The sequence below is a fragment of the Coloeus monedula genome (assembly GCF_965178545.1).
Source record: "Coloeus monedula genome assembly, chromosome: 8".
In the NCBI taxonomy this organism is placed as follows: Eukaryota; Metazoa; Chordata; class Aves; order Passeriformes; family Corvidae; genus Coloeus; species Coloeus monedula.
In genome coordinates, this window is record NC_138788.1 from 4,293,252 (window position 1) to 4,407,397 (window position 114,146).

The following is a 114,146-nucleotide window of genomic DNA, read 5'->3' on the forward strand; positions in this document are numbered from 1 at the left end:
GATGAGGAGGGCAGCCCCATAGGAAGCAACAGGGCTGTTGGTACCTGCTTGTCACAGAAGAGCAAAACAGCCAAAACAGGGAGTGAGTAGGAGCAAAGCAAAATTCAGGTCTGTGGCCCAGGTGAAAGGAAGGCAATGGGGTGCCAGAGATGAATGATCTCACCACAGCAGCAGGAACATGCACAGGAAGAGTGATTATCCCCCAGGAAGAGAGAATCATCACATCATGATCAGGGTTGGCAGAGACCTTAAATATCATCTGGTTCCACTCCCCAGCCACAGCCAGGGACACCTTCCACTAGACCAGTTCATAGCCCTGTCCAGCCTGACCTTGAACACTTCTGGGATGGGGCATTCTCGGTTTGTCTGAGCAACGTGTGCCAGCGCCTCACCACTCCCACAGGGAAGAATTTCTTCCTCATATCTAATCTAAATCTCTCCTTTCTTGGTTTAAATATGTTCCTCCTTGTTCTACCACTATTTGCTCATGCAAAAAGTCATTCTCCTTCTTTTTGTAAGCCCCCTTTAAGTACTGAAAGGCAGCACTGAACACCACTGGGGACAGGCTTGCCCATCAACCCAGGAGCCCCCGCTGTCACAACAGTCACTATTGCAGCTCCCTCTTCCTTTCACCCAGCCTGGTCTTCTCTCCCCACTATTCATTCATCCGGCCTCCCAGCTGCCTATCCTCAGAAACAGGCTGGAAATGCGGTCCCAGCTCCGAAAATCTGCTGCCATCTCCTGGAAAGAGCCTTCTTCCCTGGAGAGTGGCGACAGCGTTCTGGGACCGCCAGGACGCATGCCAGAGTCAACCTGCAGCCACCAGCACCTGCTGCTCCAGGGATGGCCTGATCCTCCCACACAATGTCACACCTCTCAGCCTGATGACCGAGCGTGATGTCAGAGAACAGGATTACAGGCTTGTACCTCAGAGAGAACAGGTGCAGTCCGTGGGGACAAGGGCTGGGGCCACCCTTGATGTCAGCACAGACTTCAGGAACACGCTCCTTCCAGTAACCTTTAACCAGCACAACCAAGACTGAAGGCACAAGGACTTCCTTCTCCCCCTCCCAAGTGCAAAATCAGAGCTTTTGAGGAAAGGAAACAGTGCAAGATGATTCCCCCCCCAACAGGAACCCCATCACTGCCAGAAGGCTGAGGGGGAAATCATTGTGCTGCCTGGGTCTTCTTTCCTCTGCAGCACCCTGTAGGCTATGCATAGCTGCCCAAAATATAACCTGCCACTTCCACAGCTCCACACAGAGATAACTGGCAGTCCCAGAAGCCTCTCTCTGGTACTGATAAGCATTTTCATAAACACATCTGGCAAACAGTGCTGGGATGGCCATTTTTTTCCCCTTAAAATAAAAAAAAGCTAAGCCTTGTCTTCCTGATGCTGCTAGACTGAGGAGTTCAAATTGCCTTTCCTGAAGAGTGGCGCCTGCCAAGGCACAGCTGATGGCCCCACAGCAGGCTGCTTGTGCCCAGGAGCCCTGAGCTGGCCCGAGTGAACGTCAGTGCCGTATTTTTATCCTTTTATTACACTTTAAACCACTGGGGAGAAACAGGTGCAGAGCTGTCTGTGAAAGAGTGGCCAGCAACTACCCCCCCCTCAAGCCTTGAGCTGTTGTATACACCAGCACAGATACACGCATGAGGGAGGGCAGAGCTGGACCTTTTAAATCCCTATTGAGTGCCAAAGTAATGGATGAAATTAGCCCAGGAGGAGGACACACACCAACTCACAGTAAAGATCTGATGGATAGATCAAACACAATTAATCTGACAAGGACACCCTGCTTCAGCCCATGCAGTGGTTCAGAGGGGTCACAGTCAGCTGGAGATACCCCCAAGTGCCTAAGGGAATCTTTTCTGGCTTCTTCAGCAAATAAATCACTGCTGCCCTTCCACTGCCACTCCAGGAGTGCAGTCTTAGGGGGACCTGCTCTCTCAAAGATGCCCAGAACAGGATGGAAAGGCCATTCATGGTGTACATAGGGCTTGGGCTGTACCTCTTACCATGTTTCTCAGCCAGCAGTCCTGTGGAGGGTTGCTGGGGTGAATATGTCATTCCTCTGCGGAGAGGTAGGGATGTCTCCTTCAGGATAAAACTCTTCTGGACACAGACCAGGCTCTGCCCATTTGAGATCCTCTGAAAGCTACCCATCTTCTACCTTAGAAGGAGGTTGGTTGGCACATTTCCTCGAGGAATCTTCAAGGAAATACCCTTTTACAAACCAGAGTGGAGCCACAGCATCCTCCAGGGAACCAGAACAGAAGCGTGGCCCAGGATGGGTAGGTTATCGCCCTCACCCCAGGCAGGATGTCACCATCTAACCTGAACTAAACCTGACCCAGACCTTCCCAAGGCAAAATTAAGGGACAACTGGAAGATACCAGTAGCTTTTTAGCCTGAAGTCAGCTGGAACAAGAGTCAAGTGCCCTCACTGAGCAAATCAGCCGTGCCACAATTTGAGTTGTATCTGGGGACACGTCCCAGCCCTTTCCAGCCAAAAGCACATTGAGAGGGAGCACCAGGTAATGTCTTCAGGTTCACAGCTGGCTGGCCAACACTCACCTTTCCTTAACACAGGTGAAGGGTGGTATTAGGATTAGCAATGTAATAGCCCAGTGCCTGGAGTCTGCCTGGCCTGGGGCAGTAGCAAGCTGGGCAGCAGAATTCAGTAGAAGCACATGGATTCAACTTGCCTGGTTTTCACCAGAACGACACAGGAAGCCTTGGACTAATTGATCGAGCATTAATACTTCACTGCCAGAAATAAAAGCTGAGTTTAGCTTTGAAACTCAGCTTTTATGGATAGAGACATTACCCAGTGCTGCACCATACTGTATTACCCCAGAGCAGGATAAATCCAGGTGCCACTGTGACAACTACTATACTGAAAATGAGCCCTTTTCCTTCCCTTTCTTCCCAAGCAGGGGAGGAGCAGGGGAGATCAATGTCAGAGTCCCCTGCAGAGCCAAGCACCTCATAAATCTCCCCTCTGGAAAGCAGGGCAGCTCCACTCTGCTCCCAGGGAAGAAAGCGGGTATTGTTCAGCCCAGGCCTAGGTGCACCACAGGGAATGTCTGTGCCGAAGCCCAAGCGTGTGTGCTGTGGGCCAGGCTGCTGCGACAGCCAGGGCTGACAAAGGACTGCAGGTTTCCTCCCCACCAGGCTCCAGAGAATTGTGCTTCCGATTCTTGCATCACACAAGAATAACGATGCACTTTGTAATGTATGAAATGGAAATACTAAGATCAAGTTCACCTCCACCATTCCCCTCCTGCACATGTGATGGGGGTATCTCTTGCTGGACAAAGCTGGGGGGTTTCATTTCCCCCAGCACCATCCCCAGCAAGACAGAGCAAAGCTTTCATAGCCCACTTACCAGCATCCTTCTCCTGGACTTCAAGGCAAAGCTCAGGGCACCTTTCCACCCCAACGGCCTGGGTTTGCAGATCTATATAACATCTGGCTCAGCAAGGGGAGACCCCAGTCCTCTGTGTCACTGCCATGGGGAAAATGCTTCCTCTCCCTCCACACACCTCCCCTGGGAAACCAAAGGTCGGGGGAGCCAGAGGGAAATTTATGGGCTTCCCCTCCTAAAAGATTTCTCCAGATGGCTCTCCAGTGGTGGATTTTTTTTCCAGGTGAAGGGAGAGAGGAGGAAGGAAGGAGAGGTGGGGAGATGGGTAAGGACAAGACCACAGGTCACACTTTTCTTCTCACAGCAAGCACATCAGGCAGAAGGACCAGTAAGCAGCCAGGCTGCTATTCCCTCTCAAGCTGTGGTGGCAGCAGATGTCAGGCTCAACAGTGTGCACAAAGCCAGCCCAGGCTCTGCCCTCTCAGCTCATACTAGACCAACAGCAGAAATCCCCATGACAGCAGCCAGCAGCTGGACTTGCCCCCTGGAAAAGCTCCTTGTGCACACAGCAATATTTTGGTGATTTGAAGCAATAGCCCACACTGGGAATAAGTGGTGTTTGAGTTGCACAGAGGCACTGCACTGTGCAACACTCTACCTCTATTTCAGCCAGACCTGCAAGCACCAGCCTCACCAAACCCCTTGGGCAGCAGGGCCAGGGGTGACATTATTTCAGTGCCCCTGCTCTTCATACCCATCACCTGCAGGCAGCCAGCACAGCAGGACTGCAAGCATCATCCAGCCTCCCTGGGTTGCCTGTCAGGAAGAGGAAATGCCAGGCATTTTCCAGCTGCTTGTACCTGTGCCAAGTCTAAGTGCCACCCCTAAAAATACCCACGGGAAGGGGAGACATGTAACCGGCCGCTCACCCACTGCAGCCACACGGGTATTTTCAAATGAGGCAGCAAGACGAGGTTAGCTGAGCGAGACCCAGCCTGGACTTTTGCTCCTCCCCACACGGGTCAGACGGTGACAGCCCAGCATTACCCGCCACAAGGCAGCAGCAGAGCCACGGTAACACATTCAAACTGGCAGGAGTCAACATCCCAGAAGCTGTTCTCGGCATCCACGGGGCACCCCAGGGACTTTGACCTGTGCTTCTAATTAAATTAAGCTCCTGAAATGCTCCTGTCTGACCAGTGGCCAGCCCTGCATTGCTTTAGCCCAAAAAATGTTGATCTCTCTGGCAAAAGACCCCAGGCACCTTGCTGGCTTCCCCAAAAACCACAGCCTCCACTCCTCAGTAGAGATGGGGCAGTGGCATCCACACAGAGCAAAGCTGCTCTGTTTGCATCAACATCCAGCCACAAAAAGCATTTCTCAGCCCCAGACAAGTGCACCCAGTAGACCACAGCCTGGCTGGAGCAGCTCTCCTGATTTTTATTTTTTTTTAACTGAATAGTGCTTTATTTCCAGTTCTGACTTATTCTAAATAGATCAAGATGAAACCATGCAACTCACTAAGAGTTACCTTCTTGTTTTCAGCTGCTTTCCTGCCCCTAACAGGAAGAGATGGTTGGGACCTTTCAGGGAGGCATTAGACACCCCACAGCCCTGGAGGGGCACATGGAAGGGCCGAGCTGTGTGTCATCTCCCTGCAGCCTGAGCCACTCCTCTGGGAGATTTGCACCTCTCAAAAACTGGCACAATCCAGGGCTATCGCATTGCTGGCACTGGGCAGGGAGAGCTCAGCAGTGCCTCTTGCCTCCCCTCCAAAACAGATCCCTGCAGCTGGAGGTACCCACATAATTCTCCCTGACATTGCTCTAAAATGAGGGGGAGCTTTGCCATTTGCTGTTGAAGCAGTGCCACCCTCTCACCCCGGCTCCTCAAAGATCACAGTGCAGTCCTTCAAGAGCACCCACACACAGCAAGATGGACGAAACACCTTGGGAGAACCCAGGGGCAAGAAAGGCAACAGCTTCAGCTCAGCAGCCTCTTTGAGGGGGTCATCTGGAAAGGCAGCAGAGCACACCTCTGCCTGCACCCAGGATATAGAATAGGCAAAACTTTCCTGCCCAATTAATATAGATAATTTAAGGGTTTTAACTTGCAGAGCTGAAATGTCAGGCTGGCTAGGCAGGACTCCGCAGTGCTTATTTAGAGCAAAATAATGTACTTTTTTCTATGCAATGCACTCCTGTCACCTCTTTGAAGCCACCTCAAGCCTTGCTTGAATGTCTGAACTCAGCAGGCCCACCTGATGCCTGTGAGCATCCCAGGACAAAAGGCTTCTGTGAGGATGAAGCGGGTGTCCAGGGGTGGGAGTGTAGAGGCTGCCAGGGGCACATGTGCAGCTGCCCAAGATCCAAAGGGATGCACCAGCACGATGGGGAAAATTGATGATGATGAGGGAAGTCCATCAGGCTGCGTGCTGGCCCCACAGATTGATGGCCTCTGCAACGAGCCACACATAATGGCCAAGTTCAGGCTGCAGTGGCCAGGAGCTGAAAGGCAATAGCCATAAATAAGCTGGGAAAAAGAGGGAAGACAGAAAGCTGGCAGGGATAAATAAATACCCATGCTGCAGCAGGGCTGGGGGTAGGCATGGGAAGAAGGGCTACAGCACCAGAATCGGATGCAGCCCACACTGGGATGGAGATGCTGCCACAGAAATGGCTGTTTTGGAGTGAGATCTCGCCATTCAATAACACTGAGTTGTTTCCTCCCCAAACCATCTTTTCACTCAAAACCACAGCCAGCTGCCAAGTGTGGGGAGGGAGGGTGTCACATGTCCTCCCCCCAAAATATAGTGCAGGGGGACAAAAGTAGCCAAAGGGGCTTGGGACAAGGGATTTTAGGGTTATAATCCCACTATTACCAAAGCTCCAACTCACTCTAAGGCTTCCAAGACCTTGGGATCTCAGTAAGTTTCTCCCTGACTGACCTGGCCAGCTGGGCTTTCCTCATCACCTTCCTCAGCCGACAGTATCAACCTCAGACTGTTTCCCCTTTCAGTTATTGCCCAACAATGAATAGGGGAGATGGGGGTAGCGGAGGGATCGGAGATGGAGTTTTCCCTCATTGTCCCCCATCTGCTTCATTCAGGACAGCTACTCTTCTCCGGCGTAAATAAGCCCTTTGCATTTTGTTGTGGTCTTTTCTCTCTTTCGCTCGTCTCCGCCGTTTTGTCAGGAAAAACCTTGCCCAAAGAGCCACTGTGATTTACTGCTGCGTTAACAAATGTCAGAGCTCAGGAGCCTTGTAGGAACCGCTCGCTGGCAGCCTGCCTGGACAAACATACTAAAAGTCAACCCTGGCGTGGATACTTGAGGAATTAGTGTCCATACAAAGATGCATTAAATACAGGGAGAAAGATGGGGGATTTTTACAACAGAGGCTTGAAAGCTTCCTCTGGGCTATTTAACATATGGTGCTTCTTCCCTGCACCTGCCCCTCACTAGAGCAGCTCCTGGATTCCAGTCCTTGTCACTGGACCCAAATGCCATTCGAGTTACCGTTCCCAGTGGGTGCTGCGGGTCTGGCAGCGGCTGAGCCACCTGCAGGGTGGGGGTTTGCACATCCATGTGTTAACAGGTAATTTTGCCCCAACTCTCTTAACCAGATGAGCTTTGCTGATAGTGGACACATCGTAGAGCCCTGCTCAGCCAGGCAAAGTTCCCCACTTGCTAACAAAAATATTCTTTTTTATAATTCAACACATAGAGAGAAAAAATTTTTTAAATCCATAAATCAAACATTTTGCTCATGAAATCCTTACATCCAGCTCAGCCATAGGGGAACACAGACCCAGGGTACAGACAGGGAGAACCATCAGGAAAACAGAGACACAGTGGCAAAAATAACAATGTTTAAAAGCTGTCAGCATTTCCTCAGTGGCTGCCAGGAGCTCCTTAGCCCTGCCTGTGTTTGGCTGGACCCTTGTTGCCTTCAGCCCAGGCCAATCATGCATCCCACACAACCCCACCACTCTGTTATTGTCATTTGCTCAAATCCCAGGTGCTGCATTAGAGAGGAATATTTTGCGTGTGCGTTGTCTGTATGTTTTAAAAGTTAATTCTTCCTCTAACACCTTCTGCTCAACAGATTTTTCCAGCATCACTGTAGAAAGCAGCCCTGTGCCAGGAGAGATACACTCAGCCTTGCAAAGCATGGCCAGGCAATGTTCCTTGGCTGATGCCAAATTTCCAAAAAACCAAAAACAGAATATAGAAAAATATCACATCCTAAAATTAAAAAATGAAGTAAAATAAATACCCCATGGGGCTCTCAATTGCACAAAACATTTTTCCCAAGCAAGTCCATTCCCATATATGCACTGTCTGGGCAGTGCATGTATGGGAATGAATTTGCTTGGGAAGCAGAGTTGGATGGGGAAGGCTCTGGAAAGGCAGTCGTAAGAACCAATGTGCTGTAAATCTCCCGCATTAAGTGGGATATCATAACCCGTGGTAATTTGGCAACTTAGGAATCATCATGTTGACCCAGCTGACGTGATGTTACCTTAGCTTACCTCTACGTTCTGCCTCCAAAGCAGAACTCTTCACCCATCAGGCAAGACCCACAGGAGCGTGCAAATAACTATCCCAGGAGTCCTGTCCCTGCTGGGGTTCATCTTTGGGGGCCTCACAGAGCTGTCTGCCCCTATGCTGTGCCCCTATCACCATGCCCTGGTTAATCCTACATCCAACCCCTCGGCACTGTTGGATCCAGTGCAGGTTAGTGCACACAAATATTCCCATCTGCAAAGCTTAGTCCAAAGCCAGCCTTGCTCTGCAGAGCATTCACTGGCTGAGCCTGCTGTGGTCTGTAGGGCAAGGACTCAGGGCAAAAAGCCTCTTTATTTGCCCTGCCAGGCCGATAAAGCTCAGCTCGGGCATGAGCCGAGCCCTGAAGCACAGGGAAAGCTCTGGCTGCACTTCCCACGGCAGGAAGCCCCGGCACCTCTGCGGGGCCATTGGCTCTTCCCCCAGCCACTGGCAACCCAGGTGCCAGCCACATCCGGCACGTCCCAGCATCACCAAAGCCACCTCTCCTGCCAGAGCGGGCTGCGGCACCTCTGACAAAGCCCAGTCTGTTCCTCGCCTTTCCACCGGTGCCGCGTATATCACCAGGCTGCCCCTCGGCTTTTCCATGGGACATGGCTCCGCGATGAATGGGTCCCTGTTCCGCCCTTACTGTGGGACAAGCGGGAAGGTTTCAGCCTCCGCAGCACTTCCTAACTCGGGATTTTATTAGCCCCTGGCCTCTCCGATTCCGAGAAGCTCTAAAAAGAGACTTTGATTTCCATGGTCTGTTTTTTCATTGGGAGTTAAAATATCTTTCATCATCACGCACAGCAGAGCAGAGTTATAGAAGAGGGGAGGGGAGGGAAATTAAAGTAATTGGGAGAAATTACTGGTATGCACAAGGCCTCTCCAGACGCATCCCTGCCACGGGAAAGGAGCTTCCATCCCATCTCACTGTGGCAGGAGGAGCTCTGACTGTCCAATAAGCATTTCTCAGCTCATTTGAAGGACACAGAGAAGCTCCTCTGAACAGACCCAAGGCAGAGGTGTGGTAGGGAGCCCTTAGCAGAGGCTTGGGGCTGCCTGCCATGGGCTGCTTGCTCCCAAAATCCAGCTTTTACAAGCCCCCAGACTCACACAGAGGAGGAGCACGGCCATTTAGTCCAGGTGAAAAAAGTTTTTCAGCTGAAAAGAAAGAAAAAGAAACTTAGGAATGCTGACTGGAGTTAATATTGTCATTAAAACCATATAAACAGTAATAAGTGTTGAGAAAGGGCTCTTTAACTTCTATTTTGATACAAATATTAAACCAAAAGTATGTTGCTGTGCCTTAGTGGTTGGAGTACACCCATCAGGTTGTTCTGACAGAGGTCATGCAGTTTGTCTCTGGAGAGATAAGCCCCATGGCCAAGGTTTTTTATTGAAATGGAATTCTTTAAAAATCTTGTAGGTATATATAAAGATATAAAAAGAACTGGGAAAACGATCTGGCTTCTAGGAATATGAAAATGCTGGGCCAGTCCATACCTGGCTGATGCCCTTCCAAGGTGTCCTACAGGGCAGAGGTGTCTTGGAGGAGCACAGGGTTCCGAGGCTGAAAGCAGGGCTTTAATCCAAAATGCCCTGTAGCAAAAATGCAGCTCCCCAGCCCCACTTCTGCCAACTCTGTTTCCATGGGTGAGATTATCCTGGGAGGGGTTACACCAACAGTAATCAAGAAGCCACAGGGTTCCCCCATCTGTGTTTTACAGGGCTGACCTTGCCAGGGTGAAAAGTACAGGGGGAGCAGTGGGAAAGGCAGCGCAGCCCCTTCCACTCCCAGCTGCTTGGATTTTTAATTCACTTTCTGCAAATCCCCACTTCTGCAGCAAAGCCAATTCATTGCTGTGGCCTTACCAGGGCCAGCACTGCAGATGTGACAGCGGGAGATGGGATGGAGAAGAGCAGAGAACAGGAGCAGTGCCAGTGGCAGAGGGGACAGACACGCTGCCTTCCCACAGGAATCCCCACGCCAAAGGCAGGCGTGGGGGAATGAGAGGTGGCAAGCATTGTCAGGGCACAAACTCAGGCCACAGAAACCAAAGCTGGCCAGCGCTATAAGAAATGCATGTTTTCCCCCCTCAGACACCTCCCCAACATTTCTCCACGCACCATTAGCAGATCTTATTTCTGCCTGGGCCAGCCTGCTTGGGAATAGTGCAAATGCAAAAATTGAGCAGTTTGATGAAATAGTAAATAACTGACAAATAAGTAGATGAAGAAATATGTGGGGAGCTGCAAACCATCTCAGCCACTCCAGCAAGAGTCTGGACAGGACAGCCATAGCCATGCCATGGCACAGACCTTCAGGACGGGAAATGGTCTAAATCAGGCTTCTTCCCTGCAGTATCCTGGGCTGCTTCCTGAGATATTGTTGTTGTTCTTCACCCTCTTGATGTATTTGGGGGCTCCCAGTGTGTGCCAAGAAGCCTCTGGCTGTGACGCATCAGCCTGTTTTAGGCAGCCAGCAGCCGCTCCTTCCTGCAGGAGCTGGGAAGCCAGGGTTCCCCAGGGTTCCCCCACCCTCTGGTCCAGGGAACCTGATGCATTCATTTTTAACACCATCGAGGGCTGTGAAAAATGGCAATTTGAGGGAACGAGGACTATGAGCAGCATCTCTGTGGCCCTGTGAATTGTCTGGAGCTATCTGAAAAGCAGGGCCCATTGCGCTGCTCCAAAATGAAAGCCATCCCCTGAGTTTTCCTGGATTTGGTCAAATAGGGAAGGAAAAAAAAATAAAAACAAGCCACACCTTTCCTCAGCGTGGTTCCCAGACAATAAATATGTCTTGGAGCAGGAGCCGTGGCTTCACAGCTTGGCCAGTGACGCAATTGTGCTGTGAGCCAAGGCAGCAGGGAGCTCACCTACATTGCTTGGCTTTGCTTTTCCATAAGGTGGATTTTGAGGATCCCAGTTCCCAGGCAGCATTGGCAGAAGTCATTTGAGTAAGGAAATTAATGGTCTTCCCTTCCTAATGCTCCCACGGACCCCTTCTCCTCCTCCCTGTCCATCACCTGCTTGGAGCACTGGTGAACCCCTGCAAAATCCCATAGCTCTCTTGGGGACCATACACCCGGGGCACATTTTTCCAAGTGTCTCTCCAAATATATATGTCAGCTGCAGAGAGGGGAGGAGAGCAAGAAAAAAAGCATTTTGTGAGTATCCGTCTGTTTGCAGATCATTAATTCTCCCTGGGGAGTCCCAGAGCTCTTTCATCTGCTTTTTGCTAAGTTTAGGTCACAGAGGTTTTTGGGTGCATGTGTGGTTCAGGGAAAGGCAAAGGCACTTTGGGCTTTAGCAGATCACTGAGGAAGAATTTGGGCAGGCAACAGGAAAGCTCTTTCCCCGGCTGGGAGGCATCCAGTCAGGACAGAAACAATCCTGGCTGCTGGAGGCGTTTACAAAAGTAAGAATAGATGTTTACTCGCAGGAAAGCGAGGAACGGAAAAAGTTATCAACACCATTGTTTGCCACAAATAATTTCACCTTCTCTAGTCATACAGTGCATTCAAAAAAAGCCCTGCTGTTTCTTATTTAACATCTCATACTGGGGGCAATTACGTAGCCCTTACGTAGCTGGGCTCACCTCGGCCAGCCCTGAGGGCTCAGCTCGAGCCCACCCCACGGCAGAGCCCGTTTCCCATCACCTCTACATTGCTTTCTTGCTCCCCAGCGCCTGGTGGCCGAGACGACCTGACCTGAGATCCGGTTTTATGACGAGCTGCCCCTCTGCGGCTGCATTTAGGGGGCTGACAGCTCTGTAATTGCCTTTTATGAAACACCCTTGCACAACCCCGAGTGCAAGGAACTTCTCAGTGCTCAGCTAAGAAACCGTCTCTAACACATGCTGGCTGCAGCATCGTTTGCCTGGAGTCCCTTCCCCAGACTGCAGTGGGTTTTGGGGGTTCATGAGCGAGCTTAGGCAATGTCAGAGCCGCAGGGGACCAAAAACCTCCCCAAAATACTGCTCTTCAGGCAGAAGTTGTGGTCTGTCCTTCTCTGAGGCCTCCCCGGCATGTTGCTCCTGGGGAAAGGTCCTTCCCGATCTGAACCACAGCTCCCTGCTTTTCCATCAGGACCTTGTGGAGGGCTCCTTCCTCTCCTGCCATGACCTCCCCCGTCCCCTCGCAGCCCGATGGCTCCCTGAAAAAGGCAGCGTGCCCAAAGCCCGTGTCCGGCCAAGGCCAAGGGCGCGGGATCCCAGCACCACCTCCTGGTAAGGCACAGCCATGCACGGCCCGCAAATCCCCCAGCAAGCCTGGGGACCACCTGGAGAGATAACCCGGAGCTGCGCAGACCCCAGTCTTCCGCGTGTCTGGCCAAGAATGGGCATCTTCCCCTTTCCCTAGGACCACGTCCGGCCCCGGGTGGCTGCGGGCGCAGGACCGCCGGTTGCATCCCCCGGTGAGCGGCAGCTGCCTGCTGTGGGGTGAATAGCGGCGCGGCTCGCCCGAGAGGGGACCGAATTTAATTTGAGATGAATGGGCACCTCCCTGCAGCCCGTGACATTTTCATTGCGGGCTAACAAGGGTTGAAAAATCCAATTAGGTGACAAAGACGGTCCCTAATCGGCCGTGCAGCCCGGCGTGGGGCAGCCAGGACAGCACAGCATCCCACAAGTGAGCAGGGACAGACCATGGGAAAACAACAAAACACTCCAAAAGATCCCTCTTGCGATAGTGCAGAGGCCATAGTGCAGGATGGCAAGTGCACTCAAAAAATGCGTTTATAGCGTTGCTATTTGCACCCCCAGGGTCCCAGCTGTAAGCCTCCCAGGTCACTGAGATAAAGTGCCCCAAAGTGAGCTCGGCAAGGCAGGGACATCTCTCAGCTAGAGATTCCAAGGGCAGGGGTAAGTAACCTGCAGCCAGAAGCACGCTGCTCCTCAAAGAAAATATTAATAAAATTTGGCAGACTCCTCCCATGGCACCCACCCGCCACCAAATGTTGAACAAAACCAAGTTCCAGGAGCAGGCAAGGACGAACCACATCTGGGTTTATTACCACAGCAGGTTTTTCAAACCACAAAAGGTTTTGGATAGCCTGGATTGCAGTTTTTCCATCAACAGGTGCCTTTTGACAGTTTGAATGCATGCAGCCAGCAGTACCATTTATCTGCAAGCTCTGGTGCCTCAAGTGGGGAGGATTGATGGTGGGACCCCCACACATGCAAAGCCCCCTCCTGCCAAAATGTGGGGGCATTGGGGCATCACGGGATGCAGCAAGGGCATAGCAGAGCACTGGGAAAGGCAAGGGGGGCACACGCATAAATAACAGCTGGGGTTTGGAGGAAGGGTGATAAATGGGAACGCCGCAATCCCTTGGGAATTATTAACGGTGGGGGAGGCTGAAACCTTGGCTTTGCCCCAGGAGTCGGGCTGTGTGGAGAAAGCCAATGGGTGGGAGTGGGCAGGGGGAACAGATGGCTGGGGGAGGCCTGGGGGTCCAGCCGGGAGCGAGGGCTCTCCACCAGCACAGTGCAAGGAGCTGTGGTGAGGTACGGGAGCTGCATCTACCCCAGGACACAGCTGGGCTGCACTGGGGGAAGGACTCCTGTGCCCTCTCCTCCCTGGAGCCCCTCAGGTGGCTCCAGCCACAGCTCCAGGTGGCTACCGCTGAGTATTGACCCAGTGCTATCTCAGCTCCCACCTTATCAGGGCAAGAGCCAGCTCTGGGCACCAGCACCTGCCCCATTAATCTTCCCCCTGTCCCGCAGGCGTGAGGTCTTGGTGCCTGAAACAACCTGCCCAGGGGGGAGCGGCCAGGCTTGGGCCCTGGTGCCCGGCACCTGGGGATGATGGATTGGTACCTGGGAGATGACAGGGAGAGAGTTTCTCTTTTCCTCTTCAGCTCATGCTATTGTGCCTGCCCTAGAGAGGGGATCACCCTTTATACCAAGGCATATTGGTGGCAACTTTTTCCAGTGAAATGTGTGTACTGAAGACTGGGGATGTGGTGCCTTGTGGAAGAGAGAAAATGAGCTCCACTTGTGAACACAGGGTGGGAAGGAGGGGAGAGATAATTCCCCTGCAGTTTCGATCTGAAATAACAAGCTGAAGCTGGGCAAGCAGCCCACATTTCACCCACAGCCTTTAGGCTTAAGGTGAAGATGTGCCAGAGCTGCACAAAGTCCAGGCAAAATCACATCTGAGGCCCCAGAAAAATGAGGTAAAGCCTCACAGCTCTGGCTGAAATGAAAACAAAAGGCAGTGATTCTTCATGGCTGCAGCTGCAGAACCACTGGCTTCAAGGGTTAAATGCACTCAGAAGTATCAGTGAGGACCATTAAGCACAAAACTTCTGTGTGTCCCTCAGGGAGAGAAGCCCCATGCTTTGACCAGGCAGAATCCCCAGCGATGATGGGGGGGCTGAGGTCTCATCCCCAGCATTCTGCTCTCGCCTGTGCCCCAGGAAACACTGCTATGGGGGTGTATGGAGCTTAGAGGAGCCAGAAATTTCCTAGTGGGAAAACTCATACTCCTGCTTGTCCCCACATGGGTTTTCTAAGGACATTCCAGGTGCAAGAATAACCAGGGAGGCAGGGTGACCCAAGGAAAGGCAACACTGAGCTTTTGCCATAAAACCCACCAAAGGATATTGTGTGTCCAGCAATGGAGAAAGATGCTGGGGGGTGTTACCACACACCTCCTCACTGCCTCCTCTGGGAAGGAAGAGCACCACTAAATGGTCTAAGCTGGGAAGGGTCCAACTAGCCAGCCAGGAACTTGGATTCACAGGCAGACAGGACCTGCTCAGAGGTTAGTTAGCACAGTCTAGCCCAGTTCAAATTACAAGTGCACATTTATCTACCCTTCTCCTGTGCACTCTGAAGCCCACAGCTCCCAAAGGGCAATGCAGAGCAGTCTTGTTAGAAAGCAATGCCATCGCATCAGCGCTGCAAAGCCTTTGAGCAGAGCAGAGGACACTGTGGCAGAGAGGCCGTGTCAGTGGCTGCTCCTCAGGGAGCTCACTGCTTGGTCAATGCTTTTGTCCTCTCTTTAAAAGCCCCTTAAACCCTCAGGCTGTGTTTCCTTTGACACAGGAAGGCCCAGCTCTTTTGGTGAGGGCACCACATGAAGGCCAGGCAAGGCTTAAGGTGGCTTAAGGGTACTGACACCCAGTACTATACCCCCTCGTGCCCTCCCTGTCTATGCCATGCAGACGAGATGGAGTTTCCCCCTTCCTTACACAAACTTGGGATCTCTTTTCAGCCATTGCTCTTTTTTTGTATTGATTTTTAAAAGGAGGCACTGCAGCTTTAAAGAGCTTCCCAGACTTGCCTTTGTGACCGGAGGAGAGGGTGGGGTGGTGGCGGAGGTGGGGACCCAGAAGAATGAAATAAAGAGAAGTACAACAAAAAGAAGTTAAAAGTGTGAGTGACAAGTTTTCGGCAACAGGCTTCAGCCCCTGTGGGGTCGTTTGGGCGAAGAATGGCTACAAATGAACAAATGAGCTGGATTTTCATGCTTGGTGGACGGTGAATGAATAAGCATCTTTTAAAACCCTATCAGGAACTCTTTGGATTGTCATTATGGCTGGGAGGAGGGAGGGAAAGGCAGACTTTTGAAGGCTGATCATGTGAAAGAATCCCAATTCTTCGCCTTTTTCTCTGCCGGCAAGCACGGCTACACCGAAACGTGAGGATAGTGCAGCCGCAGCCAAGCATCCTGCCATAGCCCAGCACAGAAGCACTTCTGGGGGACACTGGTGTGCCTCCATGCACTTTGGAAGAGGTGAGAGGGTCTGCTTTGCTTGCAGGAGCCCCCGCTGGTTCCCAGTGTCCTGGAGAGGACAGGCAGTGGTTTGCAACCTCCTCCTCCAAGAAACCTGACTGCAGTGTCAGCGGCAAACAATGTGAGAGGGCAGGAAGCAACTCACTTAAAGCCGTATTTAGAGCACAGAGTGGAGGCCTAAGGTCAAAGGAATTGCCCCGGGATTATGGGAATCACCTTCATTTTCTTGCCAGCCTTCAGACACGAGGGAGCCGACCAGGAGCAAGGAGGAGGGGGATGAGTCTGTTGCTGAGGGAAGGACCTGGGTGTTTCCCCTTCCCTGGCCCTGACAATGAGCCTGGCCTCTCTGAACCATGCAAATAATTTACAGCCTGCGTTTTCAGCTGTTTGTTATCCTCAATCCCCCATTTTAACCTTGACTAGAACAGAGCATTGATGAGACAGTTGCAGGAGGCTTCACAGCCAGAATTTGCTGAATACCTGCAAAGCCAGAGTTCAGCAGCCACAGAGGAGAGAGAAGATTCAGAGGGAGACAGGTATAAAGTCTCCTTATTTCTGTAATAAATGATAATACCGTGTATTCAAAAGCTCCTAGAATTGTAGAATTGTTAAGGTTGGAAAAGACCTTTAAAATCATCAAGTCCAACTGATATTTAGACTTTCTTGTCTAAACAAAACGGGACCTAAAACTGAATATTGAGGGCATGAAAGTATCAGGTTGTAGCAAAGCATTCTCCCCTGGCTGCAAAAATAGAAGTTGAGTTCACCTGGCAACCAAACCTGGCAGGGCCCAGGTTAAGTTGGTTTTCATCCTGTCGCCTGTAAGTATGTGAGGGCACAAGCCTGTGCCTCTGAAATGGTCGTGGTCCCAGCAGCCACCTGTTTCTCCCACATCAAAAAGTCCGGAGGCCATTACAGCAGCCATGGTTATAAAAGCCGGGCACTGGCGCTGGGACTGCCCCATCAAGAGAAATGAGACCATCATGCACTAAACATAGAGAAAAGATAAATGGAAAAGCAGTCTTTCAGTCTTCATTATCAAGTTTCCATGGGTTTGCCAAAACCATAGCAACCAGTTCAAGCAATGATTAACCTAATAATGTGGAGGCAAAGAAAAAAACCTCATTCAAGCCCCTAAAGAAGAAGTCACTAGTTCTCCAGAGGTAGTAAATTCGTCCACCACCACTCCCCCCATCCACCCCCAACCTACAGCCCCACGGCTGGAAGACCAGACACATCCTAAGTCTCCAGAAAAAAAGAATCAGCAGCGCAGTAAAACCCACTAAAGTGTCCACTCTCAGAAAATATAGCAGTATAGACATCTTTGTGAACTTTTGTAATATCTGCTCTTCACTGGAGGACTGTCGTGCTCTTCTTGCTCCTTTTCTTGCCCATGTCCACCCTGAGCTCTCTTTTGCCATTTTTTGCAAAAATTATACTTTTGCAGATAAGTGAGTGTGTTGCGATCCTCCTCAGTCCCACAGTACATGCAGATAGCAAGGACAATATGATACCTCCTGTAGGGAGATATCAGAGTGGAGCTGACCTAGCAGGGAAAAAACATTAAATGATTTTATCACCCAAATAATGACGGTGTTTCGCCTGTGGCCACACACAGAGGCCTTGGAGCACTTTGCAGACTGTTAGAGTACGAAAACAATACACAATTCAGCCAGAAAGGGGGGGAAGGGGCAGGAATACTATTAGGTCTTTCATTCTGCCTATCTGATCTACGACACAGATAGATCACGTTCGGGACTATAAGAGTACACACAGAGATAGGCACACACGGCCTTTTCCTAGTCCTCAGCCTTGCCCCGTGGCCTGTGTTTCTCCAGCAATGTGGGTATTTCTTCTCAAAGCAGTGAATAGGCAAAGGAGGGGGACTCTGCATAGATGGGCAGGTCCCAGAAGGCAGCAGAAAGTGCAGATCTCCAAAAAAGCTCAAGTAGTAAGTGAGATCTGTTCACCTTGCCTGTCAACACTAGCACAGTGGTGCCCTTGCTCCCTTCTCACGGGTGTGTGGGACACCTGCAGCTCCTCTCCGTGGGAGTTTATTGACCGAGGCTGGATCAAGTGCACAGGCAGAGGTCCCTGCTTCTCCAAAATGCACCAAGCCCCATGTGTTTTCTGATCTGCAAAATGTCTGTCTGGTTAACACCAGGGCCATGCCGGCCTTTCCCTTCACCGCAGGACTGGGTGATGTCCCCAAACAGCCCACCTGACAGCACCCCAGCAGCTCCCGGGAGAGACGCACGGGGAGCGGCTCTGTATCACCCTGTGTCGGCTCGGGAAGACCCCAAAGGCTGAGCCCCGTCGAGGGGACATCCGCGCCGTGCCCCCGGCCCGCCTTCAGCACCATGGCCAGAGCCCGCGGCGCCGGTGCGGGACGGGGCGCCGGGGCTGCTCCGCGCACCCGCCACCACCACCCAGCCCTCCCCACGCCGCTGGGTCTGCCCCACGCCAGCGTGCCCCATGGCCCTTGGGGAGCGGGAGCAGCGCGCAGGAAGGGCAAGGGGGGGAGGAAGGAGCTCCCCGCGGTTGCCCCCCCATCGGGACGGGGGGTGGCGAAGCGGCGAGACAAGACCGCCGGGATGCCGTACCCGGTCAGGTTCCACTCTCGCCTCTTTTGTTGCGGTGCGGGAGGAGGAGGTTGTTGGGAGGGGGGGGGGGAAGTGTGTTTGTGCATCTTTGTTTCCAGTAACCAAATTTCTTTTGTTCTACAAATTGCCTCAATAGCGTCTCTTTGCCGCGGGCAAACGGGCTCAGCTGAGAACAATTAGCATCACAATGGGCTTTTGGCCTCGCGGGCCGCTTTGTCTAGCGGCGGCCGCCCCGCCGGGGCAGCGCGGAGCGGGGAGGCGGCCCCGCCGTAAATCTACCAGCTACAAATTGAGTCCCGGCAGGAGAGGGCCGGGAAGGGCTTACGGAATTCATGCGGGTTCTCTTCTCACCGTGTCAGGGGAGGTAATGCCCTTCCCATCTCCTGCGCTTTTAGCTGGCCTGACTCTCCCCCGCCTCCCCGCTCCAGCCCCCGCTCACGGCTTCAGGTTCCGACTGATACTCCCGGTCCCGCGCCTGCCCCGGCTAAATTCACCCCTGGGGATGATGGGGTCGGCCTGAGGCGACGCTGCCCCGGGCATCCGCACCGCTCCAGATGCTGAAGCGCTGTGCCCCAGTGACGTCTTCAAAACAGCCCCGCAGCCGGGCACACCTCACCTGGAGACGGTGGAACGGGATCGGCCGCAGCTCTGCGGGAAAAGGCACCTGCAGAGAGAGGCCGGTTTTAAATCCGAACGTGGGCTTCGACGGGCACACGCCGGCGTGCGCACAGGCGCGGGATCCCGCTGCGCCGCTCGTCTCCCGCAAGGGAGCGACCCCGCACCGGGCACACCGCCCGGGATCCCGAGGAAGCCCCCGCGGGGCGGGCGCTGCCCTCCCCGGCATTGGTGCGCGCGATTTTGAAACTCCCGGAGAGCGCTCGTTGATAAAAACACGGCGTTGCACAGGTCTGGCCGCGACACGCTTTATTTTCCTCTTCTTCTTCAGAAAACCCAAAATATAGCTGCGGGTACAGACAGCTGGACCACCGCTGCTAAAAATACTCTTATATACAAAATACATATTTGTTACAAAATATAATCAATAAATACCGATAGCGACAAATTAATATAATTTACCGTTAACGAGTACAAAACCGTGATTTGTTTTTGTCCGCCCGCTCCCGCTGCGCTTTCCAGCCGAGCGGGACGGGACGGGGCGGGGGGGAGCGGGGCTCCCACCGCCCCCCGGGGCGCAGCGCGGGGAGTCCCCGCTCCGCCCCGCCGCCTCTTTGAAGGCCGCAAGCGGGGGGACATTGGCCGGGCGGCGGGCTCAGAGGAAGGCGGGGAAGGCGGCGGGGCCGCGGCGCAGAGCGGCGGGTGGCGTGGCCGCAGGGCAGGGCGAGTCCCAGGGCCCCGGGGAGGCGGTGGCAGGGGGTGGCGGCGGCGCGGGGGGCTCGGGCAGGTTCTGCTCGGCCAGGCGGAGGCTCTGTGTAAGCGCCCAAATGTAGTTGTGGGCGAAGCGGAGCGTCTCGATCTTGGTGAGCTTGGCGTCGTCGGGAAAGGTGGGCAGGACGCTGCGGAGCGCGTCCAGGGCGGAGTTGAGGTGATGCATGCGGTTTCTCTCCCGGTCGTTTGCCTTCATGCGTCGGCTCCTCTTCTGCTTGCTGAGCAAGCCCTCGTTGCGCGCCTTGCCGCGGCCCCGCCGCGTCTTCCCCTTCCTGCGGGCCGCCGTCTCCCGCGGGGCCAGGGCGGTGCGAGCCGGCGAAGCGCCCCGGCTGCCCGCGGAGCCCCCGCCGGCCGCCGAGGAGGGGTCCTCGGCGCCACCGAAATACGGCTGCCCTTGGTCCGGCGAGCGGTCGCTCTGCGGGGCCATCCTGAGAAGCCAAATCCGCGTTGGCCGGCCCGGGAGAGCCCTCTCCCCCGTGGCTGTGTCTGCTGAGCCCAGCCGAGGCTGCAGGGCAGAAGAGCGGCTCTGGCTGCGCGCCCCGCGCAGCTCCCCCCTCCCCGCAGTCTCTCGAGTGCGGGCAGGAGAAGTTGTGCCGCCGGCACACGACTGCCGTTAAGCCCCTATATATAGGGCCGGCAGACAATGGGGATTTCCCGGCCGGGTGGCGTGTGCGCCCCCCCGCACGCACCCACCCCTTGGCACGCTTTTATCTTATCAGCCCGACGGGAGCGTGCCGGGCCCGGCACCGCCCGCTGCCCCGGCCCCGCCACGCGAGACCCCGCTGGCTTCCACGCAGCGTCGTGCCGCGCCGGGACCCCCCGCCCCCGCCCGCCCCTCTCCCCCGGCCCGGCCCCGCCCGCCAGCCCTTCCCTGGACGGGACCCCGGGGCCGAGCCGCCGACCCCGGGCGGGGGGGCTGCACCACGGCCGGGGCGGCCGCACTTTCCGGGACTCCGTGGGGGTGCAGTGGGGGTCGGAGCGGGGTACAGAGCCCCAGCGATGACAGGAGGCTCCCCAGCACTCGGCTGCGTAGCGCAGGGAAGCGCCGGGCCCCGGAATAGCCGGGCACGCACCGCCGCACCAGGCGGTGTCTCCCCCGGTGCCAGACGTGAAGGTCCAGATGGCACCATTCCAGCTCCGTTCCCCTCGGCACAGCTACAACCACTTCCCGCTGCTCTGGCGCTGCAGGGCACTCTCGGGACATCCCCTCCGATCCCGGAGGGGAACCCCGCCGCCTCTCGTCACCCTTCTCCTCTCCCCTGAAGCGCCGGGAACATCCTCGCGCATCGACCGGCGGAGCTGTGGGCGCTGCGCTGCGGGCGGCGAGCGCCAGCACCGGAGGGGACGGGACGCCATTCTCCAGCCCTCACCCGCGTCGTGACTTTCCTCCCACAAGGGAAATAGGGGCTGGATCCCGCGGGGGAAGGGCCCTCCCAAGGCCCGAGGCCACCCCAGCCCCGTCGGCCCGGCTCTGGGCCCGGGGACAGCCGCGCTGCTGCCGGAACTCAGTGCGCAAAACGTGCCGGGGACTTTTGCGCACCGGCTTCGGCGGGCGGCGGGGAGCGGCCCGGGCCCGGGGCACCTTTCCCCGGCGGAGGACGAGGGATCGAGGGCAATGGGGCCGGGGTCCCCCTGCACGACACGACGCCCCCGGGGGTGCGGGCAGGGCCTCCGGGACGGCGCAGCCCCTGCGGGGCGGGAGTCCCCCCTCTCCTTCACCAAAGCAGCGCGGCGGATCCCGGTCCGGGATGCCTGCGCCGGGAGCAGCCGGAGCGGCCCCGTTGGGCCGCGGCGAGGCGGGGGGCAGCCCCCCCTGCCCGGCCTGGTCCCTGGCCCCGCGGGGTGGCCTTGGCCGGCGCGATGCGCGGCGGTGTGGGGCTGTGCGCTCTGCCTCTCCACGAGCGCGGTACGGCGGGCGGACAGCCCCGTGGGGAGGGCGGGGGAGGGTGCCGAGGAGGGCCGTCCACCGCGGCGGCTCGGGAGCCCCTTCTCGAGGGGCGGCTTGGAGGGCAGCGGAGGATGAATAGGAAGGGCCCGGCGGGGTTGGGGGGTTTTTTTTGTGCCTCTGCAATTGGATGACAAAAAAATCTGGCGAGCGAGTTTCCAAGCCTCAGACTGCCCACTTCAAACGTCCTTCAAACAAAAGCTGAAGAGGAAAAGAAAGCCCCACCTGGTACCGCTGTTTGCTAAAATAATAATAAATAGATTTCGTTTAATAAATAATTACAAGAGATTGTAAAGTGGAGGGCTTTGGGAAGCATTAATCATGGGGCTAGGGGCAGACATCACCTGCTGGCAAACAAGACAACTTTATTGTTAAATCACCTTCCCACTGCCACTTTCCGATAACTCTCTCCCGTCGCCACAAAGCCCGGCCGGGGATGTTTACTCATAGTTAGCATAACAAGCACCATATTACCACGAACGTGATAAAAACCTGCGGGGGCACTGCTGCGGGCTCCCGCTCACACCTGGCCGGGCCGCCCGGTGCGGAGCTGGCACCCAACGGCCCTTCCTGGAGGGGCCCTGCTGCCGTTTACATTGGCCTGGTTTATGCTGCTTTATAACAGGTTTACTGCAATCCCTATCTCCCGGCCCTATTTGTCTTATTTTATTGAAAACATATGGTAACCAGAGCGGCCCCGGCGCATCCCTCGCCTGCCAGGCGTCGGGAACGTTTGGCGAGCCGGGGCTCGGCCGCAGTCCGCCTGCCCGCCGGGGGCTGTTTGCTCGGGAGAGAGGAGGGCAGATAAGGCTGGGCCCGCTCTCCGTCCTGGGGGTGATCTCAGGGTCCGGGGCAGCCGGCCGCTCCGTGCCCTCCACCCAGCCCGGGGCCACCGGTGCGCGCTGGCGGGGCCGGTGATGAGGCGGTGGCAGCGGCGGGCGCACGGCGGAGGCACCTGCCCCGGCGGCCTCCCCGTCCTCCCCCCTCTCCCCCCGGCCGGGCTGCTCAGGAGGTACCGTGATTTGCGGTGCCATATGTCGGGCGGGTCGGCGGAGCAGCTGCTGCCCCGGCCCTACCTACCCGGCGCATAATACCTGGGAGCCGCAGCCCCGCGTCCCCCTTTGAGAGAGCAGCGCGGCGGGGCCGGGCTCGCGCCGCTGTTTTGTGACTTTATTGTGGCGTCCAACAGATGCACGCCGGCCCCTCCTGCCCCTCGCCCCGGTGCGAGAGCGCTGCTCGGGACACAAGGAGCACAGATGCCAGGCGCAAGGTGCACCAGATGCCCCCCTTTGTGAATTCAAACAATATTTCTCCCTTCCTCCCCCCCTTCCTCCTTTTCCTACAAGAGTGAGAGAAGAAGAGGCGCAAAAAGAAATATATCTATAAAAAACAAACTGGAGAGGAAAGGCGAGCCCCGGCAAGAGGCGGCCGGAGCGCGTCCCCGGAGCCGCCCGACGGAGCGCACGGGCGGACGTAGCGGCGCGGCCCCGGGGAGGGAGTCGGCCACGGGCAGGGACCAGGAATGCTCGCCGGGATGGAAGGAGCCGCCTCGGGAAGTCCTTCATTACCTGGTGAGCCCTGAGCTGGGCACAACAGAGCACGGTCTGTCCGTTTAATGGGCAGCTGAGGGGTGGAAGTTCCAGAGCGAGCCAATGTGACCAGTCCTCAGCACTTGTTACATTATCATGCATCAAAATGCCCCTTGGGGCCACGAAAATGCCCCAAGAGCTGGAGAACCTCTGCTGTGAGACAATCTGAGAGACCTGGGGGTGTTCAGCCTGGAGAAGGGAAGGCTCTACGGAGACAATATGTTAAGAGCCCATTCTAATGCCTAAAGGGGCTCCAAGAAAGCTGTAGAGGCCCAGGCACAGGTTGCCCAGAGAAGTTGTGGCTGTCCCATCCCTGCAATCATGCAGGGCCAAGTTGGACAGGGCTTGGAGCAACCTGGTCTACTGGATGGCATCCCTGCCCATGGCAGTGGGGAGTGGAACTAGATGATCTTTAATATTCCTTCCATCAAAACCATTCTATAATTCTGTGCAAGGAAAAATAAGCCCTGGGATAAGGAATGCTGTCACTACACCAGAAGAGAAGCCCTGATAGAAAGCCCAAGAGTTTTCAGTGTGCCATCCCACTCTACAATAAACCTCTCTCCATACTTACGTGCCCTTAAAACAGCCTGAAAGGAGATGCCTTCATAAGGCTGCAAGAGCAGACAGCTGTTCTGAGACATTCTAGGTCAGAATGCAACAATCTTTAGCATAGAAAAAACCTGAATTATCTCTGGATAGGAGAGAGGAAAGGAAAAGAAATACCGTGGAGAGAAAAGGCAGGGAACCAATGCCAAGTACAAAAGGGTCAGTTAGGTTCTGGTCTGTGATGCCTACAGGTGACTCCCGTGAAACCTGTTATCTTAAAATATTTACTCAACCATCCAAGCATCTACCCAGGTAGAGAAGGATGCTCCTCACTTCTCTGGGAGCCAGTCTCTGCCAGGCTTGCTCACCTCCCCATTGTGGGCAAGTGGCTCCTTGCCCAAGCCTGTCTCACCTGCCAGAAAAAAGGGTTTCTCCTCCACCCTGATGATAGCCTGAGCAGGCAGGGTGGGTTACACATCTCCCTCACTTAGGTGTTCCAAGTTCTTTAAACTTCACACCAAGTTTGTGGTGAGATCTGGCAGAATCCAACACCAGCAGCAGCAGCACTCAGACTTCACCAGCTGGCAGTGGTCCATTTACCAGCTACCAGTTGGACAACACAGGCTTGAGGCTTCAGTATATGCTTTCATCAACTCTCCTTTGGCCATCAGTGAATAATTACAGACCATGGATATGTTGAGCTCAAACTGCCACCTTCCTGACCAGCCCTTCATTCCCATAAGGATAAAAACATAACTTCTAGCATTTTGATGCATGGTGGGGTTATAAGCACAGCAGACTGGTCATATGGGCTCTCTGAAACTCCTCACTCTGCAGCTGCCCATCAAACAGACAGATGGTGCTTCCTGACCTCCAAAAATAAATAAAGATGTGCTTTCCTCTCTTGATTTAGAGGCTCCACCTGTCAGACTTTGAACATAGCAGAATGCACCAGAGCTGGCTTTAGAGAAGCAAACAAGTTGCTAAAAGCCAGGAGTTTGGAAGGAAATACTCTGTCCAATCTGGAAAAAAGGGCAGAGGTGCCCTGATGGACTCACACATCACTCACCCCTCTACAGAGCTTCATCGAAGCCCTCAACATGAGGCAGAGCAAGATGGGGGGGCTTTAACCCTTTCTTTGCCAACTGAATTTGGTGCCAGGCTGCTGCCACCAGAGAGATGTGCCCAGTGTGGTGCAGGGGTCACTGCTTAAGCCAAACCCCTGCTGCCAGGAGGGATGTGACTCAAAGTTGTGGTGTGGATATTTTTCCACTGGCCTCACGTACTTACTGGTAACCCCATCGCCATTCTCAGCTGTGCCAGCCACATCTTGTAGCCTACAGTGCTGTGATGACTGGCCCACAGGGCTGAATGTCCTTGCAGCCCCCACACCAATCCCAGCAACACCCACGCTCCCGGTGCATGACCCCATCCTCTCCCTGACCAGCCCTGTGCCAGCCTGGTCTTTTCCCATCTGCTCCCTTCTTTCAGTCTCAGGAAGCATCATCCCTTCCTCTGCTCCAGCTTTGCTCCCTTCCCCACATCTTTACTCCCCTCTTCTGGTACATCTTGCCCTGGTGTCCCTGTCAGGGAGCCATGGTGCTCCATCGCAGCTTTCCCCAGACATGCCTGCCCATCTGCACACACCCTGTGCTGGTACCCCTCTCCCAACCCTTCATCCAGCACTGGGCTGCCTCTACCAAATCCCTATCCTTTGAATTGGAGCCTTCTCATGCCCTGCGCTTCTGCAGTGCTGAGAAGACAATTTTAGATCCAGATGGGACCATTTCCTTCCCAAGTCCAGGTGTATAAATGAACCTGGGGAGCCCATAAGTAGCAGAACCCCTCCTGCTAGCTCATGCCAGGACCTCTGCAAAGGTGAGCACCCAGCCTGACTCCTGGATCTCAGTAAGAAATTATGTATTTGCAACAAAAATTAAAAAGAAAAGATCCGTGTATTTTCACACAAAACACTGCAGTTGTAAACCAGTATTTTAGCTGCAGCCCAGCTCTGCAAGACAAGTTACCACCAGCCAGTGTGTGTGATTTTGGCGAGCCACAATCTAAACTCATGCCAATAGGTTGCAGCAGGAGAAAGGCAATGATCTCAAGGCAGGTAACAGCAGGGAAACCTCGAAGCACTCGCCACCTGCGTGCGGCCAGAGCACTATCACCATCTGCCCCAGCTGCAGGGAGGGGAGCGCAGGACCAGCCCTTCCCGCGCAGCTGGGCTTGAGCACGAGCTGGGGGGGATGCTCCAGGCCTTGTCCTCAAGGGTCCCAGCAGCTTCCTGGGTTTTATCAGCAGCCTCATAATTTTCCTTCATTGTCAGGCGCCCAGCCCCAGCTACCCCCCGCAGCTCCCGGGTACCGGTGTTTCTCGGGGTCTCTGGCTCCAGCAAAGCCCCCGTGCTCAGGGACACATTATCTGACATCCCCTCATCATCTGACATCCCCTCTCTCCGGGGGCTACACCTCCCTCCCCCAGCTCTTCACCGCAATCCCCACCATTTTCCACCATCATTTAAGTTTCTGAAGTAATTTCTTTTTTCCTTTTTTGTCCTTTTTTTTTTTTTTTTTTTAAGCAAACCATCTACCATATGTTCTCCCCTGAAAGGGGCAATTGTTAACAGATCATTAAAACACCGTGGCGAGTGCTCTGAGATTCCTTCCCTCAGTCTTACGCATTATCCCGTCTCTGTCACCCTTTCAATGCGGCTTTGAGGGCTCTGCTTTTCTAACTTCCTTCTCGGGGGGGAAAAAAAAAAAGAAGAGAGAAAGAGCCACTAAAATGACCCTCTTCACAGCTCTCCTTGCTTTTCAATGTCTTTTGCGACACCCAATAATTGGGGTGGGGGGCTGGCGTGCCGCTGCTGCTGTCACCAGGCTGGGGGTGGCAGGGCCACATCCTGCCCTGTTCACAGGGTGCCAGGGTTGGGATAGCAGGATGAGGGGTAACAGGGGTTCTGCAGGTGCCCCGTGGGTGCTGACAACCTCTCCTTCCACTGCTGGGCAAGGGGACTGCTTGTCATGGGAGGCTCAAACAGCACATCCCACCCAGCCTGGTGCTGTCCCTGTGCCTGGGGTGGGGGCTGTGGAGTGACCCCGTGACACACACGTGTACTGGGCTAAGACAGGCAGTATTTCTTAGACAGCTCATTCCCTCAGGTGCATTGGATGCTTTCAGCAGCACAAATACATTTCATATGGAAATAAGCTAACAGCTGGCTGGGAACTGAGCTAAGCCCAGAGATGGAGCTGTTTGGGGGGCTTGGATATTTCACCTCCCTTTCCTGGAGAACTAACACTATTTTAGGAAACGCCAAATGATGGGAAGCTGGGGACCATCAAGAGATGGACCACTTCTGCCTCAGCTTAGTGGAGCACGGGCACAACACAGGAACCTTCCCAGGGTTGTGCCCATGCACCTCCCAGCCCCACGTGCAGGGAGAGGGACCCTGGGAGTGCTCCTTGGATGAGCCAGGAGGACTTGCAGCTTCATGGCAGCTCACCACCAAAGTGGGGCAAGGAGAAGACCCAGCAGGGGCAAAGGCACATCCCAACCGCAGCATTACACAGGCCCAATTCCAATGTGAGGGCTGCCAAACTCACCATGAGCACCAGCAGCATTTGGTTGAGGGGCACTTCCTGCAGGCTCTGTACTCTTGTGATCAGGAAGGACACGGCTTTCAGAACTCACACAGCAGTTCCTTACCTGCATTTTCTCCCCTTCTGCCATGGATTTGGCCATTCCTCCAGAGGATCATGTTCCCTGACCCATCCAGCCAAGCTCTAGGCATGGTTTGTACCTCTGCTCTGGCACAGCCACCTTTCCCAGCAACCAGCATGAGGCCCTTTGAATTTGCACTTCTCTATCCCAGCAAAGGAGTGTGCTGCATGGGACCGGAGAGAGCACAACACCCCAGCTGGCAAAGAGGGGGAGAGGCAGCTGTCCCAGTCTGCAAAATCCAGTTATGTTTGAAAAACCCAGAAACTTCAGAACCTGCACACAGACTTCTCCCAGAACCAATATTCCACAGCAGCTCAGCAACTTTGCCAGTGCCTGCATGTAGCTCCAGGGACCTCAGAGGGCTCCCTTCCTCACCTGGCAGCCTAGTCCATTTCCCCCAGCTCTTGCCATTCAGCCAGCAGGTTTTCCCCAGTACCCTCCAAACCCCTCAGGGTGTTACATTTATTTTAACCCAGGAAGATATAGCCTCAAGCTGGGGGAAATGGTGCTGCTCCTGCTTTGCTCCAGCCGAGGGTTCTGCCCTGAACAGATTCCACTGCAGAGTCCCTGAGCATCCTGGGAACACTGCAGCAAAGCGATGCTCAGCTGCTGCCAGGAGATCCTTGTGCTTGCCCAGGCAAAACCTCCCATCCCAGCACCCGCAGTGCTGACCCACAAGGAATTTCCAAGCAGGGCTGAGCACTGTGGTGGGGGTGGGATCAGTAACCAGTACCCAATGCCCGGAAGGATGAGGCAGGTTTGTCCTGGCGTGCACATCCCAAGCAGGTCGGCTCCTCTCTCCCCCTTTCCAGGATGGCAGCTTTTAGCTCTTCATCAAGGACAAAACTTTCTACAGGAAAAAAGTACCTCCTTCAAATAAGCACACTGGAAACGCAGAGGACTCCCACTTTCCTGAGGGGATTTAACAGCTACCTTTGCCGAGGGCTCTTAACACTGCTGTGGGGCAAAATGTTATCCCGTAGAGCTGCAGAGACAGACTTCAGGCCAGGAGCTGAATCCAAACCCAAGCAGTACTTTCATCCGAGTGCAAAAACAGATGGAGCTGTGTCAGTTTTAAGCAGCACGATGGACTGAATGTAATTTTGACAAAACAAACAGCAGCGTGGCTCTCCCACCACAGATGAAGACGCCGCTTTCTCGCCCCCTCTTCCCCAAAAGGCACAGACATTAAATGAGGATGTAAACCCAAACCACTCTTGTCCTTGTGGTCGAGGTGATCTCCCTGGCCCAGCACAACCCACAGGGTCCCAGCAAGTGAGAGCACCTGCCCTCTGCAGTTGAACACCCACCACATTATTTCTTACCGAAAAGCAATTCCTGAGCCCACACAGGAACCTTTGAATAATCAGCTGGTGCAGAAAAGTTGTGAACACTGGGAAGTCCTATTGAAAAAAAGAGCTTTAGGAACACAAATCCACAAAACAACTTTTAGCTAAATGGGCTTTAGATCTTAAACACTGATATTTTTACCCATTGAGGGAAATTAGCTCAACCCACCTCCGAGGCATGTTTCCCGGGTGAAGTTGTAACCAGCAGCTGTATCCCGAGTGTCCCTCTCTGCCTCACAAACAGATGATAATCACTGCAGAGGTTTGGCCCTATCGAGGGATGTCCTTGGAAGCTGTGCCTGCACAAAGGGGCTCTGGAAGCAGAGCAGGGGAAAGGGCCACTGAAGAAACCCTGGTGCCGTATGGATGTAGAGATTTAATTCCCGGCGAGCAGAGATTTAATTAGTGCCTTGCGGTATGGCATATCAACACCACCAGAGGGAGATCTACTTGGCCTGTCTCCTCCGGATCTGTGCTAGTTAAAAGTTTTTATCAAGTAGCGGCAGCAGCATATGCAGCAGACACTGCGCACGATGCTCCAGCCGGGCACGCAGCTCACCAGCGTGCATCGCCCAGGTGCTGTGCCAAGTCTGTGCCTCTGTGGCCTCTAGTTACTTGAAATAGAGAGGTAAATCTCTTTTTCTAGCTGAATGGTGATGGAAAGCAAGAACACATGGAGCATGAACCACTGGCAGCTCACAGTTGTCAGAGCGCTTTAAAATTATACTCACAGAATAATCCACAGTTCTGGGATTTTGTGGAGTCATCTCAGTCTTTTAAACAGCAGCCAAGGACCATTTTCTTAAATCAGGTTAAGGATGCATCTGTGAGGAGCAGCCCAGCTGTGGCTGCTCCTGCCAGGAGGACAGGGATTGAATTAGATCAGCATTCTTCACCCATCTGAAGTCAATTTTCTCATCAGCTCTCTGGAGAAGGCAGCTGAGCAGAGAACTGCTGCATCTCTGTCCTCCAGCCACCTCCCAAGAGGCATCATCCCTCCCTCCAGTCACCATGGGCATGTAAAGCCAAGAGTTAATTTCCTCAGATCCGAGGGAATGGGAAGGGTAAATAGTTTTTGAATCAATCCATTATTAAACAAAATCACACAGGGCTTACTTTGTGATTGTCAGGGTGACATCACTCCCACCCAAATACTGTGAATGACAGTGAGCACTGGGGATGGCTGAAAATTCAGCACAGCCCATAAATAAAGCAAGTTGCTCCCTTGTATCCCCAAATACTCTCCCCATTACATTTAAACCACCTAAAATTTAACTATGCTTCTGTCACCTCCTGCTTACCTGGATATCTCATATTTCACACCACCACCACATTTACAAGACACTATTAGGTAAAAAAATACTTTTGATATTTGTCATTCCCACCTTCCCAGCCCACTCTCCCCAACAAACCAACTTCAGCTTCAATTTTCCCACCCTTTCCCAGCAGTCAGCTCCGTCCTCCCAAGATGCTCCTCCTTTTCTCCTTCCTCTCTTTGTACACAAATCCACCCTTAAAACATATCTCGCTTCTTAACTTACTGGAACACATTATCCAAGACTGAGACCAGGAAAATTTGGGTGACAAGGACATGGAGCAATTAAGTAAGTAGTAGCCATGTGCAGGGCTCAACGCTAGAGTGTGCTGTGTAGGAAACGACCTCGCACTGCCCGTGCTAGACTGGGATCTCTCTCCCTAGGAACCACCAGGAACACCAAAGAACTGGATGAGTCCTTTTTTGGTTCCTGGAAGCCCATGAAGTTTGCTCAGAAATTCTTGGTGAAGGCAGTGAGTTAAGCAGCAAACGCTGAGTTTTGAAAAAAGAAAAAAAAAAATGTCCAGGACAAGAACATTTTTAAAAACAACAACAACAAAAAGCAGCAAGGAGAGAACAGTATCAGATATTGCCCTGTTTTTCTTAGTGGAGTGTTCAGAAAAGTAGAGATTTAGATTCAGCATATAAATCTGCTTTATTCTCATCCTGGCTTTGGTTTAATTGAAATATTATGATAATTAAGTTTTGCATTTTGCCTGCAGGCCTGGCTGGGGCTGGAGAGGCTGCAGAGAAATGCTCAGGACAAAAGAACACCAACAAAAACCCCAGAGCTCTTGGTAGACTTAGAGAAGCAAGGGAGGCACAGATGTTCAGTGACTCTCCAAAACCCCAGGCAGGCAGCACCCAGGCCAGAATCACAGCTCCTGCTATTTCTACCTTTTGATTCAGTGTTTGAGGAACAGGCTTAACTTATCGAAAAGAATAAAAAGCATTTTAAACAAAACCTATGTGCTTTTTTTTTTTTAAGAAAAACAACTCATTGTTTTTATTTTGACAGTAAATTTTAGAAACATCTGACATACAGAACTCCAAAAAAATAGAAGGTCATAAATCATCTAGTTAATTTACTAATGGGGAAAAATACAGTACATCCAAGACTCAAACATCCTGTAAGTTTATACAAAAGCCAGACAGTAATAAACTGCATTAAAAAATATATCAAGCATTACCTGACCGATTTGACATTGGCATTTGCCCCAATTTTAAAAGGCACAGAGGACTGAGCAATGAAAGCGATCAGCATCACATCCATTATTGTCAGTAAATTCATCATGATTAGCATAAAACTCCATTATTAAACACACTTAATATTCACCATGTAGATCGGTAAGAAATCTCTCTTCAAAGGAGTAAGAAAATAAAGTTGGAAAAGGACAAACACTTAAATACGACATCCCAAGATGCAAAGACACTTCCTAGAAATCGACGTTCATATCTTCCCAGAACAGATTTTCTGGCTGTGTTATCACTCAGCAATCACTCAAGAGGAGATTTAATGATCCACAGACCCACCCTCCGGCAGCGCCGCGATCCCGTCGGCAGCGCAGGGCCCTTCCGGTGTGTCCTGGGTCGCACCCACCGCCGGCTGCTGGCTGGTTCACCTCCCCACAGTCTGCAACAGGCAGCACGAACCAAAGCTGGTGGGTTTGCCTGGGTTTAGCTGCGTTTTGGGTTCCCCAAGTCACCCCGGGTAACACATGCAGCAGCCAGCTCCAGCTAACTCGGGGGCAGATCTGTGCCGCACATCTTCGAACAGGCTCTCGCTCAGCTTGTGCTCCGTAATGATGTCCTCCACCCGAGTGATGTACAGCAAGGACAGCAGCACTCCCAGGAACTGCGAAAGGAAGGGGCAGCCCCAGTCAGACATCACATACAGCTTATTCCATCAGAGCATTAGAAAGTCCCAGTTGTCACAGCTAGGGGAGGACTCAAAAAAAAACCCCAAGCAAAAGCAAATTACCTCACCAAATCCTGCAAAATATCACAGTGATGCTACTAAATTACCAGCATGCCACCTCAGCTTATCAGTTACATTAAATTCTAAAAGAAAATGACAATTACAGTCAAATGAGATTTCACATACTGTAGCAACAAATCAGATGTTCCCTCTCACAGTTAACGCAGTGGCCCTCTCTTACCTGGGGCAGCAATATGCCGAGCAGCACGCCAGCCATGATGCTGTAGTTGTCCAAAAACCAAATGAGCACAGCATTCGTGCACCCTCGGACATAGATAACATGCTGAACACTCAAGCGCTGCAAAATATCAGAGTAAGGGTTCAACAGGCAGTTCCACTGGTATGTGATACATGTGGCAACTCAAAGTTCAGGGAGGCAGATTTGCCTTCCCACCTCTAAACCCACTGAGTTTAACAAAGACCTCATCACTGATTCTTCCATCTGTTGTTAAGCTGTTCCCCACCTCAACAAATTACTCTATTTTTTTTTAAGTTATTCTACACTTGAATAAGTTATTTCATTGTCTTAAACCTGTTTGTTGCAGCTATTTTTCAACAAGAAATGTGCCCAATTCTCATTTAAGACCACTTGGAAAGCAGGAAAGTCTCTCTTTAGCTTTCATCTCTGTTTCCAAGTTGAAAGTACAGCAGAGGAAAAATATAAATTGTGGACCAAGTGCTCTGCAAAAAGACCCTAAAAAGGGCAGGAACAAGAGGATCTCGGATTCAGTCCTGCAAGCTGTGTTGCTCTGTGACCCCAACCCATAATATAGAAAGCACTTGAGGCTGCAGAGGATCCTAAGCAGATGAATGGAGTAAAGTTAAGCATATGCTTAAGTGCTCCGTGTTAGAGACCGGCTGGAGTGTTCAGATGATTAAGCCATAAATCAATGAATCTAAATGAAGATAAATTGTATTTAAAGATAACCGGTAATCCCAAAAACCAACAACCAAGGCTGGCATTGTGCTCCAAGTGCCTCAAATAAGCGGGGGGAGAGGAGCTTTTTCAGACCAGCACCCCCCACCCCCCCCACCCCCCCCCCGCCCTGCCCTGCCCCGCCCCGGCCCGCCCCGCCCCAGCACTCCAAAGCCAGGAGTGGAGAACTCAGGGCAGATCCAATTACTGATTTCCCTTCTTAATCACTCCGCAATTATTGCCTTGAGCTGGCAGTCTCTCCTCTGGAGTCACTGGGGCTATTCCCAAAAGGGAAGGCTGAAGGAGGAGGCCCCACCCCACTCCTGGAGGGAGGAGAAGGCACAACCCAACACAACCAGGGAAGTCCCACTTCTCTTCCAGGAATAACTATTATAGGCTTAAAAATAAAACACCCACTACTGGGATATAAAATACTTAAGACACAGCTAAATTTGCTTTATCAATGCCAATTTTACTGAGAAACTTTAGCTTTTAATACTAAGAGCTTTCCCCAACTCAAGTCACTGCTTAAAATTATGAAAGCAGCTTTTTGTGCATTAATTATGCAATTAACTTGGAGAAGTTGTCAACAAACAAGGAATTGTTGAAAATGCAAAAAAGGGAAGATACAAAAATCAAACAAGATTAGTTTTTTCTCATAGATAGAAATTATTCTGGGGAAAAAAAAAAAACATTTTAATTGCTGATTTAACTGCATGGCAGATTTAAGCACACAGAAGACAACTTTATAACAGACCAAAAAAAATGCAGAGAAGCAGCCCTCTCTGCCATGACGGAGTGGGCACTGGCTATGTTACCTCTTGGTCGATGGTTTTGTATCCGCACATAGTGTTGATAATGTCTGTCTGAAAAGAAAACAACAAATATTAACTGCAGCAGAAAACTAAAACCACAAAAATATTATTTTTACTCCTCTGTTCACCCAGCTCATGTAACAGCAATGGCAGGGTTATTTCCCAGTCTGATACCAGTTTATCCCAGCAGCCCCAGTGTCAGATTTAGTTAGAGCTCTACACAATTTTAGAGGAATGAGTATTGTCAGCGTGTCACAACACAAGACATTTGAACCATTTCTAGCCAACAAACCCAGGGTGGCACCAGCAACCAACACGAGCTATGACAGAGCTGTGACACAGCTGTTTCCACCGAATGAACAGCTGGATTTCATTTTAAAGCCTTAATAGCTAAATATATCTTATTACTAAAATCAGGGGTTAACACGGCCTTCATGCCAACACAATGACAAATTTAAGCTCGGAAATATCTTCAGTTTCAAATAATTTCCAATATTATGAATGCTTTTTACAAGACTAAATTCATTACAATATAATTTTATATGCCATTATATATATATGAATATAAAACTCATATATTTAAAAGAGACTGAGTGCTTGCATTCACCACATATTACTAATGCATTTTCTGTATCCATGTAATGTCTTCCATGGGTTCTACCTTGAAAGCCTGGAAAAATGAACCTGAAAATACTGTCCACTTACAAATCACCCAACATAAAACCCACCAGCATAAAACGAAGCAGTGAACAAAGCCAAAGACATGCAGGAAAATGAGAATATGTAAATGAGGAAAATAAAGCAGAACGAACCCTGCATTATTGATATACATTCCTAGAATCCTAGAATGGTTTAGGTTAGAAGGGACCTTAAAGACCATCTAGTTCCCACCCTCCTGCCATGGGCAGGGACACCTTCCAGTAGACCAGGTTGCTCCAAGCCCCGTCCAGCCTGACCTTGGACACTGCCAGGGATGGGGCAGCCACAGCTTCTCTGGACAACCAAAAACAGTCCTTCAAAATTAAAACAAAATGTAAGAATGAAGATTTCTAAATGCTGGTAGCCTCTGAGCAGTAGCCTGGGGGTCCCAGGTCACCTTCCCAAGAAGGAAGAGGAATGTTTTCCAAAGATGGAAGATAGATGGTACAAAATGGCAGAAGTATCAGTCAGGGGCAAAGTTTGAAAGACCCCGAAAAAAGCTGAGCTCTCACCTTGAACATGCAACTGTCTGACAAACAAGGTTCAGCACATTTCTAGAAGAAAAAGCTCAGACTGTTCCACGGGGGGGCTGTTGGGAAACTGTGTGGGGTACCTATCTGCCAACCACAGGTAATAAATACACTTGGAAGTCAGTATCAGTATTAGGCACCAGCATGCTGCGTTGGCTGTGAGTGATTTCATGTTCCCAAAACTGCTGAAGCCTGACTGACTGACACATGGTCACTCTGAAAATATGTGACCACAAGGAATGCAGTCCCACCATTTAATTTGAAACACAGAATTTGCTAACAGGACATTGTGGCATAAGCAACTGTATGCAGAGGAGATAAATGCATTGAGAACAGAGGATTATAGGCATTTGGGACTAACTTCTATCTGCTACACTAGTGTAAGTCTTTAATAAATAATTTGACTTAAACAGTTCCTTTAGAGTCCCCCCAGTATGAGCTGGCTCATGTTAGCAAAAGGCTTTTACAGAGGATCAGAATCCAGCCACCAACATTAGCGGGAGTTTTCCATGACTACAAAGCCAATGAGTAATCACAAACCATATCTGTAGCTTTGCAGGACAGAAACCAGCCTGTATTTGGACAGATTTGTCAAACATATAAGACTGATGCATCTTCTGGTTGTTTTTCCCCCAAGGCAGCCATGCACACAGCCCTGGTGCTGGTGTCACCGTGCTGCACTGCCCGGACTCCACATGGCACAGCAACAGCATCCCCCTGCTGCAGAGCCACTGGCCCTCACACACTGCAGCATCTGGAGGAACTACACTTCAGTTTGGAACTACACTTGCCTTTCAATTAACTTCTGTGAGCTTAACACTTCATGGGCTACAAGCAGCCTAATCCCCCCATCCCCAGCTGTCAATGAAGCATATGGAGAATATACTCCCCCTTTTTCCTTGGAGAAGTTTTTATTTCAGTGCTTTCCTTTTTCTGAAGGCAAAATCCTGAGTTGTTCTGCTCCATGCAGCTGCAGATCAGCAGGTACTACTTTCACATACACACACTTCTTCCTCTCAAACACCTAAGACTCAAAGCATAACTGTTTAGCTTTGGTTTCTGAGAATAAATCAAAGCTCATTGCAGATTTAAACAGACCCATTCTCACACGCCAAGAATGTGTAAGCATACGTAATAAACACCCTCCTATGATACACATTTCTCAGCAACACCTAGCAGGATTACTGACACAACCATCGCATTTATTTTTCCTTTTTTAAAATTAAACAGCCATGCTCAAGGCAGATGTTGAAAGGGCAGCCCAAACCAGGCAGCAGCAGTAGAGCAGAGCTCTACTCTTACACACACCCAATCTCTCTGACTCGTGTTCAGACCAAAGCCCAAAACCCAGTGAGACAGGGACTGCCCGTACTGGAGTAGTTGAGGAACAGTTGTTTATCAAATTCAGCATTATATGCACCCCTCAAATGAAGAGCAGTGAATTACAAAATTTAATTAAAACACATTTACATTAAGATCAATGCCTGCTCCTAGGTGCTGTCAGCACCAGTTAGTACCAGTTCATCACAGACTGAGAAACTGGTCCAGACTCCAGTCCTTCCAGGATTTTAGAGGCAGGTAGTTCTCAAGGATGGGTTGGGGCAGACCTGTGCCCACAAGCATGCCCTGACCCTGAGGTCAGTTGCCCACATTTTTTGATTATTCTGGAGATGACAAGGTCATTCTGTTTGGTTTTTAATTCACACAGTAGCTGGAGCACATCACTCTGACCCGCACCCACAGCAGCAATCAGGTCCCAGGCTTCCTGGCAAAGCTGGAGCAGCAAACCCTGGGGAAAACACCAGCAAAACTGAATTTTAAGCAGCTCGGGTTCAGGCAAGCCATGAGATTAGAGGAGCACCCAATATCCCTTCTGGGGCTGGGAAGTGGGTCACTAAAATGGACCACAGCCAACACATCTAATCCATTATTTTCTCCTTTGCAAGCTGTCAAGACTCACAGATCCACTAGGGGAGGGAAGGACCCATTTTCCTTCACTTCTTACCCCAGACTTCCTAAGTCAGGTACCTTCTTAAGTGAACACCAGCGATGCTGAGATGCTGGGATTTACCTTATTTCTGATGCAGCAAGTGTAGGGCACCCCACAGGCCAGTGGTCCTGGAGCTGCACAGTTGTGGTACACGTTTTGGGACCAATCTCTATAATCTTCCCCACCACAGCACTTAAACTGGATTTAAAAAAAAAAAAAAAAGATACAAAACTCAATGATCTTAAAGGTCTTCTCCAACATAAATGGTTCTATGGTTCCAAAAGGAAAAGGATAAAAACCTTTTATCTTAAACTCTTTGAATAAGTAGAAAACAAAGTAAGAATAAAACAATTTTAAAAACCCTGAGCTACCAAAAACTTCTTTTGTTTTATCAGCAATGCATGTATGAATGTATATCATAAATACAATTTAAAAGAATTAAAGATATAGGTAATATTCCTCTGTCAGTCATTGAACTATAACCCAGAGTGCCAGAGCAAAGTACTTGGTGCTAAGTTCCACCTTCCATATTTTCTGAGTTGAAAAATTATCTTTCCAGGTCTGGACATCATTAAGCAATGTTTTTACATTGACTCCATCTTGACCTGTAATCTACCTCTGCAGTTGTTTTCAGGATTATGACTACATTTCCAACTGGGCCTAAAAGACAAAAGCGTTGCTATAAGGCACAAATTAATCTCACCAAAACACTGTGGGTATAATTTAGAAGAACTGAAATCCAGCAAACAAATACTGTAAAATTACACTGACTTAATATAAATATTCTCTTTAAACGAAGGGAAAAGGAGGAATTCATTTAATCACTAACATGTACATTCGCTGTATGTATCCATAATTTTGGGCAGTGCATGGAAACTTTAAAGCGTTATGAAGTCTAATGACAAAATTTCCTCAGGATGGTCTGCTTTTGACAGACTTTCCATGCTAACTTTGTTTTTCAAAGCAGGCTGCCATCTCCATAACGATGTCCTAGAGTATATGTATCACTTCCTAAGTCAATTTTTTTTAATAATCACTACTTGGCATGGTCACAGACATCACATGGGCCCTGACATCACATTTCTGAACACGTTTTGCTTCTTCTATGGTCTCTGAACTGCATGGCAGATCTCTTTAATAACCCAATAAACATTTCAACAGACTAGCCTTATTAAAAAAAAAAAGGCTGTGAGCCAATGCCACGTGCCATTACATAATGCTCAGCTGGGCTCACCACAATTCCTGAATTTTAATTACAGGTAGATACTCTTCCACTGGTATTTCCTCCCAATAACCACCTTGTCGAAGACCTCTCTGCATGCCCTCAAGCAGCCACACAATGGCCCAGGCTGTAACAGCCTAAATGCCACCTCACCTCTCTTTATCCAATGCCTCCTGTTAACAAGAGGCTTCTCAATGTCTTGGACCAGCCAGAAATGCTTAGTGCAAGGCCGTGGGTGGACTTTAGACTGAATTTGTCTGAATCCAGCTGTGGGGCCCCTATAAACCTAGAGGTTTGTAGGATCTGACCTTGAGCATCTGAATTGCACCTGCCAAGGCAAAAGCTGCATTTTGGCCCTCTCTTTTTGCAGTGAGGTAAGAGGGTTTTTAATCCAGCTGGAATGCTGGATGAGCCCTGACCTCAGCAGCAACACCATAAGAGATGACACACGAGATCTCATCCCCCTCATCAGTAACAACTTGATTGTCACATCACTGGAAAAACTCAAAGCTGTGGCTGAGTTAGTCCAAGGAAAAAAAAAAACAGCAAACCTGCTTTTGAACAGAATCCATGATGTTCTTGAAGTCTAAATCATCATAGTAATTCTCAATTCCTCTTCTAATGTTATCGTTCAAAAATCTGATTGTCTAAAATGCAAAAGGAAAACAAGATTTATGCGTTGCACAATGGGCACATGGGCTGGAACAAAATTAGAAGAGCATGGTAAAGTCACAAGTGTAACTGATGATCACAAAAGAAAAGATGCTTTTTTGTCCTTTTTTTTAGAGGAAAAAACAAAACACTAGTTAAAAACAAACCTTAGCACAACCCTGCAGAGACCAACCATCTGTTCTCTTTTATAGAAGCAGCCTCCCTGCTGGGTTTGGGCTGGGAAGTGCCAGCAGTGCGACTCCTCTCATTGCTGAGACTCTCCAAGCATCTCCCAGAGATGGTCCCATTATCCCCAGGCATGATCCCTCCCACTGGGCACTGGGGACCCTCACCATCTTTTGGGTGACAGAGCAGTGGGTTTGGGTGCTGGATCTTGGCACTGTGGTCTGCACCATGCCCTGAGCGACAAGGCTTGACTGTGTCACCACCATGAATTTTATTTTCCATGAATTTTCCATTAATTTGATTTTCCAAAGAGTCCATAATTCCCAGATGGAGAGCTTTATTCCACATTAAGTGGAAAAAAAGGTGTATCTGTATGTTTTACAGTGGTTGTTTTGAGAAATATGGCAGTGGGGCGATGGCAGATATAAAATGGTATCTCCTCAGCATGACATATTAGAAATTAAATGAACAAAGAGTTTTTAAAGTTCAGAAGATGAGTGAAAAGAAAAAAAAGAGCATTTAGTTTTCAAGATCCAGCACAGCAAAACCAGGGACTAATCATAACCAGAATGTAACAACTTTTCTTTCAATCCAGCTGCTGAAATGGACAAAGTTAAAGCCTTACAGAAAACCTGAAATACACCCACTCATCTTCTCAGTATTACAAACTGCAACACTTACAAACTAACCAGAACAAAAAGGATTATTGCATCAGTGACAAGAAATAACACAGGACCCTCCTAACTGGTGAAGAACCTCATTTAGTCTCTACAGATTTGAAAAGGAAGTAGAGAAAGGAATGGGAAAAATGGATGAGACATGCAAAACAAATAGAACTTAAATAGAGGCTACTACCCTAGCATCCATAAATGCTTCCTTGCCCTCCCTGCACTGACCTAAACTTCTCCATTAATCTTGAAAAACAAGGAGAGAAACCTGTCCCTAAGCACAGCTGTCCAGCTATAAATCAGAGCACAGCAATCTAGTACTTGCCATATGTTTTAAAGCATTTCTAACTTAAAAAATAGTTTGCTGCTTTCTGTGCAGAAAAATCAAGGATTTAACACAGTTATAGCGTGCTTGTCAGTGATGGAGTCTCCTATATAAGTTAGTTATGTTGCTTATGGATGTGGGCAGGGAAGAGCTGTCCTTTAACTGAGGCAAAACATTTTGGCCACTAACAAACATCCATCCAAGTCCATCTGGAAACTTCCCAAATCAGCAGTCAGACCCAGACGGCAAAGCAGAAGAAAGCATTTTGTCATACACGAAGAGCTGGAAACTCATTTTGCCTGTATTACACATTTGTAGTTACCAGATTTTCTCCAAGTTCTTTAATCCAGAATTCATCTCCAGAATGGTGGCAAACCCCACCATTGCTGAACCCTGAAGACTCTGTCTGGAAAGTCTGGACCTGTCTTCAGACCTCTATCAATTAGTGCTCAGGTGACAACTTGAACAGCTGTTATTTAGCATAGCTGAATCACATCAAAACCTAAAGCAAGCAGCTCACCTGGTTCCTGAAGATCAGGGCCACCACTCCGCCTGTCAGCTCGATCAGCAAGCAGATACCAAGGATGTACATGAACTGCAGGAAAACAAGTGCAAGTGAGTCATTAGACAGAACAACTCCAATTACTCTTTCAATTAGTGCTCTTACATCAAGCATTCAATTGCCAACAGACTTGGCTTTCAGCATGGCATTTTAAAGGAAAATATAAAATTATGGGGTTGTTTTTATAAAACTGTCAGTGTCACAAGAAAGCCTTTTTTCCTCACTTAAACTGTTCTGGGCTTTGCCCAATTGGCAAGCACATTATTCTTCTGCTTTGAACAGACTCAAAACCATTAGATCTAATTACCCTGCCGAGATACTCCTTTCCACAACAGCATCCCAGAGAAACACATTGATGGACTGCTACAAACCACAACAAACTTCATGATTTTATGTCCCCTACAAAACCAGTACTTACCTGTTAGCTTCCAATTAGTGGATTAAGCAGCACCTTAGGATAATCCAAACCTACCACATTGCCAGAGCTAAATCAAAGCAAAATTCCAGGCTTTGTACCTTTTAGTGCTTCCCAAATTTATTTGCCTGTGTATATATACGTGCTCACAAATGCACTCACACACAACCATGTGTGCATCCATGAGTGCCCACCAAAGCATGTGTAAAATGTGAAAAATATTAAGAAATCCACAGCACCGTGAGAGAGCTGCAACATGCCAGTACTTTAAACGTTTTTCCAACCCTTCAGGCATAAAAGTTGGGCATTATGTGAATTCAGGTCTGCTGTGTAACAGTGAACTGCATCAGGTGTGAAGTTTTATGATCCCTCATCTGAAAATAATCCCTAATTCTCCCCTCTGAAAGCTGCTTTAACTTCCGCGTGCTCAGTGTCAGTGTCAGGAATTCACCAGACAGGTATCTTTTCTCCTGCTAAATCTGGAATCAGCCTGGGAAGCTGGCACCAGGGACTTGCTTTGTTGAATACCCAGCTGGGTTTGCTACCAGAATGGGAACAGATAATGTTCCCGGCATCTGACACACCACCACGCTCAGTGGGAAAGGAGCCTAAGGAGGGGCTCTCAGTAAAATTCCAGTATAACTTCAAAATCCATGGTTACTTCTGGCTTTGCCCTCCATAACAAACCATGTATTTAGCACTTTGTTAGACTGAACTGACATGACAAGGCCAGGCTGGGCTGTGTCTTGAGCAACCTGATCTAGTGGAAGATGTCCCTGCTCATTGCAAGGGGGTTGGACTAGGTGGCCTTTAAAAGGTCCATCCCTTCCAACCCAAACTCTCTGTGATTCTATGCAGGTGAAAACGAAGTTTGCACACTTTAATTTTAATTAGTCACACATGCAGCTTCCATCTGCAACCACAGCGTTACCCAAGAATTTCCCTGAAATTCACCTTTTCAGAGGCACTGGGGAGAAAAACCATGTCCCTTTCATTTCACCCTCAGGGCTCTTCTTGCAAAGGCCCGAGCTGCACATCTAACTTTGAACACACATTTCTCCATCTCCCCACTCATTCCACTTCCCAGGGGAGGACAGACAGACTCCAGCTACACCGGCCTGCCAGACGTCAGCCTGAGCCAGGCTTTCTCTCTTGAGCTACTTCCTCTGGGTTGAAACAAGAAGCCAGCATCAACTGGTATGTCAACAGCTGAGTTTGCACAAGATACACACCAACTGATAATTCACATTCCTGATTATTTTCCATAAAACCTTAACTACTGGGAAGCTGCTTTTCTCAGCACTGGGCTCAGACTCTGGCTGGTTCTGTTGCTGGCAAGACTGAATGTTGCTGCTCCCTGATGGAGGGACCACGGCCACTAAATTCAGATTTAATTAAAATGTTTTAAAAAGCAACTTCAGTAAAATATTTTGCAATGCAGACACAGTTGTGGATGTGAATTCAGAGGACAGTGAAAAGCAAAAGCAACAAGCCTCAGAAAGTAGGAACAAAAATCCCAACACTTACTGCTTGCAGAAGGCATAAATTGTCTCTTAGAGAAGCCAGTACACCCACAAAGGATACCAGGAACATTATAATGCCCAAAAGTATTAAAATAATTGCTGGGGCTAGAAAGGCACTTTCTAGAGTTTTGTACTTCTGTCTTTCAATTTCTGCATAAATCCCAACAGCAAGGACGAGGGCTCCGATCACCTGGAAGAGAAACAGAGGAGAGCACGGATGTTACTCTTTCTCACAGTAAACACAGAGGTGACAGGTTGTGAGTACACAGGAACCTGTCACTGCTCACTTCAGGATTCATTATAAACAATGAAACTCCCAAAGCAGAAGTTTGGATCAAAAAAATTTTAAAAACCTCAAAGACTAAAGCAGAAAAAGAGATGAGTTGGGAAAAAAATGAAACTTGCTCATTTCAAAAACATATTTCATCATGTTTTAACATTCTGGAAGTTAAACAAATCAAAATGTACATCACTGGCTGAAATGTAATTTATTGCCACCTGAGATCGCATATATTACATATATGAGCAACTGCCATGGCATTAATGACCCTCCTCTGCGTGTCTGTCTGTCTTTCTCTGTGTGTGTGTATAAACATATAGAAATATATATGTGTCTCTAAAATGACACACTTTCTAAGCTGGTCTGCAAGCAGCCTATATGTCCCTTCGTATTACCTCCTATTGTATTTAGGCTCAGTAAATACAGTCAGGTATTTCCTATACCTCCACTCCTCCTGCCATCAGGGGAAAGGCACCAGATAAAAAACTAAAAAAAAAAAACAATCCAGGTTTGAAATTATGTCACTTTCTTGAGCAACTACCAGATAAAGCTGACAAGTGAAATAGGAAGAAACATATTTCATTTAACAAGGTAAAGCTATTTCAATCAAAATAATTAATTAAGTTAAAATCATTTGGTATTAAAACTACGGTGTGCTGCAAATCACTTTGAATTATGCTGAGTTAATTAAAATAAAAAATAGCCCACAACACTTAATCACAAAAATTGCAGTGGAAAAACTTTCCTGCCGACTCCAACAGCCAGACACATCCTCAGGGAAGAGACCAGACAAAAATCAATCATTTTGGCAACCTGATAAACAACATTCCCCTTTCCTGACCTAACATTTCCACAGGAAACACGAGTCTGCTCTCTGCACACCAATGCTTCTTAATTATACTTCTTAATTTTTAATTTCACTTCTTAGTTTTGGGTATGACACACTATAACCCAGACAAAGGGCTAGAGGGACCCATAATGTGAGTTACAAGTTCATGAGCCAAACAGGTGAAATACTTTTTTAATTATGAGATATGTTAAAATAAATAACAACTTACCGGAAGTTTTTGATTTTCTATGGGAATGAAAAATAACACCAAAGGACAATATGGAGGGAATGCCACCAGCTTGTCATTTAAAGAGAGAAAATTCTCAGAAGGGTTCATCCATTAAAAGTAAATATACTGAAGCTATTTTAAAAGCAACTGAAAATTTGACCAAATTGAGAGGAACCCCAAAACCAGATTCTCCTGCAAACACTAAAGTGCCACTAACAACAGTAACTCTTGCCTGGTAGATCCCTTGCTTAAAAAGTAAAAAACCCAAACACTGGACATAAACCTCAAGTATTAAAGCTTGATAGGGATGGTCAGAATTTCAGGAGAAATTCTTGTTGTTTCAAGATGAGAACTTTTTACTGAAATGTCTTTTTCTTAACCTTAGTGTTCTCATCAAAGCACTAAATTTCAAGGGGTTTTTGACTGAAAGGTGCCTGTAAAAAAAATACAAGATACTTCCTACTTTAAGAGCTTAAGATACATAAATGCATCTTTATGTACACATATCTTCACCGCTTTTCACTTCCATTTTTGCCCCCACACCCTCCAAGATTTAGGCTTTCATTACTTTCTATTTTTTTAAGCATTTAATAAAAATCTTTTAAACCTTTAATATGGTCAAACCAGCAGCAGCAATTATTTATGGCAAGCAGATGTGCTAACCCAGCAGTCATCCCTCAAAGTCTCTTCTCCGATCTGTGCTCTCCCTTCCTGTGCCTGGAGGTGGGAACGCAACTCTTACATCGGGAACCCACTGACACACAGACTGTTTACATCCTGCATCCTTCACAACAGCTCCCAGCTTGGCAATTCCAGCTGCGTACACCGGAAACATCAACCGCCCTTGACTCACGTTAAATGAGCATCCACCAGCAAATACCAGGGGATTTCTCAGGGGCTTTTGCATGCACAGAAGCTGCTTTCCCAAGAGAAAAGAGAAGCATTTATTTATTTATAAGCAGAGGCATTAACCCTGTATTTACAGTTCTTTTTCTTAAATAAAGCTCAACAACAGCACCTTCTGTTTAAAACGCTGGATTTTGTTTCAGCTGGGCAAGTAAATTACATTACAGCCCCATTCACCAGCAAGAGTTGTCTGGAAAAGTTACAGTGACAACTAGTTTTTTAAAAAGCCCTGGGTGACAGGGGAAGACCACAAGGCCTGTAGCAAACATCCCCTCCAACACTCCCAGCAATCCTTTAATTTTCTTTCTGCTTTGGATAAGGTTGATCTTTAGTTCCTGGTGGTTTAAAGCCATCCTGGGGCCTCAAATCTGGGCATTCATCACTCATAACGTACCAGAGGCACAGCAACAGCAGGGAGGGAATTGAATGAACTCAGCATCCAGCAGGTCAAAGCCCCAAACAGCAGCAGAACATCACAAACCACCCAATATTCAAGCAAGCCAATACTCCCACAGCCAAGCTTTATTTCTATTTACACTAATCAAAGAAAAAGAAACAAAAAACAACAAACTCAGCAAGAATAACAGTGCTGAAAAGAGAACGAGGCGACTGACATTTACAGCTGATGAGATCTGCTTCGCTAAGCTGGAATAAAAGAAAATTCTGAGAGCGAAGCCCACATGCCTCACACAATCCAGCGTGTGCTCGGCCCCAGCGCCAGCAGGATGCTGCCCAGCGCCAGCCTTCCCAGGGAAATTCCCCGTCATTCCCCATCCTTCCTTCCCCCTCTCACAGCCCCCATCCTCCCCCCTCCCAGAGCAAACCATCTCCCTGGCACAGCCAACAAATGGAAGCTCTTGCTTGTAAACGAAGGCAGAGCATTGAAAATCCAGAGCAAGCAACTACAAAGAGTAAATAAAATCCTCAGGCTGCCTGAAAGAGGCTTTGTCCTCCGAGGACACTCTGAGAATGGTTTCAGAAGGGCCCTTTCTCTGCCACCAGATGAATGTTTACATCCCACCACCAAGGGCCCTTGCTGTCGGCAGAAAATGCAGAGCAGACAATGCACACAGTCCTTCAAGAAGGACATGCTGCGAAAAAGGGGTTTGAAAAATAACAAATTTGAATTTCTCTTTTCTAAAACTCACAACTGCGAAATAGCTGTGGAGGAGCACGGGGAGCGCCAGAAGCCTAAACCTAAGGGTTGGTTTGTCTGCTAAGACAGACAAAAGATAGCCAAGATCCTGAAAAGCCTGAATTACACCTGAACACTTTGCATTTCAATCTTTGTTCATAAAATCATAGGTTGAATCTGACACTCACTATCAAACTTGCAGGATCTAAGCCTCTTCTCCCACGCAGCAAAGCAAAAGCCTTATGCTCCCAGCTGGTAAATACCATGTCAGACAGAAACAGACCAGCCGAACTAGAACTTAAGCAACGTTTAAAGTGAAAACGCCAGAAAGAAAAAACCCTGCCTGAGCACCTCTGACATCAGCACCACCTGAAGCCAGCATGCTCCCAATACCCTAGAGACTGAAAAAAAGCAGCTTTTAAAATCACGGTGCTTACAGAGAGTACATGCAAAGAGCCCCAGGGGCTCCATCCAGCCCAGGGGGTGCCTGGTGTGGATTTACCACATGTCAGAAGTCGGTGGTCACAGTCTGGACCCATCATCTGGGACTTTCTGGCTTTACCAAACATCTGGATGAGGGCAGCAAGTGCCACACATCTGTAAACTCTGAAGCATGGCAGCCTCACCCTGCGAAGGCTCAGGAGAGGACATACCCAACACACCGAGGAGTGACGTTGTAGGGCAAAGGCTCTATTTTCCCACCTCCCCTGCAGGAGAGAGCTGCATTTCAATACGCACATGAATGATTTTTACCTGCCAAACTTCCAACCTCTGCAAGTCCCCATCCGCCAAAACCAGTTTATCAGTCCCTCGGGAAGGACGGGGCGCTGCACCCACAGCCACGGGTGTGACACCCGCGGCCACGGGCGTGACAGCCGCCACCTCAGCCGCGGAAACATCCATCTATTGCTACACCCCGGAGCCTTGCGCAGGCGGACCGCGCTCCCCGCGGCACCGGGGTGCGGGACTCCCCGCTCCGAGCCGCGCCCCCCGCACCCCCGGAGCGCCGCTCACCCAGAAGGTGGTGGAGTAGGTGATGAGGGTGAGCTTGAGGCAGAGGTAGGAGAGCCGCCCGCAGTACCGCGCCTGCTCGGGGTCCCCCGCCGCCATCCTCCCGCGGCACCTGCCGCTGCCGCCGCCCCTCCGGGCCCTCCGCCCCTTCCCGGCCGCCCGGGAGCGGCCGCCCCGACGGGCGGGCCCGGGGGCGCCGCCGCTTCCGGCAGCGGGGCCGGGGAGCGGCACGCACGGACAGCGCGGGGGAAACGTCGGGAGCGACTGACGAGCTCTGGCTGCGGCTTCTCCTTTCGTCTTTTTCTCCTCTTCGCTTTTTCTCTTCTTTTCAATTTCCTCGGCAACATCCCGGCCACTCGGTCGGGATTAGCCCCGCAGCTGAGGCGTCAGGAGAAATAGATCTGGCTGCTCCAACAGGAATGTCGCAGTGCTGCCAGAGCCCTGCACGCATCCCCAGACCTCTGCCATCGCCATTAAAACAGCCGGGACAAAAATACAGCCATGGGAAGCTGCTGTATGGACGCTCAGATTTTTGGTCGAGCATCCAAAACCATTGCAAAGCAGAATCCCTACACCCTACACCAGCACGAGGAGGCATTACCAGGGCATTTACCTCTCTTTATGTCACCCACGCGATTGCACATGCAAAGAGGGTCACGTCCTGCCAATAACAACAGCTACTGGGCATATTGCACCGGCCACGTTTTGTGCCTACACCGACGTTCATCCACGTCCCGCTGCTGTGACAGTGGGTCGGTGTTGGATCTGACACAGCGATCATGAACTGCAAACGCCATTCATGCCTCCGAGATGAAATAAGCCCTTTCAAGCCCGCAGTACTGCACTCCTGTCCCACAAAGGGCTATTTTCCCCCGGGGAAAAAAGTCTCATTCAAAGTGGCAGACAACTGTCACAGAGTTGGTTGTTTCATCCTGGCCCGGAGCAGAGACAGATGGCATTGAAAATCAGTGTCTGGTGTCAGAGGAGATGAAGTGGGGCAGCATTTATCCTTAAGTTACCTAGCAAACAGACTGGAAAACCTCTGAGCTGTGTATGAGAACTGTGTAAATGTTCAGTCACACATCATTTCTTTAGGTCATACAATACACCAAAACCCCGTTTATAAAGGCTAAAAACAATCCCTGGATAATTCTATTATTAAAAGTACCATTGCTATTGCATGCAGTGCTACTACATTCTGCTTCTGGAAAACAATCCAGCCCAGGACACTCCCAGCAACAGAATAGCTCTTCACCGCTAATGTCTCTGACAGTAATACAATGTACTATTGTAATATCTAAAATACTCTAAAATATCAACAACTTCCATTTTCAAAGAGATTTGCAAATATCCCTGACACTTAGCAATGGCAGGCTGGAAATCTCATCACATATAGTTGCTGGGAATTAGAGTCTGTCACATGGTCTTCATGTCTCATGGGCATCATTCATATCCAAGCATGTTCCTGTCAGGCATCTTCCTCGTTTGAGTATTTAACTAAATTCATTGTTCTGGTTTGACTTTTTTAATACCTTACCTTGTCATTTGTGCTGATTCCTGCACATGAAATTTCAGGACATGTCCTACTGGATGGGGAAGCTGAGTAAAGCTGTGCCTGTTTTCATGTTGTTTTCCCTCTGAACTGAGCCAATGTATCAAAACAGGTTCCTGTTATGAAACTGCATGAAAAAAATTGAGTAATCCCTTTCTTTTCCTGAATCCCAGACTTCGTCTACACAAACGGCAAGATTTCTGGACACAATTATAGTTTAGCAGCAAATGCTAGTTAAACTAAGATGTTATGAACTGCCTGAGGGTCCATCATGGCTGTGTTCTCTCCCCCTCAGCCCAGTGCAGCACAGGGCTGCAGTTTTCGAACCAAGAGCCTGGCAGATTGTGCATTACAGTGTCTGCTCCTGGGACCATCCAACAGCTCAACTAGCGGTGGTTTTGTTTTGTTAATATTTGTGATATTAAAGATCAGTAACCCTCACATTTCCTCACTCATCTCCAGGGGTTGTCCTAAAGACAGTCACCTAAAGCTATGGACCTCAGAGCATTTGACCCAGGGCTTTAGGGGCTCTGCAGAAAGGAAGTGAACCACAGCTAGCCGTGCACCAAACCATGTCAGAAAGACCCAAAGCCTTTCAGTGCTACCAGAGGCATTTTTGCTGCTTCCTTCCATCCCACATCTGACTGATGAAGTTGCAGGCCAGCTGCACTTTGTCCCACCCAAGGTGGATGCTCATGGTCCTCACATCCTGCTCTCAGAGCTGTTCCCTGAAAAAGGTTCTTCCTCCAAAAGCAGAGTCCAACTTGCAAAACAATTAAAGCCTCTACTGCCTACATTACCTGGTATTATGTTTCCAAAACACCCCTTAATCACCCTTCCTGACCTTGCAGACCCGCATCTTTTGTTTGCATCTCTCACCCTTTGCTCAAACCTGGGATTGGTGACTCAGCACGGTAACTTTTGGCCTTGACAATCCTGCCCGTAATAAAAGCAACAGTGAAACCAGCCAAACCCAAACCCCCTGCTCTCAGACAGTCCCTTTCTCTGGTATAACTCCAAAACCACTGGTGAGGCAGGTTTCCCCACTGTCTCAGGCAAATGCAACTTCCCTGAGGAATCTGGAGCCAGCCGGTGTCAAAAATTGCTCCAGTTTTAAAGTCAAAAGTCTGATAGCACACACTAAATCGCTGGCTGGGCTCCAGGATGATAACCTTGTCAATGCACAACCAGCAAACGAATAAAAGGTGTGGGTGTGGATACAGGAAAGCAAATCCCTCCTGACTCATATGATGAAATGTTGACCAAAGGGTGGCTGCTCTTCGATTATCACCTGAGTAACAGATCAGGGACCGGGGCAGATGGTTCAGAAGAAGGTTCCTAAGAAACCTGAGCACCTTGACCATCTTCAAAGTCAGCCGAGAAAGGCTGCAGCGTCACCAGTGAAGGGTAAATAAGTGCAGCCCTTTTTCTAAGTGATTGCTTGTGTTCTACTTTCCGTAACTGATAAAGCACTTTAGTGCACTCCCAGCTGAATGTATGGAGGTTTTGCTCCTATTCTCCTTCAAATTTGCAGAGATTTGAGAGAGAAGATAAAAAAAAAATCTGAAGAACACTATTAGCTGTTGAATTCGTATTGCAAGTCATAAAGTCACATTTGCCCTCCTGAACTGTGCGGGGAAAGTGAAAGGTCCAAAGCTGTTTAGTGAGGTGTCAGTGTAAGACTTTGAAGAAGCACCCAGAACAGTGCAATGCACATCAGAAGATAGGTACAAGTGCACCTTCTCAGTTTCTGGGTAGGGAAGTGAGAGGGATTACCTGCAGGGAAGTCTCTCATGAAGAGAAGGAGACATTACATGCAGGACTACAGGTACTAATTTCTTTAAAAACACCACTTGGGCAATATTGTATCAGAGAAAACCTGTTTGAAAGAGTTGGTTAGGTGATGGGTTAACTCAAGGCTGCCTCCAGAAATTAATGAAGCAAGGAAAGATTCCAGGCTGAGCTGGTGCAAAGGATCCTGAACTGATAAACACTGCCCTGTTACAGGACAGCCTGGCACAAGCTGCAGCTCCAGCAGCTACAGGAGCTGGAAAACTACTGCCATCCCAGCACGGCAGGCACTTCTGAATCCTGAAGGCAGGTCTTCATACCTGAAACACCTTCAGCTTCCCATAGAGCAGGCATGAGTCAGTGCCAAGTACTCTTGGAAATCTCAGCCTCAGTGTGTCCCTTATGTTTATGTCCTTAGCTTCAAAGCTGACAGCAAGCAAGAGTGCTGTGCTCTGAGCAGAGTCAGCGGTTCCTCTTTCCTACAAGAACCTGAAATTTCTGCATGTATGGGTTCCTACAGCAGACACTGGGAAAGGGGATGCAGCCATCCAAAAGGAAGGGTCTTGCTGAATTGCACTGAATATAATTTCTCTCTTGCAATGGGAGCTCACAAGAAGTCAGGCAGGGTCCTGGAAACACGAGGATTGCAGGACTGGTAAACCTGTAAAGCCCTGATAAAGCAGCATGGCCATTTCAGAGATTATTCAAAACTAACTGAGAGTGGGGATGTGGGGGGAAGCTTCATGTACCACTTTGCCACATTTCTTTTGATGTCAAATTGATTGTTTAGTTTCCCCTGCAAGAGACTCCGCCTCCTTTCAAAGTCCCCTTAAAACCTGCAGAGATTTTATCCCGGTGCAGCTCCTGCTTCGTGCTTAATAGTTACACAGGGAAAGAGCAGCAAATGTCCTTAGTCCCACTGCAGAGGATTCAGACACCTGGTGCTTTAGAAAACTGCTGCCCTGACAAAGAATTTCTACTTGCATTGAAGTGTTTTTTGGCTTCCATTTATGTTTTCTTGACTCTAAAAATAATCTAAAGGAAGGCATCGCTTGTCGCTGGCCTGGAAAACACCTTCCTTTCCCTTTTTTTTCTTCCTTTTTTAGAGGGAAAAGAAACCTGAAGAAGACAGTTGTTCTTTAGTTTCTGCTCTTCAAGTGTAGGTTAAAATGCCAGGCAAGAAGGAGGAGGCCCTTGGCATCGCTCATCTCCTCCTGGAACTGCATTGCATCACTCGGAAAACAGGACGAGAGGACATGAGACAGCTCATCCCGATGTCTTTTTAACAGCTCTTGGTTAAAGGCATGGAAATTCACACCACCAGCACCTACTGCAAGAAAATGAGCAGATGCCAGAAGATTTTCTGTTACAAGGAATGAAAAGCCATGGGTGTGTTTTCTGTTTTTAACACCAGCAACATTTCGCAGGCTGACTCCCTTGAGTACAGCGGCAACTGGACGGCAGCAACCCAGTTCACCCAGCCAGGATGGAGGATTGCTCTGTGGGCCATCACCTACTCCTTCATTGTTATCACATCCATCATTGGCAATGCCACCATCATCTGGATTATTCTGGCACACAGAAGAATGAGGACAGCTACCAATTACTTCATCGTTAACTTGGCTCTTTCAGACCTGCTGATGTCCACTTTCAACACCATCTTCAATTTTATCTATGCCAGTCACAATGTCTGGTATTTTGGTGAGGAATTCTGCAGGTTTCAGAATTGGTTCCCCATCACTGCAGTGTTTGTGAGCATTTACTCCATGACAGCCGTGGCTGCAGAGAGGTAAGAGGCGAATGAAGAAGAAAAGGTCCGAAAAGATCCCCTGCAAGTCATAAAAAAATCATTGCAATAGTTTGTGCAATTGGCCCCCACTCTGTCAGATGCCTTATCAGCAAAGTGGGAGGAGGGCCAGACTGTGGGGTTTGATGCCTATTATGGCATGATCTTCTGTTTTATCCCTGGTCTGAAATCACACCTAAATCTGTAAAGAGGGGAAGTGGCTGATATTTTGTTGTTCCCACATTATTGACCATAATTTTTTTTCCAGTCATCCTGAACACTCTTTTGTGGGTTTGTTGAGTTTTTTTAAACTGTGAGACAGATATATCCGGAAAAAGGAGAATATGCTGCAGGCTGCTGAAACTATCAGCATCCCCAATTCTGCTTTGAGTCCAGCAAACCACTAGAAATAATGGGAGTTAGTTCAGAAATGGCAGAATCTGCTCTCCTGGTTCACTAGAATGACTTATTCCAAGAGGGAGGGAAGTAATTACAGTGATCCTGTTTGACTTCTGGGGTAATTTGGTATTTTCATAAAATTCACTTCCATCTGCCAAGTCACTTTTACTTGAGCTTTCATTTCTGGAGTCTGTGTTTACAGCTCATTGTTAAATAGCATGAAGCTGTTTTGCTTTTTACTAGAAAGTGACCAAAAGTCTATGGAAATTTCCTCTCTTAAAAGCGATAGTGCGTGCAAGAAGCAGAGAAGGTTATTTCCCTTTAGGCTCTCTACTCTCCTTCCTTCCATCCCTCCATTACTTCCGCTCTCCTTGCTGCAGCCTCACGGTGAAGGACTTCCCTGGGGCAGCCTGACCCGGCACCCAGGAATACCGGCAGTCCTTTATCAAAGCCCTGCTCTTGACTTTGCAGTTTCCTTCAGGTTTCCTGTGATCCTTATCAAGCGCCCATATCCACAAGGGTCTTCCCAGCTCCCTTGGGAGGGGAGCCAGCGTCCCTCTGGAGCCATCCGAAAACTGAAAAGCATTGCTCCCTGAACCATCAGGGTCACTTCCCCAACTCCCCCCTCCAGCTCGCTGCTCAGATCACCCCGGCACACCCAGCCTCAGGAAGCAATCACGGACCGATCACACCAGATAAACAGGCTAGGAGAGGGAAAAGGGCTTTTCCGCACATGTAATGCCCGCTGACACCTGTGCAGGAGCTGGGGGCACGGCACAGTACAGGACAGCTCATGAGGACAGGGCTGAGGGACGTGTTTATCAGCCTGCAGTTGTCCAGATGAAAGCAAATCCCTATTTAGAATCAATGGCAGCTCACTTTTAGACTCAAATACTCTTTTGCTGTTCCTGGCTGTAAACCAAGGGTTGTTGATAACTGCTATTTTATACATGTTGTCTGCCAAAGAATACATTTAAAAAGCCTGTCCTCATAGCTTCCTACTCTTGTTCCTTGGGGATTTTTGGTGAAAGCACCTATATAGGCAAAATCTCTTTAGTCACATGTCACGGATCAGAAAGAAAACTTGGCACCTCACAGCAAACCATATTTAGCTATTCTTTGCTTAGCCTTAAAATAGATCCTGACAGTCTCCTGGAAACTCAACGCTTCCATTTATTGTTATGAGACCTGTGTTCATTCCAGCTTCAATGTTTAACTTTGATAAAACAACATCTTTTGAAGTGGTTTATTGTAAGGAAGGAGGCTAAAAGTGACAGCTCCAAGTGATTTTTGTCTGCCATGGAGAAGACCCTGGTGATATTGCTCACCATTGGAGTTTCCCCATTACCAAAGCAGCTGTTTCCACTGCAGCACTCAAGGCAGAAATGGAGTCTTCTCAATCAGATCAAGTTTCACATTCCAGTTAACAAAGTCCCCTATGACCTGTTTGGAAAGTGCACAGGAGTGTCCAAAATTCAGCTTGTTTCGTCTACATGGATGAGGACCAGAGAAAGCATGCTAAGATTGTGGTCCCAGCATCCTGGGATGTCACACTGAGAGAGGGCACAAGGAGCACAAGCAGCAGGGGGGCAAAGGCAGTGCTGCCACACAGCATGAGGGGCCAGGAGATCTCAGCAGGTTTGGTAAATCTCCCAACTTGCAGGAGCTTGCCTTGGGGGTGCATCCCTGGCAGAGTGGGAAAGCCTCCACGCAGCCCTGAAACACCTTTGATGTCTGCAACATGGGCTGCAGTGACAGCACAGTGGCTTGCATCATTTATTCCTGGGACTTGCCATCCATTGAGGGCCACAGATCATAGTTTCAGGCACTTCTGTGGGCAAATACTTGGGAGAATATCCACCAGTGGATTCCTCCCTGACCAGACTCGAGCACTGTGTAACACTGCCTGTGGCAAGCTAAAGAAAAGTGAGGTGACATGAAAATTTTATAGCTAAATAAGGCCCTGCTGCTGTGCAGCCCTGGACTGCTTACTGTGCTGCCTGTCCTGCAGCAGTGACTGGGCCAGAGCTCCCTACCAACAGCCTGGCCAAGAGACAGCACAGTTTGTCAGATTTTTGCTATGAAAACCAGGAGGCAATGGGCATTTTCCACTCTATTTTGCCTTTGTAACATCCATGACAAAGAATAGGGAAAGCATGACAAGAAATGCATAATTGATTATGTACTCATTACAACACTGTGCATTTCCACACAGGGAACTTAAAACCAGAAAGTGCCCTGGGCTCATGAGTAATCCAATAGTCAGATGTGCCGTGAGGGCTCGGAGCAGGTGTGGGATGGAAAGACAGCCCTTTCCTCTGCTGCAAGCACAAGTGCTCAGGCAGTCACAGACAGAGGTAGACAGCACAAGTTTTCCACAAAAATCAGCAGGGGAAAAAGTCGAGGTAAAGGATACTCGAGACCCCAGTCTGCTCTTGTGATAATATGAAGCATCAGAGATTGACATAATTAGGAGGAAAGAGCACTCTTGGGTGGGCAATTTTTGGTAAGGCACTTTAAAAAGTAATTAACAAAAAGAGCGAGAATACTTTTTACAAGGGCCTGAAGTGACAGGACAAGGCGGAATGGCTTCATGCTGATAGAATGTGGGATTAGATAGGATACTGGGAAGAAATTCTTCCCTGTGGGGGTGGGGAGGCCCTGGAACAGGATGCCCAGAAAAGCTGTGGCTGTCCCGTCCCTGGAAATGTCCAAGGCCAGGCTGGATGGGACTATGAGCAATCTGGTCTAGTGGAAGGTGTCCCTGCCCACGGCAAGGGGATTGGAACTAGGTGATCTTTAATGTCCCTTCCAATCCAAACCATTCTGGTATTCTGTGAAGAATTCCATAAAGGGAATGCTTGCAAAGACTATATGCAGAAGACGTAAACGACTGCTTCCTCCTCACACCAGAAGCATCCATCCATGTGGGTTTGATGTATCCTGCCCTAAGACTTGCTATCATTCTCTTCAGAAAGAATTTAGCTCCTTATTATTTATGGCCGGGAGCCTATCAAAATGTCTATATTGATAAAGCCCACTATGCTGTCCTGTGAGTTTTTACACGCTGCATTTGTTGTAAAGATTGCCAATTTCACTGTAAAAGCACTACGTGTTTCTTGCAGGTACATGGCCATAATTCACCCCTTCAAGCCCAGGCTCTCTGCTGGAAGCACCAGAGTCATCATTGGGATAATCTGGCTGGTGGCATTCGGGCTCGCCTTCCCGCAGTGCTTCTATGCCGAGATCATGATGGACAATGGAACCATGAAATGCATCGTGGTCTGGCCTGATGACGTTGGATCCAAGCACCAGCTGACGTAAGAGAAGTGATAAAACTCCCAATTCAGGCAAAAGTTAACCAGGAAAATAATTTCATCTCCAAACTGTTGGTTATGAGGAGTGCTGGGAGAGAGAGCAGGGGGATGTGGGGCTGGGGCAGCCCATCTAAGCTCAATTTAAGCCAGCTGTGGAAAAAGCTGCCAGGTGATCATGGGTCAGGGTAATCCTGAACCTGCCATCCTCCCCTGCTTTGAAAACTGGTTATATTATCTAGAACCCCTACATACAGGGCTCAGGGAATTGAAAAGAAACCAGGGCAAAAAGTCTCTAAACAAGCAATAAATCCTGGTTTCAGAGATTCTGGATTTTCTTCCTCCATCAAGCAGGAGGAAACTGGGTATCTTTAATGCTGAAAAGCCACATATTAGTTAAAAATTATGCTGTTCTTTGTGGGGGTAAAAGGAAAATAAAACCCGAGAGCCGCATGTTTCAAACATCCTAAGGTTTTATAGACAGATTTATCTGGGTACACATCTGCGCTCCCGAAAGCTCCTAAGCCTCACAGCGATTTCCTCCTGCTTGAAAGCAAGATTGTTCAAACAGATGAAACAAGCCATGCCCTGCATTTAGGGGATCTGCTGTGATTACTCGTTATTCAAAGCACGCGATGCACGGAGCAGTTTGACTGCTTTATCAAGCAAAATATATTTATACAAAGTAGCAATGGAAGAACTGAAGAACAGCAACAAATCGATTAACAAAGTGGAAACAATTTTTCAAAACCCGCTGTGAAGGCCTTTGCCCTGCTCCATGCACGTGGGACATTTTCCCACACTCAGTCTTCATCTCTGGCAGACAGCTGGATGCCTCCTAAACTTAGCTATTACCAAACTAACTGGTTTTCACACTAATATATGCCAGTTCCATGAGCTTTGTATAATTTTGGCCAAGCTGCAGCGTATTCAGCCAGTGGTTGTCAGTTGTTCCCAGTTGAACAAAGAGTAAAATCAGGCTCGAACCTCTCATGTTGGGTGATGCTCCTCCTGGGTGTCCTTGTTGGTACCCCTTGGCACAAGCTGGGGAACAGAGTGTGCCAGGCTCCTGTCAATTGAGGAGGAGGGAGAATAGATAAACACTAATATGTGAGTCACTGATGACTATTTCATTCAGATGAAAGGTGTGAGGTTTATTTCTCCCACATCCATGGCATGGAAAGGACTCAAATGAGTTCCCCAGCATGCTGACAAAATCCCTGTGGGCTGGAAAGGCTGGTCCTGAACATGGCAAATAGCAGGGCAGATTCTTTCTGGGATGTCCAGCTGAAGAGCAGCAGCTCCTGACCAGAATACATCACTCACTAGCTCTCTCTCTCTGAACAGCCTCAGACCCACAGGTTTTCATATCTTTCTAAGAAAGGAAGTTGGAAACATCGCTCCCCAGAAATCATACTGAGTGACAGATTTGTTGGGACAGATGCCTGCAATACAGACCATGGATAAAAATCCATGCGCAGCCATTCATATACTAGTCCAAATAACAAGGAAAAGAAGTATTAAGAAACTCAAAGAAAAACAAAAAAAAATTGAGAACTGGGTTCCTATGTTGACTGTGGGTCCTCTGAATCCTTTGCAGTCAACTAAAACCAGCTTTCAAAATTTCTAGACTTCAGAACAAAGGAAGATCTTTTTCTGCAGGAAAAATGTGTTTAATTATGACAGAAACAAGTAAAAAAAAAAAATTTAAAAACCCAAAGAATGCACTACTGACTGCCAGTGCCTGAAAAATATTTGATATAAAGGATATAGAAGTTTAACCTGAGTAAAGAACCTTAACAACACAAGATTTTTTTTTTCTGGTAACAGGTTAACTTTGCAGCAAAGTAATAAAGCTACAAGACTAAAAGTTTCTTTTTACGTGTGCTCAAGCTTAGGCTCCCATCCTCCCTTCCTCCTCCCAGGATGGGAACCCTAAAAGGGCTTTGCTGCACTCCACACACAGTATTAGACCTTCAGAAGAGGCACCACCCTGCGGACAACAAGAAAAAGTGGAAGACAGGCAGGGACAAACTCACCACATTTCACAAATACAGTATTTTTCCTTACGTAGCCACCAGTCTGGTATTTGCAGCCACCCCAAAGAGCAGATACCCCTGTGGGCCCAAACACTCATTCCAACAGTGCTCTGCAAAGCAGCTGACCCCCCTCACTAATGTCAGGAGTAACCCCAGAGCCTTGTCAGACTGAGAAAGACCACTTGCACCCACCCAGCCTTTTGGGGTCACTGCCAGCAGTGTATGCCACAGCCCTCCCGCCTAATCCTGCTTTTCACACTGTTTATGTTAATTTGACAGTTGCTGTAATGGAGTGAGCAGGTTGCTCCCTTCCCATAAATGGTGGTTGCTTAAACTAATCAGCCCCCAGCATGAGGGAACCAGCAGAAGTTTGTGGGGTGACATGGAAAACTGGAAAGGGCTGAGGTAAAATACAGCTGAAGGGGATGCCAGTGCTTTCAACTGGAGCACTAACTGCGTAGCCTGTTGGTGATACATTAACCATGTGTGCTCACACAAATAAAAACAGCCAGCTACACAAATACAGGCAACATCCCTTCCTCACTGTCTGCATCTTTGTGCACCCTGTTAGCAGCTAGATACCTTCTGCAGTCCCTGATCCAGCTTTTTTCCACTCTTGCCACTACCGCATTCATCAAGTTACTCTGTAGTTTTTGGACTATTCCTTTTCCATACCTGTGACTTAAGGGCTGGTACTTTTACAGCTGTCTCTCTCTCCCGACTGCAGTGGGATAGCAAAGCTCAGTGCAGGTGGCCATGGACTGCAACCCTCTGCTAAAAGATAGGTGATGTTACCCTGTCTTGAAAGAGCAGTGAATCCAGCCCAAGGACTCCTCATCACACCAAAAGAGAGAGATGAGCTTTTGCTGCTTACAGAAGTCTGTGTAGCAATAATTATAGGCAAAATTTCTTTGTGGTTTTGTTACTAGAAGCCAGCATATATATCCAAAAGACAATTCCTGAAAGAGCCCTCCAAGAGCCATACTGACTGTGAAAAACTGCTTGTTCTTCTCTTTCAGGTATCACATTGCCGTGATTGTCTTGATATATTTACTGCCTTTAATGGTGATGTTTGTTGCATACAGCATTATAGGAATTACTCTGTGGAGCAGCACGGCTCCAGGCAACCACCTGAACAGAGTCTGCTATGAACACCAAATTAATGCCAAAAAAAAGGTCAGAAGTGAAGCTTAAATATAATTAACCCCAGCACACCAGCCCTGCTAGTTCCAGTTCCAAAATGGAGTTTGTGTTTGATATGAAATCTTGTGGGATTGGGCATGAAAGGTTAACAAAATATTTTGGGTCCAGGGTAAAGGGCATCACCCTGCAAGTTTGAAAAAAATGGTCATTGCATGCACCAGCCAGCCTTCAAGAAGAAAGACTCACAGCAACAGGCTGGCTGCCAGCAGCCCTTAGAGAGTAAAGTCTGGTGTCCAGTGAATCCACAGGTTGCAGGATAAACCAGGATAAAACTCTGGATAGGGTGGAGCAGTCTCAGTATAACAGCTGATATCTCATTTCCCTGCACATCTCTCTGATGTAGCTACAAGCAGTTCCTCTACAAAGTCCACTCAGTGCACCAGGAAACATTTGCTTTAACCCCTCCCTATTCCCATCACCAGGGCACTCCGTCCCTGTTCCCAGTTTTCATCACCAGGGCTGGTTTCTTTGCCACAACAGTCCGGGTCTACATTCCATACACTGCATTTTGGGAGGGCAAACCAGACTCAAAGTGAAACCAGCACTTCCCATTGCCCCAGCAAGCCCAATCACCCAGAGCCCAGGAATAACCCCTTGCTTTTGTTTTCCTAGTTTGTGAAGACGATGGTGGTAGTGGTGATCATTTTTGCTGTCTGCTGGCTGCCCTATCACATATACTTCATCCTGGGGAGCTTCAAGGCAGACATCTACCAGCAGAAGTACATTCAGCAGGTGTATCTTGCAGTCTTCCTCCTTGCCATGAGCTCGACAATGTACAACCCCATCATATACTGCTGCTTGAACCAGAGGTGAGTAGTGTGCACACATATGCACAGCCTGAAAAAATGTGAATCTCTGGAGGTGAGAACAGCTGTGAATTTCAACTACAGTTCATAGGCCGAGTAGACAATATATCCTCTGCTAATAACATGAGGTGGGATACCCTCTGAGTGAGGTTTTGACTCAGCCCTTAAGATTTTCTGTCTCCAAAAAAAAGCACAGACAGTAGGCATAGGATCAGCACAGCCACATTTTCACCCATTTCCACATGCAGACCATCCTACTTGCAAGGGAGGAATCTTTAATCCCTGCAATGCACCTGCTGAGCTAATGCTGGGCTGGCTCAGCCACCTGCTCCTCCCGGGTCACCCCACCAGCACAGCCGTGAGCCCCCCATGCAGTCCTGGGCTCACCCCCATGGGAAGCAGGAGCAGCCCACGGGTGACCTATGAAGGTCCCATCGGGCCGTGTCACCATGAGGGAGCAGCTAGGGGAGCACAACCCCAGCGTGCCAAGAGATGTCCCTCTTGCTCTGCGCTGAGAGGGCTGCAGGGTGCAGAGCGCAGGGAGCTGCTCTGGCTGCCCCCCGGATCTCCGTGCCAAATCCTGCATCCATAACTCCCATCTCTCTTCAGCCTCGCTGCATGCAGTGAGCTCCAAAGGTAATAAATGCTTATCAGCACATTTCCTGCACAGTTTCACTGGGATTGCACCAGCCAAGTTTAACTCCAGAGCGGTGCTGCAAGGCTCACTCCTTTGAGTGTTTCAAACAGCATCCTTGCCTGTGAGCTTGCAAAAGAAGACAGTTTTGCAGCCTATTCACCCAAACTGCACTTAACAAGAAACACACAAACGTGTCTTCCCCCTCCTCTCTCAGAAAGCAGACAGCTTCCTCATTTAATTATTCATGGTTTTTTAAAAAGCTCCCAGTGGGTAAACACATGTATTTTCCTCAGATGCTCTGTATCTCACAAATGTTGTTACCAGCATGGTCAGCACCATCTACTGAGCACATCAAAGATCCTGCCATTTCACTGATCTTATATGTTTACTTAAAATACATGGAAATCTGATCATAAACTCCTATTGCACCTCCCTCCACTGTTTTATGCATTTAGCTTTTCACTTCATTCCTTTGATTTCAGTAGAAATATTTATTTCCATAGTCATTCATAGGTAGAACCAAATAATGAGTTTGTTCATTCTCTGTGCAATTAGAAAGATCATTTCACCATTTAATTTCTTTTCTTACTTCTACAGGTTTCGGTCTGGCTTCAAGCTAGCCTTCCGGTGGTGTCCGTGCATAAAAGCAACAGAAAAAGACAAACTTAAACTTATGTCCCCATCTCTCTATCAGACAACTCACAGGAAGTCAAGAACAACAAGTTTCAACACAGAAACTCAGCTGAATGAGAAAGAGAAGACATCATTCACCCTCACCCAATTAACACTTTGATTTCCTGCTCCTGGTTCTGGCTCTATCCCCAAACACCATGCCAAGGCAGAAAATCTGCAGAGGCCTGAGCCTCTTTTTCTCTGGAGCAACTGTTTCCTACAGGACCTCTTTAGATGCCATCAGCATGAAAGGCAGTGTGTTGATAATACTTACATCCATGTAGGTCCAAATATCACCCAGCTATAAACCCGTAAGTTTAGCCCTCCCTTACATCAACAACTGCAATACAGAAAAGACATCATGCCCAGGAGGCCAAAAAATCAGTGGAGCAGATCTGAGGCAGGACCAATCAGTAGAATATAAATTATTCTCTTCTACATTGGGATCTCCTGATTTCTGTTCCACCAAGACACTTAAATTCAGAAAAGAGGCGATGAAGTAGAAAGGCTGGGGCTCACACGGCCCAGCTGGGATGGACCACTGGGGTTATGTGGGCAGCTAAGTCCCATGGCTCAGCAGCCCCAAGGCAGATAACATTGTGGACCAAAGCCTGTTTACAACAAAGGCAAATACTAACACATCCAGACTGAAAAACCCAGCTTGCCCTCAAAATTTTCTCAATTCTGGGATTTTCATGCCTGCAATTTCACCAGCAGAGAGAAACAATTCCTTAAGATGTTGTCATTACATGGATTTCTACAACCTTGCCCCAAAATATGTCGTTGTCCTATTAAACTGTGTTCAAGTGACTCCTCCTTCACATTAATTGTGGTGCCTAATTTGGAGAGCAAGGCTCTCAGAAGAGTCAGTAGCCAGGGATGCCCACTGGCTTGGTCAGGACTCATGGATCCAATCAGAATCCACCTCCTTTACCTCCTTTTAGTATTAACAGCAGTGGCCCATTGCTGTCTTTTTCCAGATAGTCCCTTCATCTTCCCAGACTTACCCCATATTTACCCTCACTGCTCTTCCCAGATACGAAAATAAAAGGCTGAAATCTGTCATCTTCCCAGCCTGAGGCATTATGTGCAGGCATGAAAAACAGGAGAAGCTGAAATATAAACATTATATGAGAGTAATACAGCATTTGATAGTGGTGTGGTAAGTTAGCACCTCACAATCACCTTCACCTCTCATGACAGGGTTGTAAACAGTATCACAGAGCCATTAAAAAGCTCCTGTAATGTTGACAAGATCCAATTATTTGAAATATTCTCCTTTGCTCTGTGAAAACCAAACTACAAAGTGCTGCCAGGCTTAAATTCTGCAGTAAATCCAGAGAAAAGGTTCATGGCTTGAACCAAAACAGTACTCAAGGATGTGATTTTCCCAAGCCTGTTCCAATACAGGAACCAGATATATGTTCCTTCACCACTTCTCCACCTCCCTGGCTCTGTGGAGACAATTCTGTTATGCAACAAACTTGTCCCACTAATGGACAAGAGAGCACAGGCCCCTCTGAAAAGGTTCATCATTTTAAATCATTCCAGCAGGTAGTTCCTAGTCCAGATGTTACCCAGCCAGCCTTCTCCCCTGGCCAGCCTGCTCTTCCCACAGCTGCACTGCTGGTGTGTGCGCAGGGCAGAGGGAGAGCAGCAAGAGGCATTTACAGACAGCCACCACCAAGCCATTCTGCCAAAGGGATTGAGAACTGTTTGGGAGGGATATTCTGCCAGGCACACATTGCTGGGACCAGGCTAGACAGGGCAAAGACTCCTGCTCTGAGGAACTGAATGACCTTCTCACAGAGTTCAGTATTTGATATACATGAGCTGTACCTCCCCCTGCCCAGCCGGTGTGATTCTAAGGCCTTTAAACTCTGCAGCTTTCTAATGCAGAGCTTTTTAGACCAAACAGGCCTATCTTGAGCATCCCACCTTCCCCTCCCTCTTCCATCACACCTGAACAGCCACCCAGAGCCTATTCCAGATGCCCTGGTGTCACACATGTGCTGCCAGTGCATCCCCTGTGCAGTCCCTGACTGGCACTGATGTTCTCTGACAGCTCAAGGCATCTCTTTCTCTTGTTTGGAGCAGAAAGCAGAGGATGATTTCTTCATGTTGCAAAAGGAATTCTCTGTGTCCTGGTGGACTCACAGTGCAGATCCTGAGGTTTCATCCCATAGAAACAGTAATAGCTAAGGAAGCAGAGATGCTCTGAGCCCTTGCTATGTGGAAGAAAAGGCAGCTCAAGGCAGGCTACCTTATTCCTGTGATACATGAGGCAACAGGAACACCATGCTCCATAGTAAGTACATGCAATTCTTCATATAAATATAGACAGGACTAAATACCATGCAGCAGTAAAGACATCCAGGTCAGCAATAAATCCCTCCTCTGCATGCTTACTCGTGCTCTATGCAGCAAAGCAGTCCCTGCAGTCAGTAAAGAAAAACACTTGAAGAATCTCATTTTTATGGCAATGAAATGAACAAAAAGCACAGAACGGGGTTCAGAAGTTCAGAAACACTTTATTTTGCCTTCTGCTATTTTCTTAAGAAAACAAAACAAAACAAGGTCTGCTTATTTTAAAACCCATTCAAAAGGCTTCTGAGAGAACCCCAGAGGAGTAAGGAGCAGATGACATTACAACAGTGGTATGCAAATAGTCTTTTCCCCAGGAAATATAAGATTTTTGTGTTCATATTGCAGTAATTACAGCTTAACAGTTAAGAGGACTGTGATTTTATTCACCAAGCCTAAAAGCTTAAAGAAAGACATCTCAGTCATTGCTTGGATAACATTGGAGACATTTCTTCAGACAGTTATAGCTTGTGATTCACTTGGAACAGTTTCCTAGGGGTAAGAAGTAGTCTGGAAATGAAAATCCCACCAGGTCTCCCTTTGGAAAAGAACTGCCATGTCTTATCAAGTACATCAACTATGGTCCACGGTAGGAAAAGTTAGAAACACAAACTCACTCCCTATTTGTTATGAGCTGGATCCAATAAACAAAACGACCTATGCCAGCATCTCCAAAATTCACAGTCACCCTGAGACCAAGTTTAACTTCCACTTCTTGTTCACCCTCTATCCTGCACTGAGCCTGGCCCTCAGATGCCAAAGAGCTCCAAACCCAGGTCCCCAGGCACGGCTCACACCACCCCTACAGCACTGCCGACGGCAGGCACAAGATTTGCAAACCTTCAAGCAATTCAAATGCAACGTGTCCCCTGTGCCCAAAAAGTTTCTCACCTTCTTCTGTCTTCTGTTTGGGGTCATAGCTGCACATCAAGGCTGTCAGAGATTATTCAAGCTGTAACATAAAATGGGTTAATGGAGAAGCACAGCTTCAGTGTATGAAAAAGGGGCTTTCATCTACAACTCCAACACAGGCTGTGCCAACCAGTGGTATATGAGCACCTGACACCAGGACTCTGCAGACATCAACCCTATGCACACTGGGAGCTCACAGACATGTTGTATCCATCACAAGCCTAATGTAACCACACCACCCTTGGTGCAGCGCCCCGAGGTTTTCCTGCACTGCAGATCCCCCTGCACAAGACAGGGCAGGAGGTGCACCCAGACAAGCTACACAGCCCCTAAGATTTGGGCACTGTCAGCGCTGTGCCTCTGCTGAACTACATTAGGAAACACGAGGCATGGGGACCTGTGTGAATCTGACCCCGAATGCCCGGGAATAAAAACACACACACAAAACACAGGCACCACTGGGATTAGGTTGCAGCTCTCCCTACACAATAGCTCTTCCCAAAGCACTAAGCCACCAGCCAACAGCACCTCTTCCAGAAAGAACCACTAAACACCAGTTAACGCACATCAAAAAAGTTTAATATTTTCACAAGTATCACGTAACACTAGTACCGGAGCTACTAGTGTGCAAAGTAAAAAGACCCTCTACCTTTGCAAAACCAGTTAGGCATGCAATTTTTCAGGTAGACACACACTTAAAGCTGCAATGACTGTGACTCACAGGTTACTTTACAACATTCACTCACAGTGCACCATAATGCATATTGAAATGTTATCGATAGGTAGGGCAATCCAAATCTTAGGGGAGTGGAACGAGAACAAAGAAGAGTAGCCTGCAAATTTCCATCTACTTTCTGCAGGACAAGGCAGCAGGGAAAACCATGCGGACATCTCAAATTCATTTTTGGTAGAAAAGTGGGAATTAAGGACTATTGTGTGGTCTCCCTCTTTGCAGAAAGCGGTGTGACTTGCAAATGTTACTCGACATGTACCTTCCTAACCGCTTCTCAATTTAAGTGATACAACTGGTATGCAGATATAATAATGGCATCGACTGGACAGAGGACAGGGTACACCATGTGTAAATGATCCTTGCTGTTGCTTTCGTCCTTGGAATAAGTTGCATCCAATTTTGGCTTTGTGGGCTTTTTATGCACCCGGGTCCTCAAAGGCAAGATCAAAACGCAACCCTCCTCTTCCTTTCTGCGCACTAACTCTAGCTGAGTGTTTGTGTTCTGAGTGACTGCTGGACAGTATTAAAGATTAAAGCTCTGTGTGGAAGCAAATACCCATTTAAGGCGAGAGACGGGAGCAGGCGCATCTGAGGGACACAGTCGAGCTCCAGGTTCGATGGAAGGGCAGCTGCAGTGCCCTGACCCAGACTAACAAGAAGAGAGAGGAAATACTTTTTGTAAGAACCTAAAGAGAAGAATACAGCACAGCCATGTAGGGACCATAGATCTACCGATTTCACAGGTCTGGAGATTTGGATTACCCCAGTCACCAACCACTTGGCTTTACTCTTTAGGGATTTCTCGCCGAAACGTGACAGATTTCGCCCAGTAATACAACACTACTCACATAAGCAATGGGGAATACCAGTGGAACCAGATCTGTGGGACAAGGGCGTTTACTTTCACCATGACAAAAGAGGCAAGAAGGAAGCGAGTAAGTCGCGGTGTCAAGTCCCACTATAGAGTTACGTGCGTGCACAGTGCTGACACACCATAATGTGTTCACAACCGCTTTAGACGAAACAACAGCAGGTAGAAATGCAGGAGGGAACTGTTGCTTCCCCTTCACTTAAAAGCATCAACACCCAGGTCTGGTGGTCAGCGTGCTGGCAGTGCGCTTAACAGGGATGCTGCAAAGAGCACGTTTGGTACGATGCAACGGTAGCTCTCAACGCACATCACTTGGGGGCAATTTCGTCTCAGACAACAACTGATTTTTGACAACTGCAGAAATTATAGACTCTTTTTTCCATGACCTACAGATGGGGAAGGTACCAACAAGGTGAGTAAGAAACATGCAGATTGGGGTCCAGAAACAGGAGATATTATTAACAGCACACATTCTATCTTGTATCCTATTTTTTTATGTCATTAGTTGTAATTTTCTTTTCCCCTGATAAAGCAGTGAGTTCTGGGTTTTTACCAGTTCTGACTATGCAGTCGCTGCTTTATGAGAAACACAAGACAGAATTGGGGCCAGGATTGTGGAATTCAGTTCTGCTCAGCCTCACGAAGCCTGCATCCCACTGCTGTGATGAGCGCTGCCCCTTTCCCGCTGCCGTCCTCCGACAGCAGGAAGGTCACGTCGCAGTTGGGTGCCAGGTCTTTGACTGTTTGGTGCATGATCCTCGAAAAGCTGTGAAAGGAAACAAGGGCAGTGGGTGAGGAAGGTCCTGCAGCACCTGTGGAGTGGAGCACTGCCACGGGCATTTGCACTGCATCCCCTTTCACTAGGGTAAGAACTAAAATACTGGAAACTAGGGTGGATTTGAAGCCTGGGAGCAGTAGGAGCTAAAGGAAAAAAGCACTTGCATCCCAGCCCTGCCTGTGTGAGGTTAACTGGGATCACTGATATCACAGGAAACGGAAAAGAACAGACCACATAAGCCACCTTCTTCCCACCCATCTGCCTCCATGCACACCAGAGGTGGGCACTAGTTCTCTTCTCCTCCTGCCCCCAGCTCTTTTAGACTCCTGCCCTCACCTGCATTGCTCTGCAGCAGCTCTTCTCTGCTGGACACTGAACAGAAACATCCTCTAAAGAGGTACCAGGCATTTCAGCACTGCTCTGTCATTGCCTGTCCAGAGCCAAGAGATCTTTCCCTTGCTATACAGCTTCCAATTCACTCAGCAAGCTGTGTCCCCTTCAGTTTGTCACCACCCCAAGAATCTTCCACAAGTCATTCTTGATACTCTCATTGCCCTTCAGAAAGCTCTAAGCCCCCTGATTAAGACTTTTTTTTTCCTGGCTCTTATCCCAGCAAGTGAGAGAGTCCAGTTTGGTGCGTCAAGAGGAAGGACGTACACGCAACACGCTACAGGCAAACAAATGCTGAGAAGGCAAATACTCACTGTGGATGTAGTTTGTATAGAGTGCCATCCACACCAACCGTTATCTCCAGGTGCTCTAACCCTCTGTTCTCCCTGATTTTATCTACGATGGCAGCCATTCCAGCACCACACAGCTGAGCTGCTCGCCTTGACACTGCTCCGCAGACTGTCTTGACAATGATACTGTCATCACAGGTGCTGTTGAGCCCCAGCTGCTGGAGGATGGTTCGCACCTGCAGCAAGGCTAACCTGTCACTGTAGGAGGAAAACACGGTGTTACAGGTTTCGCTCAGTGAAGCCATAAACCCCACTGCACTGATGGCATGCATGGATCCATGCACCCACAGCAGGCAGCAGCCTCTACTGACAGCACAAGTGACCTCAGAGAATACAAATTCAGTCACCCCTGCACTGTGCTGCAAGCAGCAACAGAAGCTCCAAGTCCAGCTCCGCACTGTCTCCCCTTCTCTTTTTAATTACAACCTTGGGGGGTTTTTCCCCCGTGAAGCCTCAGAGATTGCTTTAAAATACAGAGTCCAAGCAATAAAAGCGCAAAAACACCCAGTAAGCAGTGCTCACTCAGCTAGTGTTCATTCAATTCCACAATTGCAGCTAAACACACACAAGGGGCCCAGGAAAATGGCTTGATTTCCAAACAAGGAAATAAAATGATAGAGTGAGGGAATCCTTGACCGCCCTTCCCAGGGTTTAGAAGTGAGCATTGCTAGAAATTCAGTTGATGTTGTAAAGAATCCTCCTGCACACACAGACTGAAACCAAAATTATCTCTAGAGAAGCAAGCAATGCTCTCCAGCTGTCCCCTCCAGCAGTGTCACCAGACGAACACTACCACACTATTTCACTCCAAGCTGCCTCCCCTGCGGTGCTCTTACCTCTCAATCTGAGAAAGGAACTTGGTTTCAAAGATATGTCTGGTCTTCAGTGTCTCTGAAATCTGGCCTCGGAACAGGAAACCCCGTTTGGTGAAGTCAATCAAAATGTTGCGGACTATTTCCCCCAGGTACATCCCACTGATCATTTTCTCATACCTGCAAGGAAAGACAGCAGTCCAGCTCAGAGGGAACCTGCCCGTGTTCGAAAAGGCAGCATCACAGATGTGCTATCAGCCAGGTGTCCTACCCACAGAAGGCTGCAGGTAGCAGTGCTGAGCATTGTTCCTGAGACACTCCTTATCCTGTGCTAGAAAGGTCTGCCAGTGAAAGATATTTCTTCTCTCTAGCTTGATGCAAGACAGCAAGTGGGAAACTTGGGTCCTGTGTGCAGAGTTGGGGGCTGAGAGGGCTTCAAGACAGCTTGGTTCCTCCCTGTGGTTTTGGGACTACTGGTTTCCTACTGGAAACCAGGTGCTCGAATTAAATGAAGAGCATAAACCAACCCTGGACCACCAGCTTGCCAACTTGCAGGTCAGTGGTCCTGTGAACAGGCTGGGCATGCCTTTTTCCATCCTTTATCTTGCACAGGGCTGCTTTTGCAGCACAGGACTCCCTTAAAAACACTGCATTTGCAGTGACTGTACCTTATGGCTTCCCTGGAATTTTGCTGCATGGAGCCACTGAGCTTCTTCTGTTTCAAGATCTCAGTTGTGTTTTGCACTCCCTCCCTTCCAGCATCACTCTGGTTTGAATGGAGCATTTTGGGGTCTGTGAGTTGTGTCCTTACCAACAAGAACTGAACAGTTCGATTTCTTGAGAAGGACATTCAGTGATGAATCCTTTATTTCACCTCCCGAAGCTCTACAGCAGGGTTTGTGCCCTGGGTTGAGCAGAGCCCAGCGCGCCATCCCGCTGGAAGCAGGCCACGCAGTCCATTTAATACCATGAACTCTCTCAGGCTTGTACCCAGCAAGTGTCCTCCCTCTTGAGTACCTAACTATCTCTGGAACAAATTATTCCCCCTGGCAGTCTTCACTACTGCCTTTGGCTGCTTACTCCATGCCAGCCCTGCTGCTGCATCAGGTTTGCTCCGCGTCTGCCTCTCTGGGTCTGTTTGAGCCTCAGCTTCTATAGAGCTTCCCGTGGGACTTGCCAACTTGTCTGTATTCCTCAGGTTTTTGTGGACAGATTTACTCTAGTCACAAAATCTTTTTAAAGGCTCCTGGCATCAAAGCACTGCTGCAAAGAAATGGTGAAAAACTCTAGTCCTAGCAAGCAACAGTCTCAGCCCAGTTTTATCAGTGCTGGGTACACACCTCCCTGTCAGCCTTTTCTTGAAGGGGATAGGGAAGCACTTGCCCAAACGCTGAGCCCAAAAAAGGGGACCAAACTCCAGGAGCAAGAAAGGCAGGTCCTCTAACATGACCTAGTCCATTCAGAAAATTGTCTGAAACAAGAGCTGGCAGCAACTTCTAGAGAGCTCCTGACTGCTTTACAGTGAGCAGTTCCAAGCTTTAACCAGCTGGTGTATGTTCAGGATTTCTACAGGCACAGTCCTCTAAAAAGAGCATTCAGCTAAAAGAGATTAACCTGAGACCCTGAGCAAAAGAATGACCAGCCATCTTATCCCCCCTCAGTACAGCACAGGATGAGAAAAAGGGTCTCTTCATAATTTCAAGACTTTTGAAGCCCTCACCAAAAGCCCTGCTGTGGAGTGCCATGGCAGCAAATAACTCACAAAAAAGCAGCGACCAGGAAAACCACAGAAAGAGGAGATCCCACAGGATAGCAGGACTGCAGTAATTTTCTACTCTTAACCTCTCCTTTCTCAACTGGGAGAAATCCAGTTCTCTCTTAAAAGCACTTAAGGCAGCCTGGCTTATATGCATAGCACACCATTTATCCTGCAGTACCTTTGCTTTCCAGCATTCAGTGAGAAGTCATCAACTGCTTTGTCATATATTGTCCTGATGTCGTCCAGGCACCCGTTATCCCCGAACGCTCCCCACTCCGTGTTCACACACATCCGCCCTTGCTCACCATCCACCATCTCTATGTTTCTCATCTCTTCCATGTAACAAGCATTGCTGCCCGTTCCTGAAAGAAACACACACTGAAATTATTCTTTGGTTGCAACAAAACAACACTAGAGCCAGCACCACAGCCCTGATAAACCTTCTGGGAGATCTCAAATGTGGTTTTTTTCTGAAAGAAGTAGCTGAATCATCATTTGAAACATCAGAAAAAAACCCAAACCCCCACTCTTCAATAATCCTAAACTGAAGGAGAACATTACTGCTGTGGTGCATTGCTCAGGGTGGCTCAGAGAGGAAGCTCACCCAGGCCAGCTGGCTGAGGGTCCCACACAAAACATCACACGCTTCTGACCCCAAAACTGCAGGAAGCAGACAGCTGGGTTTTGCAGCTCGGAACCACCTTCCACAAAGCCCATGGACCCACAGAATTCAGGGGAAAATGTGCTGAACTGAAAACCTCAGCAAGTTCTGAGGCAGCAGGGGTTTTACCAGCTGATTGCTTGGGGGGGTTTTCTGATTTTAACTGCTTATTTTCTCTGGCAGAAAGGTTACTCCCATGTTGAGATGAGGCAATATCTGATACTTCTTACAGGGGATCCTAAGGAACGTGGCTAAATGCTCCATGTACACAGAGGTCTTGTGGAGCAAAGCTTTATTAGCAAAGAGAGGCAGCTTTAGCTGCTAATCAGGGCAAAAGTTCTCTTGGAGTTACTTGAACTCATTTAATCCTGCATCCCATATTCTGTACCAGTTGCTACAGCAAGTCTGTTTTCTTCTGCCATTTTTTAGGGAATTATATCAATACAGTCTGAGCTAAAATAGATCCTCCCACAGTATGCCCCTGCTGCAGGAGAGCTGAGCCACAGCACAGGGTTTGGCGGGGGGAATGTCTGGGTTTGCAGACTGAGAGCCAGGTTTGCAGGAACAAACCTGATCAAATTCAATTGCGGATTGCCACCAGCATCCAACCTCCCTCAGGTGCCATCAGCCAGGCAATCCAGGCAGGGCAGAGGGAGCTGTCAGAGCCCCGGAGCTTTCATTCCCATTATCCTAGATGTACCCAGGCCACCTCTGACCCCCTGCTCTGCACACAGACATGCTGGCTGCACAGCATATCTGGCAGGGCTGCAGCAGACGGTCCCCAGGGGATGTTCTCAGCACCCCAAGGACACGTTGTCCTTCCTGTAGGGAACTCTGATTCCTGAAAATGCCACCGATGGAGCTGCGCAGACACGGCTTCCTACCCACACTGCACTGTGCTGACTCATCCTGGACGTTTTCCAACTGTCTGGAGGAGAAATTGGTGGCGTTTTATTTTCCTATAAGCCACCTCACAACTGAAAGCATTCTTAAAGCTTGCAGGTTCCTTGTCCCCTTCTCTCCCATGGAAAACTCATTTCTCTGGAGAGCTCTGGGAATTCACACTGCCCCGTGACTCAGGCTCCCCAAGCATGGCATTTGCAAGGGCATTGGCAGTCGCCTGTGGAATTACTTCAGCTGTCTCACTGCCGGGAAGGGAGCTCTGCGTCACTGCACTCAGTCTATCAGAGCTCTGCACCACATGCCATTTGGGAATTGTGGCTGCACTTTGCACGTTTACTCTGAGAGACCACATGCTTGAGGGAAGCTGTGGACCACCAGAACACCCCAGCAGGGAAACTCTTACAGGCTAAACTAACAGCAGCTCCAGGAGCCCACATCTGCTCTCCTCCCAAGCAGCACCATGACTTTACCAAATAAAACAGGCAGAATTTATTGAGCATCACAGCCTCTGCTTATCTCAACTGATTGTGGACAGAACCAAGTTGGCTGTTGAATTCTGCTCTCTTTTCCTCCTGGATATCCTAGGTTTATTTTCAGTTAGCCACAGGGATGCCTCCATGAGAATAGAGGCAGATGTGTGGATGTGCTGTTTAATAAAATGCAGCTCTAACACATACCCACAATGAGTCCAATCTCACAGTTTGGATCTTCATAAGCACAAGTCATCATTGTGCCCACTGTATCATTCACCACAGCCACCACATCCAAGTCGAATTCCTTTGGGAGAGAGAAAATAGTAGTGAGAACTCTGGGCTAGGGGCAGTCCATCACACCAAAGGGGACACGAAAGGAGCACACCAAAGGGGAGGCTGCCAGAACACTCTGGAAACAAACAACTGAAATTAACCAGCCTGATTTCACACATGCAAAAATAGGAACCTTGTCTACCAGCAGGCAGCTAAGGTACATGCTCTACCTATGACAGACTGTCTTCAGAATGAAGTATATTCCTGGCTGTTCTCCTTGGCTTAGGTGTGTTTAAGCACACATCTTTTACACAGGCACATGGTATAAACATTCAATATCACAGCAATTATGTAGCAATTCCAGTAACAAAGGTTTTAAGACTTCCTTTTCACTGGCTGGTAAAAACTGTGCAAAAGTAACATCCTCCTCAAGCTATTTTTCTTCCCTTCCTAGAAAGTTTTGGCTAGACTGGTTGAGGCTTTTTCAAGGTCAAGAAGAGGAGGAGAAAATTGTCCTTTAGGGTGCACTGAGGTGCATTCCTACAATCACCATTTTGAAAACTCCTGCTTTCTCCATGTGTGTCACAATTGCCACAGAGTTTGAAAGAAGTCTTGAAAGTTCAAGCAAATGTGAAAAGCTAGAAGCCTCTGGGGGAAAAAACAACCATCTGTGCAAGACAGGAGACAGCCCATGTCTACAAGGCACACAAATCCTGTGAGAGGGAGCCAGCTTGACCCACAAGCCGTTCTGGAGAGGAGCAGAATGAGGAAAAAAAAAAAGAAAAGAAAAATCACCTCTCTTCTTTTAATCCCTTCTCTAAGCAAATATACCACATCTTCTCCCTCACAGTCTGTAGCTTTGAAGCCTTTTGTCCAATTGAGAAGGATACCCTAAAAAGCAAGAAAATAGGTCATCAAGTTGCTAGGACTCAGATGTTATTCTGTACACTTAACATTTCAAATGCTTTAGTGCGATGTTTTATGGAAGAGTCCCTGTGAAAAGGAATATCTCTTTAGTATGTGGAATTGTCATCTAAAACAACTAATTGTGATCGGGCTCTAAATTTCCACAGCAATGCAACAAACTAAAAGAAATAAAAAAAGTGTGACAGGAACTCAAAAACCCAAAAGTGTTACAGAAATTATGCCTTTCATTAAAAAAATCCCAGCTAATAGGAAACTATTAACAGCTGCAGAAGTTGGGCTGGTGTAAATATGTGACAGTGAAGTTAAACATGTAAGTGAAAAGAACACAAGTCTATTTGTCAGGGATGTGCTTCAGGCCACACTGTCACCCTTAGGGTGACACAGCCCACAGATTCTGGTGCAACCACTCCATCCAGTGAGACAAGATCAGCTGGGAATAGGCGCTGGCAGCAGGGTTGGACTTTTGCTTACTGCTTGCAAAACCAGGGAAGTGTCACACACCAGCAGGTTTATACAGCTGGAAAAAACACAATGTCTTAAAAAAGGGATATGACCACCATGGAAAATTTAAATGCTGCTCTTATCTGTCACAGTCATGGGCTGAGCAGCATTTGCATTACTACCCTTAAAGGAACTATTTATAGGAGCAGCTGCACTGGTCAGGGACAGAGCATGAACCTTCCCCTTGTATGACCTTCCTGTAAGTGTCACGTGGATGACATGAAGGCAGAGAAATCAGGCCTGGCATAAGCACAAAAGCAGATTCAAAAGGTACTAAGGAACTTACAGCATCCAGACTGGTCTGCTTGCAAGGGAAGGAAAAGGTGAAGCCAAGAGGAAGACGTGCGCCTTTTATCCCCATATAATCCAGGAAGTCAGAAATGCAGGTAACGATGTGATCAAACAGCTTTAAAGAGAAAAGTCATAATATTTGAAGTTGTACATGTTATGTGCTCTTAAGGAGTTATTTAAAAAGCAGCAGTGCAGCCAAAGAGAAACACAAATACCTCTTCTCCTGTTCCCTGCATCACCTCTATGGGAATGGCATAGATCTTGTTGTGCATCTCAACTGTTCTCCTTTTACCGCTGCGGATTTTCACCAGCAAAACTCTGAAGTTTGTCCCTCCAAGGTCAAGTGCCAGAAAGTCTCCATTCTCTGTAAAAAAATATGTGTGTAATTTGAAGAACCACAAGTAAAATCTGAATAAATGCTTCTCTCGAAGTATTTTGATAGAAAATCTCCTAAAATCTCAGTTGGGAAGATCTTCATCAAAAGAGGACTTTAGATGCGACTCTGATTATTCCAGCTTTCTTTTTTTTTTTTGTTTTATTTTTTGTTTTGTCTTCCTTTAAGCCAACAAGCAAAAAAGGACCCACACAACTGTTCCAAGAGAAAGCTGAAATTTGGCCAGCCACCCTGAAATGTAAAGTACCCAAGTAGTGTGAACAGGGTTCATGTGGGCTTGGGTTTATGATCCCAGTTGTGGTTTTATGATCCCAGCTGTGCTTTTCTCCCCTCAAGCTGTGACTTTGCTAGCACCCTGAGGCAAGGACAGGGGGCCAGGCTGCCAGCAACCAGCACAGGCCAGCAGGGCCAGTGCTCAGCTCTCCTCCTTTGCACAGTTCAGGTTCTTCTTTGGTCACACCAGATCTGCTCACCCTCCACCAAACCCCACACTGGGAGCCCGTTTCAGCGCCCTGTAGCTGAGCCAGTGTCCCCACTCCAGCAAAGGCACGCTCTACCTGTCCCATCCGGCGTGCTGCGGACGAAGGTGGGCAGCATCTTCACTTTGGCGGTCTCGTGAGTCTTCTTCTTCAGCCCCGCTTCCATCTCCGCCCTCATTCTCTTCTTCACCTGCAGCAGCTGCTCGTGGGTGAGCTTGAACTCAGCCAGGGTCTCGTCGATGAGGCGGTGCTGCTCCGACAGCCGGTACGCCACGGCCGTCACCATGGCCGCTCCCTTCCCGCTGCCGCTCTCCGACAGCAGGAACCGCACCTCCGAGTCAGGCACCAGGCGCCGCGTGGTTTTGTGCAAGCGCCGGGCGTACCTGTGGGGAGGAGAGGCTGCAAGCCCGGCCTCTGCACTGTCCACGCCCCAAAATCTGCACTGCATCCCCCCAAAATCTGCCCTGCCCACACCGACCCACTGCAAGGGGAATGGGGAGACTCACCATGCCCAAACTAGCTACAGCCTCCCAAGCAGAAAAACTAACAGCGAAGAGCAGTTCTTCCCTACAGCCTCCTTCCTCCTGAACTTCTAAGCAAAGCCAGAAAAATGCAGGGGAGAGCATCAGTCTCATCCCCTGAACCTGATCCTGGATGGGAGAAACTCCCTGGCTGCAATGCTGCTCCAACTCCTTCTCCTGGGGTCCTCTCCTGAACTTACTGGTTTAGATGGTGTGGGTAGCAGTTAAGAAACCAACAGTGCCCAGTGTTTATTATCTTAACAATCGCCAGACCTTGCCCCGTCTGGAAGAGCGAGTCAAAACAGCATTCTCGGAAATTTTTTTGTTTGCTGAAATTTTATGGGTTTTTAAATGAAGGAAAATATCTTTTTCAATAAATAATGAGAAACTGGAAAAGAAACATTAGGCATATTTCTCCTTTCAGAAGTTCCCCCACAAATATAATTTTCTGATTTCTACAAAAATCTATACAGCTGTTTCACTAAAAATGTAACTTTCAAGATGGGGGAAAACAAGACAAAGTCAGTTTGTTACAGGCCATGGAAATCTAAGCACCATTTCTTCCCCTCACCCCAGTTTTCAAGCGTATCTTCAGAAAAGACTGGCAAAAATAGGGTTCAGCATGGGCATTAAACTGGAAATGGAGATGAAGGTGAATTAATTTCCTCAGGTCTCCTCACAGCCCAATCAATGGGCACAAAGCAATGTTTTGTACAAAGAAACTCTCCTTCCAAGAGGTCTCTTGAGGATCCCTTAAGTTATCTATTCAGACCACCATAGTTTTCCCTGACATTGCAGTATCCAGTTACTCAGAGGTTTGGTTCTTTTCTGTGAGGTTTTGTCGGGTTTTCAGAATCTGACACAAATTTTTCACTTAAAAGACGTTTCCTTTCCCCCCTAAGCTCCCCAGCTCAGACCTAAACCCCCATGCCCATGCTTTGGGTTCATCATCTCACAGCCTGCCTGGGTGACGTCTTGGGATGACATGCTCACCATGCTCACCCCTTTGCAAACCAGAGCCCGTGGCAGGTGAAGTGTTAGTGGCAGAAGCAGAGGGACTCACTGTGGATGCATCTTGTAGAGGGACCCATCCACCCCCACGGTGGTCCGGAGGCGGCCGACCCCCTTGTTATCCCGCAGCTGGTTGAGGATGGCACCCAGGGTGGAGGCCACCAGGTTGGCTGAGCGGAAGGACACGATGGTGCAGACGTGCTGGACAGCGATGCAGTCCTCGTGGGACGGCTCCACCCCCAGCCGGGTCAGGATTTCTTTGGCTTTGTTCAATCCTTCTTTGCTCCTGCAAAGTAAAGGGGACTCCTTAGTGGGGATGTACTGGACTGAAGGACTGAGGTGCATCCAAACATAGGTGTCCCTGCCTGGGGTTTGAGAAGGTTAGAAAGAAAATTTCTTAGAGATCTGGACTAGAAAGCTTCATGAGGCTTGAAATAAAATGCTCTAAACATGCATTCATTCACAGATGGAAAAGCTTTCCATTAAAGCCTGGTGCAAACATGCCACCTACAAACAATGCAATTCCAGGTACTACAGCAGCCGCACTACAAGGAGGAACTGGAGAACTTAAAATGCTTTTTCATTACAGTGACGCTTTAAATTGCAAACAGCTTCTCTTGAGCATGAAGCATCAGCCCCACAATTCAGCACGGGCCTGAGCACACACCTAATCCCACACTCATTCCCTCGCATGTCTCCATAAATTAAGCCCAGTGCAAAAAACAAAACCCTGAGCTAAGGTTGCCTAAGCAATTTCATGCTAACGGGTCTCTTTTCAGGCTTTTACAACCCCATTGAATCCCTGCCTCTTGCATTGCTTTTTTCCTCATTAGCACCCAGACTGAGAGCAAAGCTTCTGGCAAAACTTCTCCTTGTCCAGCTCAGTCATTTCCCAGACAAAAACACAAGGAGTGTATCTTGTCATCCCTAACTATACTCCATACATCTTTTTAAGGACTCTTGCATCTTGCTAGCACTAGCCAGAAATTTGAGGCTGCACAGGCATGTTCCCCCTACTTATAACCAAAGTTAGGTTCAGGAAGCAAGGTGGGATTTCAGGGCAAATTTTTCCTCTTAATAACTGAATTTCTCAACAATTGCATTTTTCTCACTGCTGTTCAACATTATCTTGGTCCACAACACAGACCTCTGTGGTTAAGACAAATGAACACACACATTTAATGGAAAGTTGTTCAGATAACATGGTCTGCAGGGACAGGAGTAAAATCTGGCAGGAGGAACAGGCATTACAGAAGTTACTGGCTGTTCCCCTAGTGTTGTACTTGCCATTTCAAAAAGAAAATGCAGCCCAATGACTATGGTACAAACTATCCCAGTGATGTGAATTTTAAAAACACGGGGGGAAGAGCCTGTAAGTACTGACCAAAGAGGTGATGACACTCCAAGAAACCAACTGGCACATAGCTCAGAGGTCACCGTGCAGCACCCAGCACTGCCTATGGGACTGAATGCTCTGCCTTGTCATGCTTGTTTTCTTTCTGCCCAGCAATCCCAGGGAAACAGCAAGGAGCAACACAAGTATTTGCCAGGAGGCACTAAGCCAATTCATTTTGTGAGCAGCGAGAGAGGTACTACAGCTCATACCCTGAAAGCTGCATGGACTGGCAGACTTTATAGCTCCTCCCAACACAGAAGAAGGGAGAAATCTTGGGGTGGAGGGCACAGACTGTCTGCTGAGGGTCCCCACATGCCAGCTCTGCATGGGCAGTAGAGGATGGCAGACACCTCCAATGCAGCATGCCTTCCCACAATGCAAAGAGAGCAGGAAAATTAACATTCAGAGTTGCTATGAAGTCCAAGGAGTGAAAACGGATAGATTACTCACTTTTCAATGGCAGAAACATGCTTCGTCTCAAACTTCCCTTTGGTGAGAAGCTCAGGGGTGATTCTCCCCTCAAAGAGCAGCCCCTCCTTGGCCATCTTCACCAGGATGAGCCTTACCAGCTCCCCCATGTATAGCCCACTGACCATCTTCTCAAACCTGCAGGAGAGGACAGCAGTCACCCATGAATCCATGGACAACACTGGGAAGCAGGGCCCAGCTGTGCCACCATAAAGCCTGGCCCAGCCAGAGATTTGCTTCACCACAGGCAAAGCTTTATTGAACTGCAGAATCCCTAACACAAGTGGGAAATGGAGCACAGAGCAGAAAACAACAGAACAGTTCACAAATAACTGCCTCACTCACAGCTGCTTCCCAGGATTAAGGGATCCACGGTCGATCTCTCGATCAAACTCGGTCCTGATGTCTTCCAGTGAGCCGTCATCTCCAAAGGCCCCCCACTCCGTGTTAATGCACATCCTGCCCTCATCCCCTTCCACCAGGTCGATGTGCCGCATCTCTTCCATGTAACAGGCATTGGTGCCAGTGCCTTGGGAAAAAGGACAGCAGAAGGTACTGACCAAGCTGGCCAGGCAAAGGCAGACAAGCCCCGCGCCCGCCACAGCCGCAACGAGCGTTACCAATGATCAAGCCAACTTCACAGCGCTGGTCATCGAAGCCACAGGTCATCATGGTCCCGACAGTGTCGTTCACAACAGCCATGATATCCGCATCATAGTCCTGGGGAGGAACAAAGCATTACTTGGACCTCTGGAAAACGCTGCTCCTGTTCATCACCAGCTTGCTTTTAGCAAATAGTTTCACAAGGAACAGGAGATAAATAATCTGTCTGAATACCACAGCTCATCTTTTTAAATATTCCGTGTTCTGTCTGCCAGTTCCCCATCCCACGCGCCCAAGAAGGCAGTGAGAGCAGACTAATGCAAGCAATGAAACAGCACTAGGATCACTCTAGAGAGCACAGGCCTGCTCTCACATAAGCGCACTTAGGCAGGAAAGAAAAGGGCTATACATGAGGGAGAAGGAACTTTGCACTGAAACATCATGGAACGATTTAGAGCAGTTGCTTGAGGAGTCAATCTAGAAAATACTTCTTACAGAATTCACTTAAACAATTTATGTGTTTTATATGAAGTGAAGATTTTAATACAAAAATAATGCGATTAAATAAATAACATGCAGACATTCCTTTCTGGGTGGAAATTCACTGTGTGGTTCTACCAAGTCTAATGATAGTAACTGACTCTAGTAATGTTGTTTGGTGACAGCAAAATTCAGGTTTCCTTAAGAGTCCACAACTGCCCAAAGAAAGCAAATACTGCCCAGTTTCCAATGAATTTTTGGAGGCTGAGTAATCAACATATCACCAGGCTGCAAGCATTATGCAAACCCTCTCATGCTCAGTGCCTTTTTATTTGTTTAAATCAGCCACCTGGTCACCTTAATTCTCTATAAAGTCAACAGTGAGAAACTCAGGGAGCAACAGCTCACTGAGCCTGAAATCCCCTTCTCTTCTACTCTGCTCCTCTCCTGCTCCCAAGCACAGCAGGTGCACAAGTGAGCTGAGCCCAGTCCATGAGACAAACTTTCTCAGGAATGGGACATGTCGGCGTCACTGAAAGGCCCCAGCACTGCCACATAGCACTTTTTCAGTTTTTGGAGAATGATAAAAATCACTGAAGGTTGCCAGTGAAAAGCCACAACACAGCAACTCAGTTCTCTGCTGTGAGGAAAATCACAGCTTCCACACAACAACTCTGACACTGCTTCATTTTTCCAGCAAACCCACACATTTCATGCAAGAAAGCAGAGTTCCACCACCACTCAGACCATCTGCTCAAGTGAGTGACATGAAGAGTGGTCCCTGGCAAAGCTGAGATACAGCTAAAAAAGAAAAAGAAGTGCAATTTACCCCACGTTTCTTGATGGCCTTGTTAAGCAGCCTCACGACATCTGCTCCCTCCACTCCGCTCGCTTTGAAGCGCTTTGTCCAGGTTATCAGAATACCCTGATAAAACAAGACAGCAACATTCAACAGGATGCAACCATAAGATACACACTGATCATTTCTTTTCCTTAAAAACAAGATTTTATACTTCAAATGAATCTTCAGACCTCTGTTCTTACATGACCTCTAACAGCCCAACCTGAGACAATTGGTGGTCTTAAGAGTCTAATTACAGTGAGCTGAAAGATAGAAAATTCTTTTCTCCTCCCTTGCTAGAAAATGGTGTGTTTGCATTTTGTATTTTCAGCCTACTCTTCTCCCTGCTACTCCTCGACAGTTTTTCTTGGAAAACCATTTAATCGTTTTGGGCATGGAAATAAACTGCTTTCAGAAAAAGCTGACTCTACAGGACTGACTACAGAGCAGGGATATGCTATTGGTAGGTCCAGCATTTGGCTGCAGTGGGGATCAGGCTGCTGCACTTTTACTGCCTGGAGTCCCATCTGTCTGGGCTTGTTTAACTGTGGGATCGTGTTTATGGGTCGAGGCAAATGAAAATACTGGAGATGTAACAATGCATGTCCCTATTTTACAGCACAGATCAGAAAGAAAATCCTGGTATTGAATTCCTTGTCTGCAAACTTTCATAAAGAGCCTGCAAATACCCCAGGGTAATGACTACACTTATTTATTTGCTATTTACATAATGCCTGGCTGAATCAGAGCATTCAGTGTACAGGTAAATAATAACAAAAGAAAGAAAAGAGCATTGACAGTAATCAACTGACAGAAAGACAACTCAGACCAGCTCAGCTTTCCATACCCACCACAATATTCACATCTGTCACAACAGGAGTCCAAGAAGCTAAAAACCAGAAAAGCTGAAGCCTGTAGGCACAAGCAGCCATTGCCCAGGTGTGTGTTTGCCCATATCTCAGCTTAAAAATCAAATTTGCCCTCCAAACTGAGATAGCCACAGGGAACAGAAGGTCAGGGCAGCTCTTTCCAGACCAGGAGATACTCTCCTACCCCTAGACCACAAACACAGTTTGTGTAAGTTTTGCCAATGTGCTGCCCTCATGGGCATCATTCAGAAGCCCATCAAAGCCCCATGCTGCTATGCAGGGAAACTGTGGGCAAAGCCTGCTCTGCTGGCACAGCTTTCATGGGCAAAAGGGCGCCGTGCTTCACAAAACTTTTATAAGAAACTGGTCAAACCACAGTGGCAAAGAGCAGCTCCTCTCAGCATGACTGGCCACTGTGCTGGAAGGAATTTTTCCTTCACCAGCAAGGCCTTGGCAGCAGGAAGGAGCCCTTGGAATGCAGCAGGGTTGAGTGGGGCCCAACCATGTGGTGCCCATCTTATCACCCTTGGAGAAAACAGGGACTACCCTGCCTCCTTCTGCTCACCAAGCACAAGAAAACAGCACCCAGGCAAGCACAGCCTCACAGAAGCAGCAATCCAGGAACAAACCTGGCCCATAGAATCCAGAAAAAATGTATTTTTAAAACACTCAAAACACATCACCAAAACTGTCAATATTTTTTTGTTGTTGTTGGCTTTTTTTTTTAAGAGACAGCCTCCCTTGTCTCTTTACTATCCCATTCCACTCTGCCACTGCTCAGGTGTCCCCAAGGCACCCCACATGCTGCCTGCCCCACACAAGCACAATTCCATCCCAGCTGGTTGGAGCAAACCAGCCCACAAACAAGCACCTTTCATCATGCAGCTAAACAAACCTTCCCAAGGGCAACTCAACTTCACAACCACATCCCCAGCACGGCTCTGCTGTGGTCAGGAGCCTGAGCCTTACCATGCACGATGGCCAGATGGAAGACCTGCCCCAAGATCAACTCATCTCTTCTCATGTGATGCAGTTAAAGGCAGCTCTCTGCTCTGAACCGCTTTCAGACCCTGAGTTAGTCAGCACCCCTGGGTTCAGCTCTCAGCACTGCTCAAGAAGTATGAAATGTAATAAAAATCATGCCTCACCTGGCCCTCCTCAGCACCAGCATCTGAGGGGCTGTTGCACCAGGCAAACCTAGAGACCTGCAAGCTGGAGAAGCAGGTCGTGCTTTAACAGGGCAACCTCTGCATGTTTTGTGCAGATTTAACTTTCCTGCATTCATTTGCTACACTGTTGCCATGGCAATGCTGTACCGGGAGGCTGCTGAGTCATTTGTGGTACAACTAGCAAAAGGAGGAAAATACCACAGCATCCTTGGCATGGGAATCTCTCCAAGGCTGGTTATCCCCATCCCTTTGTAAAGCAGGCTGGTTCCAGGGGACCTGTCCGACTACCCTCAGTGCCCAGCCAGTGGCACGGCTCAGGACTGTTGCTTGGCAGGCACACCTGGATCCGGATCTGTGTGCACTTGCGAGGGTCAGCAAAACCTGAGCAAACCCTGCTGGGCCGGGTCCTTCCCAACCCCACCCCCTGCAGAGGTGAAAAAGGCTGCACAGGAGGCATGGAAAACCACTGCCATGTTTAGAGGGTAAACCATAACAGCAAGGAGCTCACACAGAGGCAGCACAAAACATCAGGTGCCTCCTCCTCATTTGTTACCCAGCTCTTTCAGGCAGAAACATAAACATAAACACAGTCTGACAGTGAAATATAATATTCATTTACCCCCAAAATGAGACCTGTCTGGGACACTGCTTTCATGGCAATGTTTTAATAACATGGCAGCTCTTTTGCATATTAAGAAAATTGTGAAATCTTCTTACCTCATCTAACTTAGATTGTCGACAAGGGAAGGAAAATGTAAACCCAACTGGCAGTTTCTTGTCTTTGATTTGTTGTTTCTCCATAAAGTCTCCCAGGCATTCAGCAACATGATCAAAAAGCTGTAAGAAAAGTATAAAACCACCATGAATATAGATACAGCTTGAGGGAGAAAATGTTTCAAACTCCATATGAAAACTGCTCTGAGTGAGAAGAAAGGAGAAAATAGCTCTCCATATTTTAAAGGATGTATAAATGGCATAGCTATGAAAATACTCTGAAGCAGGGTATATTAACACCTTAATAACTAATACATTATGAAATACACTGTCCTTTTACACACCTAATTCTGCAGGCATATTTTACACCCATAAAAAACACTTCCTGAAACAAGAGGCTCAAGGCTCTTGAGTCTGCTGTAACCCTTCCACTTAACATTTGATGAGAACAAAAATGTTCTTTTAACCTTTCAATAACAGGAAGGAGCAAGTCAAAAGAACATCTGGGATCCAGTCCCACAGGAGGTTGAGCACTTTTACAGTGATGTAGAGAAGATAACATCTGCTTCACTCAAGCATTGCTGAGACCAGAGAACCCAGCACTTTGCAGGAGTCACCCAAAAGAACATCATCTCTCAAATCTATTCCTAAAGCACACAACAAACAAACAAAAGGAAACCCAAGGGATTCATCTAAATATTTTCCATGCTATGAGAAACAACCCAAAACAGGGACATTTTCTGCGTTTTCTGAAAGGTCGAGCTATGCAGGCAGCCTGCACCAGGCTTGTGGGTACCAACTCCCACCCAGCTGCCTCGATGGCACCTGTGACCATGGCACTATGTGTCCCTGCCAGCCAGACCAGGAACCAGGGAGGCGCAAAGGCCTCTCACACTGAGCCATTTGGAAAGTCCCTCAGGTAGAGTGCAACGCTCAAAGCTGAAATCAAGCCTGAGCAACTGAAGCAACAAAAATACACATTTGTATTTACCAGCACCAGAAAGACAGACATGCCTTCAACTGACCCATACCACAAATGGATGGCAAACTATTAACAAGTCACTGCCTGCCCCAGGAGATAACAGTGCTTCACATTTTAACTCCCTGAAAAACAAAGGCCCAAACAAAATAAATCCAATCCTATCTGCAGCATTGTTGGGATGAGAGAACATAATCTGCCCAGAAGACTGGGGATAACTGGGAGGGAGTACAAAAAGACATCTGTTGGTTCCAATTAGCCCACACAGCTTTATTAAGAACAATTAAGAGTCTTGGAGAGACAGGAATGTACTACAGACAGACTGCAGCAATTACAGATGATGAATAAGAATATTTTGTCCTTCAAAGCAGGTCAAGAAGCAGTGTGTGTAATATTACAATTAAAGTGAACACCTTAAACTCATGCCTTAAATGAGGTCAGATTTGATTAAGAAAAAGTACAGTGGTTTCCCAGGGAGGATGTTGCCATTCATTGTCCTGGGCAAATCAAGGACATTTTTCTGAACCCACACAGAGAAACAACATGGGAATGGCAATGTACACTGCTGCACTTCTGGAAGACAATTTTCAACTGTCCAGATGAGGGATGGAGGAAGAGGAATTACGAAAAGAACTACAGTTAAGTAATAAAATATGGCAACTTCTCCAGGAGGAATACAGAAATAGCAGGAGTGTGTTCTGATCATGTTTTCCATCTGAAAGTATCTTGCTGAATACTCAATCCTACCAAACTTTCAGCTGCTTCCAGGATTACAAACAAAAAAACAGGGGCCAACCTCAAACCCCTCGGGAGTTCAGAAAGCAGGAAGCAGAAATGTTGACTGTGTATGTTGTTACAAAAATCCCTCTCATGCAACAAACTATGAATGCATAGAGAAAAGACGGGATCTGCTTTGTAAGTCTAAATGCAAAAAATTCCTGGGCATTCCCAATAGACTCCAAAAAGTCCGTGCACCTGCTGCGTTTGCCCACACAGTCCTGGCAGGACCTGCTGAAGCCCACCTATGTGAGTTAGCACTACACTGTAAGGGCAGACAAATGCAGTTAACTATTAGCCACAATTTGGACACTACAGGAGCTGTGTCTAGTCAGTGATGCACGGTCTGGCTGTGCTACTGTTGTTCATAAACCACAGAGGGAAGGCATGGCTCAAAAGCAGAAAAAAGACAGGCATTTATTAGTTTTGCTACCACTGACACTGGTAAGATTTTTCCTAAAGAGACTCAAGGAAGCGCCTGTGTGTGCCCATGCCCATATTAACATCCAAACCTTACCAGTGCCAAATGACTCTGACTGGATAGTAGAGGCAACATATAAAGTTCCAGTAGAATTTCATTGAAGTAGGGACGGTGCACTGAGGAAAACTCCAAATCTTCTTTTACCCACAGATTTGCAGTAGGGAACAGTGTGAGCCAAATATTTTATCATATGTCAGAGAGATGGACAGAGTGAATGCCACAGCCCAGAGGAAAGGACCTGTCTGATTTATTGAGCAACAGACTAGGCTTAATGCCCCTGACCATGAAGTTGCCTGCTCAAGCTGGGCTCCAAGAGGTCTCCACAAGGATGCATTTGGCCAGCAGACAGAAGACTTTGACAAGCAACTGAAGATCCAAGCTCAGGCTCAAGTCCCTCAATGGGGATGATTTAAGGAGCAAGGAAACCACAGTTTCAGATCAAGAGAACAGCCAAATCCATAAGCTACCTCCAGTGGTGGCAGAACACAAAGAGCAGCACCAAAATCAAGTCTCAGGCACATTCCCATTCACTGAGCTGACACAGGAGACAGGCTTCTTACAAATTTTAGACCTGCTATGACACTGCTGAAATCAAGAGTTTTGCCCTTGACTTTGATAGGGAACTGTCCCTAACTGGCAAAGCTGTCAGCCCATGCCTGACAGATGAACAAAAATGGAAGTTTGAATGCCATGAAGTAGAAAATATCGAAATGAGCCATGCTAGTGAGACGTGAAGCCATAAATCACAGTCCTTCAATAAGCTGATTATGCACTAAGCTTTAGGAGTGTAACTCAGCAAAGTTAATGGCACAGCTTGCTGGAAATCATTAGTAGCCTACCCCACACAGGCAGTTCAGTCCAAGTATTCCACAAATCTGGCTCAGACATTTCAGAAAACCTCAAGCATATACATCAGTCATTAGCACCCAATCATCAGCTGCCTGTCTGCCTCCTGGGCATCCCCCATGCTTCCCTGTGAAGTCACACAGCAAGCACTGGATATTGTCATGGAACAACCTCAAATCCGGATGCTATTCTGATGACACTTCCAAGTTCTCCTCTTATTTTCCTGGTACTTAAATACTGTGCCCATGGGGTCAGGGGAAGCCTTGTTCTCCTTTCTTTCAGCTTAAAAGCCATGACAAAGACTATCAGCCTGAGCTCCACACTGCTGCTTCCCAACAGCCAAATGGCCTTTGGATATTGAAAAATGAAAACACAGATATGACAAAGACATGGAAGGAAAGCAGACCTGATGTCTCCCTTCCTGGCTTCTCCTTACCACCCTTATCATGTCTCCATCAAGAACCCCCTTAAGCCAGCTTGCCTTGCCTCCCCAGCACAGACACTTGGGTGTGCAGACAGCCCTGCTGCCTGTCAGTCTCCAGCTTCTGATACCCATTCATGGACAAGCAACCCTCTGCTCCCAACCTGCCTCTGAGCACCTCTGCCCTCACCAGCCACAGGCAGCTCAGCTCAGCTCCCCTCCAAAAACACCCTGTGGGAAAGCCACTGCGTGACCTTTTGGCCCAAATACAAAGCAATAAGGTTAGGAAAAGTCCTTCCAGGAAGGTTATTTTACTGCTGTGGTCCAGATATCACTGGAATGATAAAAGCAATGCTTTTATCAGTTCTATTGACAAGCACTAATTGCCATCTTACACTCATGGCTGCATGAGAATGCAGCAGCACTTATTACATACAGACAATAAAGGTATCAAGGTAACTACAGAAAATATATTAAAGGTAGAAATGCTGTTCCCATAATTTTTCTTTTTCTCCTCTTTTGTTTATTCTTCTGAAACAAACTTTAAGTTTCCTGCAGGTCTCATACTCCTAAACAGCACCTCATTCTACTTAAAAGTGTGAAAACCTTGCTGTTTCCAACAATGAAAATTACTTGTTTTGCCTTATGCTGACACCAAGACAAATCTGCCAGTGTAATCCACTTCCTGATCATAAAAAAAAAAAAAAATTCTTCTAAAGAACTCAATTTGAAGTCCAAGTGAATAGCTGGAAATATTTTCTATTCTTGGAACAGGGAAGACTGAAAAAAAAAAAGCCTTCCAATTATTCAGCAAAACTTACGTTGAAGCTGTGCCAAAACATTCTATCAGCTTCCCGTTATTTTTCTAATGTACTTGTACTTTTCATGAATGCTGAGTTGCTCAGACTGCCAGCACAGATATGTGGCTGTCATGGGGATTTCTATCCCTCATCTAACACTACAATTGCAGGGTTTGGTCATGTTTGTTGCTTACAAAGACTAAGTTGTTTTCCTGCTCTCCATTTGTACTCATGGAAAGTAAGTTCACTATAAAAGTCAGAATTTTTATTTCTAAGCCATCCTTTCCCTAACTTACCCAGAAGTCTCCCACATGATGCAGCAGGTCTGCAGCACCCATGCATACTCTGTTAAACTAAGTACTGCTTATTCATTTTCAGTATTAACCACTGAAGTTCAGTTTGCATGCTGCAGGTACAACTGTTAAGATGTTAAGCTTATTCTTGTGGGAGGTTTCTAAAATCTAAGCAGCTAATCTTCAGAGAGACACCAAGGAAGAGATGCTTACCCGTGTTCCACTCCCATGCATGATGTCTTCTGGGGTATTATAAATTTCACTTTCCATCTGCACCGTCTGCTTTTTTTCATGCGATACCTTTACCCGAAGAATTCGGAAGTAAGAACCACCAAGGTCCAGTGCAATGAAATCTCCTTTCTCTATGTGGAAAACAAGACACAAGTGATCAAAAATTGTATGCAACATAAATCTGGGAAACATCAAGCTCGGTTAAGTGCACCACCAAAGCAAATGTCCAGTCCCTACAGCAAGGAAGTTCCAGCTGCAGGACATCCACATGGATCTGATTCCATTGATCTGATTCCCCACAACTTAACATGAACTTGTTGCAATGGCAATGCCAACCACCATTGATAGACAGGCAACTGCAATGAGGGTTTACCCAAAAAGAATCCAAAACAGTGGACAGTCTGTATCCAGATCTCATGATGAAGCTGGCAGAGCAAAGATCTCAGGAGAAAGCCAAAAGAGATGCTGAAAATAGAGACAGTAAAATGAAGGGATGCCAGACCACTGACAAGCAGCCTTTTGCTGTAAATAAACCTGTGTCATTTTGGCAAATAGCATTGAGTGGTGGCTGCTCTAAAATCAACAAATTAAACACAGATACAATTAAAGTAGGAACCACCCCTTATCTCATGTCCAGAAAAGCTGAGAGTCACTACAAACTGCAGACAGGTAAGAGAAGTCAGAGAAACAACAGCCTAAGAAACCAGCCCTGTACTGCTGCAGGAGTTACTCAGAAGTTGTGATGCCTTGCACAGAGCTCCTAATATCTGCCCAGGTGCCAGAGAAAGAGTGGGGGTACCTCCATCTCCCTCTGTGGTGGAGAGACATGAAGTCAAAGCAGTACCCTCCAATCTCCACAGACTCCAGAGCACAGCTCAGGCAACAGAGGCACGTGGCCTGGCTATCAGAGGAATGACACCTTCAGCACCCCTGGAGACATATTTGACTGACCTGCTCATGCTATCTCACCTTATCAATGAGGGAGCAAAGACAGCGATTGTCAAAGTCTGCGAAAGGATAGTATTTAGGGAAGCAGTGTGCACAACTTTCTCACACAGGAGTGTGTGTCCAGGCTGCAGTTAATCACCAGGGCTCTTTGCAAGTATTTGTGTCTGTGCACAGCACCCCTGGGCTCACCGAGGCTGCTCAGAGGGCAGCAAAGCAGAGGCACATGGTGTTCTCTCATCCTGCTTCCTCATCAGCTGTGACTTTCAGAAGGCCATTCCTAACATCTCCATTTTTCCACTCCTACCTAAATTCAAACGGGAAAAACCTCTAGCAGCTGGGAAGATTGTTTTGACATGTTACCTAAAACACACTCAGCTCCCAGAGCCTTTTGACCCCAGTCTGTCACCAAAATACCAGGTATGCAATTTATCTATGAGGATCTCCAGAGCCAGACTTGCCTCTGAGATTACTCTGTCCAATCTCATATCAAAACTCCTAAAGCCTGACCTAATGATCTGTTCCTCTTCATCACCCCACGCACCTCTGGGAGCCTCATCCCACTCAGAAAAGCTGATGAACTGGACAAGGTATCCCTCAGGACAGGATCTTTAACAGAAACAGATCAAGAGAGGCAAAAACACACTGCAAATGTCCTTATGGTTTTCCAAGGTTACAGTGTAATAGAGAAGCAAAACACTGTCATGTGAGAAACCACAAACAATAAACTCCATACACAAAAACATAGCAAAATGACAGTGGGAGCCCACAATACACCTCTAATTTTACTGCACTGCAATGCAACTTCTTCTCCTTGCTGCTCAAGACATGGACAAACCCAGTTTGCCAAAACACAGATCCTGCAGTGCTTCCCTACCTGTTTCTGAGCAGTGTGGCATTAAACACTGTTTTGCACCAGTACAAATGTCATTTAAAGCATGAACATAGACAAGCTGGAGATGCAGTTCCTTTTATTTGGCTCAGCATAAAAAATTCATAACCCCCTTCACTGCTGCAAGTCCAGAAGTCAAACACTGACCACAAGTTTCTCATTAAGCCAAATACCCAAATAAGCTTTATCTTATGGGTATCATCTGTTGAGTGCAAGTCATTACCTCCAATCACTAATGGGAAAATCAACATTGGACCAGATGGCCCTTTTTCAAGCCTAAGTGCATACCTCAAACAAACACTACACTTCAGAAATATCTTCCCTGTAAATAAATTAACAGGTTAGGGTGTTTGATTTCCAGCACCATCAAGCTCATCGCAAGGTAAAAAATTATTAAGAATCATCCTTCACACTTTAAAAGCTCTCTGAACTAGTGTAAAGCTTTCTGCATACAACTAGAGTTTTCTTTTAGAGTACTTGAGGAATTAAACCCAAAGTAGCAGCATTTAACCTGTGCTTTGTAACACCAAGGTGCAGTCAAACCTGCTGTGAATTTATTTAGCATTTGAAAGCATTTTGAGTTAGCTTGAGGTACCATTCTGGGCACTGTGGACAGAAAATTCTCATGGCTTTTGTAAATTAAACAACTCTGAATGAAGGGGGGAAAAAAACATGTTAACATCAACGCCTCCAGAGTCTCCAGAATTACTGCTCACAAATTTCTTGTTGAAAAAGTACACAAGCACAGATCTGAATCTAAACAACAGTATTTTTCTGAACAGTCAGCTCCCATAATAATAATTGAACTCAGAGGAAAGAGCTTACAAGGCAGTAATTAGAGACAGGCCAGAGAAAAGGGCAGGCTTTCAGCCTCTGGCTTTTACGGAGGGACAGCTGAAGGCAGAAATTGCCATCTTTGGACACATCAACACAGCCGCATCCGTGAGGGGCCCCCGGAACCCTTTGCAGGAAGAGGTAAGGGGGCTCTGCGTCTGTCCTGGCTGCATCTGTGTGACGGCCAGGCCAGACATGACAGGCACACACGGGTGAGTCAGGGAAAGAAATGCCACGACACCCCCTCACAGCAAATATTGCTCTTACCTGGGGTCAGAACATGACCTTTCAGAGAAAGAATGGAACGGCTCTGCCTGCTTTTCTAACACCTATCCAAAGAGGCTCTCGCCACCTACACATACAGATCACCACTGAGTTCTACAGAAATTGTCCGGGGCAAAGCACTGCCTTGCTCTAATCCATACTGCAGAGCACTGCCAGCAGGGTGCCCAACCTGGACAGGCTGGCAGGAGCCAGGCGGGCACAGGATCAAGAACTGAGAGCTCTGTACACAATACATGAGGTTCTTTTTTAAGTAGGTGCGTAACGCATGATCTGAAATTAATGTCTTGACATACAGACATGCCTATGCTCAACCAGGGCTACTCACTGCTCTGGCTCATCCTCGGTCCCAGCAGTGTTCAGCAATCTCTCACATCTCTCCTGACCATGTGCAGATCCCCGTTCTCCTGTGCCATCTCTAAGTCTTCCCAGTTCGTACGATGTAACAATTTTCAAAATTATTTGACTCACTGCAAGCAGCTCAGATTTGATACCCTGCAGAGCCTGACGAAGCAGGGAACTGGGGACAAGTCGCTACTCAACTGAACCCAAAACAAACATGAATGAAAAAAAAGGGATTTTGGAGCCAGTAGAAATGCTGGGATTCCACTCAAAAGCCCTCAAGTCACCTCACGTGCAAACCCTTAGTGCAACCTCTGCTGGTGACCCAGCTGTGCGTGGCAGCTTCTGGCTTTCTCAATAGGCTGCAAATTTCAACACAACATTTCAACATAACAGCCACCAGTGCTAAATTAAGGGAAACACAGGATTCAAATACATTGTCCCTTTGGGTTTTTTTCAGACAGCGAATCACATCTCAATGAAATAGCTTAAGATGGCAGAAAGCAACAGCAAAGCAGAGCTATCAAAGAATTCCACCTGCCAGACGGCAGCACAAAGTTATACAAAGCATCTGGCCTCATGTTCTTTCACCAGTAAATTCTCATTTTTAACTCAAAAAAAGAAAGCCTCAAAATAGGTAATAACTCTGTTATGCAGTTCTTGCAATTTCTGCACACAGGTAGGCACCAAACTAGTTAGTTTGTGGTAGGCACCACAGTAGTTAAACAGATACATGAGAGGGAAATCCAGTGTTACTACTAAATAATAAACACTATCATATAATGTTTATAAATATATTTAGATACACGATATATGGTATTTTTTACAAACATCTAGTATTTTATAAGTAATAACAATAAGTAAGAGGCAATCCTGGCCTCAATTACCAACACAACACCTTTTTGGTGTCTGGTAGCAGTTTGTGCCGCTTTTATCTGGTACAGTGGGCATGGAAAAAACAAGTCCTGCATTTAGATGGAAAAAGCTTAGCACACCAGAGCAGCAGCTCTGGAGCCACATGCTACAGCCTCCTCAAGGTCTGTGAGCTTTCCCCCAAGACAATCTGGAAGAGGAAGCTACAAAATGCAAAATGAATGCCAGGAAACTCAAATTCAGCCTGTAATGGTTCACACTTCCACTGGGGAAAAAGTAAGGAGAAGAGATGTTGAAGAAAACAGCAAATGACTAAATGACTTTAAGACTCTAGGTCACATGAGTGACACATGAATCAAAAATCATTCTATGCGAAGTATTGATTGTTGGCAGACAGGCCCCAGAGTAAATGTACTGACTGCTAGTGAACTGACTGCTAGAAGGGCCCTTCCATTGGCATCAAAACAGCTTTGACAAAGGAATCACAAAATCTTCCAGCATCTGCGGGAGCAGACCTGCACGCAAAGGGGAGACTGCCTTCGAAATGCTGTCTGGGCTTGCCAGGAAGTAAATCCCTCTTGTTCTTGGTGGCACATTGTGTATTTCTAACAGGTTTCCACAAAGCATACCATGTTTAATATGGAAAACACTCAGCTCCTTACCTGAACCATCAGGAATGGACCTCACAAACGTGGGAAGCATCTTCACTACGGCTGTTGGGTTAAAATCCCTGGAGAGGCCGTTCTTCATCTCTCTCCTGAAGCGAGCCATAACGTCCAACAGCGTTTCATCAGAGAGCCTCATGGCATAGAGGTACTTATCAATCTGGGAAAGACACACACCACCACGGAGTGAAAGGCTGCCCTGAGGTGCCCAAGCAGGGCTATACCTCTCCTTAATTGCAAGGATAGTGTATAGCCCCAGCATGGCCCCAGGGCTCTGGCCAAGCTGACAACACAGCCACACACTTCATGCCTTATCTTCTCACTGAAATCATGGAAAATGTACAAGTCTAGGATCTACTGAGGAGAGCTCCATCCTACTGTTTTCCCAAGGCACCATCCAGTCCCACATCACTTTGCCTCCTCTTTTCCACGCAAAACCATCTGCTCACAGCCTCAGACTACTACCTCCAGCCCTTGCCCCACTTCTCAGCTTTCCTGACTGTCCATGAGCTAAACAGCTGGAGCTAAAATCCCCTCTTTTGGCACCTTGTCCCAGCTGGGGTGATGTGGGTATCAGAGGTGCTTAGTGTTTAAAGCCTTACATTGGGAAGGACTTGCCACAGTAGTTTTGGGGCTACATCCCAGGCTGAGAAATTATTTTTATGTAGCAGACCATTTTCCCGATCCCACTCCAAAGCTGCAACAACCAGAGGGTCTGGAAAGACAGAACTTGACTGTGGGCAGGTGGCACCTTCCTTCTCAAGACAAAATATCAAATTAAAAGTTGTTGACTTCTCCCCTGTGGCTTCCAATGACAGGAGCTTTCTTTACCTCCATGGAAAAAGGAGGCAGCTCTAGTTTTCCAACAATATTGCTTTCCATAGTTATTACAATCACCTTCACTGTCAGGAAGACTGAGAGATGCTTTGATGCCTGAAAAATACAACATAGCCTTGAGGGGTTCTTGCCAAACACACCTCCCACCGTTTTAACCTCAGTAGCTGGTCTATTCTTGCCTTGTTTCTTTACCTGCCTTGGAAATTTGGTTCTGCAAATGGCTCAGATCAAAACCACACCTTTGGGATCACTTTTGCCTGCAGCTTAGCAAGACTGAAAAAATAAAGCCCTGCCCATGTTTTCTGTCCTCAGCAAAACTGGAAAAGCCACCTCATTTTAAAATCCAGGCCAGCTCTGTGCCAAGGCTCTGTGTGTCTCCTTGGCTGCTCTGGAAGCCTTGAGAGCAGCTCATCTCCAAGCTGCCATCACGTCTTACAAGACCAAGGCCACAATAAAACACTTTATGTGAAACATACATACACAAGTGCTCCATATACCAGGGACTTTGAGACGGAAGCGATGAATAACGCCCTTCACAAAGGAAATGCAATCAAAAGGTCATTAAACCCTAAACTGACCATAAAACCGGCACCAATTTAATTGCTCGTACAGAAAGTACTCCTGCCCACCTACTCAAGGTCTCACCAAAGACAGCATCTCCCCGAGCCAGACACCCTCGGCCATGACCCAGCACTTATTTATACAGACAAGGAGGAAGGCATGGATTGTGCTGCTGGGCACAGCTATCCAGCTCGATCCTGAACCACAGGGCTGGGGGTCCCCCTGCACCACAGGGGACACAGCCGGAGGCTGCACAAGCTGTGAACTTTTCAATGTCATTGCTTGCAGAGGAACAATACCATGATTGATAATACCACGATGAAATGAGACCATGCATTTTCCCCACAAACCGGTGACGTGACGGTGCAGGCGTACAGCTGAAGGGCAGAAGAGCTGAGCTCAGGTTCTCTGCAACAGAGGCCAAATGCAAGACCCAGGGCAGCATCCCCACATCCCAGCTGTGTCCTGTGCCACCCTCATGGACCGACAGCCCCTTCAGAGCAACAACCACAGCCAGCCACTGACATCATTTCCCTCCAAGAATAAAAACCTGGATGGGATGTGCCCTCCCTGCAGCCCCAAACGCTGTGGGGATAGATGCAGAAGCTGGTGTCTGGCTAAGCAAAAAGGTCTCTCCTTCGTGGCAAACCCTGCTATGGTTTTTTTTAGCAGAGTGTGTAAAGCCATGATGTCAGAGCATGAGGATATTCCCTTTTAAAGGAGGGAGGGAACCAACCTCTTTTTCAGGCTGAGCTTTCAGCAGCCCACGCTGTCGCTCAGAGGGATGATTCCCCAGATCTCCCAGAGAAAGCTACAGTAAACATCACTCACAGTCAGACCTCACCGTGCAATTAATACACCCCTCTACAAAGCCCCACTGCTGCATCCTCCTCCCAAAACCAGGGCGGAAGGATTCCCGCTCACCGAAAGCCCTGTTGTGAACGCAGGCTGTGGCGTTTGCACAGTCAGGACTGACGAGCCCATTCTCCCCACCTCTGCCCCTGTGCTGCCCTCAGCAGCGAGGGAAAACGGGAGGGAGGGCTCTTTCTGCTCCCGTGAAAGACCAATGAGCGCTGTCAGCGCCCTTACATAATTGGGCTGGACCCTCCTGCACGCAGGGAGCATCGCGTTTCATGGCACCGAGGCCATCCATCTCCACCGCCGAGATTCCCGGGGCGGGGACACTGAACCCCTGCTTGAAAAAAAATCACTCCTATGTGTTACAGCTTCCAAAACCAGGAAAAATGGGGGGGGGGGGGGGGGGGGGGGGAGTGCGGGGGGGGGAGCCGGGGGGGTGGGAAATAAAGGCCCGGTTTTTTTCTCCCAGGTGCGAAGAGGGTTAGTCATTCCAGCGGTGTGGCAGCGAGGGAGTAAGCGCAGCCCTCCAAGGGAAAACTCCCAGCAAATAGCCATAAATAACTTGAGGCAGGGGGAGCCGGAGGCTGGATTATGGGATGGAGGTTTAATAACTCTCTGCTCTGCCTGCAATAAAAGCCGATCACAAAGCAAATCTCAGCCGTATGCACAGGGAAGCTGTGGAAAGAGTGGCCAGGACAGACAGGAGCTGCCGGCACCACCCAGGCAGACCCAAAGCCCCGCTGAGGCTCCCATGGGAGACTGGTGCCAGCCCTTCCCAGGGGATGGCAGAGGGCAGGAACAATTTCAGGCAAGCAGTTGTGTGGGCAAGGAGCAGAAAACACTCCTTTATTTAGCTGCCACCTCAGAGTCATCCCCCGAGGAAGGGCATCTTCCCAGAGTGCCACTATGGGAGTCCTCCAAGAGCTCAATCACTTTTTTTCCCTCTTTTTCTTAAAAAAAAACCAAAAAAAAAAAAAAAAAAACCAAAAAAAAAAAACCACAAAAAAACAAAAAAAAACAAAACAAACCAGAGACAGAATCTGTGAGCAATTTTTTAAAAATCTGAACCACAATCACATTGGAAAGACAGAGTTTGTACTTGGGGAAAAGAAGTTTCTGAAAATCCAGCCACTGCAGCAGTTATAAATAATTATAATGAAACAGGCAGCACGAAAGGCTTAAACCTACTGGCCATCCCTTAAACACATGCCTCATTCCCCGGTCAGTGGTATCCAAGAAGAGAGAACTCCCACAATTTCAGAAATCACTAGCACCTATTTTACTGACACAGCCTTCATACCAAAACCCTTCACCATGAAAACATTCTTCTGCAGAGCTAATCATACTCCTTTCAACATAAGGAAGATTCATCAGGAGGCAAAGCATGTTAAAACAAGTAGTTTAGACATTTTGAAATTGTTCGCGCTTACTTGAGATTTATCAGATTGGTTCCTAAAAAACCTCCATAGGGGCAGGTCACCAACACAGGGCTCTTTTTGGTAATATTTGGTACATTTTATACTCCATTCCATCACGTTTTTTTCAAGGTTAAACAACATCTGAATGTCACTCCTGGACTGCAAGATCTTTTTCTTCACTCAGGTAAGACAACAAAAACATATTGTTCCCCTAACAGACAGAAACCAGGCAACACCTAGAGGCTCCCTTTGCTGGGGCCAGCTACTGCAGGTACAAACCTGTTGGAAACAAAAGACAGTTTTACAAAGCTCTCCTGCATACAAGCCAGTGGCACAGATGCCAGAGACGCTCCATGACTCTTATCCCTCAAGATGGGAGTCAGCTCTTCAGAGAAATTGGGGCCTCAGTTCAGTTTAGGCCAAGTCCCCTGTCTGAGCAAGGATACTGAGCTCCTACTGCTGTCCCCAGAATGTCACAAACATTCAGGGAACAGATGTTTGCAAAAACAGCTGGATAATTTAAGCTGCTTGGACCATATGTGTATTTATGCAGTACAGGGCATCACACATGGCCAGCTTGCTGCTGCACACTAAGGTGACATGGAAGTGCCATTATGAGTGGTTTCACTGGAAAATGCTCCCTTGCAGGGGCCACAGGGTTTGTGCAATGAACAACCCCTTCCTTCAGTGCTACATATCCACCCTGCCTACTCCTCCTGCTTGCCACGACTCATCTTGAGAAACATTCCAAAAATGACAAATTTGAGAAAAATCACACTGAAACTTAAGGGAGTACATACAAATCCAACAGAACCAGTACAGAAGCACTAGTTCCTAGATGCAGGGCCTGAAACCACCAGTCCCATTCATGGACCTCACCAGGCTTCTCACTGTAGAAAGGCAGCTGCAGAGCATTAGTGCTACACAGAGACGGGAATCAAAAACAAGAGAAAAGAAGGTCACAAGAGAAGAAGAATGTTCAGCCTTGGCCTTGGCTCATCAGTACTTTTCACACCCCTTCTGTGACCCACAGCAGCATCCTGAAGGTGACCTGCCACCTGTGCCACCAAACACTAAGCCGACAGCCGTGATGGACCAGCAAGGCAGAGGAGCAACCACGGCATTCAGGAGCCCCACGGGGCAGCATGGAGAGCAGGGACAACGCCTTGGTTGGCAGCCCTCAGCCACAGCACGTACCAGCAGAAAGTGCTGCTCTTCCGGAAACGGGGAGGAGAGGGAGGGACCTGAAATGAAGCCATGCAGACATGTATCCTAGGAGCAGCACACTGATGGAGCACAAACCTCACAAGCAGCACACAGAGATGGAGCAAGAGCACTTTTGCCCCACAGGGAACCAGGGAGTGGAGCCCACCAGCTCCCCGCAGCTGCAGGCAGCGGAGCCTCTGGCTGCCACAGACACCCTCCCCTACGGGACAGCCAAAAGTGAGGAGGACGGAGTCAATATCCGTTCCAAAAGGATACAAACAGGAAAAGATGTCTTACATCCTCTAAAAACAGTAGCCTGCTTTCTTGACTTGTCAAATGGGTATTTTTTTTTTCTTTACTTTTCCAGACAAAACCAGATTGATCCATAAGAACGCTTTACAGCTCCCTGGCCAAACGGTTTCCTGTGCTGTCAGACAATAGCAGCCCCACAGTGCCAAACCAGCCTGCAATAAATAACCTCCAGAACACCGCAGAGTTTCCCTGTGCCTGCATGCTCCTCCTGTGCCTTCCCCACAGCCTTTCTGCCGCTCCTTGGCCACCACACACACTTGTGCTTATCTTGGCTTTCTAAATATAACACACACAGCGAGGCAGAGAAGGCCTTACCCAGGCATGCACGCCTGGCACCAGCAGCAGCACTCACAGATCCTCCAGGAAAAGGAACACAGTGGGTCTGGGGAGCAGGGAGAGCCACGTACGTGTGGCCAGGAGGTACAGAATGCTGCAGGCTGAGCGCAGCCTCCTGCTCCTCGCGAGAGCCGCTGGGCGGAAAAGCACAAGACTTAAAGCACGGAAGGAGATGCGGAAACCATGGGGAGCCGGCTCAGGTTTTCTCCGAGGGAAGAGTGGGCATGGGTGAGTGTGTGTCCAGTAGGGCAGGACGGGTCACCCACACACTGGAGCTGAGGTCTCCCCAGGAACAGTCAGAAGCCCAAAGGAATGAGGTGCTCTCCTCCTGCTGGGGAGATTCTCAAGTCCCAAGAGCACTACAAATCAGCACTACTAATACTGTCATTGAGGCTTTCCCAAAATATTTTAGGGATGCCTTCAGCCACACGCCCAGGTGGGACACACGGCACCGCCGGAGGTAGCAGAGGGGAAGCCTCTGCTTCCTGACGTCAGCCCGGCTCATTGACATTTGCAATTATTTTCCCAATTTGTGTCCCCACATCCTAGCCCCAGGCTCCCCGCTCCCTACAGCTCTGCAGTATGCTCAGCCAGGACCTAACTGCCATGTTTTTATTTATCCTGTGCTCCGCACCCTTTTCCTTGTGGCAGTGCTCGATCCCAGGGCTGTACCAACCACACAGCAGGAACCACCTAATGCTGAAGGAAAAGAAGCCTATGGAAATGCTTCTTTTTAAGCACAACTGACAACCATTCCCTGTAAATTGTGATCCTGCAGCGGCACATAATTCAAAAACTACCTGCTCCTCGCCTGCTGAAGTAGCAATGCTCACAGGTACCCTTGGAAAGAAGGGGAAATCCCCTCTCCAGAGATGCTGGTGCCTACGAAAACCAGGAAAAGCCAGCACCTCCACCCCTCACTGCCAAACCCCCCCCAGGTCCTGCCTGACCGGCCGCTGTGCATCCATCACCCACACCCCACTCCCAGCTCCACCGGCGATGCTCTGGAGCGCTTAAACCCGGGGTTATCCCTCCCTTCTCCCGCAGCTGGGTGGCTCTGGGGACAAAGCAACAAAACCAACGCACGGAGAAAAAAAAAGAATTTAAAATATTTTTTTAAACAATTCAAAAAATAAATAAATAAAGAGTGTGGGCGGGCGGCGGCCCTCGGCCGGGGGATGTCCATCTAACCTTTTTGACCTGGTCCTCCTTCAGCTCCGTGAAGTAGTAGGCCAGGAGCTGGGCGGCGATCATCCTGCCGGCTGCAGCGGCGGCTCCTCGCACGCAGCGATGCGGGGCCCGGGGATGGCCGCGCCGAGCCGAGCCGAGCCGAGCGCCGCCCCTTCCTCCTCCTCCTCCGGGCCGGCCGCGGCCCCACCCGGCGGGACGTGCCGGCTGCGCGGCGCGGCGCGGAGCGGAGCGGCTCGGCGCTGTTCCCGGCCCGGAGGAGCAGGAGGGCAGTGCCCTGCCGTACCCCAGAGGGGCTCTACAGCAGCCATGGAGACGGGCTGATGAAGGTTCCCTGGGGAAAAAAAAAAAAAAGAAAAGGAAAAAAACAAACAAAAAACCTTCTTGGTGGCCAAGGCCAATGGCATCCTGGCCTGTGCCAGGAATAGTGTGGGCAGCAGGACCACGGAAGTGATTCTTCCCCGGTATGCAGCACTGGTGAGGCTGCACCTCGAGTGCAATGTCCAGTTCTGGGACCCTGAATTCAAGAAAGGTCACTGAGGTACTGGAGCATGTCCAGAGAAGGACAAAGGAGCTGAGGAAGGGTCTGAAGCACAAATCTGATGATGAACAGCTGGGGGAGTTGCGGTGTTAAGCCTGGAGAAGAGGAGGCTCTGGGATACCTTCTCACTCTACAACTCCCTGACAGGAGGGTGTGGCCACGTTGGGGGTCAGGCGACAGGACGAGAGGACATAGCTTTAAACTGTGCCAGCGGAGGTTTAGATTGAACTTTAGGAGGAATTTCTTCATGGAAAGGGTGGTCAGACATTGGAATGGGCTGCCCAGGGAGGTGGTGGAGTCACCTTCCCTGGAGGCATCTAAGGAAAGACTGGACCTGACACTTCATACCATGGTTTGGTTGACATGGTAGTGTTAGGCCTAGGTGGTCTCAGGCACACGGTGTGATTCTTGCAGCAATCCTGAGCAGAGCCAGGAATCAGACTCAATGATCCTTGTGGGTCCCTTCCAACTAAGGATATCCTATGATTCTGTGATAATACACTGACAGAGAGGGCCTCTCCTCCCCACGTGTGCTGCTCACAGTTTTGCCATGTTGGAGCACATATCAGCAGCCCATGGGGCTCCTGGCTGCACCCTGTCCATCCACAGGGACAGGAACACACACCCATGCAGAGTGGTGATGCTGGAGGCGTGATTTGCATACAGATTGTCTACCACAGTCTAAGTGATTAAAAATCTGTTTCTTGAGTTTCCGGCTTCCTTTTCAGTGCTGCTTTAATTAAATGGTTTCACTGGCCAAAATCAAGAGCTGCTTTGGCAGACACGTCCTCCTTCAGACTGCCCTAGTCACTGCAGGCGGGGTGGGCAGGATTTCCTTCTCAGGCTCCAAGCTCAGAGAGATTTTCATCAAGTGTTTCACTGCTCTGCACGTGTCACTCCTGCTCATTTTCTTGGCAAACTAAGGAGCAAACCCTCCCGTGGTCCCCGGTGTAGCCAGGCTGCCTCGCTGCAGAACAGCGGCAGCACCCTGCCACCAGCACAGCTGGAGCTCACGGGTGGCACAGGGACATGGCGCTGAGCTGAATCATCCCAGTGTCCAGCAACGTCACCCAATCCCTTACACAGACTGACCAAACTCTCCCTCAGATATAATTCACTGCTCAGTCACGCTCCTCCTCTTCTGCTCGTCAGAAACTATCTTTAATTCCCAGCCAGGCTTGCGCCTGTTTTCAATCCATCTGCCATCTGCTAAGCCTTGTCTTTCATCTGAAATCACTCTCCTCACTCTCGGGTGTTCACTTTCTATAAATACACTGAAAGTAACCCTACACATTCTCAGCTTTTGCTTCACTAGGTAAGACAGTCTTAGCTCTTTTTGGTCTGAATGCTGCCTGATCCTGCTCAATTCCCACAGGTTTTATGTTAGTGGAGCTGCCTCTGCGTGAGGTTTACAAGTGCTACTATCTTCCCCCTCCAGCTCAGACACCCTAAACACCACCTACATATACAACACTCCCCTCAGTTACCTTGCTGCAGGAATGCTTATTCATTTAAAACACTTGGACACAAGACCAAGTTGTTTTCAACTAATCTTTGACCAAATGAAAGGAATTCAAAGCATCCCCTCTGGCTCTCAAGGAAGGAATTTGAATCAGACAACTAAAATATTCACAAGTGGTCCTCTCTTTAACATGACACCTGTTGTAAAAACAGGCAAGAGGAGGACATTTGTTTTCTTTGTCTTCCAAAATTGTGACTTGGAAGTGAATTGAGAAAGTCATAGATCACAAAAGTGGCCTTTGGCTCCCCGATCATTTGTATTATAACATATTTCCAAACTCAGAAACAACAGTCTCAGGTTTCCTTTAAGAAGCAAAAAGGAAGTTCAAAACATCACTAGACAAGCCCTCTTGGTTCTGTGCAATGAAAATAAAACCTGCACACATCACAACCCCCCAGATAAATTAAACAATTAAGTATACACTGAAGCAGGAGGGGGTTCATGTGACAAAGTCTAAAGCAATTAGGGGATGGTTAAACAAGTATTGCAAATAATTGGGTTTGTCTTCAGTTGTTGAGCATGGCATTCAGGAACAATGAACTTGACAGAGTGAAAGCCACTAGAGAAAATGTAACAGTCCATCCAAGGCAAAACAGCTGCAATATTTAAATGTGTGGTATTTTTAAACTGCTCTGTACAAGGATAAGAGCACATGACCAGCTTTGATGCTGTAACCAGCACTGGGGTGAATGAGCTTTCCTCCTGCCAGAGAGCCGGAAGGAAATGTCCCTATGGACACCCCAACCCTTGGCAAGCCCTCCTTGCACTGCCAGGCCAGCAGTGAGGCACAGGTGTTATTTTTGGGGGGGCCTGGGAGGAGCTGTGCACGGGCTGCCAGGCAGGAGCAACCAGCTCTTCACCTCTGCCTCCCTGAGTCTCGTGCTGCCGTACATCGAGCCCTCGGTTTTCCCTTCCGCATTACTGGAAGGGATCAGCTCAGCAGCCAATTAATTACCGGCACCTCACATACTCTGCCAAGCATCCAGCAGGCTGCTTTGAAAGCCAGTGTCCTTTAAGACAAATTACTGGAGGCTGAACGTGGCACCTGATGACTTGCAGCTATTTTGATTGCACTCTAATCTTATTGGTCATGTTTAACGCTATCCAGGTGTTTCAACTGACTGAAGTAATTCTGTGAATCAGCTCTCCTGGATGTGGGTAAGATTTTTCCCCCCTTTGCCTATTTCTTCATTAAACATACACTGCCCCTATACAAGTCTACATTCCAATTGAACTATACGAGGAGATTTTTTTGTTTAAATCTTATCACATAGTTTTGATGTACATAGCTGATAGATGCTTCCTACTTTTGTAAGAAAAAAATAAAGTTGTAGTTGTGTTTGCTGGGGTGTTTTTTAGGTGTCTGGAAAATGCTTGATCCCCTTTTCTCCCAAATTGCATTTTCCATTCACAGTTCTCAAAGCAAAGTGAAAGAAAGCAGCATCTCTCTAATAAACAGTAAGTTCCCAGTTCATGACAGCAGCTCTGAGTAACGAAGGAAAGCTCCCATTCCAGGGTAGGAAACCAAGTGCTTGCACAGAAGAAATCACCATTCTTTTGTGCTGAACTCAGTGCAGAAGCTGCTAAGAAAATCTAAAAGCAGCAGATATATCAGTTTGATGAGCAATTCAGTCGAACCCACATTATGCAATTTCACCTTGCCAGGAGGCACGGCGAGCAGGCACTACCACACAGTCAGTCAGGATGCTCTCTCTCATGTTTTGCCTATGAAGAAACCAAGTTAGCTAGGAATGCCTTGAGGGGAGCTCATTCCATGCACAGGAAAGGCCAGTCCATGTGCGGACAGAGCAGCGCACACTTAGAAAGTGGTTTTTATGCTCCTGGTACAGCATTGCAGGAGTATGTTTCCAAAAGATGTTTTGGGCACAAAGACTAACAAGGGGTTCTGGCCTGGGTTTGGCCCATTCTTCTGCAGATGCTCCAGGGGAAGGGTGAGCTACTTTTTAATGAAGTCCGTTTGGAAAGGTTTTAGAACTACTCACCACGCTGAGCATTTGAGGGCTGAAGACACTACACAGGGCTGTGGGTTTCGAGAATTAAATCCCTCCAAAGACAAGGCAGTATTTCTGTAAGGTGTGTACTAAGCAATTAAGGATCACAAACAGCCATGTCTAGACTCTAGACTGCGGCCGTGACGAGAGCACAGTGGAGGAGGAAGCATATCCAGCAAAGGAGGGGTATTGTCTACTGGTTCACATGGGAACAGACACTCCTGGGGCAGATGGAAATGCTCTGTGCCTCAACTCCCCATACCTGTGCCTCAGTCAGCTGTGTTGGCCTTTATTTCTTTAAACCAGGTACTGTTCTTCAGCATCAGAGGGATGCAAAGAACATAACCCCCACAAAACCAAGAAAACCAGAAAGCAGATAAACACAAGCCCCAAACTCATGGCTTACAATTAAGCCCCATTATTTGGAAGGCCTGGATGATGACTTCTTTCTCAGCCTCTTAGTGATTGCAAGGTTCATCAAGCTGGGGACAAACCCAACTATTCCATCTTTAGTTAACTGCTACTTCCAAAAGCTATGGGCTGCATGAGCAATCCTGCAAAGGACTTCCCACGTCTGCATGTATGTGGGGAAAAGAGGAAATTGCTCCCTGGAGTAACACCACCACAAAACTTGACCTCTAGCTCCTGTGTTGCACAGCTGAGCTATTCTATGCTGCTTTCCAACTCACTGAGGTTTTCCAACACAGGTCCAGCCTGCTGGCATCCCTTGGAACTGTGCGTGCAAGTCCCCTCACTTTGCTATTCCCTTACACACCAAAAGTGAAACACAAGTGCAAACCATCCAAACTCATCTCTTTTTTTTTTCCCCTCCTGTCCCAGATATTCACCACTGCACCTTCTCTCTCTCCAGTGTCAGAAATACAACTGATTTTACATCTCTGCAAAGGAAAGCAATAACTATTCCAGTTTTCTGACTCGGCTTGGACCCTGCACTAGTTAAACATTTTTTCCATTGAGGTGAGAACTGCTGCATCAAGCAAGTATTTTTTATAGTGCATTGGTAGTAAGTCATTATTGCAGCTCATATGCCTATAAAGCAGACCATACACACACACATTTATATGCACACAGAAGCATATCAACAAACTCAGCTTGTAAGGCAATGCAAGGGCATTGGTGTTAGGGGGATGAACCCAATGTCAATGAACTGCCTTTCCTGACCAAAAGGTGAAACGTTTGCTTCATTTCATAAAACACTTCTTGACTCCAGCAAACTGAAATGAGGACAAGTGCAGATTTCTTACATCTACTAAATGTCCAGTGCTAGTAAACAATGTTAAAAGGAATGATGCTGAAGAAAGGGCAGAATACAGAGTGCAAACAGGTTTGAAATTTCAGAAGGGGATAAGTCTGAAGTATTTTCAGTTGTTCAATTCAAATCTATTATCTTCAGAAGAGGCAGTTCAACACCAATTAAAGGATGGCTGCATAACCAGCAACTCAAATAAGCAATAAGGCAGTTACAAAGATTTAAACAAAGAAAGAAAATATAACCTAATTTATTGTACTATATGGAGACAGCTTTCCTAAATCTGCTTTCAGCTCCTCACAGATCATTGAGCTCATTTGTCAAAGTTTAGCTCTAACACACCCACTGTGTGGGAAGACTTGCAAAAACAAAGCCAGTCCTTCAGCCCTGCAAAAAGCAGTTAACCTCAGCAGACAGCTGGTTGCTGTGCACTGCTGTGCACTATCCCAAGAAGGCTTGAATGGCAGAGTCCAAACCAGTGTCCTTTAACGACAGTGCACCTTTGCTATGTGAGCAGTAAATCCATAACCAAGAGCTTGTACTTCCAGTGTAGGGAGCACAAACTGCCCCTCTTTTCTGGGTTTCCACTAACACCAAGCAAGGTGACACCTCTCAACCCAGGCTAGGAGGCCAGTTTTCGTGAAGGATACACATTTCTCCTTGATCCAGCAATTGATGCTAGCAAAAATCAGTTTGTATCACAAGTCCCAGACTCACAGATGTGCCAACCTTAATTGCCAAGACTTCAGGTTTGTGCTCCTTTTCCAGCAAGACCTAGTGTAAGGGACTCTCCTCCAAGGCCAGTTAATACTCTCACAACATGGGGCTCTCCCCAGTAAGTCAAGGACCTCCACCCTTTAGCCCAGAAGGGGTGTAAAGCAGGTACTTACTTGACACAATGGGGAGCAGCAGGAGCCAGGTACATCCACAGCATTTGGCTCCTTCCGTGTGGCCATAGCAGGAGCACCACTTGCTATGTCACATGGTCATCACAGGGGACTGTCAACAAGAAAAGAGGCAGGATTGTAGGTTTTCACATCTCCTTCCACAGCCTGGAGATGTCTGTGAAAGCCATACACCCCCACAGACAGGTGCTCTCTTAAAGACCCATCCAGTGGCTGGGATACAGCAGACGCACACTCACTGTTAGCATCACCCTAAGGGAGACAGGAAACTGGGGGCATTTGGGCTATGGACCACAGAAGAATGGTGGAAATGGAGAACGTGTTGGCTAAGGACTGGGCTTCACATAGCCCCAAGATACAGTGGTGCCCTGAGATTCCTGCTGCACACAGAGAAGGAGGACTTAGCAAGCAAATGTGCAATAAAACACCTGAGTCCTGTTAACAGTTTGTTATTCTAATTAAAAGAACCCACAAAGCCTTGAAAAAAACAAAATATTCACATTAAAAATCAGTACAAGAAGACTGTCACAGATGGGCTTGCACCTAAGAATCATTCAGGAGCAACCACAGACTTTGAGCTGCTTTGTGATAAACTTGTGATACTTTCTTTTTGTTGTTTTGCTAAGGTCCAAAGCTGTCTCAACAGAGGCTGGAGGCAGATGCAAACAGCACCTCTGAGCAAAATTTTGTCTTCTTCAACTTTACAGGCTGCTGTCACAAAACATTTTAGAGTGGAATCAGAAACCCAGTGGAGTCAGTCCCAGCCAGGTCCTTGGGCATCTATGTGGCCTATTTGGGGTTTTCCTCTCTCCCCACACCATTTCTTCCCTCAAACCACTCTGGCTCTCTCAGGTTTTTTGGGGTGGCAGTGGGACTGAAGGCTCTCTGTGAGGAAAAGTGGGAACTGCCCCAAGCTGGACTCTCCTGCTGCTGGAGTTCCATGGGAAGACTGCAGTGGCACAGGTATCCATACTGGTGGATACTGGTGCACACTAGTAACACTTCTGCAGTGGGAAAGGTGTTGCATTAATTTTGTCTTTGTTTCTTGCCATCCAAATCCATTTTAATTAATATTCCCCAAGTGGAGTCAGTTTTGCCTGTGGTGAAAATTGGTGACCCTTCTCCCACCCTTATATCCAGCCAAGAGATTCTTCCTCCTATTTTGTCCCCCGTCTTGCTCAGGAAGAGACCGCAGACAGGCTGGGTGGGTGTCAGGCAGCCAGATCCAGTCAACCTGCCACACCAGGTCAAATACAAATCCAGAAGAGATTCTGAACCCCTATCTTTGTTCTCAGATTTTCAGACACAAAAAGAAAAGTAGAGATGGAATAAACCATTTTCAATAAATAAAACCTCATGTATGTGTCAGAAAGCAAGTTCTTGTTTTAATTGAATAGGTTTCTCCATCCCTCTGACCCATTCCTGGTAGGAAACCTTAGAGTATGGCTTCACACAACATAGCTACAAAGGATGGGTGATAGCGACTTTTTTTTTAGTATCAAAAATTAAGCTTTTCTTGTCATCTCAGTGCTTTAAATGGGAAACCCACCTCTACTGACTTCCCGGTCAACAGCTCTGCCCCCACATTTCAGCTGCCGTCCCAGTACTTGCTGCAGCAAGAGTTAACCCCATCCTGCTTGTCCTTCCCTTCTTTCTTGAAGATGATACAATTTTTAGGAAAGCAGAAGTTGCCTCACTGGAGCGCCTATATCTTAGTCCACTACAACTCATCCCTGCTGGCTCTTTTGACAGCTGCTGAGTTCACCAGTCCAGTCTGGGACCTGACCCAGCATCGCCAGACCCATGGGCGTCCCTGTCTTCCAGTAGGATATTTCTACTCTGACATTTGACATCAATACAAACAAATGTTTTAATCACAAGTTTTTTCTATAACCTTGTTTTGGACAGATAACAGCAACAACACCCTGGGGCTATCAGTCAACATTTAGACCCAGAATATACCCTCAGCCATTTTATCTCCTGCCTTCAGCATCAGATGCTGCGGATTCAGGTTGCCAGCACGAAACTGCCAGGATACAGGTGTGGCACAGGTGAGGAACTCTCATGCTTTACAGGACCAGCCTGGTCAGCCCCTTCCCTCCCCTCACAGCAGTGTCATTGCACGTGGTTTAACAGATGCTCCCCCGGCTGGTGGGATGAGCACCCTCCTTGCAGAGATTTGTCAGCACCCCAAGGGGACTTTTCCTCACTCTGCAGCACTGCATATTTGGAACAGCAGCATTTGACTTGGACTCTTAAACTTTGACCAGAGCTGGGACAGTAAATCCAAACGACTTCCAACTGCACAAGAGGAATTTGCTTTAAAGAAAACCCAAATTTTTCACATACCCTTGGCTTTATCTGGAGAGCAGTCTGGACAGTAAGACACAACCACCAGCACAAACAGGATCCCAAATATATTTGAAAAGCAAAAGAGCCTTTCTGCAGTCGAATGATGATGATGCTTCATTTGGATCTGCTTTCCAAACACTTCCACAGCACCCCCTTCCAATCACAACATGCCACTTTGAAATGCCAGTACCACTTAGCTCCTGAGCCTATTAGACCATGAAGCAATAAACCCAGAGAAACAAAAATAACCCAGATACCTACTTTAGCAGCCAGTTGAGTAGACAGGTGTTATCCCGAGGGTTCCGTGGCAAAAGCATCCTCAGAAATGCCATACCTTGACCTTTGCACAATGGGTGGCATGAAACTGGTCTCCAAAAGCCGTAGTGTCTTCCCAAAAGGTGCTAATATTAACTATAGCCCTTTGTTTCTTTGCACTCAAGGTTTCTCCCTGTCAGCTTTCTGGCATTTGTCAGCGTGGTGCACGCTTTACTGGGCAGATATTGAGCTGCAAATTCCTTCATACTTCTCTATCCACAGCATTCTGCAGCTAAAGCTCTAGCCGGCCAGCAGATGAAAATGCCACTTACTGCTTATTCCTGCTGCAGTTTGTTGAATTAAAACCTCTTTGTTTGCAAGCTGTAAACAAATTCTTCTTATCTTTCAATAAAAAATGTCAATTATGCTCTCTAACAATGTAACTTCATTGTGATGAAAGAAGGCATTGCTATTGCTCTAATCGTGATAACATATCAGCTGCTTTTAGAGTCAATTCCTTTTTGTGCAAAATTTAATGACCATGCAATTATTCAAATTTCAGACTAACAGACTGGGCTTTAGACCTACAGCTCTGAAAACCCTTTAGACCTTGCTCTGAAAACACACACTTGAAAGCAACAAAAAAGGCTCTAGAGCAGAGTTTCTGAGTTCAGAACAAAAAACACCTTTACAATTCCTTCAGTACAGCCGGACTTGGGCCCACGTTAAACACAGCTACTTCATTGGAGAGCCAGGGAAAGAAAGCCAAATTCTCTGCACGCTATCACAGGCACTTCCCAGGCCCTTGGCTTTCATTTGGCTTCACTGGGAGCTGTGGTTATGTCCAGTTTCCTCGACTCTCTCTGGCTTCAGTGCATTTCCTGCAGAATCGCTGGCCACAGCAGATGTGCCCTTCAGGCATTTCAACTTTTTTTTTTCCCTCATGCCAGTATTTATCCCATTTGCTTCCAGAATCAGCTGCTGCTCCCAAATCAGCGTCCATAACTTTCCCCTTTGAAGTATTCAGGACATGCCTGCTGGGAAAGCACCTTCCTTATTTCCCTCCTCAGACCCTCACGGACTTTCCCTCCATGCCCTTCCGCCACCCATTTTCTCCTCCTGCTGAGAGCTCCCCTCTTCGACCAAGTTGTCCATCACTGCTGGCCTGCTCCATTAACCACTTACATCCCAATCCTAGTCATGCTTTATTTATGCTTTCGTGCAGCCACGGCCAGAGGTGCCTGCTGCCCCAGGATCTCAGCTCACCCCCACAGCTGAGCACTGAACGGAATTCCTGGGCTAAGCTAAGCCCCACGGGTCTCATCCCCTCCACATCTCCCTGCTCTCCAACTCTTGTGGCAACACAGAACAGCCTTTTTTTAGCTCCCAATAGGGGACAAAGCCTGACACGATGAGGACAGTCCTCCACAATGGCCTGGCGGCCAGCAGTCCCAGTCCCACAACTACACAGATGGCCCAGCATCCCCAGCCAAGCCAGCCCTATAAGAAGGGGGGCTTTCCAGGTGCACAGAAGCCTTTGGCAAGCTGAACATCCAAGCAGCAAATTGAGAACAACAGAAAAAGCCCTCGGAAAAGCAATTTGAATCAGTAACACCGGTGGGTCTGAGAACAGAACCCTGTTCTGAAATGCTTGAGGCTGGGAGCTACATCTCACCTCCAAGTCCAAACAAAATGGATGCCAGTAAAGTAACAACCCCACTGCCTCCCCCCCTTCTATCCTGCCCACAAAACAGTAAACACATTAACCGCTTAACTCAGTTAACTCCCTTGAATAGTCCTTGTAATTAACAGCTCTTAACACCTTGCATTGCTGTCATCCCTTTGCTCCACTATTCAGACTTAAACTTGTTCTGATGTGCAATAACGAATTTATGGGGAAGCTTTGATTGTCGATGTGCCATACTCTTCACACATCTCTCCCCTCTTCTACAAACAGCCTTTCTCCTTTCCAGCAAAAGAAGAAAATAAAACACAGTGGCAGTGAAACAGACTCAGTCTCCCCTCATCTCTTTCGGGTTTTCTTGGTTTTTTTTAATATAGCTTTGGTTTGGTTTTTGTCTGGTCTTAACTTAGAATTTTCTAGATAAAAATAAGAATTTGGGTTGTTTTGGGAGGGTTGGGTTGTTTTGAGTTTGGGATATTTTTTATTAAGCAGTCAGGAAAGATAAAGGCTGAAAGGACCTTCTTCCACTCCTCCCAGCAAGCTCTTGCTTGCCAAGATTCCCCCCCCACCTTTGGTTCTTCAACTCCTGCACAAGAAACCTCCACCTGGAGCCCTTTGTCAACTTTCCTGCAGCCAATTCCTTCTGCCAGGGGGAAGGGCGTTCTGGAGGAACCCATGTTTACCAGGTTTCTTACCAAATCTGTTCTGTCTTCACAGAACACAGCTTTTACTGACTCTAGAGGTCTGGAGGCTGTGGGAGGCCCCTGGACACAGAGTGCTGATGAAGTGTAATGCTGAGTAGGAAAGGGGCTGGCATCTGGAGGATGTTAAAAAAGCACATAACAAGATCAAAATTATTTTGTCATTCCCCTCTCAGACAGACATGACCCATCACATTTATAGCACATTCAGTGTGCACCTGCAAGGCGATAGTATCAATGAGAGAAAGGAAAACATTACTTAAAGTTTTGGCGGTTTTATATCTTGCTTTCCTCATTAGCTTTACAGAGTGGATTCAGTGCTGGGACAAAGAAGATATCTACCTTATTCCCCTTCCTCCTCTCACCTCAACAGGCCACCTGTGTACAGGAATAGGTCCCTTACATTATTATTTTATATCTATATATGTATTTACCACTTGACAAGTTACTGACTTGACAAGTCCGAGTGAGAAATGCTTTGGATAAGCCCCCGATGACAGTTCAAGGCAGTGGTGGTCCTTTCTAGAGAAACTGTAAGTTTACCTAGAACAGGACAAAATTCACTGTCTCCTGCTCCCCCTGCCTCGCTCCCCCTCCATCTAATTCCTATGGTGACCTCAAACCAAAGCCAGCTCATTTCACCAAACACAAAGAAACAAATCAAGAAAGATCGAAGAAACAATACTTTCATTTTGGTATTAACCTACATTTCGGCCTCAAACTCCTTTACACTAATCTGCTAATCCTGTATAATATTGACTTCTCAAAAAGGGAGATCCTGCTAATCAGGATTTCTGAAGGATTTCCACATGATCCTATATTTAATTTTGAACGTTGTCAGAGTGACAAAGGGAATATGTCACCACCAAGTTGCTACTGCATTTTCTCTGGGTTACAAGTCAAGGGCCAGCGCTGTCCAAATCTACAGCTACTAAAATGTGTCTCTAGCAGGCAAAACAACATATTTAGGATTATTTTTCCCCCATGGATGAAAGGGTAACTGCAACCATCTACTGGGAATTTCTGAAAGGCACAAACCTTATTTCCTCCACCCAGTAATACTTCTATCACACCTGTGATTTAAAGATCTTTCAACTTTCCAAATCATATGTGTGACCTAGATGTTAAAAAAATGTTCATGTCTTCAAGAAGCATCAAAAAAATTGATAAATTCAAGCCCTAAATGTATTAACTGCAGGGAAAGCAGGCAGAAATGAAGCATCACAAAACTACCCAAGAAGCAGTAGAAAAGTAAAAGTAGGAAAATAAAAATCTAATATGTGAAACTGGAACAATCCCATTTTATTTTATATTGCCTAACAATGTCATGTGATGAACTGCAGCACATGCTGTGTTACATTTAATAGAAGGCCTCTACTTTTATTGTAATCTAGGGCTTTAAACTGAATCACCAAATATGATGGTAGAGATGGCAGAGAAATGTTTTGCTTCAGCAGTTTAATATCTATACAAGGGAGAATGCAAGTTTGCACCAGTCATTGAGTTTCCACATGTCGACATAATCAGGAACTTGATGCTGCATCATTATCCAGAGGGAGAATGTTCTGGTTTAGAGAAAGGCGAAGCATCGCGTGGTTATAGGATGCCTGCAAAACCACAAGTGAAGTTTGTATCCCTGGTAAAACCCCACAGTGGCCAATCCTGCCCTTCTCCAGGGCTGCCCAGCAAACCTCTGCTCACTCCCTTTCAGACAGCAGCCGCCCTCCCAGCGCAGCAGATGTGTATCGGAGCCGTATGGGAGCTGCCCGGCTCCAGAGCAAGGCAGCTGCCTGCAGGAAAAGCAAGAGCAGTGTGTCCTGGGCCTCAGGGACCTCAGCAAGAGCCACTGAACACTTTGTGAGCAGTTTCAGGTCCATGTGATCGGATTCCACAACACCCACAGACTCACTAGAAAAAAAAACCTGCACATGCGAAAAAATATTATTGTGTGGGCCTAATCTACAGCAGAAAAGGAATAACTGCAGCTGAGGTGTAAACTGACTTTGTGTATTTCATTTCCCAAAAGGACTTGAAGGAAAAATCAAAGCAAGATACGATTTCTTTCTAAATGTGAGGAGTTTACCTTGTTTTCTTACTGATTTGCATTCCAATTGTGCAGAACAGGTTTTAGAATAAAAGTACAAAAGGTATTCTGCCCCGTACCCACCTGGCCATCCTGGGGCATCTGCATCACCTCATTCCAGACGTACAGGGACATACTTCATTCACAGGTGCACTTTTGCAAATTAGCAGAATCCATTCCCCCAAAAAGGCCCAAAACCACACAGATAGTACAAGATTTCAGGTGCCAAAGGAAGAAACAGTCCCTGGTTTTGCCTCTGGTCCCTAGAACAGCCTAGGCCCCACATAGCCTCAATACTTGTTTGGTTTTTTCTTCTACACCCAGCCCCTCCAAACTAAACCTGTTCATCACCAACAACAAACTTCCATTCCAGATAACTGCCCTTACTACACAGGAAGCTTTGGTTTCAGCAGCTCTGTGGACTCTGAAATACAAAGAAAAAGTAAAATACTAAGTTTCATTGACAAAAGGAGAAAAATATTAAACGTAATATGACTTCACAACTTGTCTTTTCCCAACTGCTCAGTACAGTGAGCTCAGCACTATGAGGAATTCCTTCAGAAGTGAAAATCATTTGCAAGTATCTTTTACCCATCCAGTAACTCTGACACAGAGCTGTTGACACATTTTGGTTTTTTTAAAAACTACAAAACAGGAAAAGTCTGTAGCTTCCAATCTGGTATTTGTGATTGCTAAATTTAAACCCAGAGGTGGCCTTGTTACTGATTATTACATAAACCAAACTGCTTATTCCCCTGCACCATAGTTACTTTTGACCTAACTAGGCTTAAAGCACATTTCTTGGCCCCACTTTCTGCTGTCAGCCTGCAAGGAAGCAAATACCCACAAAGAGAGGCTTAAAGGAGATACAGGAATACTTGAGAACAGAGAATAGGCAGGATACAGATTTGCTGCTTCTCTGTACCATATTATTGTTTTGGTTTGTTCTGGGTAAATCAGGTGAGGGACATTTGGTCACACAAGGCCATGAGCTCTATCCACAAATGGCCTTCACAATCACTGAAGTGCTGCTGAGTTTAGATTTAGATTTAAAGAAGGCTTTAGGTTTAAAGATTGATGTTTTAAGAAAGCTCCCACTTTCCTGCATGTTCTTCCCACAACGCAGAAGATGCACTAGACAGAGAAGCAAAGGCTCACAGCACCACAGGTTTATTTACAAACAGACTACAAATAGGCAGAGCAGCAGGCAACAGAAAATGAAAACCAAGGATAAGCTCCTCTGCACAAATGGAAAGAATTCTCTCAGGAACAGGCAAGAAGATAACAAAGGGAAA

General features: G+C 47.9%; 4 protein-coding genes across 6 annotated transcripts; 1 reads left to right on the plus strand and 3 right to left on the minus strand.

The window, feature by feature from the left end:
- Window positions 1–19,545: 19,545 nt before the first annotated feature.
- Window positions 19,546–20,088, minus strand: NEUROG3 (neurogenin 3; the record flags this gene model as incomplete). Its single annotated transcript, XM_082286589.1, has 1 exon — window positions 19,546–20,088. One exon carries the CDS (start codon window positions 20,086–20,088, stop codon window positions 19,546–19,548), a length of 543 nt encoding a protein of 180 aa, XP_082142715.1.
- An 11,019-nt stretch (window positions 20,089–31,107) lies between these two features.
- TSPAN15 (tetraspanin 15) lies at window positions 31,108–47,184 on the minus strand. Of its 3 annotated transcripts, none has more exons than XM_082285880.1 (8): window positions 47,011–47,184; window positions 42,622–42,807; window positions 40,638–40,712; window positions 38,839–38,934; window positions 37,147–37,263; window positions 33,850–33,897; window positions 32,297–32,413; window positions 31,108–31,992 (listed from the first exon to the last, which is right to left on the minus strand). In XM_082285880.1, exons 1-8 carry the CDS (start codon window positions 47,104–47,106, stop codon window positions 31,840–31,842), a joined length of 888 nt encoding a protein of 295 aa, XP_082142006.1. In that variant the 5' UTR covers window positions 47,107–47,184; the 3' UTR covers window positions 31,108–31,839. The 3 variants fall into 3 exon arrangements, 2 of the variants coding, with proteins under 2 accessions (XP_082142006.1, XP_082142005.1); XM_082285879.1 differs by lacking the exon at window positions 47,011–47,184 and adding an exon at window positions 46,750–46,970; XR_014226603.1 differs by lacking the exons at window positions 31,108–31,992; window positions 47,011–47,184 and adding exons at window positions 34,803–36,099; window positions 46,750–46,984 and having other exon boundaries at window positions 32,373–32,413.
- Window positions 47,185–51,735: 4,551 nt separating this feature from the next.
- On the plus strand, window positions 51,736–61,327 carry TACR2 (tachykinin receptor 2; the record flags this gene model as incomplete). The annotated part of the gene is made up of 5 exons (XM_082285800.1): window positions 51,736–52,139; window positions 55,661–55,855; window positions 58,908–59,064; window positions 59,704–59,900; window positions 61,132–61,327. The coding sequence occupies 5 exons, from the start codon at window positions 51,736–51,738 to the stop codon at window positions 61,325–61,327; spliced, it is 1,149 nt and encodes a 382-aa protein (XP_082141926.1).
- Window positions 61,328–65,039: 3,712 nt separating this feature from the next.
- On the minus strand, window positions 65,040–99,656 carry LOC309575702 (hexokinase-1). Its single transcript, XM_082286429.1, has 18 exons — window positions 99,530–99,656; window positions 92,808–92,970; window positions 87,960–88,108; window positions 83,153–83,272; window positions 80,386–80,481; window positions 79,094–79,193; window positions 78,819–79,002; window positions 78,456–78,611; window positions 76,662–76,895; window positions 75,156–75,460; window positions 74,420–74,568; window positions 74,200–74,319; window positions 73,281–73,376; window positions 72,417–72,516; window positions 70,354–70,537; window positions 68,441–68,596; window positions 67,569–67,802; window positions 65,040–66,852 (listed from the first exon to the last, which is right to left on the minus strand). The coding sequence occupies exons 1-18, from the start codon at window positions 99,590–99,592 to the stop codon at window positions 66,708–66,710; spliced, it is 2,754 nt and encodes a 917-aa protein (XP_082142555.1). The 5' UTR covers window positions 99,593–99,656; the 3' UTR covers window positions 65,040–66,707.
- Window positions 99,657–114,146: the final 14,490 nt, after the last annotated feature.

Coding starts and splice junctions, on each gene's coding strand:
- TSPAN15 (XM_082285879.1), bottom strand. CDS start 46,899: ATGGATGTTTCCGCGGCTGAGGTGGCGGCTGTCACGCCCGTGGCCGCG. Junction 42,808..46,749: donor AGAGGTTGGAAGTTTGGCAG/GTAAAAATCATT, acceptor TTTCTCTTCCAG/GTGATCGGAGCCCTCGTCCT. Junction 33,898..37,146: donor CTTGCTGCATCAGAAATAAG/GTAAATCCCAGC, acceptor TTTTCTTTTCAG/ACAGACATTATCAACACTAT.
- LOC309575702 (XM_082286429.1), bottom strand. CDS start 99,592: ATGATCGCCGCCCAGCTCCTGGCCTACTACTTCACGGAGCTGAAGGAG. Junction 79,003..79,093: donor TGAAGTTGGCTTGATCATTG/GTAACGCTCGTT, acceptor CTTTTTCCCAAG/GCACTGGCACCAATGCCTGT. Junction 72,517..73,280: donor AAGGGATTAAAAGAAGAGAG/GTGATTTTTCTT, acceptor TCTCTCCCAAAG/GAATTCGACTTGGATGTGGT.